This window comes from Scyliorhinus canicula, chromosome 1 (genome assembly GCF_902713615.1).
Source record: "Scyliorhinus canicula chromosome 1, sScyCan1.1, whole genome shotgun sequence".
Classification (NCBI taxonomy): Eukaryota; Metazoa; Chordata; class Chondrichthyes; order Carcharhiniformes; family Scyliorhinidae; genus Scyliorhinus; species Scyliorhinus canicula.
In genome coordinates, this window is record NC_052146.1 from 267,795,936 (window position 1) to 267,940,114 (window position 144,179).

The 144,179-nt window shown below is 46.6% G+C and overlaps 2 long non-coding RNA genes across 2 annotated transcripts; one reads left to right on the top strand and one right to left on the bottom strand.

The window, feature by feature from the left end:
- Positions 1-16,793: 16,793 nt before the first annotated feature.
- On the bottom strand, positions 16,794-78,478 carry LOC119974187. The gene is made up of 4 exons (XR_005462483.1): positions 78,302-78,478; positions 43,960-44,086; positions 34,777-34,874; positions 16,794-17,148 (listed from the first exon to the last, which is right to left on the bottom strand). It is a non-coding gene; the product is annotated as an uncharacterized LOC119974187 (long non-coding RNA).
- A 24,230-nt stretch (positions 78,479-102,708) lies between these two features.
- LOC119974192 lies at positions 102,709-132,173 on the top strand. Its single transcript, XR_005462485.1, has 3 exons — positions 102,709-102,734; positions 129,218-129,283; positions 132,119-132,173. It is a non-coding gene; the product is annotated as an uncharacterized LOC119974192 (long non-coding RNA).
- Positions 132,174-144,179: the final 12,006 nt, after the last annotated feature.

Sequence of the window (144,179 nt, forward strand, 5' to 3'; positions counted from 1 at the left end):
CTCTCTCCCAGTGCCCCCACTCCCAGACTGAATTCCTTCTGGAGTGGCTTCCCTCCATCACGTATCCCCCCCCCCGCAAACCGCCTGGCCTGTCCACCCCTATCCAAACCACCAGGTCTGACCCCCTCCCCAAACCACCCGGTCTGGTGCCCCTTCTAAAAAAAATCACCGGGTCGCAACCCCTCTCCCCCAACCACTAGCTGCAACACCCCCTAGCCCAAACCACAGGGTCTGATGCCTCCCCCCCCCTCCCCACACCACCCGGTCCAACACCAACCCCCAAATTACTGGGTCCAACTCCCTTTCCACAATCCCAAACTAACGGGTCCAGTCCAACTCCCACCCCCCCATCCCAAATCACCGGGTCCGACACCCCCCTCGCATAAACCACCGTGTCCATCACCGTCCAAACCACCAGATCGAACTTCCCCCAAGCTCAAACCACCAAGTCCAAACCCCCCACCCCCAAACCACAGGGTCCAACCACCCCCCAAACCACTCCATCCAGCCCCCACCCCACCCCCAAACCACCTGGTCCAACAACACCCCCCTCCATTCCCTAAACCATTTAACTTACCTGCTCCCTGTACATTGGCCCTTTACACCTCCCATTTACGGCAGCTACTACCACTAAAATGGGGACTTACCTCTTTGCACCCAGTTACTCCACAACAATCCTGCCGAGGGGAGGGGGGGGGCGGGGGGGCGGGGAACCTCTCGGCTCCTGTCTCACTGAGCCTGACAGGTAGGTCTGGTGAGGATGACATCATTTCATCCATTTGAACAGAAGAATTCCCGAAAGGGCCAGCTCGGGAACTTAGTTGAATGTAAATTGTTTGACTGTCTGGTACACTGGTCTTTCCAGTGTGCTGGTATTTCAGAGTTTGCACCCTAATGGTCACTTCCAGTCTGGGAATATTTCTGCATTGTCCTTCTCATCTTCAGAGATCTGTGGTGCGTCAACCGGAGAGGAAAGAGTCGCATTGGACCCCTCCAAAAGGCCGTTGCCCTGGACTCGACATGTATGCTCAAGTCGTCAGGAGTCACGTCAATGCCAGATTCATCAGTCGCATTCACAGGACAGCCCCGAACGTCATCCAAGCACAACGCAACACCATCCGCGCTCTCAAGAGCAGCCGCAACATCGTCATCAAAGGCCAACACATCAGGCCGCCCTATCGTTTCAGGCAATGGGACCCTGTGTGAGAACCTCTCTTTCTACATTGAGAGCATCTTGAAACCCATCATACAAGGTACGCCCAGTTTCTGTCACGACACGGCGGACGTCGTACAGAAACTCAGCACCCATGGACCAGTTGACCCAGAAACATTTCTCGTCACAATGAACGTCTCGGCACTCTACACCAGCATCCCCCATGACAACGGCATTGCTGCAACAGCCTCAGTATTCAACACCAACAACTGCCAATCCCCAGGCGCAATTCTGCAACTCATCCGTTTCATTCTGGATCACAACGTCTTCACCTTCGACAACAAGTTCTTCACCCAGACGCACAGAACAGCCATGGGGACCAAATTCGCACCTCAATATGCCAACATCTTCATGCACAAGTTTGAACAAGACCTCCTCACCACACAGGACCTTCAACTGACGTTATACACCAGATACAACGATGACATTTTTTTCCTTTGGACCCATGGCGAAGAATCAGTGAAACGACTACACGATTACATCAATAAGTACTCACCATGGACTACTCTCCAAAATCAGTTGCATTCTTGGACACACTAGTCTCCATCAAGGACGGTCACCTCAGCACTTCGCTTTACCGCAAGCCCGCGGATAACTTCACGATGCTCCACTTCTCCAGCTTCCACCCTAAACACATTAAAGAAGCTATCCCCTATGGACAAGCCCTCCATATACACAGGATCTGCTCAGACGAGGAGGAGCGTAACAGACATCTACAGACGCTGAAAGATGCCCTCGTACGAACGGGATATGGCGCTCGACTCATCGCACCGCACCGACCTGCTAGAAGACAAACACAGGACACAACCGACAGAGTACCCATCGTCATCCAGTACCTTCCCGGAGCGGAGAAACTACGACATCTTCTTCACAGCCTTCACACGTCATCGATGAAGATGAACATCTTGCCAAGGTCACCCCACACCTCCACTATTTGCCTTGAAACAACTGCGCAACCTCAAACATTTCTCTTCAGCTTTTTAAAAAAAACCTCAGACAGATAATTGAAATGAAACAAAAGCTTTGAGGAAACTACCATGAGCAGGCCTTCATTCTTATGAAGGGGCCCTGATTTAACACATAAGCCCTTCATTGATGGAGCAGAATCCTTTTTGCTCATGTAGACCGAATGGTCACATGGCGGGTATTCCAACTCTCTCTGCTGGGGTGGGAGGGGAGTGGGTTAGCTGTTAAAAGGGAGTGGCTAGGGTGGCACAGTGGTTAGCACTGCTACCTCATGGCACCAAGGATCTGGGTTCGATCCCCGCCCTGGGTCACTGCCCAAATGGAGTTTGCACATTCTCCCGTGTCTGCGTGGGTCTCACCCCCACAACACAAAAATGTGCAGGCTAGGTGGATTGACCACGCTAAATTGCCCGTTAACAGGAAAAAAAATGAATTGGGCAATTTGAAACTTTATTTTAAAAAAGGGGAGTGACTGCGTTTCACATTCCTTCTCCATTGTTCTCTGATTTCAATACCATTTGTTTTGGGAGAAGGGTTAGTGACTAGGGTGGCAGCCAAATTCATTCATGCTGATGGCTGGATGGGGGGGGGGGGGTTATGATATCAATTGACTTCCCCAAGAACATTTTAACATGGAAATGTGTACAGAAGCTACTGAAACCACAGCAATATGGTTGATACTTAACTGTCCTCAATAATGGGCTGCACAGTAGCACAGTGGTTAGTACTGTTGCTTTACAGCTCCGGGGTCCCAGGTTCGAGCCCCGGCTCCCCGTGTCTGCGTGGGCTTTCTCTGGGTGCTCTGGGCTTCGTCCCCACAGTCCCAAAGATGTGCAGGTTAGGTGGGTTGGCCATGCTAAAATTGCCCTTAGTGTCCAAAAAGGTTAGGTGGGATAATGGGGATACGGTGGAGGTGTGGGTTTAAGTGGGATGCTCTTTCCAAGGGCTGGTGCAGACTCATTAGGCCGAATGGCCTCCTTCTATACTGTAAATTCTATGATTCTATGAAACACAAGCATACTGGAAAAAGGTGCAGGAGTACGGCCTGTCGAGCCTGCTCTGACATTTAATACAATCATGGGCTTCAATTCCACATTCCTGCCCGCTCCATATATCCCATGATTCCCCGAGAGACCAAAAAGCTGTCTACCCCAGCCTGAAATATATTCAGTGATGGAGCATCCACAATCCTCTGGATTTATGTCGCATTCCTGCCAATTTGAAGCAGGTGGGAATGTCGAAGAGACCCTCCAGGTAGCTGAGAATTTTTCTCTCTGGGGCATGGAGGAGTGGGAATGATACTTCCCTGGAAGACTGCATGTGACCCTTGTCCGCCCCACTCTGTGGTCTCTTCCTACTCATTCCAGGCAGGAGGTAAATTGAAGATCAGGCTTGGGAGATAAAATAACCTGGGCCTGAAACCTCCCTGCTTCCTCCAACCACAGTAACAACAATCCTGGATCAAAAGGAAAGCTGCAAATAAAGAAGGTGCGGAATGAAATTTGAGCAGTCAATTTTCAAATCTAAAACGTAGATTTGCATTTACAATTTTTACTAGCCTCTGTTTTTTGCACTTTTATTCAGAGGAAGGTGATGTCACCAGAGTTCACTCACCATTACAGCTTGGAGTTCTTCCTCCTTTATCTGTGAAATTGCAAGATTTGGGCTGATTGACGTCACAGTGGTAGATAGCACAAACCAAAAGTGAACCTGTGGTTATTGGTGCCTGTATATATTGCTCTCTGCCCCAGCAAGGACAAAATAAACCTTCCTGCTCTGTTTGTCATGTTTCGTTCTGCTGCCACTAAATGCATGTCAGGTTCCTGCACAGCAGTTGCTGTCTATCGTTGATTGAAGCCAGATTATGGTGTGACCAAGCTAGCCTTGGGATATTTGATTTAAGTATGGAGGCTCCACATGGTACTGTAAGCCAGTGCTTTTTAATCGCTGGAGGTCTGAGTTCACATCTAGTTCAAGAGTATAGGGTAGAGACTGTCAATCGCTTCACAATTAACTGTAAGTAATGATAGAAGGGATGGGCTGCGACCACAGCATGGAACTGGTGCTTTTCAACTTGAGATGAGAACATTTGATAGCATCAAAATGAAATGCACCGAGTATTTTAGTGCAACCTTTAACATTTCAATTCATAAATCATTTTATTGGGCAGCACGGTGGCGCAGTGGGTTAGCCCTGCTGCCTCACGGGGCCAAGGTCCCAGGTTCGATCCCGGCTCTGGGTCACTGTCTGTGTGGAGTTTGCACATTCTCCCCGTGTCTGCGTGGGTTTTACTCCCACAACCCAAAGATGTGCAGGGTAGGCGGATTGGCCACGCTAAATTGAACCTTAATTGAAAAATAAATGAATTGGGTACTCTAAATTTAAAAAAAAAATCATTTTATTTTCGGATCTATTATACTGCAAAATACATGTTGCAGGTTCTGATGCAAGATCAGTGGTATGCTTCCATATGAGTGATAAGATCAGTAGTGTGTAAGGTAAGACAGTCTGAAGGAGTATCCTTCCTGTCTGCTCAAAGGTCTGCATTGCATATGAGCCCTTTGGCATTCAGCATGTTGCAGAGAGATGTTAGGCCCGATTAGACGCCTGATATTTGCCAGCAAGATATCTGCTCTTCCTGCGATTAGAAAAGAACACTTGGCAGGAGCTGCCAAGGAGCTGAGGAAGTGTGGAAAGAATTGACCCTTTTATAAAGAACAAAGATCAAAGAAAAGTACAGCATAGGAACAGGCCCTTCAGCCCTCCACGCCTGCACCGCCATGCTGCCTTTCTAAACTAAAATCTTCTACACTTCCAGGTTCCGTATCCCTCTATTGCCGTCCTATTCATGTATTTGTCAAGATGCCCCTTAAATGTCACTAATGTCCCTGCTTCCACCACCTCCTCCAGGCACCCACTGCCCTTTGTGTATAAAACTTGCCTCGCACATCTCCTCTAAATTGTCCCTTAGGGTTGGGTTACAGGAATAGGGTGGGGGATGGGACCTGGGTAGGGTGGTCTTTCGAAGGATCAGTGCAGGCTCGATGGGCTGAATGGCCTCTAGGGTGGGGGATGGGACCTGGGTAGGGTGGTCTTTCGAAGGGTCGGTGCAGGCTCGATGGGCTGAATGGCCTCTAAGCGTAGCTTTCTGAAATAAAAGTCGTTCCGTGCTCCTGAATCGGACACATCATTTGGGACCTTTTTTTTCCTTCCTGGATCTTCATGCTCGAGTCACTTTTTTTTAGGAATGTTTAAATGAGTTAGATCTTGCACCGTAGGAATTCTATGATTATGGGAGACAGGCAGAAAACTGGAGTTGAGGCCATGATTAGATCAGACATGATTGTATTGAATGACCGAGCAGGCTCGAGGGGCCGACTCCCACTCCTATTTGTTATGTTCTTACGCCTTATCTTAAAGAGAAGCCATGGAGCGTGTTGATGCAGCAAAGAAGAAAAGAAAGACCATCGTCCACTAAAAGTGAATTGCAAGTTGCATGGGTCACATGATCCAGCTGATAATACAAATGTCAATTCATCTCCAAAATATAGAAATCTATTGTTTGCCTATTGGAAAGAAAGAAAAACACTTGTATTCAGGGCAGCACGGTGGCACAGTGGTTAGCATTGCTGCCTACGGCGCTGAGGACCGGGGTTCGAATCCCGGCCCTGGGTCACTGTCTGTGAGGAGTTTGCACATTCTCCCCGTGTCTGCGTGGGTTTCGCCCCCACAACCCAAAAAGATGTGCAGGTTAGGTGGATTGGCCACGTTCAATTGCCCCTTAATTGGAAAAAAATAATTGGGTACACTAAATTTATATTTATTTAAAAACTTGTATTCATATACATGGCCTTTAAGATGTCTCAGCACTGACTCAGCATTGATTGGTGGTGCCTCAGAGGAATGTGGAAACACTTTAGAACAGGTCGGTAGTACGAGGGAGGAAGTGTTAGGACTGTTAAAAAGCATTACGGTAGATAAACTCCCAGGGCCAGATGGCATCTATCCCAGATTCCTGAGGGAGACAAGAGATGAAATCGTTGGGGCTCTGACAGAAATCTTTGTGTCCTCATTGGCCACAGGTGAGATCCCAGCGGATTGGAGGATAGCCAATGTTGCACCGTTATTTAAGAAGGATTGCAAGGATAATCTGGGTAATTATAGGCCAGTGAGCTTGACGTCAGTGATAGTGGAATTGTTGGAAAAGATTCTCAGAGATAGGGGGCTGGATTCTCCAGTAATGGGGCTATGTCCCCGTGTCAATGTAAAAACACTGGCGTTTCACTCTGGACTTTCCTTAAGACAGTCCTGAGTGATTCTCACATCTGCAGGGGGGCAGCAGGGTCCTGGAGTGGTTCTTGCAGCTCTGGCTGTGGATACGGGGCCCCACACTTCCGGTCGGGAGTCTGCACATGCGTACGGCGGCGGCCTGCAATGGCCACCCCATGGGACATGGCGGACCTGGACCGCGGAGCGGCACCAAAAATGTAGGCCCACCTAGGATCACGCACACCCGTGGGCCAGTGATGCCCGATCGTTCCCCTGGTCATCCATGGGGGACACCCACCCGGTGAACAATCCCCCCGCCCCTCCATCAGGGTGGCCACAGACTGAGTCCGCAGCCACCACCCGACGTTCCCGATGGCCAATAGGTGGTTAGAACCACGCTGTCGGGAACTCAGCCAGTTTCGCGCAGAGAATCGCGTGGGGGGGGGGGGGGTCTGTTAATGGCCCCCTACCTGCGTGCGTTGACTGGAGACTTACTTGGTTGGTGCAGCTGCTAGGCAGGTCTCTCCTTGCTGAGAGTCACGGTCAAGAGTTCTTTGAGAGCTGCCAAGAGAGCGAACTGAACTTGGGGACTCTACTTTATAGTCCCCAGGGGTTTCGCGCCCTTTTGGGCGGACCCCGGACTTGGTCCCAATTAATTGGACCATGTCCCAATCGTTTCTATCGATTTCTCCAATACTGGAGCTCTTCCCTGATCGTTGGGCTGCCCTATGTGTCCGTTGGCCTGCCTTTGTCCTGGCTCCCTCTGGCGCCGGGGAGTCTGTCTTGGTCCCGATTGCTTCAATGTTTCTAATTGTTCCTGCGGATTGCTCATTAGTATGTAGATGGCTATTGGTTTCGGTTCTGTCTGGGTTCTGCAAGTCTTAATACACAGGAAACCTTGCACCTGCTTGTTTTCCTGTACCTGGCCAATTTTCCCTGCATTCTTTGCGGGCCTCCATTTTGGAATTGGGAAGTGGCCACCCCAGGTGGCTACAGGGCGCAAGTTCAAGGTGAGGGGGGAAAGATTCAGTGGGGATGTGCGGGGGAAGTTTTTTTACACAGAGTGTGGTGGTGGTCTGGAATGCACTGTCAAGTGAGGTGGGTGAGGCATATACGTTAGCGACTTCTAAGACTTATCTGGATAGGCCCATGAATAGGCGGGGTATAGCAGGATACAGGCGGTTGGTCCAGATAGGACACATGATTGGCGCAGGCTTGGAGGGCCAAAGGGCCTGTTCCTGTGCTGTGTTGTTCTTTATTCTTTGTTCTTTATTCATTGCTGCATTGTCTGCAGAACGTAAATCTAGAAATGAATGCAGTGCTTAACACCAAACGTCTTTGCTGCAATCCTGCTTCCTCCATTTCCCCCTCCTCTGCCTTTTCCTGTAGCTATGCTTGTTACATCGAGCTTTCTCCCCTTCATCCTGCTGCATCATGACTTCTTCAGAGCTTATAATGTGGTGCAATCTGCAACTCCCATTAATTACTAACTCAGTGATGACATCAACCAAGGGCTACTAAAGATAAACCTGGTCTCCCAGCAACCTAATCTATGTGAACTATGTGAGTGTAAGCCCCACACACTCTATAACACAGGCATCATGGTTGCTTCTTAGTTAATGGACAAGTGAGTCATCCTAGCTATCTATTGACATTACCCGAATATTAATAAAACTAAAGTCTCCTTGCTTGAGTTGGCAATGGGGTTGACATGAAGTTCTGTTGCCCACATGCGTGTTTCTATTTTGAATCATGTTACTCAGTGAAGATGCATCCCAATCCAGCTTTGTGTTGACGTGTTGACCCTAATAAAAGAGACATTTGCCATTTGCACGAATGGCCTGCATACTGACTGATTCAGTAGAGAAGGCCTGTTGTACCCTTCACAGCTTTATGAAGTGCATCCCTGCTCAAGGTGTTACCTGTAGGTTAGCTTGAGGTAGTCGGCGTGGCTCAACGACAACCTCTCTCGTGAGGCAGGGACAAGAGAATCAGACCGCCTCAGCAACACCGAGGTGAGGAGTCGGTCAGGGGCCTTTAGAAGAGGATGCTGATGCAGTGACAATGGCAGGCATTAACATCCGAGGGGTTACTGCATCTGAACTTGCCACCTTCGCCGAACTCATGGAGCACAACAGGAAAGGCCAAAGAGTATAGATTTTAAATTTCGGGTGATCAACCAGTGGAAATCTGGCTATGAGCAAAGAGACTGTGTTCACTTTGAAACATCAGCCTCAATTTAAATAGGGCCCATGCCAAATGCATATCCTGCTGAAGCTTGACAGATAAGAAGGTAAGTATATAACAAATAGGAGTGGGAGTAGGCCATTTGGCCCTTCCAGCCTGCTCGGTTATTTCATAAAATCATGGCTGATCTAATCCTGCCAGTTTCAGAGCAGTACAACATGGACCAAATATTTCAAGCGTAAACTTATCTATGCTCAAAATCCCAATTTACCCAAGGAAACTGCACATCAGGTTTATCCAGATTATAATGTATAATAGGTTATATATAACTCTGAATAACATGTAATGTACAATGGAACAAGTAAGTGCTCTCACTTGAGCTCACCTGCACCTCACTGAGCTGACCTTGCACAATAATACAAATTCCCCCCCCATATAAATGTGATATCCCACTCAGCAGATGTTTGGGCCGGGATTCTCCATTGGTTGACGCCAAAATCGTGAAACGCAATTGGGTGGAGAAAAGATTCCGACGTAAAATCGCGGCGGGTGCTGATTTGACACCAAATCACAATTCTCCGTCACCTCGACAGCGGCGTCAATGCATTCCAGAACGCACGTGCAGTGAACATTGTTTGCGTGTCATTAGCGGACCCAACCCGGTATTCGCCAGGGCCTCCGCGATGCTCCACCTCCAACGGGCTGAGTTCATGATGGCGCGGTTCACTTGTGCTTTTAAAAATCATGAAACCAGCATCATGGCTGCTGAGGGAGAGAAAAGGGGTACGGAAAGTGTCCAGTATCGCCATAGCTTGCCGGGGGGTTTCTGCCAGGGCCGGAGGGAGTAGGAAGGGGCTGGCCAAGTGGTGGGTTGTGGGGTCGGGGTGTACGGGCACGGAACACCATTGCCACAGCCGGCAAGGCGGCCATGCAGCTGCACATGCTGCTAACAGCCCACTGTGAACTTAGGGCCATGGGTCGTATAGGTGTCCCCCCAGGCCACCCCCCTAGGTGCCCTCTGGCCCCAGCCGACCCGTCAGCTATATGGGCCCGCTCCAGCTCAATCAGTGCAATCTTGTTGGCTGGGATGAATGTGTGTGGGGAGTGAAGAGAAGCCAATTTTTTTTTATTTAAAGGGCTATGTTTTATTACGGAGGAGAGGCATCATACTGCGCACATCCCGCCATGAGAAAAGTCGGTACATTAAAGAAAAGGCTGTTCCACAGCGATAGAACGCTGCTGGTAGCTGTAACAAGCTGAGAGAGGGGCTTCTGCCCCTTAGTGGAAGGAAGTCCCATTGCCATTTATGACATCTTATGACAGTCGATGCAGATTGAAGTCCTTAAATGGTCATTAATTGGCCATATAAGGGCTCAATGGGTCTAAGCGTGGGTGGACAAGACTTATGCACTCCCTGTATTTTGGGTACTGGGTCAGGATTGGCGGGAAGGCAATGGGTTATCATGTTTTAACTCCCCCCCCCCCCCCCCCCCCCCCCCCGCCCCCACCCCACCAACTGCAAAAATTCCTTCGGAAGAATGAACAATTGGGGAGAGAAATGAAGAGCCGCCCCATTAAAGAAGAAACCAGTTAGGCTTAAAGTTCAGCATTTTTAAAGTGGGGAACCCCTGAAACAATCACTGGGAATGACTAATCAACATCTAGAATACTGCTGAGGCTCCCCAGTGCAGTTATAGGGATGGCACTACTTTCCTTGGTACATGAACCTCAATGAGACTTGGATGGACTCAAAAAGATTCAAGGAGCTTCATGCTTTCATTTTCTTTTTTTTTCTTCTTTTTTTAAATTTAGATTACCCAATTATTTTTTCCAATTAAGGGGCAATTTAGCGTGGCCAATCCACCTACTCTGCACATTTTTGGGTTGTGGGGGCGAAACCCACGCAGACACGGGGAGAATGTGCAAACTCCACACGGACAGTGACCCAGAGCCGGGATCGAACCTGGGACCTCAGCGCCGTGAGGCGGTTGTGCTAACCACTAGGCCACCGTGCTGCCCTTATGCTTTCATTTTCAAGCACTTATCGCTAAGGAGGTACAACTGATCAATGCCAGTAATGCAAGATGTACCAATACCCAATCAGGGGCCCATTTGACACATCCTGCTTTACGCCATGTCAAAGGAAGCAAAAGGCTGATGTGTGTAAAAAAAAAGCTGTCAAATCACACTTTTCTGGGGCAGCACGGTGGCACAGTGGTTAGCATTGCTGCCTACGGCGCTGAGGACCCGGGTTCGAATCCCGGCCCTGGGTCACTGTCCATGTGGAGTTTGCACATTCTCCCCGTGTCTGCGTGGGTTTCGCCCCCACAACCCAAAGATGTGCAGGATAGGTGGATTGGCCACGCTAAATTGCCCCTTAATTGGAAAAAATAATTGGGCACTCTAAATTTTAAAAATTGTTTTTAAAAATCACACTTTTCTCCCCTTGACCATTTTCACTTCCGGTAGGCTTTTGGCTTCCGAGAGCAAAGAGCTCCCCTGCGAAATGGATATTATTGGCTCTCATGCACAATCTGCAACGCGATAGGCCTGATATTTGCAGGGAGGGTGGTAATTGGGAAGGAGGGGTTTCAGTCGTTGAGAAGGGGCCTGTAATTGAGAGGAGTGTGGGTGAGTCTGGTAATCAGGGCTTGGGGGAGAGAGGCTGGCAGTTGAGATTGTGGCAAGGTGCCATGTCAGCAGCTGGTGACTGGGGGTATGGGAGGCCAGACGTTTTCCTTGCAGGGCCTGCAGATTTAGAGTGGATAGTAATCTAAAATATATGGACCTAGAAATTCCAGCAGATCTTTCTTCTCATTATTTCATGGCATGTGACTGGCAGGTCTAGATTTTGTTGCTCATCTATAATTGCCCTTGTGAAAAGGTGGGGAGCCACCTTCTTGAACCACTGCAATCTGTGTAGTGTAGGCACTGTACCTCTGTTCCTACTGGCTGACAAGGAAACAGACATATTGGGGAGGCAGGCAGCTCCCACTTCTGTTTCATTGTTCCCCGACCTCTGGAAAACACACGCAGCCCATTTTAATTTCAACCTGGCCTCCCAATTGCTTTCTCAGAGCCCAATTTAAACATGTTAATAAGCATCCCAATGTTTGCTGCCTCAAATAGATCTTCCATGGTCAGTTGGGGTCAGGCCCCCATATTTCACTTTTAACCACACACCCCTCCCTGCTCCATTCCCGATCTTCCTACTCCATTCCTGATCTTCTTCCAATCACTGTGGGCAGCATTAATATACAAGCCTAAGAGTTCACTTGTCTCTTACCATAACTATGTAACAGAGGCATCGAATTGGAAATAGGACTAGAGCAGCAGATGCATTGGAACGCCACCTGCAAGTTTCCCTCCAAACGCCCACATTCCTGACTTTTTAAAAATTCATTCATGGGATGTGGGCATTGCTGGCTAGGCCAGCATTTATTGCCCATCCCTAATTTCCCTTGAGAAAGTTGTGGTGAGTTACCTTCTTAGATTCACCGATCTCTGGGTTATGGGCCCAGCACGCTTCCGCTGCACCCCTCTGTTCACGTGTGAGTTACCTTCTTGATCTGCTACAGTCCCTGTGGTGTGGGTACACCCACAGTGCTGTTATGGAGAGAGTTCCAGAATTTTGACCCAGCAACAGTGAAGGAACAGCGGTCCATTTCCAAGTCAGCATAATGAGTAATTTGGAGAGGAAACCCAGGTGGTGGTGTTCCCATGTGTCTGTTGCCCTTGTCCTTCTAGATGGCTCCCCACCATCTTCTCAGGGGCCATAATGGATAAGCAACAAATGCTAGTCCTGCCAGTGGTGCTCACATCCCATGGAAGCAGGATAAAAAAGACCTCCTGGGATGCTTGGTCCATACATTTTAAATTGCTCTCCAAAATAATTGCTACTATGCACTACTGTGAGATAAGAGGGAGATATGAAGACATTTGGGTCCAGAAATGAGACCCCCAATGTAGCAGGAAATGTAAGAGTTAAACAGACTGAGAACAAAAGATCCTGCTAGCACAGAGTCCAAGGGATACGCCCACACCTGGCCAAGTTGCATTGTCCCATTGAGACGTAACACACATGGGAACACACAGGATGGCCCGGTTCAGCAAGGGTGATTCATTAAAGATCCACATTTATTCAGGACACTCCTGTCTGACCAGCTATTAGCCCATTACAGAGTCTGATGGCTTCTTTGTCCATCAGTGGTAGGTTAGTTGCATATCAATGGCATGGCTCTCTTTTGTATGAACAGGAGTGGGCAATCAAACAGCCAAGATAACGATGATAGGTTCAAGCCTAGAAACCCCAGAGAACCTTTGTTTGAGGAGCCACACGGTGCTCAGTGAAAGAGAGAAAAAGAATCCTGTTTTGAACTGACACGGGGAAGGCTTTGGAAATTGACTGAGAAGGTCATAAAAGTTGCCACCATGGCAGGCTTTGGAAAAAGAGTTCAAAACGAATGTCCCTACTAAAAGGAAAATTGCTTCATAAATCCAAGTATTGCCTTTGTCTACCTGTGAAAGTAGCATGAGAGCTGCATGTTCTGGTACAGTGTTGCTTAATGGAAACTAATGTATTAAGGTTTAGAAACTGCCTGTAATCTGTTATTTGGTCGGGTCGAAGTTTAAATGTTGGTTTATTTTGTTTTAATAAAGTTTGTTGATAAAGTTACCACATCCTTTGTATTTTATTATTATTCCTGGAATGAATCGATCTTTCCGTACCATCTTAAAACTAAAACGTTATGGTCTTGGTTCAGTCTCTTTGCCACTGTTGAGAGCTGACCAGGCATCCCTAACAACTATAGAGTATGAATTGCAATTCGGGTCTGATAGCCTGAGGCCTTCAATGTACATTAGGTATTGGGCTTTGAAAATATGCCGGTGGTGTGAACTCATCAGCAAACCTGCCTGAAGCCATTTTTTTCAGAATTTGCTTGCTTCCTGCCCCCACGCACACCTGCTGTCCCCCATCCACTCCCACCTCCGATACCAACTCCAAGGCTCAAGCAGGCCAAGAGCGATCACCTGTGGTTCAAATAAATTTTCCATGTGGTCTTACTTCATTTTTATCCAGAGATTAGAGCACTTGTGCAAAGGCACAACACTTTGTTTCCTTTAGGCTAATATGCAATGCACTACAACAACAAGTAGCAGGTTAGCATGGTGGTTAGCATAAATGCTTCACAGCTCCAGGGTCCCAGGTTCGATTCCCGACTGGGTCACTGTCTGTGTGGAGTCTGCACGTCCTCCCCCTGTGTGCGTGGGTTTCCTCCGGGTGCTCCGGTTTCCTCCCACAGTCCAAAGATGTGCGGGTTAGGTGGATTGGCCATGCTAAATTGCCCGTAGTGTCCTACAAAAAGTAAGGTTAAGGGGGGGTTGTTGGGTTACGGGTATAGAGTGGATACGTGGGTTTGAATAGGGTGATCATGGCTCGGCACAACATTGAGGGCCGAAGGGCCTGTTCTGTGCTGTACTGTTCTATGTTCTATGTTCTAATATGCTGTACACTCTTTGTGAGCTGTTGCTATTCATTCTAATATATATCACACCACATATCAGAACAATGTCTTACAATACGTTATGCAATATACGTTATCATATATTTGACATGTTTTTTGACGCCAGGCCAAGTTTAATATAATTCCTCCCTTTTTAGGTAGCAACCGTTTCCTTCTTGAATCTAATAACCGTTACACCTCATCCAGGAAACTGCGGTTAAGAAAGGCTGAAATATTTTATGTTTGACAAATCATCCGAGTAGGAAACCCAAATAGATCAGTCACCCTGCCGCAGCTCCATGGAGTATCCGTGTTTGGCCTGCAAAACGTGGGATTGTGAAACATATGGAAGGCAGGCTTGTGAAGTTTAGAAACCGTTATTAACTGCAGACACTTTTGAGGTTAGACTTGTGGGTATGCTGACATGCACATATGTGTAACAGTCCCTTAAGCCATCTTGTGCAGAAGCAAAAGGTTCTCATGATCATCGCAAAATAGAGAAAAAAGAAGGTTCCATTTCTCCATTGTCGCATTCTGCCTATTTGCTGCTAAGTCAAAAGACAAGAAAGGAATGGAGCTCTTCTAAGGCATGCAACTCATCAATGCTGCAACATTGTCCCATAAAGTGGCAGTTTCTGTTGTCATTTCCTTCATTGTGGAGTGCATGGTGTGCTGTTTGAGGTTGTCTATTTCAACACTTAAGACTGTGGACACAAGCACAATGTAAACTCTCCAGGGGAAATGTTGGATAAGGCCCGATAACAAGAGCAGGGATCACAACGAAGGCACAACTTACATGCACCCGTTTGTTGTGCAGCAAACTTTGTGCTGCTTGCTTATTTTATTGATAGCTATGCAGAGCTAACTGCGCTACTGAGAGGCTGCATGCCTCAGCTGGGGGCCCAGGTTCATGCGAGGAACGTTTTAAAGGAGGTGCATTCTGACTGCAACAGGTACTGGAAATGGTTCAGAAAGGGTATCTGACCTGCAAGAAGAATGAATAAGGTGCAATAGAGAAAAGTGAGTGGTCCTCGGAAGGGAGGAGGAAGGTCCTTTACCCACAATGGGATCGGAGAAGCTCCAGCCAAACACAGAGAAGGCAGTGGAAGCAGATAACCATTACTGCCAATGCCAACAGTCTGAGGACCTGGATGCAATGCAAAAAGAAGCTCAATGGCCTCAAGCGAGTGGTCAAGATCAGTAAATTCATCTTCACATTTCTATCCTTCTATATGAACCACTGGCCGCCCATTGTGCTTCACTCATCACACCAACTTCACTCAGGTACCACAATTATCTAGCATGATTCACGTTGTTATTCATAGCTTAACCTCACCCTTTCACACTTTACACTGCTGCAAACCTCACACCCATACCTTTCAGCTTTACACACTGACAGCTATTTGACTATGACAGGCACATCACCCAAATACACTCACTGATGTAATCTCCTCCCTCTTGCAGGACAAGGTGGCGGGCAGACCATGCCTGACCCCTTCCTGCTCTCACCCTCATGGAGGAGACGGTACTGACAGACTGAACCCATAGTCAGCAGTGGGACTGAAACCATAGAGGAATGCAATATACCCCTACCCATTCCACTACCTCACATTTTATTTCCTCCTCATCATATGATGCCTTCTGATTTGCGAGCTTCAGACAGTGTCAGTGTTGTGCCCCTTGCTTTCCCCTCCTTCCGTCACCGCAACCCCACCCTTGTGCCTTTCTCTTTTCAGATACCGATGAACTGCCACCTTGTCAAATACTGGTGCCGGAACGTAATGTTCGAGAGGAACAGGACACTATGATGAAGAGACACCATCACTTTTGGATTTCACACTTGCAGCCATCAGCTCAGGTATTGGCAATGCACAAAGTTTAGAGGGCTGTATGGAGGCAGGATCTCCACATGGTGAGTCACCAGGCAAGGTTAGCCTGGAGTCAAAACAGGGATAGGGCGGTACACGTGCCAGCTGGCTGGAATGTGAGCTCATACATGTGTTCTGATACAGGGGACTCAGGTGAGGAATTCACTCCAGCAGTATACAGATGGAGATATGCACAAGGAAATATTTGATGCATTAGCACAATTGGGCACAGGACATTGAACAACACTTGAAGTCCTCCTGTCTCGTGGTGACCAACTCCATAAATTGTGGAGCTGACTGTGGTGCAGAGTTTGGTTTCATTGTAGCTCAAATTGAGGCCATGAAATCTTAACTTGTTGTGATACAGGCTCAGACAGCTGCCATCATGGGATTGGCCCCTTGTGATCAAAGAGACATGCAGGCTATCACTGGACTCCAGCAATCTTTCCTCAGATTGCTATGATTGCTGAGGAATAGTCCAGGGGAACAGACATTGGCTTCAGGATGCTGGAAGTTGTGCCCCCTCTCTGTATAGCGGTATTTGTCCTCCTATGCCAACCACTCCTGCAGTGCCCCCTCCTGTCAGTCAGCTGGCCAGACCATGCCGAGCTGATGCATTCTAAAGCCAGGTCATCTTAGCCCAGAGTTACCCGAGGGCAGCGTACAATCAATCTGCAGTCTCCCCCGCTGAAAGGCAGCCTTCCACCAGCCTAGCTGTGAGCGCTGGAATAGCATGGTGTGGGAGCACAAGGACAGATAAAGGCACCCGCTAAAGAGAAACTAAAGGAACGTCCAAGAGTGATTTATTGACTTTTATGTGGAACATTGAATGGTTTGTTGGAAAAAGTTGGTTTGGAATGTTTCTTTTGTGATGGCTTTTATTTCACCAAGAGGATGCTGTGAGAATCAGTAACAGAAGGAAAGGAAGGTGTTGAAGGTTGTAGAATGGGCATTTCAGGTTGTGCTCCGTGAGACCATAGTCATGCAAGGTGACCATAGACAGTCCAGCTGCAAAGGAGATGTGTTGGTGCCTTCTCCTTCCCTCCTATTCCAACCCATCTTCTTCCTCTTGTTCCTCCTATTCCTCAGTTGCCCAGCCTCCTCCTGCTGGTAAGGGCTGTGCCCTCATGATGGTGAGGTTCTGGAAGACATAGCACAGCATGACAAATCTGGAGGCATGTGCAGACAAATACTAGAGGGCTTCTCTGGAGAGGTGAGCACCTACAGCCTGCTCGATGAATCAACTCACGCTAGCACAGTTCTTTTTTTAAAAAATATTTTTATTCAAAGCATATCCAGATTTTTTATAAAGCAGCCAGCCATTTAAACCAAAACATACAAAAAAGTACCCACAATACAGTAAAAACAACGACTCCAATGCCCCCCCCCCTCCCCCCCCCCCCCCCCCCCCCCCACCCACCCACCGCTGGCATTTCCCATTCCTTAACGAAGGCGGTGAACAGCCTCCATCTCGAAAAGGACCCTCCTCTCAACCCCGCATGTCAAATTAAATTTTCTCCAATGGAGGAATTCCGCCAAGTCACTCGCCCACCCCGCCACCTTAGATGGCTCCGGATCCCACCATTCTAACAAGATCCACCTCCAGGCTATCAGGGAGGCAAAGGCCAACACATCAGCCTCTCTTCCCACCTGCACTCCCGGATCCTCCAACACCCCGAATATCGCCACGCACTGGTTCGGAGCCACCCTCACTCCCAGAACCTCCGACATAGTCCCCGCAAACAACTGCCCCCAACTTCGGGCATGCCCAGAACATATGGGTGCGATTGGCCTGGTCCCCCAAGCATCTATCTTCTACCCCCGAAAAAAACAACTCATTCCCAGCACTGTCATATGCGCTCGTGCATCTCTTTAAACTGACTGAGGCTTAGCCTCGCACATGAGGACGTTGAATTTATCCTACGCAGGGCCTCACTCCATATCCCTGCCTCAAATACCCCCAGCTCCTCCTCCCACTTTCACTTTACATCCTCCGTCAATCCCCTCTCCCTTTACATTAGATTCCTGCATGTGCCTGAGATCATACCCTCTCCTATCTAGTCCTCGGACAGAATGTTTTCATACCACAGCAGGGGTGGCAACCTGGAAACGTGGCCATATCCTTCCTAACAAAGGCCCCAATCTGCAGATAACGGAACCCGTTACCCCTCGGCAACTGGAACTCCTCCTCCAACTCTCCCAACTCTGCAAATCTATCCCCACAAACAGGTCGCTCTGTCCCCCTCACACTCCCTAACTCTAAATGTAGAGTCCAGCCATGCCGGGACAAATCTATGATTGCCACAGATTGATGCCCACAGTGACACGCCCTCCATCTGAAAATGTTGCCTGCATTGATCCCACACTCTGAGCGATGACACCACCACCGAGGCTCGGCAGTACTTGGCCAGCGAGAATGGAAGAGGCGCCAATAACAGTTTCCTCAAACTCATCCCCCTACACGAGGCCTCCTCCATCCGCCCCAACACCGACCTGTACTCCACCACCCACCTCCTGACATTCTCAGCATTTGCGACCCAATAATAAATCAACAAGCTCAGCAGCGCCAACCCGCCTGTCCCTCTCCAACATCCTCCTCCTAACCTGGAATACATTACCACCTATATACACTCAGAAATTATCCTATTCATCCATCCAAAAGAAGACGTGGGATCAAAAGTCTGGAGATTCTGAAAAATAAACAGAAATTTAGGCAAGACCGTCATTTTCTGTCTGAACTCTCCCTGCCAGCGAAAGCAGTAGGACTTCACGGGCGCGATTCTCTGAAATGGAGACAGAGTGTTAGCGCCATCGTGAACGCCGTCGCATTTCACAATGGCGCGAAACGGGCGCGAGGACTACCGATTCGGGCCCCCCCCCCAGGGGGCCAGCGCGGCACTGGAGTGGTTCACGCCGCTCAAGCCTCCCTTCCCGGCGCCAAATGGGCGCCACGCCAACCCGCGCATGCGCGAGGGACTTCTTCCGCGCACCAGCCCCGACACAACATGACGTGGGTGTTCAGGGGCCGGCTGCGCAACAAAGTAGGCCCGGGGGGAGAGGTCGGCCCGCTGAACGGTGGGCCCCGATCACAGGCCAGACCCCATCAGAGGCCCTCTCCCCCACTCACAGCCCCCCCCCCCCCCCCCCCGACCCTTTGCGCCGAGTTCCCGCTGCCAGCGACCAGGTATGGATGGTGGGACTCTGCTTTTTCCACGCAGCCACTCGACCCATCCGGGCCGGAGAATCAGAGGCCCCGCCACCTACAGTGGCCCGAGACCGACACCGCGCCAAACGCGCCGGCGCAAATGGCGCTGATTCTCCGCAACTCGGAGAATCACGCGCCGGCACTGGGGCAGGGCTCGGAGAATCGCGCACCCCATCTCTCAAAGTCCTCCTTCATCCCTCCACCAAGTTATCCAAATTCAACTGATGCAATTGGGCCCAACTATGCACCATCCGTACACTCAAATATCGAAAACCCGACTGGACCAGCCAAAACAGCAACTTCTCAAAGCCCCTCCCTTGCATCCGAACAGTCACCAGGAACACCTCACTCTTTCCTACAGTGAGCTTATACCTGAGAAGAACCCAAACTCCGTCAAAATCCTCTCTATACTTTCCACAGCATCCGTAATGTACAACACAGATCGGCTGCGTACAGGGAAACACGATACTCCAGCACCACCCACACTATAACTGTCCACCCTCTGAAGCCCCAATGCCAAAGTCTTGATCGCCAATGCAAAAAGCAGCGGAGACAGAGGACACCCCTGCTTTGTTGCCCGACGCAGCCCAAATACCCCAAACTAACACTGTTTGTGCGAACACTTGCCGTCGGGGCCCAATTAGCAACCTGATCCATCCACAAATCCCTGCCCGAATTCAAACTGTCCCAACACTTCAAACAAATATTCCCACTCAACCCGGTCAAATGTCTTTTCCGTGTCCATCGACCGTATCACCTCCATTTCCTGACCCTCCGAGCGCATCATAATCACATTTAACAGCCTCTCAATGTTAGCCAATAACTGCCGCCCTTTCACGAACCTCATTTGGTTCTCATCTATCACTCACAGCACACAAACCTCCATGCACGTCACCAGCACCTTAGCTATTATCAAAGAAAAAGTACAGCACAGGAACAGGCCCTTCGGCCCTCCAAGCCCGTGCCGACCATGCTGCCCGATTAAAGTACAATCGCATCCATAATTAACAACGCTATTGGACAATACGAGCTGCATTCCTCTGGGTCCTTATCTTTTTTCAAAAGAAGCAAAATTGATGCCTATGTTAATGTGGGCAGGTGCTGCCCCTTTCCAGCCGACCCGTTGAACATCTCCACTAAAAGGAGCCCCAATACTGTAAAACGTTTTATAGAATTTAGCTGGGAGCCAGTCCAGACCCGGGCCTTCCCACACTGCATCAAACCCCCACAGCCTATCACTTCCCCCAGCCTAATCATGGAACCGAGGCCCTGCACCTTCCCCTTATCACCTCAGCAAAATCCAGGCCATCCAGGAACCATCTCATGTCCTCTCTCCCACGAGCTCCGACTTGTACAGCCCCAGGTAGAAGGCCTCAAATAACCCATTAACCTTCAGTGCCTCAGTGACCATCCTGCTCCCAAATCCTTAATCCGCCCAATCTCCCTTATGGCCTGCTGTTTCAACAGATGCGCAAGCATCCTGTTGGCCTTCTCCCCAAGTTCGTACCATGCCCCGCCCAGCCTGCCTCAACTGCCCCACTGCCTTTCCCATGGACATAAGCTCGAACTCCATCTGGAGCTCCTTCCTCTCCTTCAACAATCCCTTCTCAGGGGCCATCGAATACTTCCAATCCACCCCCAAAATGGCCTCCACCATTCTCTAGATAGCTGTTGGTCAGTGTTATTACTTCTACGGTGCAGCCACCTTTCCTCACAGTTTTACGAATTGGTTCCCATCCAGGATCCTGGCAGGTTGAGGTAAGAGAAATGCTCCCAGAAGACTTAGAGTGGATAAGGCCTCCTCCCCTCCCCTTCTTCTCTCTCGACAAGTGCCTTGTCCTCTGTGCTGTCTCTGTTGCATCCCCCTGCCGTACTGTAGGCCAAAGGGGGGTGGTAATTACAGTGACCATGACTGGAAGCAAGAGACCAGAAGCCCTGAAGTTAAAGCCAAGACCTTCTCCTCATGCTGCACCACTTCCTATCAACTTCATTAACTTTAATTAGCACTTCTATCAACTCAGAAAATAGCGCAATTTTAGCTCAGTTAAAAACTATTCATTTCTATGCTGTTAAAATCTGGCCATATATGTAGAATCCATCAGCAACTAAAATGGCAATATCTGCAGCTGAACCAGACTGTTTGCAACCCTTGTTTCGTAGTTGACCCCACTATGTGCCTTCAACCACCTATTTGTGTCATCACGTATCTAACGCCGTAATGTCGCTCAACCACACTCCTGTGTCAGCCCATATGCTGCTCAAACCCTCAATCAGTCCTTTTAGCCTTGACTATTCTAATGCACTCTTAGCTGATCTTTCATATTCTATCTTCAGTAAACTTGAGGTCATCGAAACACTGTTGCATGTCCTAAACCACACCAAACCTTGTTTACTGATCATTCTTGTCTTCATTGACCTATTCTGGCTCAGGTTAAACAACATCGCATTATTAAATTCACTTCCTTGTTTCCAATTGTCTACATGTCCTCACCTCTCGCCAGCTCTGTAATCTGCTGCAGCCCCACAGCCCTCTGAGATACCTGTGTGCCCCTAATTCTAGCCTGTTGAGTATCCTCGGTTTTAATCGGAGGCGGTGGTATAGTGGTATTGTCACTGAATTAATGATGCAGAGACCTAGGGGAATGCTTTCGGGACCTAGATTCGAGTCCCACCATGGCAGATGGTGAAACACAATCAATAACTGCGAGTAAGTATAAGGATGGCCGTGAAACCATTGTCGTTTGTCGCAAAGACCCATCTAGTACACTAATGCCCCATGTGACTCTAAATCCATCGTGATGTGGTTAACTCTGCAATGCCACTCCGTGAAAGGGAAATTAAGGGTGGGCAATAAATGCTGACCCAGCCAGAGACACCCACATCCCATCATGAATTATTTTTTAAATCTCCCCACTATTGATTATAATCTCCTCCCTGCACTTCTCTACCTTGCGTTCCTCCTTTAAGGCATTCCTTAAAACCTACATCTTTGACCAAGATTTTGCTCTAATACCTCCTTAAGTGGCTTTGTGACAGATTTTGTTTTATAATTGTGCCTTGGGAGGTTTTATTATATTAAAATAGCAATATAAATGTCAGTTTACAGAGGGTGAGGATGGAACAATTCCACTCTGTGACCTGAGAGTGGTCGATGATAACATTGAAGAACGATGGTAAGGGCTCCTTCCAGCTGCTGAATGGATGGCCAGCAGTACATCCTTGATGGAGGCCATTACCTGTAGTGGAGTGGTCGAAAATTGCAGAGTTGGTGTTAAGTCAGTGATGCACCCTGACTAATGTCACAGTCTATCTACTTTGCAGTGCACACTTTTCTGAAATGGTGTTAGGTGCGGGCCACGCCAAAAGTGTGAATGCGGGGTGAGGCGCCATCTTAAGAAAAAATGGCAACTTTAGTGCTGAAACTACAGATGACATGAGCTGAAATTTGTAACTATTCAATGTTCCCCTGCCTGATGTTCCATCCTCCACCCTCTGTCAACTTCAGCTCATTCAAATCGCAGCTGCCCAGTTCCAATCCCGCTCCAAGTCCTGCTTTGCCCAATTACAATGTTCTTGCTAATGTAGTGTGGCTCCCAGTCTGTACAATGGCTAAAATTTTAAATCCTCCTCTTCACGTTTAAATCCCTCCATTCCTTCACCCAGCCTGTTTAACATCCTCACAGCCCAGTAACACTAGCCTGAATTCTCTGTTCCTCGAATTCTGACCTTTATCCCACTTCCTTCAGTTGCCTCAGCTCCCTCTGGATTCTGTCCCAAACTTTTTCACCTCCTCACTTTGCCCTTCTTTAAGGCCTAAACCCATCCTCTTTCACTAAGCTTTCGGGATATTTATCACATCAAGGCAGAAGAATGCGTGCGTGCATAATCGGTAACAGATAACCCCAGAGCATGTACCACAATATAAGCTATCTGAGGAGTGCGGATTATGGCACATTCACAAGGGCAACGTTCACTGGTATATAAGTGACAACATAAAATAAGGGGTAAAATTCTTAAAGGAGTGAAGGAGCAGAGGGACCTGGGTGTATAGGTGCATGGATCATTGAAGGTGGCAGAACAGGTGGAGAGAGCAGTTAGTAAAGTAGATAGCATTCTGGCCTTTAGTTGATTTGATTTGATTGATTTGAAATACAATGAAAAGTATTTTTCTGCGGTCAAAGGAACGTACACAGTCCGTACATTGAAGACAAAAAAAAGAATAATCGTCAGAGTACATTGACAAATGGTACATCGCTAAACAGTGATTTGTTACAGTGCGGAACAGGGGCTAAACAAAGCAAATACATGAGCAAGAGCAGCATATTGCATCATGAATAGAGTTCTTCAAGGGAACAGATCAGTCCAAGGGGGAGTCGTTGAGTAGTCTTCTATGGGGAAGAAGCTGTTCCTATGTCTGGATGCGCGGGTCTTCAGACTTCTGTACCTTCTGCCTGATGGAAGGTTCTGGAAGAAGGGCAAAGCCCGGGTGGGAGGGGTCTCTGGTAATGATGTCTAGACAGAATCAACGTGATGGCAAGCTTGTGTGATGGGCAGCATGGTAGCACAAGTGGATAGCACTGTGGCTTCACAGCGCCAGGGTCCCAGGTTCGATTCCCCGCTGGGTCACTGCCTGTGCGGAGTCTGCACGTTCTCCCCGTGTCTGCGTGGGTTTACTCCGGGTCCTCCGGTTTCCTCACAGTCCAAAGATGTGCGGTTAGGTGGATTGGCCATGATATATTACAAGTCCTGTACAAGTCCCGATAAAACTCGAACAATTTATTAATCTGATCCGGAGCCACCATCAACTCTGCCCCCTTATCCCGCACCCGAACTACCTCCCTCGCCATGGCTTCCCCTCAGAATCTGACCTGCCAACATACACCCTGCCTTCTCCCCATATTCATAGACAGCTCCCCTCGCCCTTCTCAACTGATGTTCCTCCCTCTCCTCCCTATCCACCTTAGCCTTAAACGTGATCCTCTACCCCTTCAACACTGCCTTCAGAGCCTCCCAGACCACTGACTGCGAGACCTCCCCAGTGCAATAAATCCCACATACGCCTCGATCACCTTCCCTATCTTGTTACAGAAGCTCCGGTCCGCTAATAATCTCACATCCATTCTCTCTCCCCGCCTCTGGGCTTCCCCCCTTCTCCAAAACCACATCCATCCATTGTGGAACGTGATCCAAAATCACAATTGCCGAGTATTCCGACCTCCTGACACCAGCCAATTGCGCCTTTCCCACAATAAACAAGTCAATCCTCGCGTACACCTTGTGCAGAAAAACTCTTGATCCCTTGGATGTAAAAACCTTCACTGGTCCGCTCCCCCAATTTCCCTCATGAGCCCAGCCAACGTCAGTAAGCGCGGCTGGGACCTGTCCACCTTCGGTTCCAACACTCTGTTCCAGTCCCCCCCCTATTGTCAGCTCATGGGTATCCAAATCCGGGAAAGCTACCAGAGCCCTCTTCGCAAACCCTGCATCTTCTCAGTTGGGCCCATATACGCTTGCCAGAGGCAACAACCTCCCCTTTAGCACCCCTGTCACTATCACGTACCTGCCCCCCCCAGTGCCCATCCCACCCCTCCCTTCCCCCTCCTCAGTAACCCAGACCCACATACCCCAACCACCCCCCAGCTCCCTCATATTAAAGAACAATACAAAACTGTGCCCACAGATAAAAAGAATAAAACCACAACCCAAGACACATGGGTACAAATATAAACAACCCCCACCCGCCCCTCCGCCACCCCTGTTTAGGAGACAGAAAAACAAAGCCCCAATCAAATGGAAAACCCTCCATAAGGAAAAACACAATCCCTATCCCCACAAATCAACTCCAAGTCTCAACTCTCATCTCAGTCCCAGTCCTTCAACCTTCATGAATGCCTGTACCACCTCCACCATCCAGAAATAAAAACCACCTCCACCATCCAGAAATAAAAACCACCTCCACCATCCAGAAATAAAAACCACCTCCACCATCCAGAAATAAAAATCCCTTGAGATGTCCGCCACTCTCAACTTCGCAGGGTAGATCACTCCGAATCTCACTCCGCTACTAAACAATGCCGCCTTCACCCGTTCAAAGGCCGCCTGCCTTCTCGCCAGCTCCCATGTCAGATCTTGGTATATTCATATGCCAACACCTTCCCACTTCACCTCTCGTCTCTGCTCCGTGCAGTTCTAGACATTCTCCTTCACGTGGAACTTATGAAAGTTATGACCATCCTTGATGGCTCATTTGCTTTAGGCTTCTGCCTGAGCAACCGATGTGCCCTGTCCAACAGGTAGCAGGAACTTTCCTCCCCCTCCCCATCAACTCTATCAACATCTTTGCAAAGTACTCAGTCGGCCTTGGGCCCTCATCCCCGTCAGGCAGGCCCACTATTCACAGATTTTGTGTCCTTGACCTATTCTCAGGTCCATCACCTTTGCTCTGAGCCCTCTATTAGCCTCCAACACCGTCTACAGCTCCTCGCCCATCGAGGTGAACCGGTTGCTATGTTGCAACAATGCCTCCTCCACTCCCTTCAACTTCTCTCCTTGCTCCCGCATCTTGACTGACATCTTCATCACTGCTGCCTTCACTGGGGCAATCGCCTCCTCCACCCACTCTTTCATCACAGCCGTCATCTCCCTCCGCAGCACCTCCACATGCTTGCCGAACAGCTTCTCGAACTCCCCCAACATCACCTCGGTCAGAGGAGTGGCCCCACCCAATGACCCAGCCCCACCATCTTTCATCCTGCAGGACTCACAGCAGTGGACTTTCACTCACCCCCCCTTCTTTCCAGCACCCTTCTTCTGGGTCTTCGGCATTTTACACCTTCCTTATAACTTCCCCCCCACACCAACTCATTCACAAACTACCCCTGAAACCAGGCATAAAAGTCCAAAAATCAGAGACTCCGGCAGGAGCCACCTAACGTGTGACCTCCACATATTAATCGCCTCCGGAAGCCAAAACCTATGCTGCATTTCTACAAGACACTAGTGAGGTCTCAGCTGGAATATTGGGCTGGATTGTCCGTTCCCCCATCAATGTGTTTCTCGGCAGCGCGCTGTTCACTGGCAGCGGGTTCCACTGTTCCCGCAGCTTGTCAATGGAATTTTTAATTGAAGACATCCCACACCATCGGGAAATCCGCAGATGGGGTTGTGCTGCCGGAGGGAACAGAGAATCCCAAAAGCTGGAGAATTTCAGCCATTGTGTACAGTTCTGGCCGCCACACTGTCGGAAGGATGTGACTGCATTGGAGATAGTGCAGGGATGAGAAATGTCCGTTATGAGGATAGATTGGAGAGGTTGGACTGTTCTCCTTGGCGAGAAGAAGATCAAGAGGAAATTTGATAGAGAGGTTCAAAATCATGAGGAGGCTGGATAGAGGAGAGAGGGACAAACTGTTCTCACTTGTAAAAAGATCAGGAAAGAAAGGGCAGAGATTTATAATAATTTGCAGAAGAAGCAAATGTGATGTGAGAAAAACTTTCTCGCACAACAAGTGGTTTGAGACTGGAATGCACGGCCTGGAAGTGTGGTGGAGGTTCAATGAGGCATTCAAGAGGGCAATAGATGATTACTTGAATAGAAACCCTACGCAGAGGCATGGGGAAAAGACAGGGGAATGGCACTAAGCCATGATGTTCAACTTGGAGAGCCGGTGCAGAGACGATGGGCTAAATGGCCTCCTTCTGCACCTTAACAATGCTGTAATTCTGTGAATCTTGAGATTAGATTGCAGCTTTGAAATCATTCCTGGTATCAGATATTACTCATAGCAATGTTGCAACTTTATATGCTGGAGCTTTCTTTTGTTTTTCTTTGCTAGGGGCTGCCAGGGATGTCTAATGTTTCAGATCTCAGCTGCTGCCATTGCGTGGTGCTGATATACAATAGTGTTTGCAATAAACTATCAAAATGTGTTATCAGAGCCTGAGGAATAGGTAATCCACAGTCTAAACAAATGAAAAATGCAGAAATAAAAGAGAAGAACAAAGTCTAAACAAAACAGGAAAGGAAATCAAGTGGAAAGACAGGGCACACAAATCTAGATCTCCCTGGATGATAAAAGAGATAGAGATGAAGATGAATTTTAAAAAGTGTGCCTATGACCGATGTCAGGCGGCTAACACAACTGAGAACCAGGTCGAATATAAGCGGTTCAGAGGGGAATTCAAAAGTAAATTTGATTAGCAAGGTATGAGAAGATTAGCAAGGTATGAGAAGAGACTGTCAGCGAACCGAAAAGGAAATCCAGAAGTTTTCAACAGGCATATAAATAGCAAAAGTACAGTAAGGAGAGGAGTGGGGTCGATTGGGGACCAACAAGCAATTTAAACCTGTGCATGGCTGAGGTATAAACCGAACACTCAGCATTTGTCTTGACCAAGGAAGAAAATGCTGCACAGGTGATGGCGAATGAGGAAAAGTTTCAGTCATTTGATGGGTTTAAACTCGAATAAGGAGGAAGTATTGGACAGGCTGTCTGCACTTAAAGGTCGAGGAGACGCCAGGACCGGATGTGTTGCATCCAAAGACGCTAAGGGCGAGTGAAAATTGCAGAGGCACTGGACATACTTTTTAAATCTTCCTTGGACTCAGGGGTGGTGTCAGAAGACCAGAGAATTGCAAATGTTGTACCCTTGTTCAGAAAAATGGATTAAAGAAAAGCCCGGAAACTACAGACTGCTCAGTTTAATCAGAGTTGCGGGGAAGCTTTTAGAAACGATAATTCGGGACAAAATTAATATTTGTTTGGAAAAATGAGGGTGAATTAAGGAAAGCCAGCTTGGAGGTTAGTGAGAATAAAGTTGGGACTTTTTAAATATGTTTGACTCAGTTTGACATCAAATTGGGTACATATCAGCTCAGCTGGGGATGAGATTAGTACTCTCTAAGTGAGTTTGGTGGTGAATTCACACCCACACAGTGATACAATCACATGCATTCCTTTCACTGGAATTAAAGATAATGGCCCAGATTTCCCCCCCAAAACAATTCAAGGAAATCACACCCATTTACGCCTCTCTTTACCTCCTGCTTAGGAGTCTGAAGATCAATACTCATGTGAAAGGTTCCGGGCAACTCTCTTTCAACTGTCCTGATTTGCATTCAGCACTGTCGCTTTTCTTCAATGGGTAACGAGGTCCCTTTGCGAAATGAAGAAATGTGACTCATTTCTAAAGCCACCAACTCAGATGAGAAGTTTACAACAAAACAAAAGTATTCGGACCGGCACAGAGCCTCAAAGCTTGTGCAGAGAGGAGAGCGTGTGGATTGATCAACTGGCTTATCTGCAACTTGTCAATTTTTTGCAGAAAGCCTGAGTGGGCATATTTTCAACTACTGTTTATTTAAGTTTATTCATCCACGAGATGAGGACATTGCTGGCTAGGGCAGAATGTGTTGTCTATCCTTAACAGCCCTCGCCAAGATGGCGGTGAGACACTTTCTTGGACCACTGCCGTCTATCGTAGCTTTTCTCACACAATTTACTGTCTTTTTAGGCCATTCCAAAGGATATTTAAGAGTCAGTCATATTGCTCACTTGTCCCAGCGGCGTCAGTGAGAGCAGATGCTGAAGGTAAGGTGCTAATGGAGCCTGGACTTAAAGTCAAGTCCAGGGTCTTGCCAGGGTTAGACTGGCAGATCTCAGCAAGGTCAATGTGCAGAAGAGGAAACTGGGGGGAGGTCTGGGGGGAGATATAATTATCTGGAGGGAGGGGCTCCAATGGGTAGATGATGCATGAAAAGGAGGCACCCAACTCACGCCCAGCCATCTGTCTACCAGGTGCAAACATGACATTAGGCGTTGGCCTCCCCTACTACATGTAAAATTCCAGCAGTGGTGGGAGCAGGCCCTTAAGTGGCTATTAAGGACAACAGGCCCACAGATGAACAGGCCCATCTGAACCCGTTAGTAAGAAAAATATTGGACATGGTTTAAAAAGGCTGTTGCGTCCATCAGTCAGCAATTATCCAGTCTGGGAGTGACGAGTCGATTCATGTTCTGACTGGCCCAGGAGCCTGGTGCACTCCGAGAATGGACATGTCAGTCAATCGGTGGTAAAAGCGTGGGGTGGGGCAGTCGAAGGCAGAAGGCCATGTGTTGACATTTGATGGAATAGGTCCAACCAAATTGGCAACCCTAAAATGGGTGTCCTGAAGCTGGTGTTTGTGCAGGTAAAGCACCATAGAGTCATAGAATTTACAGTGCGGAAGGAGGCCATTCGGCCCATCGTGTCTGCACTGGCCCTTGGAAAGAGCACCCTACCTAAAACCACACCTCTACCCTATCCCCATAACCCAGTAACCCTCCATAACCCAACCTTTGTAGACACTAAGGGCAATTTAGCATGGCCAATCCACCTAACCTGCACATCTTTGGACTGTGGGAGGAAATTGGAGCACCCGGAGGAAACCCACGCGCACACGGGCAGAACGTGCAGACTCTGCACAGACAGTGACCCAAGCTGGGAAATCGAAGCTGGGATCCTGGAGCTGTGAATCAACTGTGCTAACCACTGTGCTACCATGCTGCCCATGCTGCTGTTGGTGGTGAGGTGGTGAAAATTGTGGATCTAGAGGTGTTGGCACTTGAGGCTCTGAAAGGGCCAGGGTGGTCATCAATGCACCAATGACACTTTCCTCAGCACCGCCCCTCGAGATGTGAAACATGGATGAGCCTGTTTGGGTGTGCATTCCTTGGCCTTGAAAAAAATGGCACGCATTCCAACACAAAAAAAGAACATAAATCTGCCATCATTTATGCTTTACGTTCTATCTGTTTCCTCCTTACTTCCAACCTCAATGTTTTCCAAAGCTTCTCCTGTCTGAACCCTTAGGGCTGGCTGTTCTTCGAGGTGGTCTGACTCCGCAGACCTGTCTCTGTGAAGATGGCCTCTGCCTGCCATATCTTTGCTCACTTGGTTGGGTTGGAGTCAGGCTCACTGCCTCAGGCCTGAAGTGGCAACAGAGGCTGGCATTTGGCAAGGTCGGGAAGCTAGATTGCCTGCCCCCAATCACTGGGACAACAGCCCAATTTTAATGATGAGTCTCAGGCCCACAAATCCTCATTCTCACCCCATTACACACCCAAGATTCCCCACGATCCCTTATACAGTATCAGCCTGCCCTCTCCATGCAACCACATACGCATCAAGTCTATTCAATGCCCCTCATATTCCCATGCCTCCCCATGAATCCTCGACAGCTATTCGAAGAGTATACACTGTGGACAGACCACCAGAGCCATCGATATTTAAAAAAAATTCAATTTCTAACAATCTAATAGTGCTGTCATTGAAACACATCTCCTTCATTAAAATGTAAATCCGTTCAAGGGGTCACTTGTTGTAAAAGCAAAAAAATATTTACTTCATTAACCACGTTAAAGACAGGTGATGCTTTAATGACCTCTTAAACCTGTCCATCAAAATTTGAACACTGACCCCTGCTGAGATAAGTGGTTCTGGAACTTTTGAAACCCAGCCAAGCATTGCAGTCAAGCTGTGCTCAGCTGTAATAACAAGAAATTGCAGCACACAAACAATGAAGTCTTTTGAAATTGCAAAAAACAGATGCCTATAGTTTTTCCGAAGCTATGCCAAATCTCCTTTTAATCAATGCACTCCAGCAGCAGATGTGTGTTTTTTTTACTCTAAGTGACAGCTGCAGACAGTTTTTTTTGTTTCAAATCTTAAAATTCAAATCACCACAGATCATGACCTTCGGGCTGGTCTTTTGCCATTGAGGCAGGAATCACAAGTTGGGAATGCTTCCAATTTGGCAGGCCCATATCCATAGAAATGACCCATGCACGCACAATTTTCACTCTTAGAGGCAGGGGTGTGAACAAGTCAGGCTCATCACTTCTGGAGACAGTGGCATCCACAGTGTATGTGGGAGCACGGATGAGCTGCTTGGAAAGCCTGTCTCCGTTCTCTGAGACTTTGGCCCAGTTCTGTAAAAGGCTGTTAGGCCCTCTAGCTTTTTTATTTTGGATCCCCACTTGGGACAGGGGTTCCGCCATTATTCTCCGCTCCTCTGAAGTGCTGTGATCCATTTCTGATTTTTCGGGACAATCTCCTGATAGATGAACCTGCAGAAGTCAGTCAGTTCAGGAGACATCGGAGGGGGCAGTGGAGAGAAGTTACACAGAAACCACACACTCTTTTTACAGCACTAGCTGCAGTATTCTGGTAAATAAAGAGTTTAAATGTCCCAAAGCCTCTTTGAAATACAGAGCAAGTGGATAAGGGTATATTCTGGATGAGGGGTTAGGGTGGGTGTGGGGACAGGATGGGTAAGGGTGGTTAGGCGGGTAACGCAGTTCGGTAATAAGGGGGTAGGGTAAGGGTGGTGAGGTCAGTTGGGTCGGGGGAGTCAGATGGTCAGGAGTGTCAGAGACTGAGGGGGGAATTGGGAACCTGGGGGATGGGGGCAGTGTGATTGTTTAGGGTGGGGGATCAGTTCTGTCAGTATCCAGGTGTTAGGCTAGGTTTTAATCTAACATTCGTAACTGTTCAAATTCTCCATCTCGAACCTAGCATCACAGGCCTTTTCAAAGGGTCCTGCAGAGCAGGGGATTCCCCATCGAAAGTTCAAACTTCCTGGGCAATTCGCACAGAGTCTGGCATTGGGACATCCAAGGGTCCCATAGCCATCTTGGGGCTTGTGTCCAGTGTTTAGCTATCTGGAGACTGGGATACCTGGGCCATTTAATACAAAAAGGTTGGCGGCATAGTGGCGCAGTAGTTAGCACTGCTGCCTCACGGTGCCAAAATCAATCCCAGCCTTGGGTCACTGTCCATATGGAGTTTGCACATTCACCCCGTCTCTGCGTGGGTCTCACTCCACATCACAAAGATATGCAGGGTAGGTTGATTGGCCACACTAAATTGCCCCTTAATTGGAAAAAGAGAATTGGGTACTTTAAATAAAAATTAAAAATAAAAATAAAAACAAACTGAAATAATGGAATACTGAAGTCTTAACATTCCCCTCCCAGCCCTGCTTCCCCATGGAACCACAAGAAAATGGAATACCAAAAGTATAAAATCACACACTGAAAAATAGTTGGTTTCAAAATGGCAGAAAGACAGTTTCTAAGAGGATATTCACGCCTTTTTTGCCACATCATCCCTTCCCCATTTTCAATAAAATAAACCATATAATCTTGTAGCAATGTATTACCTTACTTTAATAAGAGCACGGGGAGTTCACACCATGTGAAAATAAGAACAATGTTTTATTAACAAATGAGGTATATACACTTCCCTTTACGCCCCTATTGGATTCCAGTCGGTGCCTTACTGGCCGCCCTTATATACACTGGACAACTGAACTGACATGTCCCTAGCCAGGAGCTCATACTCCGCAAGGAAATGAAATGAAAATTGCTTATTGTCTCAAGTAGGCTTCAAATTAAGTTACTGTGAAAAGCCCCCAGTCGCCACATTCCGGCGCCTGTTCGGGTAGGCTGTTTGGGAATTGAACCGTGTTGCTGGCCTGCCTTGGTCTGCTTTAAAAGCCAGTGATTTAGCCCAGTGTGCTAAACCAGCCCCTGGCCCCAACCAGCTACGGGAACATGGGGTAGACAAGCATTCCCACTCGTAGGTCCCATGCGGGATATTACACCTACCTCAGCCTCTTTTATATTAGGATGTTAAGATTACACTGAGGTTATCGGTGCAGCAAACCTTGTCACATTATGAACCCAGTAAGAAGTCTTACAACACCAGGTTAAAGTCCAACAGGTTTGTTTCAAACACTAGCTTTCGGAGCACTGCTCCGAAAGCTAGTGTTTGAAACAAACCTGTTGGACTTTAACCTGGTATTGAAAGACTTCTTACTGTGCTCACCCCAGTCCAACGCCGGCATCTCCACATCATGACATTATGAGCCAACCATGTTCTAGGCTGCAGGGGAAGTTGTTGAACAAAAGAACAACCATTTATACTAAGATAGCACCTTGAACATCATAAAACATTTCAAAGTGCTTTGCAAGAGCAATTATCAAACAGCATCTGACAGGTGGAAATGATGGTCTTCCACAAACAGAGAAACAGGACCACCCCGATAGACCCACTTGTTTCAGTCTATTTTTGCCCTCACTGAGCTGATTCCTTCCCAACTTGACTTTTGTCTTTTTCTCTCCAGTCTCCTCACATATACATCCATCATACTTCAGCTGTCTGCTCCCAGCACCCACTCCACCCCCCAACCCCCCCCCAACCCCCCAATTCTCTTTAAAAGTTCCCAGTTTCCTGGACCTTACTATCTCCTTTTCTCCCATGGGTGTCCAATTCTTTTACAAGTACTCTAACTCCAGCAGGACAGTTTGAGGACTCTTCACCTCTTCCTTGAATGGAGGCTCAACAAGTGCCTTTCCCCCACCATCCTCCTCTTCTTGGTTGAACCTGTCCTCGCATTGAACACCTTCCCCTTTAAGCTATGGACGCTGCCACGGGGCAAGGAGTTTATGCAGTGCACACTCCGCTCATTGATACTTGAAAATGCATATCTCTTCTATATAAATTAGGGCTCTCCACTGTTTCAGGCAGGGTGACTAGCCATCCTTTTATAGGCTCACAGGCCTCAGATTGCTGATCATCAATGCTGCCTGGGTGCACGCCATTTTCCAACAGGAACATGGAAATCAGCAGATGAAATTCACCCCCATTGTTATGAAGGAGAATTTGGGCCATTCTGTTTACTGTAGTTTAGGAGATTAAGGGGTTAGCCGAAAGGGGTTCCAACTTTAAACTGACCAAGATTAGATTTGTCAGCTTGGATACACACGATGGGCTGGATGGTCATCCTCTGTGATGTAAATCACTCTGATGCTGAAGATTTATAATACGATAGACAATAACAGGCTGTGTCCCCTGATTGGTGAGCCAGTGACACAAATTTAAAATAGTCAGAGAAGGAATTAAAGGGAGCATGTTAAAAAGGAAATCCTTACGCCGGTTAGAACATAAAATTCTCTGCCAGAAATCAGGGAAACAGAGTCCATAAATTATTTCAAAAGGCAATTATGGAGTTTTTTGATGAGGAGAATATTAAAGTTTGTTGGCAGTGAGTGGAAGAGTGAAAATAGATTAAATGGCTAACGAGGAGTAAAGGCATTGACTTGATAGGCCAAAGTGGCTTGTTTCTCTGCTGCAATACAGTATGATAACATGGTGCGTACTTTAAGGTGTGTCAGCATTCTAGGAGAGAAACAAAATACACATTAAAGAAGGGTATTGTAGGTGACAACAATAGGTTCCTTCCAGGTACAGTTGGATGACTTGATGGGGGGACTATAATGGCTTTTTATGCGGGATTGCATGAGCTAACATAGCTTGAATGGCCTCCCACAAAACCGTGACTTTGTAACTTAACATCAAAGGCTTGGGTGACTTCAGATCTCGGGATGACTGTGTAGAGTGTTGTAGAAAGAGCTGAGGTTAGGATGGAATACATAATCAACTTCTTTCCTGGCACAAGGTTAATAGTTGGCTCAAATGAATGACATCATTGTGTCAGTAGAATCAAAACAAAATACACACATTGTTTCCACCTTGAACACGGAGTGAGCCTGACTTCAGCTCGCTAGAGTCATACGCTGCTTTCCTTCACGGACTGGAAAACACTTCCTCCTCAGCATCTTAGTCAGAAAAAGAACATCAAAAAGTTCAGCAATATTTCTGTTTCAAAGTTCAACATATATTGATATTTATTACTTCCAGTCAGCTGCAGCTTTCTTACTCAAAATGCGAGAAATGAGAGAATGAAGGCTCATACTGAGATATAAAATGTAAAGGCGAGGGGCCCTGCAGTGAACGTCACAGATCAATTAGGGTTTACAGTGTATTTTTCTCCAGCTCATTATTGCCCACTTTCTTTTCCTCCTCCTCCTCCTCGATATCATATTCCATTCACCTTGAAGGAGTTCAGTGGTTTGGTGGAGCTCCCAGCGCTGTGCAGCCTGTTTGTGCTTCTAATTGATGCTGCAATATAACCAACAACAGACACACAGCTACATGTGTGATCTCGCTTAGGTTGTTGAAAATTGCCAATTACAGCTCTCACCACTTCGCCAATAGGCAGGGTAAACAAAAAAGAAGGAAACATTTTCATTTAAATAGCACATTTCCCAGCCTCAGGTCATTCCAGAGCATTTTCCCACCTCTTCAGTACTTTTAGAAGTGTCATTACTGATGTTATGTTGGGAAATTGTCAGATATTTGACCTTAATGATGTCCACAAAACAGCAACGTGTTAATAACAAGATAATCAGTTTTAGGGATGTCGATTGAGGCATATGTATACGTGGACCAGTATACAGGAGACCTCTCTGCTCTTCTTCAAATAGTGTTGTGAGATCTTTGACATCTGCCAGAGAGGGCAGTCAAAGCTTTGGTTTAACAAAGCATCCACGATAATGAAAGTTTCAACATTGCAGCCCTTCCTCTGAGTTAGAACTAGAAGTTAGAATTGAGATGAGGAGGAGCTACTTCTCGCAGCGGGTGGTGAATTTGTGGACCTCGCTACCGCATAGTACGTGATGTGTTGGCTAGTGTAGGCTTGAGAGATGAACAGACACTTCCAACACTGATGAAGGTTCAACTCAATTTTATTAACTAACACACGAGGACTGTGGGTCTAAATAATGCTTACTTGAACTAGAGACCTAAGCCTTGTCCGAACCAGTTGATTCTCTCAGCACATGGTGTGAGTCTGTGCTGTGCTGAATGAGTTCCTGTTACACTCAGAGGCAGCACCCAGAATGAGCGGGAACCGTGGTGCCCTCTGCCTTTATAGTGTGTGTATTCTAACTGGTGATTGGCTGTGGTGTTTGTACATGTTGATTGGTCCCTGTGTGTGTCCATCAGTGTGTGTCTGCACCATAATATATGGTATATATTATGACAGTACGGTGGAACAGAAATCATTAAAATGTTTCAAGAAGGAGATAGATATATTTCTGATATAAAAACGGGCTAAAGGAATATGGGGAACAGGTGGGGAGGTGGATTTGAGACGAGGAAGAGATCAGCCATGATCTGATTGAATTTCGACCATCCGTGCAAGGGACTCCAAAGCTCCATAAGACTGACTGACTGTACTGTCTGTTGCTTTTGTGGCCATTTTTCCCCTTAGAAAATGTTTGCTGTCGCTTCCAGCTACAGTGCACATCCCTTTTAATAGTGCAGATGGTTTGTAATTGGCCTCAGCAATGCATTCGTTTCTCCATCCATTCCCACAATAGGTGTGCAGCCAATAAAGAGCATATAGAGCTGGTCGTATGTCTGCATTATGATAATGTCCTGAATGTGGGCAACCGAGGTATTATTGGTACCACTGCCCGACTTTGATTGAGTGGTCATGCCTCCGTTCCAGAGTCTTGAGCACATCCACGCATCTAACATTGCAAGACAGGGCTGAGGGAACATAGGAACATAGGAATTAGGAGCAGCAGTAGGCTTGAATGGAAGAATAGAGAGGTTAGGAATGCGTGATATTTAAGGCGGAAATTTCAGAGCCTTGGGCCTTAGCAGGTCAAAGGGGATGTCTGAGGCGATGGAGTGATTTGAAAACACAGACGGGAATTTTAAAATGAGAACTTATGGTGAGCTTGGACTTGCAAGTAAATAGGTTGGGCTAAATATTGCACAATGAGATATGTAGGGACTTGACTTTTAGCTGTTGAATTTCAAAGATAAGTTTTGAAGTGACAATGAAAGTTCACAGCTTTAAAAAGTTTCATAAGTAACCAGGGTAAGGTATATAACATTTTATCAACCTGAAAATGGGGGTAATAGAAAACATGAAACATTTTAATACTTTGGGAAAATTGAGTTCAGAGGTTTTTTGAGGACAGTGGAATCTGTGATGAAAGGGTAAAGCGATATTTACAGAAAGATGTTTTTTTTGAGTGGGGTGGCTGTGTGTTGGAAATGTTTTGAGACCAAATCTGTGCTGGACAATGTGTGAAAGTTGTCAATATCAAGCAGCTATCCAGTCAGGCACTGTTACTTTCAGAAAGCAGACTGTTCCTGAATCTTTCTTTTGGATTTCCACATCAGAGTGGAGGTGTTTGAGGATTTGTGTGGCATACCTTAATTAAAGTGACAGCAGTTCCTTGCCTCAAGTAACATCACTGGATTTTTCTAGTTCAAATCCATGAGGGAGTTGTTGCCAAGAAGGCGGATTATTTACGTGTTCTGACCAAGCGGTTGTTTGGGGATTGTTCTGTAGGACCGTTTTGACTGTTTTAACTAATCTTATTGACTTAAGTTGTTTTTTTCTAGTCAAGAAATCTTTTCATTTTTAAAATCCTGAAGGTGTTACTGGAGTTCTATGCTTCTGAGGTCAGTAGCTCTTCCTCCTCATTTTAAGAAAAGGGTTTATGATCTGTCATAATAATGAAGGAAAAAAACTGAATTATGTCTAGAAATTTTAAATAAGACCTGTGAGTTTTTTTAAAAAGTGGACATACATGTTCAAAGATGGCTGAGCATGTAAAGTCAGTCACTGGCTGAATTGAACCATAGAACCACAGAATTTACAGTGCAGAAGGAGGCCATTCGGCCCACCGAGTCTGCACTGGATCTTGTAAAGAGCACCCTACCCAAGCTCACACTTCTACCCTAGCCCCAAAACCCAGTAACTCCACCCAATCATTTTGGACACAAAGGGCAATTTAGCATGGCCAATCAATCTGACCTGCACATCTGTGGACTGTGGGAGGAAACCGGAACACCTGGAGGAAACCCACGCAGACATGAGGAGAATGTGCAGACTCCACACAGACAGTGATCCAATCCATGAATCGAACCGGTGATCCTGGAATTGTGAAGCAACTGTGCTAACCACTGTGCTACCATGCTACCTTTTCGCTGGGAAGTAATACACTAAGAGACAATGGATCCATATTGTTTCTAGTGTTTTTGTTTTTTTTTTTTTTTATAAATTTAGATTACCCAATTATTTTTTACAATTAAGGGGCAATTTAGTGTGTCCAATCCACCTACTCTGCACATTTTTGGGTTGTGGGGGCGAAACCCACGCAGACACGGGGAGAATGTGCAAACTCCACACGGACAGTGACCCAGAGCCGGGATCGAACCTGGGACCTCGGCGCCGTGAGGCGGTTGTGCTAACCACTAGGCCACCGTGCTGCCCGTTGTTTCTAGTGTCATGAGAATGTCACTTTAAGAAATGGTTAGCTGTTCATGTTACTACAGTGATATCAGAGTGTGGGTGGAGCTGAACTCTGGTTCTGCGTTTTAGTTTCATTTTGAGAAAAAGCTTGGATGTGTCTGGGTTTTCCAGTGAGCTGCAGCTGAAATTAAACAAAGAGTTGTCCTGTTGATCTCTGCCATCCAAAGACTATCTCTGGATCATTTGGTGATTTCAGAATTATAAATGTTCTCAATAGTGAATGTGAACGTAATGTGCTCCTGTTTAAAGGTTTGTTAAGTCTTTTGAATGTTAAAAGGACAGCTTAAAGGATTACTGAGGGTTGTATTCATTGGGGGTTATCTTTGAATTAATGGTTGCTAAGATAGTCACTGTTTGTTTTAAAAAGGTTAACTTGAGTTCATAGAATAAGTATTGTTTTGTTCTAAATTTACATTTCTGCTGTACCTGTAGAGTGAGCCATGTGCTCCCCATACCACAATCTATTAAAAGTTGTGGGTCAGGTGAACTCCATGATACACTTTGGGATTCTCGAAACCCTGACCCATAACACTGGGTACTTCTAAAACATCCAGAAACTAATTGCTATCTCCGGTGGAGATAATAGGACATAGAGGTAGATGAATATCATCTCATCAAGAGAAATCATGTGTGTAATGTCCTGACAAATGATTCTTGCCTCCCAGAAATATACGAAGACTGGAATAAAAGCCAACTGAAAAGCTGCCCCAAATGTGTGTGTGTGTGTGAGCCAGTGCCAGGTTGTCAAAGAGTGTGGCACCGAAGCAAAGAGCCAGCCAGCCAGCAGCAGCACCCCTTCTGCATAAACCATTTGCAGGTACATTTCTATCTCTCTCTGATTGTTGAAGTAAGCCAAGTCAGCAAAACCCACAGCTGAAACAAATACAGGGAAGCTTCTCTACCAAACTGTAGAATATCTGAATATTAAAACTGACTATTCGCCTGCAGAAGTCAGTGCTACATGAATCTTGAATTGCAATGGCCACAGCACTCAATCATCAATCTGTGTGAATGTATACGCAAGTGCTTTTATCATATGTTATGCCTTATATAGTTAATAACCTCACTCTATCTTTAAATTAAGAAAACCTGGTTGAATTGGCTCCTTTTAAAACGTGCATGTTGGGACTGGGAAAAGGTATCCGTGAAGGGAGGGATTTTCTTTTTGTATTAATCTTGTTGCGACTAGCAGAGGGGGTTGGATAAACAAAGGGAGCCAGTTTATCCTTCCTCACCTGGGGCACAACAATTTTGAGGTATGCCAGCCAGATGGTAACAAATATAGGACCTCGCCCTGGTTAACACATTTGGGAAACTTAACCTGGGGGTGGTCGGAACTATTTGGGGGCTCGTCCGGGATAACAAATTTGGGGACCCTCAGCTGGGGGTCAGTCGTAACAGATTAGTAAGACAGGTTTCCCGCCGAGATCTGGCTTGCTCGGCAAAGAACAATTGCCGTGGTTGTAACACTCGGGAAGGGAGTGTGTGGTCAGGACTGAAGATCATGGCTTTATTCTTCCCAATATTTAATTAGAGAAAACTTCAGATCATCCAGTACTGGATGTTGGACAAGCAGTGTGAAAGCCTTATCATTTGAGAGAAAAGGATGAAAAAATAATGCGAAGAGAGGCATAAATAAAAATAATCAGAATGCAGCATGGGAGATAAAATTGAGGAGAATAACGAGTCAATAGAAGTTGAAATAAATACCAGTGAAGCTGGTGTGGAGAAAAGAGATGTTTGGAGTAGAGGAAGAAGGAAAAGGTCTAAATGTCAGAAGATAAACTTTTAAATCAACAAATTTAAAGCAAGTGTGCAGATATTTAACGTTTCAATTTGTGATGAGCATATATCAAATCTGAAAGAACTTGATCAGGTTAAATGTAAATCTGTTTATGATCATTTGAGTGAGGACTACATCATGGGATATTGCATCCATATGTTCTCTGTTGGAATCGAACTTTCTCTCCACAGTGGGGCAGAGACTGGCATGCGGAAAAAGCATGAAGCTCAGCAGCTTCTTAGTAGTAGGATTACGGGTTAGGTCGGCTGGAAGATCTAGATGACTAATTACAATGCTGGAGGAGGGGAGAGCTACGTTCACATGGATTTCAATCTTGTTAAAATATGACTTTTACTACTTCACAATGTACACATGCTTCAGAAGAATTTGTTTGCATAAATTCTTAATGGGCTCTTATGCGTGACAGAACTAATAATGAAACTGCAAGATGTGACCGATAACTGTTCACACAATATTCCTATTCGTAATCACATAATCAGTTTATGTTTGCAGTTTCAGATATCAGATTATTAAGGCTGATAAATTAAATAAAACAACTTAATTTTTATTGTTACAGGCGTGTGATTGACTAGACATCGAGTCAGATACAATGATGCTATTTGAATTTTGCTTTGGACTGTCAGACAATGGTCCATCCTGATGCCAAGGTTGGGATTAATTTAATTAACACATGATTATTAATGTGTAAATCGTCCAGCAGCTCGTGGCATGGAGGATCCACCCTGTGAATTGTGAATCACCACGAGTTATTGGATGAATTGCTCTAAACGGCTGGTGGCCTTGCATTAACAGCAGCTCACACTCAATACCCCAGCAAGCTTCAAGAAATTATTGCATTTGCACATTGATTGTCAATTAAACTCACCACAGGAAGTTAGAGCTCATCCATAACAGCTTTAGCATCTTCTTAATGGTGAGATTTATGTTTCTGCACTGTTATTCAATCCCAGGAAAGGGAACAATTACAGCGCAAAAGAATTTAAGAGGCAAACGATTGAGGGAAGCCTGACTAACTAGGCCTGTCACCACACACCCTGCTCCTATAAAGTCTGGGACGATATGAAGCCAGATATAAATAAGATACAAATGAGGGTAGTGACATATTTTTCCAGCTGCGTAGCAGTCAGTGCATCTTAGAAGGCTGACTATCACATCCTCTCTTTTCCTTTTTCCAACATATCATCAGTGTTTTCTATCCTGCCACAGTGAAGGAGATGAGGAATTCAGTGGAGTGGCATTTGAATCAGCGATGCCACAGTCCAGCATTTTACACTTGTTGCACTCACTGTGGCTCTGACTCCCTCATTAAATTTAGCCCCGAATTTCCGAGGTCCCGACTCGACCACCACCAATGCGGAAAAGCACGCCGTGGAGGATATTGTGCTCCTATGAATCACCTTGGATTGATTCACCATTTTAAAAGCTGCTGTTATTGTTATTGATATTGACCCTGTCCCAAATCTCTGGGACAGAATGATTTGTGCAGGGCTAGGTGACCCACACCTGCTCTGGAGATACTGGGCTGGATTCTCCGGTCCCCCAGCCCTGCGTTTCTCAGTGGCGCTCCGTCCGCTGGCAGCGGTATACGCTACTCCTGCCGCTTGTCAATGGGATTTCCCATGGGCAAGGGTCCTCTCGGGGAGAAAATTTCCCTGAAGCCAAAACAAAACGATAGCGGGATGCCAATCTGCGCTGCAGTCCTGAGAAACACACCTTTCAATAGACTTTAACTTCCTGAATCGTGCCCAGAGTTTTCCCCCAATTTCTAGCTCCTCAAAAACCCAGCTACTTTGCAGCCACACCCACAGGAATTCCAGCGCCCTGTATTTAAAACCAACTACAGATTTCAAAACAGACTACCCAACAAGTGTGCATCAACTATATATAATGGAGGGCAGGCTTGACATTCCCAAGCCAGATTTCTCAGTTCATTCTTGCAATGATGTGCTGGGCAAGCTGCAGAGTTATTAGACCTACACGGATTATGCAGCCTTGCATATTGCAGAGAACCAGCATTACAAAGAACATCTCAGTATCATATCATTTCACGTGTGTCAGGTTCCCGAAAACCACATGACTGACAGGAGTCACACCCCACGGTATGCAAACCACAGCTCATCAGACCACATGCGTGGTAAAGCAAATATAATGATTTATCAGTTCAGTCACCATTACGTGTCAAAAAAACCTTTCTGTACATTGAAAACTTCTCAGAAGAGTTGTTAATTTTGGTAAAAACTAATGTTTCCCCGGGTAATCTTTGCATATGCATGACAGATGGTGGGATGTATAATGCATTCACAGGCCCAGTTTCCTCACGGTGGAGTTGTCTCCATTTTGTCATGAAATGTTTTGGCACCAGTTATTATTTTTCAATCTGAATCAAAAGGAAATACATTTACTGAAAAGAAACAGAAAGAAAGCAAATAAAGAAATAAATTTTAAAATACAAACTTCTACTGTTTGAATATAGTTTAAATATTTAGATGGGATGGATATAAAATTAGAAACATAAGAACATAAGAACATAAGAACTAGGAGCAGGAGTAGGCCATCTGGCCCCTCGAGCCTGCTCCGCCATTCAATTAGATCATGGCTGATCTTTTGTGGACTCAGCTCCACTTTCCGGCCCGAACACCATAACCCTTAATCCCTTTATTCTTCAAAAAACTATCTATCTTTACCTTAAAAACATGTAATGAAGGAGCCTCAACTGCTTCACTGGGCAAGGAATTCCATAGATTCACAACCCTTTGGGTGAAGAAGTTCCTCCTAAACTCAGTCCTAAATCTACTTCCCCTTATTTTGAGGCTATGCCCCCTAGTTCTGCTGTCGCCCGCCAGTGGAAACAACCTGCCCGCATCTATCCTATCTATTCCCTTCATAATTTTAAATGTTTCTATAAGATCCCCCCTCATCCTTCTAAATTCCAACAAGTACAGTCCCAGTCTACTCAACCTCTCCTCATAATCCAACCCCTTCAGCTCTGGGATTAACCTAGTGAATCTCCTCTGCACACCCTCCAGCGCCAGTACGTCCTTTCTCAAGTAAGGAGACCAAAACTGAACACAATACTCCAGGTGTGGCCGCACTAACACCTTATACAATTGCAACATAACCTCCCTAGTCTTAAACTCCATCCCTCTAGCAATGAAGGACAAAACAACTTGTTATGGGTTTACAAGACAGTTATTCCAATGGCTTGGGGCAGGACGGTGGTGCAGTGGTTAGCAATGCTGCCTCACGGCGCTGAGGACCCGGGTTCGATCCCGGCCCTGTGTCACTGTCCGTGTGGAGTTTCCACATTCTCCCCGTGTCTGTGTGGGTCTCACTCCCACAAGCCAAAGTTGTGCAGTGTAGGTAGATTGGCAATGCTAAATTGCCCCTTAATTGGAAAAAAATAGTAATTGGCTACTCTAAATTTATTTTTGAAAGATTATTCAAAAGGCTTGTTGGAAGTGCTTTCCTCATCTTTATTAACATGTATACAGTAGATGCAGGAAACGTTTGGAAAAATTAATCAAATACAATTCCCCCGTTGTTTTATTTGTGCAGGGCTGAAGCTGACAGACCAGGAAAAAGGTTCTTGATTCAATCCTCATTTTATACCAAGATGATTGACTTCAACTACTGCAGTGATTGAGATGATATGACGAGTAGCCAGGGTAGGGAAGGATTTCCTGACTGCCAACCAATAATCGTCAGTAAAAATTTCACCTACATTGGTATTGAGTGAGGACAGGATAGACTTGACTTTGATGCCCTTCAATGCCATCAGCTGTTCCACGGTCACACTAGAGAATTGTCCTTGGAGTGAGGCTCCAGAGGGTGATTTGTATCAGAGGAACCTGCAAGAGTGGAGAAAAGAAAACAAAGTGTAATGACACTTTCTGACCAAACAAAACAATCTGAGCTAAAAGTCACCAACGTTAACAATTAGGCATTGCAGAGGGGGCTAGCACATTATCCTTTCAGCTTTTTGGATCTGGTTCCTGCCCATTCTAATGAATTGAAAGTCTACTTTCTCCGCTGACTGGAAGGATTCTGATTGAAATCAATGCCGGCAGTTTCATCCAATGTATAAAATGAGGTGCCAACCTTGTGAAGCTACAATACAGGACTACAGGAAAGCTAAACAGAATATGCAACATGCCATAGACCAAGTTGAGCTGTTGCACAACCAATGAATCCAATTAACGCTTTCTACATCCAGCTGTGAATGCTGTTGGACAATGAAACAACTCGTGGGAAGGGTCTCCATGAACATCCCCATCCGAAATGATAGCAGAACCCAGCAGGGGAGTGCAAAATTAGGAAGGCTGAATCATTTCAGCCTTCTCCTCAGTTCCACAAAATCACCGCTACCAATTTTCATCCAATTTGACTTAATCCACAGGATATCAAGAAATAGCTGAGTGCGTTGAATACAATAAAGTCCATGGTTCCCGACAAGTTTCAGGCACTATTGCAGAAGGCTTGTTATCCAGAATTAGCCGTGCACCCTCAAAATGACCCATATGCATCTGTGTTGACCGGACAACTTGAGGAATATTGGATTCTAAATATCGAGCAATTTAAAGCTCAAAAGTCTGGGGTTGGAGTGTGTTTGACTGCAGTGGTCATATTTGTTTTAAAAGAATTCTGGGTGTTTTTAGCAGCCAGAATGTGAAATTGACAAAGGAATGTGTTTTTCAGCCTGTGGTTTGACTGGGAAAGTCATTGGGGAGTTGATACGAGCAGAAATATTTTGTTTTTCAGCTTAGGGAGATGGGATCATTGCTGGGTGGAACCAAGGAACACAGAGAGACAGTTTGAAAGCTTTAGAGAGGCAGTTTTTGTGGAGAAACTTTGGAGCGAGGAGTTGAATTCTGATCTGTCTGATGCTGAGTCCACAATTCTCCCACAGTAAGATAGATTGAGAGCTCTATGTTTTTTTCTTGTTGTTTTTTGGGAAATTGAGCATTAGTGTCCATGGGCTAATTATAAGCTGTTCTTTTTGGGTGTGAAGTTTGAAAAATGTATATTGTACTCATAATAAAGTTTTGATTTTAATAATACAAAAGCTGTATTTTTTCATGCAATCACTCCTGGAGCAAATCGTTCTTTCCGGACAGTTTTGCAAATAAACAAAATTTTGGGGATTTCGGTCCAGTATCCTAGCTGCTGTTGGGGTCTGGTCTGGGATCGTAATGCATCCTATTAATGGGCTGTGAACCAGATTCTCCAAGCCTGCACGATTCTCCAATCCTCTGGGTTGGGTTCATGTGGGTGAGAATTAGTGCAGGTATTTCCCAGCGTGGCCCTGGCACAGTGGGCAAAGGGGTAACTCTTTCAAGCAGATGCCCTCAAAGTCCATTGGAGGGCTACCTCCTCCCAATGAAATTCCTGCCTGCAGGACCCCCATCAGAGCCACTATCAGCCCCCTCCCACCAGAGAAACCCCCCATAAGAGACCCTCACCAAACATTCCCATAAGAGAGGCCCCTGTCTGGAAGCCCCCCCATAAAATAGATCACCAGCTAAGACCTGACATAAGAGAGACCCCCACCAGAAACCCCCCCATAACAGCCCCCCAAGAGACCCTGTCTGGAAGTCCCTCATTACAGAGATTCTTCCCTGGAAGCTAGAGAACAGTCCAGACAGAGATGGTGGAAAACAAAATCACTGCTTTAAAACTCACCTCTACAATATACTTTTGGCTCAAGCAGAGAAAGCACCACCTGAAAATTCCCGGAAAGGGAAAACCATGGGCAGGATTCTCCGACCCCCCCCCCCCCCCCCCCCCCCCCCCACTGAGTCGGAGAATCCCCGTCTCCAGTCTCCAGGGCCGTTTTTCGAGCGAGGGTGGAAATCCCGCCATGGTGGTCGGGGGCCATTGGCACCCCCCCCTCCCCCCCACCGATTCTCCGGGCTCCGATGGGCCGAGCAGCCATCCATTTTGGCCAGTCCCGCCATCGTGAATCATTCAACTCACATACTGGCGGGACCTGGCAGGTAAGTCGGCGGGGGCAGTCCTCAGGAGGGCGCGGGGGGATCCGACCCTTGGGGGGAAAACGCTATGGTTGCCAGGCCCGCGGTCGGGGCCCCACTGATCTGCGGGTGGGCTTGTTCCGTTGGGGCACTCCTTTCTTCCGCACCAGCCCCTGTAGGGCTCCGCATTGGCCAGCGCGGAGAACAAAACCCTCCGCGCATGCGCCACAATACGCCAGCCGGTCTGCACATGCGCGGAATCATGATGGTGGTTCGGCGCATGCACGAGATCACGCTGGCCCTTGGGCGCATGCGCGAACTCGCACCGTCCCTTTGGTGCCGGCTGGAGCAGTGCCAACCCCTCCAGCATCCACCTAGCCCCCAAAAGTGTAGAGGATTCCGCACTTTCGGGGGCTGTTGACGCTAGAGTGGTTGGCGCCGGTTTTCCCGCCAGCGTGGGGACTTAGGGAGAACTCCAGCCCATGCCTGCTGGGTTTCGACCCCTTCAGATCTTTGATCTGCAAGGCTTTCATTCATATCAATGTGAAATTGAATTTACTATGCTCTGTTGACAGCTTGCATACACAGCGAGCTGTCTGGATTGTATTATTTCATTTCCCTTAATGCTTGAGTGGATTTCAAGTAGCCAGTTGTGAGACTGACCACAAGGTTTATAAACAGTTAAGTGCTCTCACTTTCTCTTTTTCTCTGCAGAAAACACTTAACTGCCTTTGACGTGGTCCAAGAGCTGTCAAATATAACTAGATGTTTAGAACATTGCAGTTAATTTCATAGCTGGCTACATGCAGCCCACTCAAGCATAAAGACAAATGAAATTAAACAATCCAGACAGCTGGCTGTATATTCAATCTGTCAATCACAGGCTAGTAAAATCAATTTTACATTGATATGAATGAAAGCCTGGCAAATGAAAGGTCTGAGAGGGTTTAATCCCAGTTGATATGGTTTCCCCTTTCTAGGAATTAGCAGGTGGTGCTTCCTCTGCCTGACTACAGGTGAGTTTTAAAGCAATGATTTGTTTTTTTAACTGTCTTTTTCTGGACTACTGTCTAGCTGCCAGGCAGGGGTCTTTGTAAGGGAGGGACTTTCAGGAACGGGGTCTCTGTAAGAGGTGGCTTCCAAGCAGGGGTCTTTGAAAATGGGGAGCTTCAAAGTAGGGGTCTCTGTAATGGGCGGCTTCCAGGCATGGGTCTCTCTTATGGGGGCACTCTGGCGGGGGGTCTCTCTAATGGGGAGGTCTCTCTAATTGGGTGTCTCTGGTGAGGGACTGCCTTATGGGGGGCTTCCAGGCAGGAATCTCTCTTATGGAGGGCCCTAGTGGAGGGTCTTTCTTATGGGGAAGTCTCCGGTGGAGGTCTCTCTTATGGGGAGTTTCTTGTGTTCTTTTAAATTTATTTAGGGAATGTGGGCTTCGTTGGTTATGCCAGCATTCTTAGTTGCCTTTCAGAAGGTGGAGGTGAGTTGCCTTCTTGAACCGCTGCAGTTCCTGAGGTGTAGATACACCCAATGTGCTGTTAGGGAAGGAGTTCCAGGATTTTGCCCCATCGACCGTAAAGGAACGGTGATATCTTTCTAAGTCGGGATGGTGAGTGACTTGGAGGGAAACCTCCAGGTGATGGGATTCCCAGGTATCTGCTGCTCTTGTCCTTCTAGGTAGTGGTCATGGGTTGGAAGTCTAAGGAACCTTGGCGAGTTATTGCAGTGCATCATGTAGATGGTACACAGGGCAGCATGGTGGCACAGTGGTTAGCACCGCTGTTTCACGGCACCGAGGTCCCAGGTTCGATCCCGGCTCTGGATCACTGTCTGTGTGGAGTTTGCACATTCTCCCCGTGTCTGCATGGGTTTCGCCCCCACAACTCAAAGATGTGCCGGGTCAGTGAACTGTTCACGCTAAATTATCCCTTAATTGGGAAAAATGAATTGGGTACTCTAAATGTATTTATTTTTTAAATGTAGATGGTGCACACGGCTGCTACTGTTTGTCAGTGGTGGAGCATTTGAATATTTGTAGACGCGGTACCAATTAAGCGGGCTGCTTTGTCCTGGATGGTGTCGAGCTTCTAGAGTGTTGTTGGAGCTGCACTCATCCAGGCAAGTGGAGAGTACTCCATTACACTCCTGACATGTGCCTTGTAGATGGTGGACAGGCTTTGCGGGGTCAGGAAGTGAGTTACTCACCGTAGGATTCCTAGTCTTTGATCTGTCCTGGTAGCCACACTATATGGCTAGTCCAGTTCAGTTTCTGATCAATGGTAACCCCCAGGATGTTGATTGTGGAGGATTCAGCGATGGTAATGCCATTGAATGTCAAGGGTGATGGCTCGATCCTCTCTTGCAGGAGATGGTCATTGCCTGGCACTTGTGTGGCGGGAATGTAACTTGCCACTTGTCCTGGATATTGTCCAGGTCTTGTTGCATTTGGACATGGTCTGAGGAGTCGCGAATGGTGCTGAACATTGTGCAGTCATCCGCAAACATCCCCACTTCTGACCTTATCATGGAAGGGAGGTCATTGATGAAGCAGCTGAGATGATTGGGCCTCGGACACTACCCTGAGGAACTCCTGCAGCGATGTCCTGGAGCTGAGATGATTGATCTCCAACCACCACGACCATCTTCCTTTATGCCAGCTATGACTCCTACCAGCGGAGACTTTCCCCCTGATTCCCATTGACTCCAGTTTAGCTCGAGATCCTTGATGCCATACTTGGCAAATGCTGCCTTGATGTCAAGGGCAGTCACTCTTACCTCACCTCTGGCATTCAGCTCTTTTGTCCATGTTTGAACCAAGGCTGAAATGAGGTCAGGAGTTAGGTCACCCTGGCAGAAGCCAAACTGAGCGTCTGTGAGCAGGTTAGTGCGGACTAAGTGCCACTTGATAGCACTGTCGATGACTCTGTCCATCACTCTGCTGATGGTGTAGAGTAGACTGATAGGGTGGTAATTGGCTGAGTTGCATTTGTCCTGTTGCTTGCGTACAGGACACATCTGGGTAATTTTCCACATTGCCGTGTAGGTGCCAGTGTTGTACCTGTACTGGAGCAGCTTGGTTAGGGGTGCGGCAAGTCCTAGAGCACAAGTCTTCAGTACTATTGCCGGAATATTGTCAGGCCCCATAGTCTTTACAGTATCCAGTGGCCACAGCCATTTCCTGATATCACGTGGACTGAATCATATGGCTGAAGACTGACATCTGTGATGTTTGGGACTTCCAGAGGAGACAAAGATGGATCATCCACTCGACAATTCTGGCTTAAGATTGTTGCGAATGCCTCAGGCTTGTCTTTTGCACAAATATGCTGGGCTCCTCCATCATTGAGGATAGGGATATTTGCAGGGCCGGCTCAAGGCACCGGCAACTCGGGCAGTCGCCCGGGGCGCCATGTGCTGGGGGGCGCCAGAGACTCGGGTCCCGCGCATGCGCAGTTGGGCCGGTGCCAACCAGCGCATGCGCGGTGGCCGCCCTCCCCCAGGGCTGCCCCCCCCCCCCTCGGCCCCGCTCCCCCCCGGCCCCGCTCCCCACCCCCCCCCGGCCCCGCTCCACCCCCTTGGGCCCCCCCGGCCCCGCCCCCACGCCCCCCCCCCCCGGCCCCCCCCCCCGTCCCCGCCACCCCCCCCCCCACCCCCCCGCCCCGCCACCCCCCAAGGGAGCCGAAGTTCAGCTTGCCCGGGGCGCCAGCAACCCTAGGGCTGGCGCTGGATATTTGTGGAGCTTCCTCCTCCAGTGAGTTGGTTAATTGTCCACCACCATTCACGGCTGGATGTGCAGGACTGCAGAGCTTAGATCTGATGCGTTTGCTGTGGAATCGCTTAGCTCTGTATGTTACTGACTGCTTATGCTGCTTGGCACTCAAGTACTCCTGTGTTGTAGCTTCACCAGATTGACACCTCTCGATATGTCTAACATGCCCTCCAGCACTCTTCATTGAACCTGGGTTGAGCGCCTGGCTTGGTGATAATGGTAGAGTGGGGGATATGCCGGGCCATGAGGTCGAAGATTGTGGTTGAATACAATTCTGCTGCTGTTGATGGCTCGCAGTGCCTCATGGAAGCCCAGTCTTGAGTTGCTGAATCTGTTTGAAGTCTATCCCATTTAGCACGGTGGTAGTGCCACACAATGCAATGGAGGGTATCGTCAATGTGAAGACGTGATTTTGTTTTCACCAGGGCTGAGTGGTGGTCACTTCTACTGATACTATTATGGACAGATGCATATACCCCAGGCAGACTGGTGAGGATGAGGTTAAGTATGTTTTTCCCTCTTGGTCTTATGGCATAGTTATGTCACAATTGTTCTCAGTGTCCTGCGTTAGGCAGAAGAAGATTAGACTGAATCTCTCTGCTGACTGCTCTGCAATAATCCTACTAAGAAGTGAGGGCAGTGGATAAGGACAGGACTGGCTTCAGCTGTGATCCTGTTACGATAAAATAACTGGCCAACTTCATTATCTAGGGTCACAAGCAGCAGATATCCATTTGGGTGAGGTATCTGAGGGCATGTGTGAATATACCCAAGCAGGGGTCAATTCCTTTGGGCAATGAGTAATGTAAAACATTAACAGGCCAAATAAAAACTAAAAGAAAATACTGCTGGCTAACAATGTAAAGCCAACCAGAATTCAGCAATAACTAGCAGGGAAATTCTAAAATTATCATTGGCAATATTATCTTAACGAGTTCATTTCAAACATTTGATAAAGTTACAGGCAAGGGAAGATACTATGAACAGAATAATGATTTTTTAGGGATGAATTGCCAACTTCATCCAGTGCGCATGTCAGACAATGGTGTGAGAAAAGGGGGGAAAATGACATTTTCAAATCTAACCAGAAGGAAAGCATTTTGCATAATACCATGTACAATATTGCACTGATCTTGTTATCTTACATCAAATTCTGACTTGAAAGTGCCATTTCGTCATAGCCGGAGAGAGATACAGGTACAAAGAAACATTCCTTCCTGTGCCCTTTATTTTGCTTTTTCTTTTTTTTCAGTATGGGCTGATCGATTGCATAAGTTATATTCTGTTTTTTACATATTGCCTTGTGTAATAATTTCTCAGTCTTCTGCTTTGCATGTTATGTCAAGTCGCTTCGAGATTTTACACCTATTACGTAAACAAGCTTCTTTAGCATATTTTCGACCAAGAAAGTGCTGTTCTCCATCAGATAACATCAGCAAACGTGATACTATTCTAACATTCTACAGAATGCTGGTTAAGTAGAATTCGAAAAGGTTCCATCCCCTGTTTTTCTTCAGACTTAAATGAAACCTTGTTGATTGTTCTTTTTGTTTGTGACATAGCTTGCTACACTTTTCCAAATAACAGTGGTGTTTATGGGTGTCTTGAAGATAACTCTTAAAAACTCTCCCGTAAATACAGAATCACAGAATTGTTACAGCGCACAAGGCCATTCTGCCCATTGTGTCAGCTCCAGCTCTCCAAATGAGCATTTCATCCAATACTTTCCAATACTTTCTCCCTGGACATTTGAAAATAAACAATCACCTGGTTCTCTCTTGAATGCCTTGCTTGAACTTGCCTTCGCCACACTCTCAGGCAACGCGTTCCCAACCCTAACCACTCGTTTGCAAAGGTTTTATCTCAAATTGCTTTTTCTTCTTTACTGACCACTTTAAACCTGTGCCCTCTGGCTCTCAATCCTACCGACAACAACCAAAGAATTTCTCCTCACTTAAGAGTCTTTGGGAATTTTGTTGGAGTTGAGAGTGTTGGGGGGGGGGGGGGGGCGGGGTTGGAGGTGGGGGAGACCAGTTCAAAATCTACGAATGAATTGAAGAGAACAGGACAGCAGGAGTGTGCTTCCCGTATGAGGGAGCTAGAAATGAACTAATGTCAGTAGAGAGCCCAACATTAAGTAAAAGGACTTCATCAATCATGTGTTCTCAATTTAGGCAATGTAATTCTTACCTTCATGCTCCTGAGGTTAGTATTTCAGTCCAGAGAGCCATTGAAACTCACTGTTAATTAACAGAAGCACTGAATATAAATAGCTGCGTTGATGGTACATTCTTGGCAATATTTTGACATTGAGCAACAGAAAAGTTGGGGTCCTTCAGCCAACCCTCAATTTTTAAACCACAAACAGAGAGGCTGGAAGCCGTGAGCACAGAAACAGTTAAACATGCAATATTTTCAATATAACCTCTCTGCCAGATGAGCAGGGTTGAACATTCAAACATTTAAAAAAATATACACAATGACACAATAAGTGCCATCTGGAACAGTCTTGCATTACACCGGCCCATAAACCACACGATTCTACTGCTTGACATAAATTGATCAATTAAAGCAGGTACTCAATCGTGTAGGCAGCTTACAGTAAACCACCACTAATATTTACAGTTAGCCTCCTTTATAATGTAAAAGTGACACATGGAGAGCTGCTCGCCACTCTTTTCCCACTCCATTCTGCTTCCTTTTCCCCTCCTTTCTTTGACAGGCGACTGCTGCATATTTATAGTCACATTCCAATATAACCTGCTGATCAAGGGGAAAAATCTCCCCTGAAAGCACCAAATGAACCAGATGGATACTCCGATGGACAGGCATTTCAAGTCAAAACAAGTCACTGAGGCAAGATAATTCTGCCTGCCGAAGAATTAGTCATTATTCGCATGTAATATCCATTGCACCCTGTGCAGGCCTTTCAAACAGCTGTTGGTTCATTGATTACTTGTGTTTCACAAGACTGCACCTGGCAACTCCACTGAGTGACGGCCCAGAGTTGACTTGTACTTAAACAGTTCTACCCGAATTAATGTCCAGTCCAAGCTTAGCAGAGTGGGAAGGTTTTCTCCACATACAACTGTGTAAACTTTGTCAGAGCCCTGCACTGCCAAACAAGCTCTCACATGCAGCAGCAACAAGATAACAAGTTGTATTCATATAGCGACTTTAATGGAATAAAATGCCCCAGGGCAATTCAAAGGAGCGTTACATAACAAAATGAGACACTGAGATGCATAAAGTGATACTAGGGCAAATAGTTAGAAGCTTGATCAAAGGGTTAAGTTTTTAAAATATATATTTTTAAAATTTAAAGTACCCAATTATCTTTTTTTCCAATTAAGGGGCAATTTAGCGTGGCCAATCCACCTAACCTGCACATCTTTGGGTTGTGGGGGTGAAACCCACGCAGATACGGGGAAAATGTGCAAACTCCACACGGACAGTGACCCAGGGCCGAGATTCGAACCCGGGTCCTCAGCGCCGCAGTCCCAGTGCTAACCACTGCGCCGCCTGCCACCCCATCAAAGGGTTAAGTTTGAAGGACCATCGTAAACGAGGAAAGCAAGGTATAGAGTTGGAGAAGATTAGGGAGGGAATTGCAGAATTTAGAATATTCGGACATATTGCAATCAATTGCCAATCAAGTGAGGGACAGCTTTCCTTCCATCTTTCCTATATGCGCTGGCTTCACCCTGATGGTGATGTAGGGCCTTGTAAAATTTACTCTTGATAGATATGCAACAATTTTGAACCAGTTCTTCATAAACAGGATTACAACTTCATTACACATCGTGTTCAGAGGAGGTTTTTCCCGGCCTATGCCTGTACAAAATTCCTCCCACCTCCAATTTTCCCTACTCTCCTACCAAAAACACCAACTCATGCTGGGGTGCAATTCCATATCACTGCAGTCCACTGGTATCTCCTATGTTTCTCACAGCTATACTCAAAGCTCAGTGAGTGTTTTCAGTTTGTATCATCAGTGTTCCCCAAGGATCGAACCTCCTCCAGCGCAACAACCCTCCAACGTATCCATGTTCCTCCATTTCTGGCCTTTGGAGAATCTATGATTTTAATCGCTCTTCTATTGAAATGAAATGAAATGAAAATCTCTTATTGTCACAAGTAGGCTTCAAATGAAGTTACTGTGAAAAGCCCCTAGTCGACACATTCCGGCGCCTGTTCGTGGAGGCTGTTACGGGAATCGAACCGTGCTGCTGGCCTGTCTTGGTCTGCTTTCAAAGCCAGCGATTTAGCCCTGTGCTAAACAGCCCCTGTTGGTTGCCATTCCTTTACCTGCCTTGGCTTTATATTCTGGAATTACCCCCACCCGCCCACAAAACCCCTCTAAACTTCTCCAAGCTTTGCCTCTCTAATTGTCTTTTAAGATGTTCCTGCCTTCTTCACTAAGACTTTGATCACCTGTTCTAATACCTCCTTCCATGGCTTGACATCACATTTTGTTTTATAGTGCTCCATTGAAGCACCTTGGGATGCGTGACCACATTAATGGTGCCATATATGTTGTGCCTCAAAGGACAACTGATCTGAACTGATCCCATTTTTCCCTGACTGGCCACCACATATAAAAACCTTCCTGGATAAGCAACCAGGAATGGGAAGCCATAGCTGATGCGTCTCCTGCCTTTCCTAGCCTCGGGGCACCGAGATGGATTGGCCTCTCCTGCTCTAGTAAAGCTTAGTTAACCGTGTGAGATACCCTCAATTACGACACATGAGAGAAGATTGGTAATTCAAAGGCTTTAATCATCAGAGAACTGAACAGCTGCCGAGAAGTGTACTCACCACATGCTGCCAAGTGAGCCTCATCTTATATACCGTTTCCTGGGGGCGGAGCCAGAAGCGGAGTCCCCCAGGGTTCCAAGCCCGGTCTTAAAGGGCCAATGTATTAAAGGCAAGGTACAGTTACAGCAGCTACTGATACCATTCATCACACCGTGCACAAATTTGAAGTCAAAATTGGTGTCTCCACACAGACTGACTTAACCATTGGAAGAGCCAATGCCAAATTATATAATAATAGTGATACCATACTGACATTACAAACAACATTAATATATTACAACACCATGGCGCAAACTATAATCTATAATCCTAAAATATTTCAATTTGACTTCAATAAAAATTGATAAAGATGTGGAACAGGCTGCTGAATTGCTGCGCTGTCAGAAAGTTGAAATCCACCACTTGTGTCTCGAAAATCCTGAATAGGCAACTCAATTGGAGAGAGATTGCGGAAAGAAAACATACTGATTTGGTAAAGGATTTCATTGGAGAGTTCTCATCCTATTAAGAATTTAGCTTTTTTAAAAATCTGCGTTCAGTTTGTTTTATACAACTGTTTTTGTTTGTTTTCCAGTGGCCACAGGCTATGAGGCAGGAAACCATTGAATCGTGGGGTTGGTGGAATTGAAACAACATATAAAAGGGGGGAAGGTGGGTCACTGAATGGTATAGTTCTTAGCATTAGCAGTGTATGTTTAACCAAAGAGGAGAGTTGAATTTTACCCCTAAAGTTGGTATTTCAAGCAAAAATGAATACATTGAATGAATTAATTGAAATATAACCACACACTCTTTTCTTATGATTTATGCGTCTTCTGGTTTCCTAGATTCAGCCAGAGTCGTTACTCACATCCTTTGTTCCATTTCACACACTCTTGTGTTTTCTTTCATCTGTTTCCGTAACATTTTCTCCAGGTTTTCTAGCAGTTCTGTGCTCCAGCTTTCCCAGCTTTAATCGCTGAAATACCGTAACACATCTGACTTGCATTTCCTGCAAAATCGCAACTGTCTTGGACTTGCTTAATGAGAAAGTGTCTCATTCTGAACAGCTAAGCCTGTTTTCTGACAGAAATGACTGTATGAAGCCAATAAAACAGCTGGAACTGTGTGACCTGCCATTACAGCATACCTTCAGATTGGGTTCGAGGACAAAACTAATTGCTGTAATCCTCTGTGTTCTAATGAAACACGTCTGTATCAAATGGGCAAGCGGAGAAATGCCAGCTACTTCCATTTACTAGGAATTTAATGATGTCAAAAATATTTTAATTTTCTTCCTTGACCTTTCCCTTCTCAAATTAGTCACCCATACTGAGTTACAGATACACAGGAGGCCTCCAGCAGCTTGCCCACTGGGCCAGCCTTCAAGTCCATCAAAAGAAAAAGTATTGTCGTGCTATTTAATCACACGGAGAATCCAACCTGGCCAATGCCTGTTCCCATCATATATAAACAGCCGAGAGCAGGAGTGATTGGATTGCAATTAGGAATTTGAATCTTGTCAGTCAAACACAGGAGCATTTGGCTAGGGAACCTTCAAGGCAATTGTTGCATTCCTTCTTGGATGATTGGTTAATGCGGTTTTGCAATATTGATGGAGTGTGATGTGAAAGTGGAGCAGATCACCTCCAGAGGATGTCTGAATTTGTGAGGAACTCAAATCTGGCCCAAATGCCAGTGGCGGTGGTGACAGAGGGGGGGGGGGGGGGGGGAGCCTTCCCTCCGAAGATTGTTTTGGATATTCCTGTGGTACCTTTGGCTATGCCCATTATTCTTTCTTGATGAAATGAAATGAAAATCGCTTATTGTCACGAGTAGACTTCAATGAAGTTACTGTGAAAAGCCCCTAGTCGCCACATTCCGGCACCTGTTCGGTGAGGCTGTTACGGGAATCGAACCATGCTGCTGGCCTGTTTGGTCTGCTTTCAAAGCCAGCGATTTAGCCAAGTGTGCTAAACAGACCCTAGAGACATTAGGTCTCTAATGGAATACATAACAGTTAATTTCATTGAAAGCCGAATAAAAGTCCCAGAATTGCTGAACAGAAAGGTAACTGATAACCTCTTCACCCTGTGTCATTTTATCCGTGTGGGCATAAGATAATTTTTTTAATCTTCAACCTTTAATAGGTACCTCTTACTCCCTCCAGTTCAGTCTCTGGTCAATGGTGACCACCCCAGCATCTCAACAATGGGGTCTTCAGCTATAGTAATGCCAGGGCAGATGGCTCAATTCTCTCTTGTTGGAGATGGTCATTGCCTGGCACTTGTTGGGGGCAAATGTTACTCATTTAGTATAACTCATCTATTTATTTTGCAGCATGGTCTCTAGTTATGCTCTTTCCCACAAGAGGAAATGTCCTCTCTGTGTTCACTCTATCAAAGCGTTCATAATTTTAAAGACCCCTGTCAGGTTACCCCTTAGCCTTTTTGCAAGAGAAAATAAACTTGGGCTGCCAGTCCTTTCCTGCAATGTATGCTGACAGGTTCCTGGTATCATCCTTGTGAATCTTTTCTGCACCCTCTCCAGTGCCTCCATATACCTTTTAAAATATGGTGACTGATCTGTGTGTTGTTCTCCATGTGTGGACAAACCAATGTTCGAAACAAGTTTAACATAGGTTTCCTCCTTTACAAACCTCTCCCTCCAAAATTAAAGATGAGTGTTTGTTTTGTCTTTTGTATGGCCTTGCCAACCTGTGGAGCAACCTTTAATGATTGATGTATTTGTACATTGTGACCCCTTTGTTCCTCTAACCCACCTAGACTTGCACCGTCCAAGTAACAAGTGATGTCCCTACTCCCTACCAAAACGTACTACTTCACTCTTACCTGCACCCAACTCTTTCTCACAGTGATCTGGGCTAGGAAAGAGGGAGAAAAATAAAAATAGTTCCTGTCCTTTATTTCGACTCAGTGATACTGATGAAAAAGTGCACAAATTTGGACATTGGATAAAGACATAATCAGGTTCTCTAGTTGACTGGACTGTCACTCATTCTTGGAGAAGGTATCTTGGGTGAGATTCAACATGTTGTTACCACCCCAACATTATCGCCATCATGCATAGGCATGCAGAGAAAGAAAGATACATTGAACAAAAACAAATTCAAGCCAACAAAAGCGGGGGGGGGGGGGGAAATCAATCCTCTCCAGTGCGCGAATTGGGTTGTACTTTCTTGTTTATTCAGTTCACGCAATCTCACTATTGCTTCACATCGTGCAATGGACTCTCTACATTTATTATCTCATTGAAAGTTTGCATAAAGTGAGCTAAGCAAAGTCTTCAGCAGTTACCAGTTTTAGTTCTCACTTCTCTGAGTAGCTGAAAAAGCAAACTAAAATGGAAGTTCCATTGCTACCGTGGTTGCACTAGCAAATTAGCTGTAAAATTCAAACCATCAAATATTAGCTCAGATACTATTGCCAATATAAAACCAACAGAAGGAGCTGCAAATTAAAGGGTTCTCAAAGAACTGTTATTTCTCTCTGCTCTTTGTTTTGAGAGAGCAGATTTTACATCAAACATTTCTTGCCAAATCACTGTAATTGATATTGTGCCAATGATAGACGAGCATAATAGCTTCTGAAGGATTACAGTGTTGGCCAATAGTTTACGTTTAAAATCAGAATTCCCAATTATGTAGAAACTGGTTTCGTTCTTCATACAAATATACTATTCACAATGAAATCCCTTAGGAATTTCTTTCAAGACATTGCCAGTATTGTAAGCAGCGGGCAAATGTGATTGCAAGATACTAGTTTAGAAAATGTCCCCAAACTTCCCTGCATGGGCACAAACAATAATATGGGTAACCTGGAATACTGCCTGAATAGTTCACACAAAGATGCAAACTTACTTTCCCCCATATGAGTATGTATAAATTATATGCGCAGTGAGCTCAGAACATCAAAGTCCTTGTGAAATAGAAGCTGAATGCGATTTTAAAAAATTGCATCCACCGTGGTATTACTGAAACAGAAAAGAAATAAAAACCATCCCCTAATGGTTCAAGTGGTTAAAATGGAGTAGCTGAGTCATGCAGGCCAGGCAGATCTGCTTTATCTCAGCTGGGGAGACCATTTCACATTAATGGAATAAGCAGCTTTTCTGTTCCTTGTTATTCAGTTTATTACCAACCTGGGTGTTGTGGAACTTGGTGACACGTTTCAAGTCTTTGCAAATTTCCATCTGACAGTCATTTTTCTATTACTCCTCCCCTAGCTTCAAAAACATTCTTGAGTAGGCATATGAAAATGGAAGCTTCCATAGAGAAAAACAAAAGTCCATCTTCATTCAGATTTGAATAGAATAAAATGTAATAATAATAATCTTTATTGTCACAAGCAGGCTTACATTAGCACTGCAATGGAGTTACTGTGAAAAACGCTAGTCGCCACATTCCGGCGCCTGTTCGGGTACACACAGAGGGAGAATTCAGAATAGAAGATTAAGGGATGATTTGATCAAAGTTTTGCAAGACATTAAGGGAAACAGATAGAGTAGAATCTATTTCCAGTGGTTGGGGAGACTAGGATGAGGGGCACAGTCAAAGAACTAGAGCCAGATCTTTCTGAATTAAAGTTAAGAGATACTCGCACGCGCAAAGATGGTTTGGAGCTGTCTCCCACAAATAGAGATTGCTGCAATGCCAATTGTAAATTATAAATAGAGGTTGATGGATTTTTGTTGTCCAAAGGTTTTAAGAATTGTGGGGAGAAGGTGAGTTGATGGCATTAGTGTGGTGAATCACAGTAGCGTAATTCACACTGTTATTACATATGATGTATTATATCTGTGTAAGCTCGGCACACGAGCAGTTGCGCGGCTCTGCCCCTAGGGGGAGATGTACTGGGAGTGTACGGGAGTTTGTACTGGGCTCCACCCTTGGCTCCGCCCATGGCTCCTCCCACCAACTGGTTGTATAAAGCTTGGCAGTCTGAGCCTGCCTGCCAGTTCATCTCGTCGCAGGGAGGCTCCGTTGAAAACCACTGTTCACTTCCAACCATGTGTCTTGTGAATTGATGGTCACATCAATTAGGTCAGCCATGATCTGACTGAACGGCAGAAGAGGCTCAAAGGGCTAAATATCCTACTCCTGTTCCAATGTTCCTATGTTCGTACAATCTGAGTTCAGCCGCTACTTGCCTACAGTTTAAGTCGCAAGGATTTTGTCCTTTATTTTGGATTTCTTTACTGAACCTACAGCTGCTAACTTTTGTTATTGGCCACTTTATCACTGACACACTGAAGCATAATCAGGAGAGTCACATTTTGTTCTGATAATCTTAACATCTGCAAATTGCTGCTTTAAAATTATTGCAGTGTGTAATGCAATTTATTTTAATGATGCTCTATTAAAGTCTGGAAGAATCCCTCCCATGAGTATACTTAACAAGCAACCAAGATAAATCCTGATCCAGCAATGCCTGACATTCCAGAAATCATCGCAAAAGGATTCACTGACCTGATGGGGTTTAAATGCATGAACTTTCTCATTAAGAAGAAGTTAATAGATATCCCATGAAATCTTTTCACTGATGATATTTGTAAAAGTTTTCAATGTGGGCTTGCTGGAGTTTTACAAGCCATGACTAATATCAATTCAAGATGATGGATAGCACCATCCTGTTAGATAACTCTCAGATCAAACTTTCTCGGGGCAAAAGCTGGTTCTGAAAGTGATTCACTCATTTACCAGAAGGAAATACAGTTTTGTACTTTCAAATTTTTTTTAAAATTGTTCTCCTGGTCACTGATTTTTACTGCGGTGCCAAGCACTTGGGACGCGCCTTGGTGGCTATTTACATGGACAGGGAATGTCAGTAGGTTATTCTGCACTGGGTGGCATCACAGTAAAATCTAATCGTGTCTTCACCTTGTTTAGTTAGTTTAGTTGATCGCACTTGTGGCTCATAGAAAGGTGTCGGTTTTAATCTCTTTCCAGAACTTGAGTAGACAATTAGGGCTGATGTAAATGTTGTACTCAGATGCTTTCCTCTGGATGAGACAGAAACCTCCACCCCTCGTGCTTTAAGTGAATATTGGAGATCCCTTGGCACTCGCAGCATGTGGACCTGATCAATATTATGTCCATAACTGGCACCAGCCTGTCATTCATTTGGTTGCTCTGTTTTCTGAGACACAAGACTCTCCTATTTTACATTATACCTGTAACTGTCTTTAACTGTCTGACAGTGAGGTTGTCCAAATGTCATTTCATGTTAGTGCCCTGAAGGAAAGCAAACAGAAGTGACTTACTTCCTACTGATCTGGGATGGATTTAGACCCAGGTCTCTGCAATAAGAGGTCAGTAACCACCCTAGTCCTGACATTGTATTTTCTGAACACAGGAAACAGAACTGCCTGGTCTAGAGCAGGAACGTGAGAAAATGCAGTACAATGGATTGGTGCTGCCATGGTAGAAAATGCTTGCATCATATGGTACTGTTAAATGGTGTGAAAATCAGAGGGCACTTGCTACCTGGCATCTCACATTTTTTTTATATAAATCTTTTTATTGGTATTTTCAAGAACGATAAACAATTATGTAAATTGCTGGTCGTGTTCATTCACTGTACAATACAGAAAGGTTTGTCTTTTCCTTCCCTTGCGGTTTCCTATATCCAATCTGTCGCCATCTGGCTCGGCGAGTGGTCCCTCCCACCCCCCCCCCCCCCCACCTGCCCCTCCCTGCTCTCCTCCCACCCACCCCCCTCATGTCCCCCCGGGTTGGTCTAGGTGGGGGGGGGGGGTTTCCCGCCTTCCTCTCCCCTTCCCTCCCCCTCTGTCTTTTCTTCCCCCATTGGCTTCGGTCGTGTTTTCCGTGTGGCAGGGGGAGGGGGGGTGTTGCCCCCTCCCTCCCACGTTGTCTCTTTTATGTCTCTCCAGCCCTTTCCCCTCTTCCCCCCCACCTCCCCCCCCCCCCCCCCGGGTTGCACGTTCCTATGGTTACCCATTGTCTTTCTTTTCTTTTCCCTCTCCCTTTTCTTTCTAACTTTCCTGTTCCCTATCTATTCATTGTTGTTGGCCTCGAGCAGGTTTTGGAACAGGCCGACGAACCGCCCCCATGCCTTTAGGAAGCCTTCCTCCCCTGGCATCATCCGTAAAGGATGGACAATGTATTCAAGATTAACTCATGTCCTTCAGGAAGGATCACTGTTTTCAGAAGGGGGAAGAAGTGAATGGGAGAAGAAAATAATTAAGGGATGAAGAACTCTAGGCAGAATCTTAGGAGCGGCACAGTGCCGCAGCGGTTAGCACTGCTGTCTCATGGCGCCAAGGACCCGGGTTTGATCCGTGTGGAGTTTGCACATTCTCACCATGTCTGCGTGGGTCTCTCCCCCACAACCCAAAGGTGTGCAGGATTGGTGGATTCGCCACGATAAATTGCCCCTTAATTTGAAAAGAAAATAACTGGTGATGCGCTATCAATTGCACATAAAGACCTGAATCGGTACAAGAGAGGGGGGTCGCAGGGTAGAGGAGGACATGGGGTGGTCGGCAGCAAGGGTGGGAGTGTAGCTCCTGATTCCACATCCCTCAGTCAATTGTCTTTAAACAATGGGCCACCTGCCCCACTCCCACCACCACCCCCACCCCTCCATCACTCACACCCCCACAGGAGACCACAAACTCCCTACAAGTCAATATTCCCACCCATAGCAGAGTTAATACACATGGCATGAGGCCCGTAACTAATTGTCCACATAAAAGGGTCAATTGGCAGGAAGGCCAACTACCGGCTTTACCACCCTGGAGTTAATTGGGGTGGAGGCAGGAAGCTTGGAAGGCCCCCACCCACCAAACCCCCCCTCACCTGCCCTACCCACCTCTGAACACAGAGAGTGTGATTTTCCCTCCACCGAGCATCCGACTCCACGCCAAGCGTGACATGTGAATTGCGAGAGAGCCCCAAATCGGGCTCTGGGCTGGCAGTGAAGTCTCGCGTAAGTTATCTGACTCGCGGCGCCCAGGCGCAATCTGGATCACACCCCCACTGGGAGTGATCCAGATAATGATATTTAAATGAGGAATTAGGCTCACTTACTGGACACCATATTCATCTAGCACTGGGGAGACAACGGATGCACCTGCAAGGCCTCAACTGGACACCATTTAGCACTGGTTTCCACAAGCAGGGACCAGGTGAGATGGCATCTTGTAGGCCCTTCGGGCCTCCCAGGTAGTCGGGGACAGGGTATGGTAGTACCCTAGCACGCCCCCTGGCACCCAGGAACCTTGGCACTGCCCTCCTGACACCCTGGCAAATTATACCCCCGACACCATAGAAGTGTCAGCATGGCACTCGGCAGTGCCACATGTGCACCCTGGCAGTGCCAACTTGACAATGGCACTGTGTGCAGTTGGCACTGCCAGGCTGTCAGAGGCACATGCTGCCAGGGTGCCAAGTTGGTACTGCCAATGGTCGGGGCCATGAAAGGCAGGGTCGGGGGGGTTTGAGGGGGCCGAAGAAAGGTTGGAGGGGTGAAGAGGGGTTCCTGAGAGCGGGGTAGGGGTTCTGAACAGGGGAGGAGGTGTAGAGATCGGGACAGGCTTCCAAAATGGTGCCCCAATGTGTGAGGAGCCAGTTCTGCTGGTGATCTGAGTTCCCCAGAGCAGGAAAACCTCCTACGTTTGGCCTCAAAGGGGAGAAACTCCCCGAGGCACAAAAGAAACGGCTAAGTACCGTTGAATAACGGTGTCAATCTCGGCACTGCAGCTGCCGAGAAACACCCTGTCAAATGCACCCGAAAGTAGACTTGGAAATGTTTGGGATGAATCACGCCCAGAAGATTCCGCCCTATGTATTTCAAACTGTGGCTGAAAGAGAGAAAAGAGGATCTGAAGATTAGCCGGTTAGGTTTAATGAAAAACCTCCTCTTAAATGTGGCCATCACTATTTTGTGCAAGGATATTAAGGAAGGTCTCCAGATGCACACTGTCATAAAGACTTAAGAGTGCAGCTGCATGGAATGCTGATGTTAGCAAGGCTGTCAGTGAGTTTACTTAACACTCATTTGTCTCAGTCTGTTCTAGATCATAAATATACATCACTTAAAGCACTGGTGGTAAAGTTTTGTTTGGCGTGTTGTTCGCTATAGTTGATGACCAGTAGCCGAGCAAATTCCTTTCTTATCAAAAGGATTTGACATTAGATGAACTCTGTTTTTAAAAAAAGTTTCATACCTTTAATTTTAAAATATAATAAGAACCTCACGTTCAACTAGCAGATTTTCATATAATGCAGGCGTGTTATGCTACACATTCAGAATGATGTATGTCATGTGGATTGCGAACATATTAATCCACTGATGGCTGACAAACTATTCTGAGCTGTAATTAATCTAATTAATGTCCCTTGTCAAAGAAGGGCACCCACTGTCAACCAATCACATTGATAGCAGTGACTTCAGGTCAGATCAACCTGTGGCTAAAAATGTTGGCGTGGTGACGAGAGACATCTGATCATGGAGAAGGTGGAAAGATTTAAATGAAGCAGTTTTGGGTAAACAGTGTAAAAGGGCTTACATTCATACACAACCCCCCTTTTAGTGTATCTGACTGGAGGTTATGCATCACCACATGTGTCAGTCAGTGATCCACCTTTTCCATGTGGGTTATTTATAGCAAAACTATTGGTATGATCTGAATTGTTTATAGCTCTTTCCTAGGGTTGCCTCAGTAATTCAGCCAGTGTAGTTTAAGATATTCAGAAGTCAGTGGCCCTAAATCCAAGTAAACAAGCAATGATAGTCTTTGAGGGGGAAAATGAATCTGAAGAGCTGGAAGGCTGGGTGGGTGAATAAGGGAGTGAATTAAGTTGGGGAACATATTTGACCCTGTGCAGTATTCCTGCCAAACAACATCAGCAATGGTGATCGAGCCATCAGCAATTTCGCCTTGTTGAAGAGGGAAAGAATACAATGTTACACAGACATTGTCATAAACATATATTTTTTTAAGTGTTTCCACCATGTTAGTTTCAATGAAATCTCAAAGAGAATCTCAGAGATAGATCTAACAGAGAAAGGGTTCTGAATTTAGAATGGTCAAGCAAATTAGAAGCATTTGGGTGGATTAAAACTACCGAAGAAGCGAGCTCCACAAAACCTCTTTTGCGCTCGTCCTCTGCGTTACTCTGAAAGTTTCCCACACAAGAATAATATGGACGTCATTGCAATGAATAAGAAAACAAACATAGCTTTTACAGTGAAATAACCTATCCAGTCACATCTACTTACCCACACATTTACGGTCAACGTTTCTGAATAAAGTACATTTTCAACATTACTCATCACACCCCTCTGATAACCATTGGGTAACTACAAGGTAATCTCATGACGTGTTCAGAATTTATTCTTGAATGAAAACTGATTTTTCCACCACAGATTGGCAAGCTATCTAAAAGTCAAAATACGAATGTATTTTCAAAACACTGATAGTTGTCATGATAAGGCACACGGTGAAGTCAATTCTGGTTCCCGCAAAAGGTTTGACACACAAAAGTAGTAATGAACACCTACAAATAGTTTCTGGTATCTGGGGGATGAAGAGTTAATAAGTGTCTAATTTTAGTGGTTCAATATAAAGGGAATCAGCAAATAAACATGCTACCTACCCAGAAGAATGCAAAGGTAGAAATTAAGGAGGCCATTTTAACCTAATTCGCAGGGTGGGATTCCAATGAGATTGGATGGAAAGCACATCCCACCCAATATCATTTTCTGTTGATGTAATGAACTCCAATTGGCTTTATTGGTTGGCCAATTGGAGTATGAGCTCCCTCAATGATAGCTCATTGAGGGGCCCATATAAGCACCTGTGCAGGCTTTGTGAGCCAGTCTTAAGTTGACTGGACTGCTAGCAGCACTGTTTGGAGCTGCTCCTGTAATATTGTTATTGTAAATAAACATTGGTGTGGTGACGGAATTCCTGCCTCCCGTGGATTACTACAGTTGACTTAAAGGACAACTCATCAGTGGATTTTGAATCCCAGTGTGCCATAATAAAGATGGTAACATAGGATCCTAGATATCTGTTGCCAGCTTGTCAAGCCAATTACTCTGCTTGCAAAACAAGGCAGCACATCATACAAGGGACAAAGGTTGGGGTCATCAAGTTGAGCACTTGGGTTAAAATGGATGAGAATTCCCACCATGGGTGGCACGGTGGTTAGCACTGCTGCCTCACAGCGCCAGGGACCCGGGTTTGATTCTGACCTAAGATGACTGTGTGGAGTTTGCACATTCTCCCCGTTTCCGCATGGGTTTCCTCCGGTGCTCCGGTTTCCTCCCACAGTCCAAAGATGTGCTGGTTAGGTGGATTAGTCATGCTCAATTCCCTTAGTGTCTGAAAGGTTAGGTAGGATTACCAGGTTTGCAGGGATGAGGGAGGGGCATGGATCCCACAGTAGTGTGCTCTTTCGGAGGGTGAGTGCCGACTCAATGTGCTGAACGGCCTCCTTCTGCACAGTAGAAGTAATATGGTTCTATGAAAAATGAGAAATGTGAGGGTGGCAAGGATTTCCGTTTGAATATGCACTCTGAAAAGATATGGCAATGTTGAAAATTGCAAGGGAAGTATTGTGAAGCCATTGACGCATAAGGAAGCCTGAATAATACATTTAGAAGAGAGAAATTGTGTTTAACAAATATATGAAAGTTTTTTGAAGATGCAACTTGTAGGGCAGATAAAGGGGAGCCAGTGAATATAGTATTCTTGGATTTTAAAAAGGCATTTGATAAAGTGACCCACAAAAGGTTATTTCACAAGTTAGGACTCATGGAGTTGGGGCCAATATATGAGCATGGATGGAAAATTAATTAACCGGCTAGAAACAAAGAGTCGGGTCAAATGAGGCATTTTCAATCTGGCATGTTATATCTAGTGATGTGCTGGAAAAATTAGTGCTGAGGCCTCAGTTATTTAAGACCTATATTAATGCAGACAAAAAGACGTGTGGCTGGATTCTCCGTCCCACCGCACCAGATTTCTGGTTCAGCACACCAGCGGGATGCTCCGTTTCGCCGGCTGGTCAATGGGGTTTCCCATTGTGGGGCAAAATGGAGCATACCGCCGGCAGAGAATTCAAGGGTAAGTTTGCTGATGATATAAAATTAGGTGGGAATGTAAGTTGTGAGGAGCATTCAAGAAGCTTCAAAGAGATATAGGCAGGCTCATTGAATGGCCAACAAAGTGGAAGCTGGATATAACGTCAGAAATTATGAAGTTTTCACTTTGCTGGTCAGAATAGAACATCACAATATCTATTAAAATAAGAACATGTGGATGTTCAGAGAGACGGGGGTGTATTCACACAAGGAACAGCAAGGTTAGCATGCAGGTACAACATGCAATTAGGAAGGCAAATGGCACAGAATCATAGAATCCCTACAGTGCAGAAGGAGGTCATTCAGCCAATTGAGTCTGCACCAACCCTCTGAAAGAGCACTCTACACAGGCCCACTCCCCCACCCCATCCCCGTAACCCCACCTAACCTGCACATCTTTTTGAGACTAAGGGGCAATTTAGCATGACCAATCCACCTAACCTTGTTGGGTCAAGGTTGGCACATTGTTTGGACTGTGGGAGGCAACCACAGCACCTGGAAGAAACGCACGTACATATGGGGGAAACATACAAACTCCACGCAGATAGTCACCCAAGGCTGGAATTGAACCCAGGTCCCTGGCCCTGTGAGGCAGCAGTGCTAACCAATGTACCACCGTGCTGCCCTGTCGGCCATGAATACATGATGGCCTTTACTGCACGGGGCTTGGAGTACATGAATAAGGAATACTTGCTACAATTAGATAGAGCTTTGGTGAGACCAATCCTCGAATACTCTACACAGTTTTGATCTCCATATTTAAGGAAGGGAATGCTGACATCGAAAACAGTACAATGAAGACTCACTTCCTCATCATTTCCTGGGATGAGAAGGCTATTCTATGATGAGCGGCTGAGTAAATTTGGCAGGCAGTCTTGGAGTTTCGAAGAATGAGGGATGATCTCATTGAAACACCCAAGATTCTGAAAGGTCTTGACAGGGTAGGCACCAAGTGATTCATTTTCCTTGCTGGGGAATCGAAAACTAGGGGGCACAGTCTCGGAATAAGGAATTGATCATTGATCAGGACTGAAATGAGAGGGCAGCACGGTGGCGCAGTGGTAACACTGCAGTCTCACGGCGTCGAGGTCCCAGGTTCAATCCCGGCTCTGGGTCACTGTCCGTGTGGAGTTTACACATTCTCCCTGTGTTTGCGAGGGTTTCGCCCCCACATCCCAAAGATGTGCAGGGTAGGTGGATTGAACACGCTAAATTGCCCCTCAATTGGAAAAAATGAATTGGGTTCTCTAAATTTATAAATAAAAAAAAGGACTGAAATAAGGACAAATCTCATCACTCCGAAGGTTCTGAATTTTTCCAATTCTCTATCCCAGAGGGTTGTAGATGCTCCATCATTGAGTGTATACATGGCCAAGAGAGACAGACCTTTGATCTCTCAGTGAATCAGTAATGTGTGGAATGGTGGGAAAGTCGCATTGAGACTTGAGCCGTGATCATATTAAATGGCGACCATGTTTGACAAGGCATATGGTCTATACCTGCTCTTATTTTTTTGTTCCAATGATAAGCCGTAAATGTAGAACAGGTTGACAGCTAATATTCTGTGGCATGTAATCTTGGGTCTTCCACATCGTAAATGGCTGTGTCAGCTTATCTTGCCAAGTTCTTTTGGTGTGCCATTTTGTCCTCCGCTTGCCTCCAATCTGCAGGTGCTGTATACAGCTTTGAGCCTAGCTGCCATTGCCAGTCAGGCATGTTGTGCTGTTGCCTTATGGTGAGAGTGCTCTAGAATGCCAAAGGTAGCAAACCTCATGCAGCAGGATGCCAGGTTCATCAGCCATAAAGAAGGACTGGGCACTGGGCTCCACTTCTTTCACATGCTTGCAGAACCCATGTGATGCCTGGACCTTGGGTTTGCCTTCCCTGGTATTTTGCCACACAACTTCTTTCTTCCGTGATCAGTCTGTTTAGAAATGTAGCATTGTGCTACAAAGGTAGCACAGTGGTTAGCACTGTTGCTTCACAGCGCCAGGGTCCTAGGTTCAATTCCAGCTTGGGTCACCGTCTGTACAAAGTCTGCACGTTCTCCCTCTGTCTGTGTGGGTTTCCTTCGGGTGCTCCAGTTTCCTCCCACAGTCTAAAGATGTGCGGGTTAGGTGGATTGGCCTTGATAAAAAAATTACCTCTTCGTGACCAGGGTAGGTGGGGTTATGGGGAGAGTAGGCCAAGGTTGGGTGCTCTTTCAAAGAGTCGGTGCAGAAGAAATGGGCCAAATGGCCTCCTTCTGCACTGTACTTTAGTAGTGATAATGTAGTGGTCTTGACAGTAAGAATTCAATCTGATCATCATTTGAAGCCTAAGTTCAAACTCAATTGAAATGGAATTTCATACACGGTTTAGAGGAGATTTTTTTGCCTGCACGCCAATAATATATTCGGCTAACAGGCATGAGAAAGAGAAGAAAACAACTCATACAGTTATTGTGACCCAGCAAATTCCAAACATCTTGGAGCATACATAAGAGCCTTTATCACAGATTGGGTCAATAACAGTATGGCAACGTCAGCAGTTTAGGAAATAATAGTAACTAATTTTCCAACCTAGTTTTGCTTCCTCTCCTCTGGCATTGCAAACAACATACCAAGATGAGAAATAAGGGCATCATCTCATTATTGAAATACTGCCTTCAAAAGGAACAACAGAAAATGATCATAAGATCATAAGAAATAGGAGCAGGAGTCAGCCACCATTTGACTCATTGAGCCTGCTCCGCCATTCAATAAGATCATGAGTAATCTGATTGTGGTCTGAACTCCACCTTCCTGCCTACTTTATATAGCCCTTGATTCTCGTGTCGCTCACAAAGCTGTCTAACACAGCCTCAAATATCTCGACTGCTCTTTATGGATTAATGACCCTCTGAGAGAAGAAATTACTTGAGACGCCTTAGTCCATGATTCCTCCACGAGCGGAAGCATCTTCTCAACATTTATCCTGTCAAGCCACCTGTCATAATATATACCAATATATCATGGTGCAGACACACACTGATGGACACACGCAGGGATCAATCAACATGTACAAACACCGCAGCCAATCACCAGTTAGAATACACACACTATAAAGGCAGAGGGCACCACGGTTCCTGCTCATTCTGGGTGCTGCCTCTCAGTGTAACAGGAACTCATCCAGCCCAGCACGGGCTCACAACACGTGCTGAGAGAATCAACTGGTTTGGACAAGGCTTAGGTCTCTAGTTCAAGTTAGCATTATTTAGACCCACAGTCATCGTGTGTTCGTTAGTTAGAAATAGTTAATAAAATTGAGTTGAACCTTCATCTGTGTTGGAAGAGTCTGTTCATCTCTCAAGCCTACACAAGCCAACACAACACCACCTCAGCATTAAGAAGTCTTACAACACCAGGTTAAAGTCCAACATGTTTGTTTCAAACACTGGTGAATGAAGAGGTATGCTGTGCTCCTAGAGCTAGTGTTTGAAACAAACATGTTGGACTTTAACCTGGTGTTGTAAAGACTTCTTACTGTGCTCACCCCAGTCCAACGATGGCATCTCCACATCATGGCCTCAGCATTAAGATCACTTTCTTTTTTTTCTAAGTTCCTAGACTCTACTGTTTTTACAGGATGCATGCTTTCTCATAGGAATATATTTGCACAGGGTCAAAACTGATCAAGATCAACTCCTTAACTTTTAATTTATTTGTAAATTCAGAATTCACTCAGCGAGCAATGAAGGAGTTCTTAATTAATTATTGAATTTTAAAACTGCTTCCAGGTGGAAATTACCTTCAATGACAGACCTGAAAAATGATACCCCCGAACATTTACTTGGAAGCGCCCCTCATGGCCCAGTTGCAGCATGAAACAACAGCTAAAAGATCCATGCTCAATTCTCAGTCTGTATCGATTGATGTCAGCTGGGGCCTCCTCCCAAGACGAGGCAAAAATAAGAGTCACTCAGGATTTCTGCATTCAATCGCTATCCCTGGAGCCCCTCCTTGAATGCACATGCCTGTGAATAACGGTGGGCCATAAGATTGGGCTGGGTAAAAGGAGGCTGTGTGCTTGGCGCACAGCAATATGTGCCAATTTATACTTGGTATTTTGCACCCGGGAGCACCAACAAGTGATGCCACCCACATTGACATCTATTCATGGTTACATCTGGATTCAGTACTCACCCAGGCAGAGTGCAGAAAGTCATTGAACATTTTGACGGCTCCAGGTCATTCCACTACACTTGGCATGGGCTCTGGATGCACATGACATATTGTAGACACAATACCCACTGCCTGAAAGGGTGGTAAAGGCAGGAACCCTCACAACTTTTAAGACATATTTAGAAGAGCACCTGAAATGCCGTTACTTATAAGGCTACAGACCAAGTGTTGGAAAATGGGATTGGAATATTGGGTGCTCAATGGTCGGCGTGGATGCGATGGTCCGAAGGGCCTCTTTCCGTGCTGTAAAACTCGATGGGTGGAATGCTCCGTCAGCGGGATCCTCCGTTCCGCCGGCAGCGCTGCCACGCCCACGGCTTTCCCAATGGCGTGGGGTAGCCACAATGGGAAATCCCTTTGCCAGCTGCCAGAACAGAGGATCCCGCTGCCGGTTAGGGAGTGTGGAGCAGGAAATCGCAGCTGGAGGACCGGAGAATCCCGCCCAATGACTCTACTATGGTCAGCACAATGCTGAAAAGAATAGTTGGGCTCATGGAAATTCAAAGCAGCTCCCTGAGGCTGTTGGACAATGATTATTAGCCTTCAGGGAGCTGCTTTGAATTTCCATGAGCCCAACTATCCTTTTCAGTATTGTGCTGACCATCGTAGAGTCATTGGGCGGGATTCTCCGGAAGATTGGGCTGTGTGCTTGGAGCACAGGAGTATGTGCCAATTTATTAAACTCCCTGCCCGCACTTTAATTCATCCCGGCGCCTGCACACACTCGTCCCACCCCCACTGTCAGCACTCAGCCTGTCTCAGCACGCGGCTGGCAGTTAAATGGCGGGAGCTGATCAGGGTCAGGAGCGGATTTCACATCTGCTCCCATTCCCACCAATCGCTCGCCCCAACCAGGCCGCAGAGCCTTTGCTCCGCGTGTTATCCATTGCACCCTGCTGGAAGGTACAGCTTTGGGAAGGTTCATTTTCACCTTCAGTACCTGGATGGTAACCTAAAAACGTAGATCACCCATTTACTGAAATAAATATCGGGCAAGCTATTCCACAGAATACTGCCTTAATGAAAGTGGAAATCACCCCCACAGCAGTTTAACTTATTGCTATTACCCTCTCCACAGCTTAAAAGCTTTGATAGTAGGTGAGACCCATATGACCCAGCACAAGATATCAGACCATAACCAGTGGGACCAGTGTAATTTCACTTGATACAAAGCACTTTTATTGTTTGTTTACTTTATCCACTTTCAGTAATTAGAATGAATGCATTTGTGCTTTAAATGGATTTAGTACAACATTCAATGGGTCAATGGCATTAACTGTTATTTATTAAACCACAGACATTTTCTAAGATGTGCACTTAGTCAATCATTTGCTCAGTATTGTAGAAACATTTGTTTCAAACTTTCAAAGATTCACCCTGATGACTCACAGATAAAGTATTCATCTCAGTGCCAATAGTCATGATCCCAGGCCTAAAACCCAATCCATACTGAATCTGATGACCTCAACAACATCAATGTCAATGGCATTAAAATTGGTCACAGCTCACCAAGGCCCTGGAGAGAAAGATTTCATAAACACTATTCTGGATTCATGGACAAAGATGTACAGGTTAGGTGGATTGGTCTTTCTACATTGCCCCTAAATGCCCAAAGGTTGGGTGGTGTTACAGGGATAAGGCAGGGGAGTGGGCCTAAGTAGGGTAGTCTTTCGAAGGGTCAGCACAGACTCAATGGGTCAAATGGCCTCCTTCTGCACTGTTGGCATTTTATTGTATGGATTTTATGACAGGATTTACACAGCCTTTCACAACATCAGGGCATCCCGATGCACACGTGGCCATTGGGATTCTTTTCAAGTCCAGTAACTTGTCATTGTAGAATGAAAGGGAATCATACCCATTAAGGAAAACAGGCCTCGCCAGATGAGGAGGATGCGGGGAAGGGCCTGGACGGACAGAGCATGGGGCTCGGCAGGCCCGCACAACATGTGCGCCTGGGCCACCGAGCACGTGTTGCTCTGATCGCCAGCAGGTTCATCGATTAGGAGGCCTGGCCCCCAGCGGCTCCACCATCCCCAGATTGTGTGTATCCTTTCTGGGGGCAACCGCTGTAGCTACCTGTCTGCTCCATCGAGCACCCATAACCCACACTGACTGCAGAGGCTTCTGGCCATGCGGCTGAAGGCTACTCCTGAATTGGCAATCACGGTTACGTGAGCACTTCACACATAGCAAGTGGATTTACGTAGGTGGGCGGGCCATGTAGCACGTGGGAGTCATTGCCTAACATCCCCTGGACACTGTGCCTGAACACTGCGGGTGTTGACATTGTTATATTACATGGTCGTAATACGTCGTTACTCTTTGCTTACTCCCAGAATGGTCTGATGGTTATAGTTCAATTAAACCATCAGTCTTCAATTTAAAGCAAATAACATTTAATGAATAACGAATATAAATACTAATGGGTTCACGGCGCCGAGGTCCCAGGTTCGATCCTGGCTCTGGGTCACTGTCAGTGTGGAGTTTGTACATTCTCCCCGTGTCTGCGTGGGTTTTGCCCCCACAACCCAAAGATGTGCAGGCTAGGTGGATTGGCCACGCTAAATTGCCCTTTAATTGGAAAAAATTAATTGGGTACTCTAAATTAAAATAAATAAATAAATAAATAAATAAATACTAATGAGTTTGTTCACCCTCCACAACTATAACTGATGATCAAGTAAATCAGAAGAAGTGTTAACAATGTTTAACTACACGTACCAATTAAGCTATATCTCTCTAACACTCTGCTGCCTCGTCACTCCTGAATCAAAGAGTGGGAAGATCCTCGGAGTTCAGTTTTTATACATGAATCTAGTGCTGCCATCTAGAGGTTGTGTAACAATTTAATACGGTTGTTAACCCTTTACATACCAGCAGATGTGCAGATCACTACAGACATCACAGATGCAGCAACCAACAAGCAAATTTCCAGGGAATGGGCCCCAGTGAGGCCGAGTGTGCGCGGGCAGGGTGTGCTGGGTTTGGGGGAGGGTGGAAAGGGGGATTTGAGGGTCCCAGGGTGGGAGCCACCGTTGTTGGTCAGTCTAACCCCCTCTCCCATTTCCTTACAGATATTGAACAGTCTGGATGATATTTTGGACCCCACAGAACTAGCCGTAGCGGTGCTGCTGATAGGGCAGGCGGCCAGGAGGTGGAGGTGGCAGCAGCAGCAGCTCGAGGCTCGAGGCGGCTTCCCAGGTGCCGGACCGCGCCTCACACCACGAGGACCCGGCCGACCATCAGACCAGGGTGAGACCCAGAGGGAGAGGCCCGTGTCCGCCCAGTGAGACACCTCATGAAGGAGCTGCGCTCTGAAAGCTAGTGATTCCAAACACATCTGTTGGACTTTAACCTGGTGTTGTAAGATTTCTTACTGTGCCCAACCCAGTCCAATGCCAGCGTCTCCACATCATCAACAAGGAGAAGGAGCGGCACCTGTGCCATGTCCTCGCGAACTAGGCACCACATGGGGGAGGAGGACATCCGCTCTCCGTGGCCGTGAGGATCACCACAGCCCTGAACCTTTACGCCATGGAATCCTTCCAGGGCACAAGCCGGGACTTCCAGGGCTCGGGTGTGGCATCTCTCCGGCGACAGCCCACAGTTGCATCCGACAGGTCACGGATACCCTGTTTGTCCGGGCGGAAAACTATATAAACTTTGACATGGACCAAGCCCCACAAGATGCCCAGGCAGCAGGATTCTCCGCCATCATTGGGATGCCCCAGGTCCAGGGGCTGATAGGCTGCACACATGTCGCCTTGCACCACCAGGCCAACTGGGTGTGCCCCATGTTAACTGGAAGGGGTTCCATTCCCAGAACATCCAGCTTGTGTGCGGCATCCACATTAGGATCACGCACCTGTGTGCATGGTTCCCAGGGAGTGTGCATGACAGCTACATCCTGGGGCAGTAAGACATCCACGGCCTCTTTGAGGACCACCCCAGGATGTCCAGCTGGTCTTAGGGGATAAGTTGTACCTGCTGAGGACCTGGCTAATTATTAATTAATAATTGTTTTTGTTAGGGGCAGCACGGAGGTACAATAGTTAGCACTGGTGCCTCACGGCGCCGAGGTCCCAGGTTCGATCCCAGCTCTGGGTAACTGTCCTTGTGGAGTTTGCACATTCGCCCCGTGTTTGCGTGGGTTACACCCCCACAACCCAAACATGTGCAGCCTAGGTGGATTGGCCATGCTAAATTGCACCTTAATTGGAAAAAAAATGAATTGGGTACTCTAAAAAAAAATTTTATTTAAATAATTGTTATTGTCACAAGTAGGCTTACATTAACACAGCAATGAAGCTACTGTGAAAAGCACCTATTCACGCCAGTATGGAAGCTGGTGCCCAATGAGGAGACCCGGTACAACGAGGCCCATGTGGCCACCCGGGCTGCCATTGAGCGGTGCATCGGACTACTCAAAATGCGATTCTGTGCTTTGACCGCTCCGGTGGTGCCCTGCAGTGCACCCCCCCCCCCCCCCCCCCCCCCCCCCCCCCCCGGAGGGTCGGCCACTTTGTGGTGGTCTGCTGCGTCCTCCGCAACCTGGCACAGCAGTGGGACGACCTGCTGGAGGTGGGGAATGAGGAAGATGTGGCCACCGAGGAGGAGGAGGACGAGAAGTATGAGGACACTCCTGATGACCAGCCAGTGGGAGCAGGACAGGCGGGAGCAGCAAGGTTCTGGCAAACCCGGAGGGGTGCCAACCTGTCCAATCTGCTGACCTCGAGACACAGCCTCATCAGAGGGATGGAATTCGGGGGAGCTAGTAGCCACTGCCACCACTCCATGGGATGCATCCGGGTTGGCACTCAGTGCCCCCTCTACCCGCTCAGTGCCCATTGGGACAGAGGGGCTGCTGGTTCGAGCCCTGGCTGTCCCTGCATCATCTGGCTCTGCCAGCCCTGGCAGTTCCCCATGGTCTGTACCATCGAGTCGACACCCTCGGCGATGCTCCTCAGTGACTGGGACATGCTCCGCAGCACCTCGGCCATGCCTATCTGAGAGCGGGACATACCCCACAGAACCTCATCAAGGTCAGCCTGATACTGGGTCACATCCTCTAGCGAGTCGGACATTCTGTCGAGACCCTCAGCCATGGCCTTCACCGACTAGGCGATGCCTCGGACACCTTCGTTCATGGTGCTGACGTCGTGCACAAGGTTCTCCACTGTGGCCGTCACGCTAGCAGTGTTGGCCTCGGTGCCACTCATTGCCGGTGACATCTCCTGCGCCCGTAGCCTCTGGGACTGCTCCAATCGGCTATGGATCTGCTGGAGTGATGCTGATGCTTAGTGAGGAAGCAATAACCAGCGAGGGTGGCACCTTCAGCAAGAAGAGACATTAAAAAAATAGAATGAAAAAAATCTGGAGTGCCGAAAAGCTAGAGTTTGGGAAATGTCCTGAAACAGCCTGACTGGAAATGTTAGCTCAAAGTCCAGTATGCTGTCTACACTGGAATTCGTACTTTAGTAGATACTGAAGTGTCAACTTTGGCAATGGTTATTTTTAGGAGCAGGGCAGGGGAATGCTCATTTTTAATGTACAGAGTTGCTGAGGTATGATGACATTGCGCACACTTTTGTCTGAAAACCCAGAAGACGTTTTATTATTCAGAGAGTTAGTTTAAGAATAAACTCCAATGATTGAAACAAGCAGACATTATTGTGACTGAAGGCTGCTCGCCTCTACAGGTTTTCTTGAGAAAGAATAAAGCTGTAATATGGTTTTATTGAAAGCAAAATATATTCTTGCTGAAACTACCTGTTGAATGGAATCTGTTCCAACATGGCGTATCAGTAATTCTAACTCGTTGATGTAACACTCCCAATGTTATACTCCCAATCTGGTTCTCCAGATAACACCCATTGTTATGGATACGAAAACACGCAGGGGGCTTCAGAGCTGCAGTCTGACACGGAGAACCCATTTCAAATACATTTCAATTTGAAAAGTTTCCCTTTGGGATTTTGACCGGGTCGTCTCGATTGGCATGGAGACGGGTTCCCTGTCCAATTAAGGATGACAGGCAGGCTTTCAAAGCTGATGGGGAAATCCAGCTTGGGAGGATCAGCAGGCTGCAGTAAAGGGTCTGTAACTGAGGGGGCATTTCAACATGCAGGTGCCCCTTCTTAAAAATTCAAATAAAAGCATCAAAACAATCTGTCAGGCCACAACTGTGGCCAGGGGAAACCTTCCACACAGTGGCCTTTGGCTGTGCCCGTACCCAGGCAAGCAGGGAGGGTCTCTGGGGCTGCCCGGTCACCTGCCTGCCATTTGGTGCCAGCCCCGAGGCTGTTAAATGACACGCCTTCCCTTTCCTGTCAGGAAATTGGAGGGCCAGCTAGAAAATGCCAGTTGGCCTCCTTTAACTGTTCTCAAGGCTTTTGATGAAAATAATTGACTGCCCCAACCTGCCTCCCCTAAAATAGATGCCGTGGGAACAGGGTCGGGAAACCAGAATTCAAGCCAATGCCTACATTTCAAGACTAGATCCTCCTCAGCTGGTAATGTCAATGGGACCCGGAAATCCTGCCCCATGTCATGATATGCAATCATGCAGCCAATGAACACTCAGAATAGGACACAACCAATGGGCAGTCAGGACACTCAGAGGTGGCATCGCCACAAGGGGGCATGACATAAAGACTATAACAGGGATGAGGCACTCACACCCTGCCTCTTTCCACAAACAGACATCTAGGGAGTTAGAGAGGGTTGATCAGCAGCATTTCACCCCAGCACGTGGCTTAGAGCAAGCTGATACAGTTAGACTGAGTTACTACAGTTAGATTAGCAGAGAATTGAACTCATTTGAGAACTGTGTTAATAGTTCAATAAACACGTTGAACTCATTTCAGAGTCTGGAGCATCCTTTAGTTAAGACTGCATCAAGTAGCAGCCTGTGTTATCCGAAGCAGCATAATACACTGAAGGGCAAGGAAGCCAATGATTGGCATGGGACCTGGCATTTACCACCATTCACATCCAACCTCCCGATTGAATGAGTAATTAAAAATAATGACCTCAATTTGACTGCTTAGAATTGTGGATTCAAAGGTACAGGCCAAAGTTGCGGCAAAATATCCAAAACATGCTTCAGTCAAGAGACTGTCCACGAACAATACAATGGAAAACTCAATTGATCCACGTAAAATCAGTCGCCAATATAGTATTAGATTCTAACCTGAAGCTTCCTTGCAAACTGGTTGCACTATTTAGAAAGCTGATCCTATTTGAAGGTTCCGTTTGCAGATTAGAGATTTGAACCCACTTTCACCCAAACTGTGCTGAGTCTTAACAGTTTCTGCAGGGATCAATTTCAGTACCAGTGGTGTGGTGTGTCGTAATTCTGCACTTTGAGAGTCTGACTGGAGCAGTATGGTCACATGTGCAGGACAATGTTAGCACGGTAAACATCATATGCAACAGGTTTCTGACCTGTTTTCTGTTGATATTGAGGCTTATTGATTTTCTTCCGCAAATATTTGAACTATAATTTTAGGTCCAGGCTATGTTCGTGTTGTTGGGGTGATGTTGGACAAGAACAGAAGAATTTCTGCAATGCTTTAGTGATGTGGCTAACCATTGTTTCGAGTGTGATGAAGTATGTTGTCATGGTAGTGCAGAGAGGAAGTGCTCTATGTCGTATCATGGGCAGTAGGAGATTGTATTTGAATTCCGCAGAATATTGAACTGATAAAACATGTACCCAATTCATGTTTACTGTGCAGTCCAGAAACCCAGGTGATCGCACCACAAAAGGAACTAAAAGCATGCAATAGTGACCTTTTTCGTATTAATTTAGAATTTGTCAAAGGTAACTTCTGCTCGATAAATTTAGCAGAGGTTTTATTGAAGAGGTGACTGATTAGGAACCCTGTCCATAAAGCATATATGGGTTGTCAGAAAATACTGGATAAGGTGGTTCACAAGAGGTTTGTTAGAAAACTCAGCCATGTGTGCCCCAATATCATCCCTCTCTCCATAATAAGCAGGAGGTGGAGAGGGGAAGGGTTGAACATAAAAATTCAATAACAAATGCACATTCCGCTTACCCATTGTCATTAATATGCAGCACGCATGAAGGTGTATGAGTGTTCTATCTCGGAGAGGTGGGGCACCTGCCATTAGCATATTTAAATTAGACTCCCAGAGTGCAATTAGGGGCCTGATTTAAATTTAACGACTACCAGCTAGGCTTCTGAGGCCTTAGAGAACCTCACAGTGAAATGGAGGCAGCAGCTGCCGGTTTCGGAAGATACATGCTTTTTATGGCATTCCTTGTGGTCCAAGAAGAACAGGACGTCTTTGGCCTCTCTTTTGCTGACTGTGGCCTCTTTTTCGCTCAAATGGTTATTGTCAACAATTCCCCCCCTTCCCGAGGCCTAATCTGCAGCCACTCCTCCCCACCCCCACATCAGATTGTCAGGAAACGTCCGTAAGAATCCCCAATAACAGTCTTAGTTTTCCCAACTGGCTGGTTCATCAATTTGTGTGGCTGCCAGGAGATTGGAAATAAAAATGATCATGAGGTCCCGCCACCAAATTCAAGACGAACTTCATGCCCCTGGAGTCATTGAACTACCTTTGCCATTCCCTCAACCCCATACCAGCCCCGCCCACTTTCCCACCTCCCTGTTCAAGCAGGGCTATGTCATAAGGTCATGGGCAGGATTTTCCGTGCCTCCGCAGTGTGTTTTGCAGAGGCAGACCGCCATTGGCCAGTGGCAGGATCTTCAGGTCCCGCCACTGCCAATGGTTTTTTCCCCCATTGTTTTCACCCTCTGCTGCCAGGGAACCCGCTTCGGGCCTTAGCCGTCGGCAGGAAATTCCTGTCGGTGGGAACGGTCGGAAAATTTCAACCAAAGTGTTGCAGCGTGGCTAAAAAAATTGATCGATAGACAGGAAACAAAGGGGATGATTTTAACCCTAAGTAACCTCTGTTGGCAAGTGGGTGAATTAAACTCAATTTGGTAAATCTTCTGCCCCATTCCTGCTCTCTTCTATTTCAATCCTGTCTTCTGAGTAAGCAACAATGACAACTCACTGAAGTATAGGGGATCCATTTTAAAATTTACAGATCATTTTTTAAAGTTCCTCAGAGCCCCATCTAGACCCACCCTACACCCCATCCAGACAGGAACACAACTCTCAAACTCCTCTCTCCGGGGCCTAACTCTCAGGTCAGAGTACTAGGAGGAAAACCTCAAAATCTTTTGTTTTATAGGTGTTAGAGGTACAAGAATTAGGTGCAGCACGGTGGCACAGTGGTTAGCACTGCTGCCTCACGCCGCTGAGGTCCCAGTTCGATCCCGACTCTGGGTCACTGTCCGTGTGGCGTTTGCACATTCTCCCCGTGTTTGCGTGGGTTTCGCCCTCACAATCCAAAGATGTGCAAGGTAGGTGGATTGAACACGCCAAATTGCCCCTTAATTGGAAAAAAAATGAATTGAGTACACTAAATTTTTTAAAAAGTACAAGAATTAGAAAGTAACGATAGAGTTGTACAAATGTTAAATAGACGATGGTTTGAGGACTGAGTGCAATTCCAGGCTACCCATTATGTAAAGAGTATGAAAAGAACACAACATAAATTCACCAGACCGACGCCAGTGATCTTTTAGGAGAATTTGCTTTTTCACGAACGACAAGTAGAACGTGGAAACTTTGCCAGGAAGCCTGATTGAGACACAGAACATGGGGCGGGATTCTCCGACCCCCCCGCCGGATCGGAGAATCGCCCGTGGCCGGCGTCAATCCCGCCCCCGCCGTGTCCCGAATTCTCTGTCCCCCGAGATTCGGCGGGGGCGGGAATTGCGCCGCGCCGGTCGGCGGGCCCCCCAGGGCAATTCTCCGGCCTGCGATGGGCCAAAGTCCCGCCGCTGACAGGCCTCTTCCGCCGGCGTGGATTGGCGGCGCGGGCGGGCACCAGGGTCCTGGGGGGGCACGGGGCAATCTGACCCCGGGGGGGGGTGGCCCCACGGTGGCCTGGCCCGCGATCGGGGCCCACCGATCGGCGGGCGGGCCTGTACCGTGGGGGCACTCTTTTTCTTCCGCCTTCTCCATGGTCTTCACTGCGCATGCGCCGTTATGACGTCAGCAGCCGCTGACGCCAGCCGGCGGAGTGGAAACCACTCCAGCGCAGGCCTAGCCCCTCAAGGTGAGGGCTTGGCCCCTAAAGGTGCAGACCCCCCACCCCGCCGGGTAGGGGAGAGTCCCGGCCATGGACTTTTTTCAAGAGAAGATTGAAAGAAAGAAAGGCTTACATTTATATAGCACCGTTCACAACCATCAAGGTGCCCCAAAAGCAGTTAACAAACAATTAAGTACCTTTGAAGTGTAATCACTGAGGAGTAAACACTTGTAGCAGTTAATTTGCACAAAACAAGATAGCACAAAGGACAGCCAAATAATCTGTTTTATGTGATGGATAAATGGAACTTAATATTTGAAACACAGCAAGATGCAAAGTCAACTGGGACCAGTTAAGATTAGTTTTAAATTGCTCTAGTAAAATGTCAAAAGGCCCCCTTCTTGGATTGGATTGGATTTGTTTATTGTCACATGTACCGAGGTACAGTGAAAAGTATTTTTCTGCGAGCAACTCAACAGATCATTAAGTACATGTGAAGAAATGGGAATAAAAGAAAATACATAATAGGGCAACACAAGATATACAATGTAACTATATTAGCACTAGCATCGGATGAAGCATACAGGGTGTAGTGTTAATGAGGTCAGTCCATAAGAGGGTCATTTAGGAGTCTGGTGACAGTGGGGAAGAAGCTGTTTTTGAGTCTGTTCGTGCGTGTTCTCAGACTTATGTATCTCCTGCCCGATGGAAGAAGTTGGAAGAGTGAGTAAGCCGGGTGGGAGGGATCTTTGATTATGCTGCCCGCTTTCCCCAGGCAGCGGGAGGTGTAGATGGAGTCCATGGATGGGAGGCAGGTTCGTGTGATGGACTGGGCGGTGTTCACGACTCTCTGAAGTTTCTTGCGGTCCTGGGCCGAGCAGTTGCCATACCAGGCTGTGATGCAGCCCGATAGGATGCTTTCTATGGTGCATCTGTAAAAGTTGGTGAGGATTAACGTGGACATGAAGAATTTCCTTAGTTTCCTGAGGAAGTATAGGCGCTGTTGTTCTTTCTTGGTGGTAGCGTCGACGTGGGTGGACCAGGACAGATTTTTGGAGATGTGCACCCCTAGGAATTTGAAACTGCTAACCATCTCCACCTCGGCCCCGCTGATGCTGACAGGGGTGTGTACAGTACTTTGCTTCCTGAAATCAATGACCAGCTCTTTACTTTTGCTGGCATTGAGGGAGAGATTGTTGTCGCTACACCACTCCACGAAGTTCTCTATCTCCCTCCTGTATTCTGACTCGTCATTATTCAAGATCCGGCCCACTATGGTCGTATCATCAGCAAAGTTGTAGATGGAGTTGGGACCAAGTTTTGCCACACAGTCGTGTGTGTACAGGGAGTAGAGTAGGGGGCTAAGTATGCAGTCTTGCGGGGCCCCGGTATTGAGGACTATTGTGGAGGAGGTGTTGTTCATTCTTACTGATTGTGGTCTGTGGGTCAGAAAGTCGAGGATCCAGTTGCAGAGTGAGGAGCCAAGTCCTAGGTTTTGGAGCTTTGATATGAGCTTGGCTGGGATTATGGTGTTGAAGGCGGAGCTGTAGTCTGTGCTGAAAACTGTTGCTTTGTGGAATTAATATTCTCATATTCAACAAAATACTTGGAAAACTCAGAAATCAAATTGTTCTACCTAGTGATGACTCAGTAGTTAAGTGGATATTATGGTATGGAACTGAATCACATCCTGACCAGAAAGATAATTAATCTTTGCTGATATAACTAAATGCTTCTGGGCTGTTGGGGAAATGCTAACTTCAGCTCAATGCCTCCAGAGGGGGCAGATCATCTTACTCACTATTATGTTATCTTCCTCTGATAAATGCAGTTGAGCAGAGTTCCCACAAAGACAGTTCAGTATGAGGGGCGGCACGGTGGCGCAGTGGTTAGCACTGCTGCTTCACGACACCGAGGACCCGGGTTCGATCCCAGCCCCAGGTCACTGTCCGTGTGGAGTTTGCACATTCTCCCCTAGTTTGCGTGGGTCTCACCCCTACAACTCAAAGATGTACAGGTTAGGTGGATTGGCCACGCTAAATTGCCCCTTAATTGGAAAAAGAAAAGAATTAGATACTTTAAATTTAAAAAAAAAGACAGCTCAGTCCTGATGTCCTCCATGGTTGTATAGCCCATGTAAACTCACTTGTCAAGATACACACATGAGAAATTACCACTCGGGCAAAATAACCAGCAGGCCACCATAGCATCATGGAACAATACAGGACAATGAGTCAGCGCCTCAGCAGAGTTTAAAGTGAAAGAACTGGGAAAAACAAAGAAACACTGAACATCACTGGAACCTGGGTTCCTGAGTTGAACCATCAGATGAAAATCCTCAGAAATTCTCCTAACGTTAGGCTGGGCAGCACGGCAGCACAGTGGTCAGCACTGTTGCTTCACAGCTCCAGGATCCCTGGTTCGATTCCTGGCATGGGTCACTGTCTGTGCGGAGTCTGCATGTTCTCCCTGTGTCTGGGCAGGATTCTCTGGTTTGCCGGTGCCCGAGTGTTTCCCGATAGTGTGGGGCTGCCCCACATTGGGAAACCCCAGTGACTAGCTGGTGAAACGGAGAATCCCGCCAGGCGGGTTGGGGCAGAAATGGGGCGCGGCAGGGCGGAGAATCCAGCCGACTGTCTGGGTTTCTGCCAGGTGCTCCGGTTTCCTCCCACAAGTCCCGAAAGACATGCTGTTAGGTAATTTGGACATTCTGAATTCTCCCTCTGTGTAGCCGAACAGCCGCCGGAATGTGCCGACTAGGGGCTTTTCACAGTAACTTTATTGCAGTGTTTTTTTTTTAAAATATAATTTTTATTGGAATTTTTTACAGAAAATATAAAACATAACGACAAACAATGAAATGCAACAAAATAACCCATAATAACTGTAACACCCCCAAACCGTATCGACACATTTATCACATCCCCCCAACCCCAATGAACAACAAAAGAACTTAAAAATAAATTAAAATTAAATAAACAAACATAGTCATTGTCCGCCCCCCCCCTCTTTTCCCTCCCCCTTTCCCCCACTCCCCCCCCCCCCGGGTTGCTGCTGCTACTGTCACTTTATTGCAGTGTTAATGAAAGCCTATGAGTGGCAATAAAGATTATTATTATAGCTTCCTCTCTCCGGTATATCTAAATGAAATATGTATATTGAGGGAATTACACCGGTAGGCAGGAATCCGTGTCATAAAAATTAACTCCAGTTGGCCTAAGTTGACCTTTATTCAGGGACGGTAGGTGTACATAGAATTTAAAGACCATTCCACCAAGTGGATTTATATTTGTGTTTATGCTCCAGACAAGTCTCCTCCTGCCTGTCATAATATACATCCATGTATATAATGGAGTGCAGACAGGCAGTGATTGACACACAGGATGACCAGTGAGCACACAGATCACAGCAGCCAATCACCAGACAGGACACGATCACTATAAAGCCAGAGGGCACCAGTTTTCCCGCTCTCTCGGGATCCAGCCTCTGAGACAGTCAGAGCTCGTGAGCATTTGGGGCCTCACGGTAGCATGGTGGTTAGCATCAATGCTTCACAGCTCCAGGGTCCCAGGTTCGATTCCCGGCTGGGTCACTGTCTGTGTGGAGTCTGCATGTCCTCCCCGTGTGTGCGTGGGTTTCCTCCGGGTGCTCCGGTTTCCTCCCACAGTCCAAAGATGTGCGGGGTTAGGTGGATTGGCCATGCTAAATTGCCCGTAGTGTAAGGTTAATGGGGGGATTGTTGGGTTACGGGTATACAGGTTACGTGGGTTTAAGTAGGGTGATCATTGCTCGGCACAACATCGAGGGCCGAAGGGCCTGTTCTGTGCTGTACTGTTCTATTAGCCAGTGCAAACACCATGTGGTAGTCAGTTAGTCTGGTCAGCCTAGCCTCAGGTCTCCAGTCAAGTCAGCATAGTGTCAACCCACAGTTAAGCATGTATTATAGTTAGTTGTTCAATAAAATCGTGTTGCATCTCATCAAGTGTTGGAAGTCTGTCTCTCGCTACACTGCATCAAACGCAGTCCACATAGACCCAGCTTACCCAACACATCACCATCCATTCGTGAGGTCACTGCCATTATTGGCACTGGCATCCAGTCCTAAGAAACAAGCACTAAACGCATCCTTTCTACCTCACAACCCAAATGAAAGAAAGGAGGAAGAAGTAACAGGCAAATGCAGTAAGTGTGATACTGGCATGTGCCAGTGACAGATTGATAGAAATAAAAGGCTGCATCTATTTGATGTTACCTTTGTTGCTGATAATCCATTTTCTTTGCAACGTATCAGTGCAATGAAATAGATCTTTTGTCACTTTTTCAGGTTACCCATTCATCTCAAAGCGGGGATAGTTTGGTGAAAAAAATATCCGCCAAGGTAATTTGTGTAGTGTTACTGCAGGAAGTGCCGTTTCTGAGGCATTCAGTCACACAGCCTCAGGCTGCTATTGACAACAGCTACCCATGTGACCATGTGTCACTGGTGCTCGATAACAGTCCGACTCAAAAAGGCATGTGTCAGTGTGTGGTTTTAGTATCAGCAGTGACATGTGTGTAGAGCTATGAGACAGCAGGAATAGCACTTGGTGCTACCAAAAAACAAATCATATTAACACTTTATATGCCTGCCGGAATCCACAAAGTATCTATCAGCATAATCTTCAGTCGTCCTTGACACAATAATTTTTTTATTGAGTATTATCTGGGCTGAATCACAATATTAGATGTTCATCGAAGTGTTATATACAACAATAAAGTTCCTGACTTGATAATTCACTCTCGTAGTTCCAAATGGGTCTTTAATAGAATGGATTGTGCCTCAGCTATATTTATAACTGGCTTGGTGAGTCAAATGGCTTTTTTTGTTTCATGCTTTCTCATGCTCCAATAATGTGCCTATGGCATGTCTTTGATGATACTCAAATGCATTTCCTTGCTGGCACAAATAGTAACGCTATTAGCCATACAGATCCGAAAGCCCTATTCCCAATCTATACTGTGCCAGCATTTGAGGTGCGCTTGGGTTAGACAGCAGATACCAACCAAGGTTTCTGCTCTTGACCGTATCCAGTGATTCCCGCTGGAAAATACATTTGTGAACAGAGGGCCGAAAGGAAGACCAAGCTGAGTTGTGATGGTCCGTGAACCTTCCGACAATGTTTAAGTGTGTGAGGTGCTGCAAAGAACTCTCTTGGCACCCTGGCCATCTCTTCTCTCTGAGGCAACAGCACTATAAACAAATCAAATGGCCATTGATTTCATTGTTGTTTGTGGGATCTTGCTACCTGCAACATGGCTGCTGAGTTGGCCCAGATAATAATGATTGCACTCAAGGTACTTTGCTAAATGAAGTGTTTTGAAATGCTTTTGAAAATCTTGCTTCTGGGACAAAACTCAGGGGCTGGTTTAGCACACTGGGTTAAATCGGTGGCTTTTAAAGCAGATCAAGGCAGGTCAGCAGCACGGTTCAATTCCCGTACCAGCCTCCCCGAACTGGCGCCAGAATGTGGCGACTGGGGGCTTTTCACAGTAACTTCATTGAAGCCTACTCGTGATAATAAGCAAGTTTCAAAACATTAAAGCAAGCTTGCTCTTCTCACTCATTATGCCTTTTAAGCCAATACATGTGAACTAATTTGTGTTATTGTTTATAGTACAGCGCACAAGTGCAGTCGCTATTGATTAACATAGTATTTAGAGTAACTAATGTCATTGCTGGCACGGTAAATTAGGCCATTTCATCTCGTCTAACTTCCCCATTGCACCACAGCAGAAGTGAAGTGCACAGAGGCTTCAAACTTTCCCCTGGATTTTTCATGCTTTTTCTTATCGGACCACTTCTTTTTTCGAAGGAACGTGCCTTAAATCCCTTGATAGAACAGAGAACCGATGGATATTCTTCCAATTTGACCAGGGAAAACTGATTTGTTCCAGTTGCACTCCTAAACATCTCGTGAGGGAAGTTATTGAGGGCCCAGCAGTACACAGCCAGGACTTGGGCCTCATGCCTTTGAGATTTTGTTCAGCAAGATCATTTTTTATCCATTTCGTTTTCTTGATTTGAATCATTAGGTTTTATAGAGGTAAAAGTATTTGTACCTTATTGTGGTATTCTTATTTGAAAACAGAGACCTTTCGACATGGTTTGATTTGGGCTGACTAGACCATATCCAAACACCTTTCAAAATACAAAATTTTCCTTTAGCACTGTCTCAGTTACATTCCTACCTTCAAACTTAAATACCAGATTATTTGAATTTTGTGTATTAAGAACGGCATATGTAACATATAGAACTTTCCCTAATGATACAGAGAATGTGGATCAATAAAATTAGCAACAGTATAACTACATTTATAGAGGGTGATGATTTATTTAATAAAAGATGAGTCAATTTATTACTGACTGTTGCGAAGCTAAGTGATTTCTGAGGACTTGAATGATTCACTGCAGACCAAGAGCATGGCTGAGGCAAAGCTAGTGGTAGATTTTTGCAACTTAAAACGCGCATCAAAATATTTAAGTTACAAAATAATTCAAAAACCATTGAATAATAGTTTTTAAAAATCATAATTTCTTGCATTTGCCAGAATCTGTTTATCATTATCCTTTTCCATGGAGGCAGCTAACATGCATATTTTGGATGTTTGTAAAGAAAATTGCAATGACAACCCAGCATGCCCTGGGTTTGCAAGCCAATAAAGTTGTCCCCACACATTGAATAAATTGCAAGGAATTTATTGGAGGGCAGGAGCTCTTTTTGTGTGTGCAGCCTTTGCCCAGTTTATTGCTATCGAACTGCAGCTTTTTTAAATCATTGCTGTTTTTCTTTGAGGATTTACCTGCTGTTTTGGGTCAAATAGAATTTCATCTTTAAATGTGGTGCGGGTGGAAAACAGCAGCAGTCATATTGCACCATGTTGCTTGTTAAATCTTCAAAGTTACTTGTGTTACTTTGGTACATCCGCCTCATTTTATTTGCTGGCAGAGAAGAACTTTTTCCTCCCTGATTTTCACCCCGTCCTTCTCTCTTACCCTCTTGGTGGAGCTCACTCATTCTGGTTATGGTTCTATAGGCTTTAAAAGTTCTTTACTACTTTAACCAATGGACCCAATTTAAGTGTACCCTTTAGACTGTCAATGATGGTAGGCCATCCAGCTGTGGAGCCACGTCCTTAAATTAAATGCTGCATTAATCTGGCATCCATACAGTTTTTTAAAAATTTAGAGTGCCCAATTAATTTTTTCCAATTAAGGGGCAATTTAGCATGGCCAATTCACCTATCCTGTACACCTTTGTGTTGTGGGGGTGAGACCCATGCAGACACGGAGAGCATTTGCAAACTCCACACAGACAGTGGCCCAGAGCCGGGGTCAAACCTGGGACCTCGGCGCCGTGAGGCAGCAGTTCTAACTACTGTGCCCTCACACATTCATACACAAGCACTTTTTAAACAGGAGTCGTCACGACTTAACGACCGGGGTCCCGGCAGATGTTTTCCCCGACTGCTAGCTTGGTAATTCGTACAATCACGAAAATGATGAAAGCAGCCATTCAGCCCATTAAGTCCGAGCCAACCTTCTCCAAAAGAGCACTATACCTCGGCCCACACCCCCACCTTATCCCCATAACTCCTGTGCATTGATCATTGCCAACTCACTTAACCTGCACATCTTTGGACTGTGGGAGGAAACCAGGAGCACCCTGAGGAAGCACACGCAGACACGGGAGAACACGCAAACTCCAGACAGTCACCCACGGCCGGAACCGAACCCAGATCCCTGGCGCAGGGAGACAGCAGTGCTGATCACTGGTTATAACATTCGATAACCAATTGAGCCATTTCACGCCCTCGCAGAGCGCATTGGATCCTCTTACCTCACTGCCGCTAAATTCACATTATCATCCTCATGTATAAATCCCTTCATAGCCATGTCCCTTTTTTATGCCTGTAGCCGCCACCAACATTCCACCATCATCCTCCAAACACGCAGAATCCAGCCTTTAAGTTGACATACATTCAGACATCTAAGTCGCAGGCTCTGTAAGTTCTTCTAAACCTCTGCGAATCACTTACGTTAAAGGTGCAGTTTGTTGATGGTGCTGCTTTCTCCCCCTTTGCAGGTACAAAACAGAAGATCCTCCCCTTGCGTTTGACAATAGGACTATAATCAAATGCATTGTTTAAGAAAAGCTGAAATCCATTGAGTAGAAGTTCCAATTTGTCTTCTGTAGGATGACAAGAAATTTCCTTGTTCTGTTTCACCTAATTAGATGCTAAATTTTAATTGAGTGGAAATAATTAGCAGCTTGTAAGATTTGCAGGAGAATTACAGCAAAAATAAACGATGGATTGCTCCGGATTTGATAACCGAGCCAGGCTTTCACATTAACTGCTTAGGTTGACAGATGAAACTTCTGCTTATTTAATCACTTCGACTTTATTGATACATTTAGCATGGTGACGGCTGCAAGAAAACTTAAATCTACGAGAAGTCGTACTGAGAAGCTTGGGGCACAAATTGTGCACATCTATGCTGAGATTGTGGATGACAAAGTATACATAGCTGTACAAAAACCAATGGCGAGTGACACTCACAGCTTTCCTATTGGGTAGGAGAGCCCAGTTGTGAAAAACCCCTGAGTAGGTTGCTGGTATTCAGGACAATGGTGAGTTGTCTGGGGAAGAGCAACAATTGTCCAAACATCGTGCGAGGTGATTTGTTGTGTGGATGAACATGAATCATTTTTGGCAAAAAAATGTTCACAAAATGATAATGACATGGTTTCCACACAGTGAACTCCCTCATTCTGCCTTGACAAAGGGGCGTTATTTCCCCTTGAGCAGATAGGGGAACCAGAGGGAAACTTTTCTCGGAGCACACCTGGAAGTTAAACCGAGAAAAACACTGGCGGATGATTGGAGCCAGGCCACCAGTCAGAGGAATGAATGCAGGAGGCAGGATGCAGTTACTGTAATGTGGAAAGACCTGTTTGTACATAACGAGCTCTGTTCTGGACTGAAACTCAAAGGGTAAAGAATGGTGGTAAACAGAGCTACTCGTGCTCAACCTTCCAGAAAATGACCACTGCAGCAAAAATCGGAACATCTGGCATATCGTAAACTTTAAAAGCAGCAGGTTACAACCTTCAAACCACTTGCAGAAAAAGAAATCTCAGGATTTTTCACAATCATTGATTCCCCTTTAGAGGAGCCTTATAGCCATAAATGTGACTGACAAACGTTTTAACTGGACAAGTCCCTAGAATGTTTCCCTTAATGATTTTAATCAACTTTTATACTATTATCAAAGTAAACATATAAGACCTAGATTGCTGCCATAACCGAGGGCCTCTCTGGCATGTCATAACTGACAGAAGTGGTCAAAAATTGTGACCCCCAAATACAGCACTTCAGGTTTTTGTGGGGGCAGGAATGGAGACAAGGTGTGCTTCACGATGCGTGTTTTATAAATGCTGCTGCCCGTCTAAATCATCAGCTGACTCCACTCAAATTGGGTTTTGGTAGTTTAGGAGCATGAAACCCAAGTGCAGAGCAGATCTGGTCTGAGCAGATCGGAATTTGATGGACTTGTTTGGATAGCTCTTTGTCATTGTCAACTTCCATGCCTCAGCATCTTTCCAGAGTTCATGGGGCCGCTCTGGTATCTCAGTCAAAAGCACACAGCTGTCCATTCCAGCAACCGCATCCTGATAGATGGGTGGAAAGACGGCAAGTGGATGGTATAATCAGCAAGGCACTCTTCATTATTCATCCGCCAACTGGAGACTTGGCAGCTGACTGCATGATTACGTAGTATTTGTACCAGGTAATGTTGGCAACATGTTGCCAACTCCATTCCTTTGTCTTGTGAATCTACTCCAAGCTTTCAGTGGTTCAGTAGTGTCCACTTTGAATAGGCAGCACCAGTGACAATTCTGCCATAGGGAAAACCCATGATAGGCCATCTGTTCTAGGATGAGCCAGCAGTTGGACAACATTCTGGAGTGGAGTTTTCACATTCTCCTCCTGTCTACGTGGGTTTTCTCCTGGTGCTCTGGTTTCTTCCCAGAGTCCAAAGATGTGCAGGTTAGGTGGATTGGACATGCTAAATTGTTCCTTAGTGTCCAAGAGGTTAGATTGGGGTAGGGTTACAGGGATAGGGTGGGAGCATGGGCCAAGGAAGTGTGGTCTTTCTAAGGGTCAGTGCAGACTCGAAGGGCCGAATGGCCTCATTCTGCACTGCAGGGATTCTATGATTCTATGTTAATGATTTTACACCTTGAGCATTCACCTGACACTGCATTGCCGTCCCCTCCACACTCAGAAAGGTGACCAAGGGCTTTCGAAGGCCCTGCCTTTTACGCCTTGTAATAATTCCAGGTGGCACGGAGTGAAAGGCCAAATTAGTTTATTTTAAACTGAAAATAAAGCCACTACTGCGACACACAAAATAAATGTCCCAGCCCAGGACTATAGGGAATTCCCTGTGCAAGTCTGAGAGCTGGATTTAAAAGTCCCGCGAACATGCCCAGCTGGGCAGGCAACCGCCTGCTCACCACGGGAACTGGATTAATCAGAGATTCTCCCGTAGCTCTCATGAGGGTTATGAAATCCCTCTTCCTCAAGTTTGAATCATTCCCCTCATCCCTGCAAGATGAGGCCTCTTTCGTCGCTTGACACAAGGCCTTGGGTCGGTGGCAGGTGGAGCTGGAGCGGTGTTGGGGGGAGGGGGGGGGGGGGGCGGGAGCGTGAAGCAGACTGGAGACTCGCTTTCTTGTTGAGTGGCGAATGGCTGCAGACGGAGGCTCATCTCCGGTGCTGCCCTCTGGGCCAGTCTTATCCAGCACGTCTCCTGGGATCCATTGGAAGCCAGCTCCAAAGTTCCGCACCTAGACGGCATCTCCTGTTCTGAAGATCCTTTGGAGTGTTCTGGTGTTGTAGTTCCTTTTTGGGTTTCCTGCTTTGACTTCACATTCCCTCCCAAGTTAGGCTGAGACTGGTGTGCAGTCGTTGTCCCATTAACAATTCCGCTGGTGCGACTCCTGTCAGCATGTATGACGTGGTTCTATAATCAAAGTGGAAGCGGGGCCATTTCATATCCAGGGAATCAGCAGGCGGTTTCTTCATTCCTGTTTTGAATGTTTTAACTGCCTGTTTGCCAGATGATGGATGGTATGATGCCTTTCAGATGCAAGAATTTTTCTATTGTTGGACGAGAAGTCATGGAGGACATACAATGTACTTCAAAACATTTTGAGATGGTGCCAATCATACTCAGGAAGATCGTTCCCAAGAACAGGCCAGCAAAGTCCACTTGCACCTGTACCCATGGTCTTTCTGGCCATTCCCATGGGTACAAAGAGGCCATAGGTGGGAGCTTCTGGTTCTCCTGGCACAAGGAGCATTGCTTTGCCAGACTCTCCATGTCTGTATCGATCCTGGGCCACCAGACGAAGCTCCTTGCGAGCATTTTCACCTTGGATACACCGGGATGGCCACTGTTTAATTGCGTCAGAACTGGGAAGTGACCTGGGCGGGGGACAACGTCTCGGGTTTCCCACAGGATGATGCCATCCTCTCCACTCAGCTCTTGTCGTTTAGTGAGTAAGGGCCTCATTTGATCTGTGGGGTGTCGTCGGATTCCGTCACTGAGGATTAAATGGTGCAATTTTGCCTGTGTGGGGTTCTTCTGGATCCACAGTTGAATCTGCTTCGCAGATACTGGCAACGTATCCAAGAAGTTCAAGGTAATGATGACTTCTTCCAAAGACAGAGGGGACCAAGCTTGTGGGCAGACGGAGGTGATTCAGCACATCTGTATTGGCAATGTGTGTTTCTGGCCGGTGCTCGAGTGTATTCGTCGGCAGCTAACAATAATGGCCAACATTGGATTTGAGACAAGGTGATGGGGGAATCGCTTAATTCCCTTTGAAAACGCCCAGTCTGTTATGGTCTGTTATGATTGTGAAATTTCGGTCATAGGCATATGGGTGGAATAATAGCCGATCCTTTGTTTTCATTCTGAGAATAGCTTCTTTCTGTGTTTGCCAGGTTTCTGGATGCACATGCTGTAGCTCTCTCATGTGCCACCTTCCCATCGATGGGAAAGGACAGCCCCTACTCCCTATGGAGAGGCATCACATGTTAATACCAGTTCTCCCTTGGGGACATAATGAGCCAGGATGTTTGAGGATAGTAACTGCTGCTTCACCTTCGTGAAGGCTTCAACCTGTGGCGCCTGCCGCAACTATTACTGGTGTTTTTTTAACAGTGTGTGCAAGGTGACAAAAAAGTGGTCAAGTTTGGGATTATTTCCCCATAGTAGTTTACGCGTCCTGGGAAAGATTTTAATTCTGTTATATTTTGCTGTCTCTTTGATGGCCTTAACTTATCCTCCACAGGGTAAAGGCCTTTTTTATCCACTCAATACCCTCAGTAGATCACTGCGCCAGCCTGGAACACAATCTTTTTGATTGAGACAAACACCCGCATCAGAAAATTGTCCCAAAACCTCCTCCAGGTTTGCTAGGTGCTCTTTCTCCATAGCTTCTCCCGAACTGTGACCAGGGCATGTCACAGTAACTTAATTACAGTGTTTTTAAAAATAAATTTAGAGTATCCAATTAATTTTTTCCACTTAAGGGGCAACCTTGCACATCTTTGGGTTGTGGGGATGAGACCCATGGAGACAGGGGGAGAATGTGCAAACTCCACACGGACAGTGACCCGGGGCCGGGATCGAACCTGGGTCCTCGGTGCCGTGAGGCAGCAGGGCTAATCACTGCACCACCATGCCGCCCTTAACTGCAGTGTTAATGTACTACTTGTGACACTAATAAAGATTATTATTATTAGTACGTTGTCGAAGTATAAAGTTAAAGTCATCATAGCTCCAGATGACCAAAGGCTGCTTTCCCCTTTCAGGGAAAGAGCTCACTAGTGGTGATTTAACTGAGGATTCTGAGGGGGAAAGGTTGAGAAGGCAGGGACTTCATGAATAGCCTCAGCCAGAACGGGAATTGAACCTGCGCTGTTGGCCTTATTCTGCATCATGAACCAGCTGTCCAGTCAACTGAGCTAACCAGCCCCCCTATCATACTGCAGTTATGCTCCCAACAGACACACACTTCCCTGTCTCACCCCCATCTGTAGGACCTGCCCACACACAGGCCTCTAAGCATAGAGGCAATTGGTGGCACACCATGACCCTCTCCACCACACAACCAGGTGCCAACCTGCTGGAGGGAAAACACACACCCCACCTATTGAGGACACCCACAGTAGACCCCACTGAGGGGACAGGACAGCGGCCGCAGAGCCTATCGCTGACAGGGGTTGCAGCAGCCAGCTGTATCTCTGATGACAGGGGCGGGTGGTGAGGATAGAGGCTCCCTGGTGCCACTCACTGATGGGGATAAGGGTGCAGTGTGGAAGGCAACATATCGGGGGAACAGCTAAGGGGTGGGGGTGGGTTCGGGGGGGGGAGCATGTGGAGGATGGAGCTGAAGTGCACTCAGAGTCACCATGTAGTCTGTTGTATCTGGATGGGTCAGGAAATACTCGTCTTGCGGATACGTCTTCACTTTTCACTCCTTGCAGAGAATGAATTTTGGCATTCAGCCAGCAATGCTCGCTGTTTACCTGGCCGCAGCAGCCGTTGCAGACACATGGAGGCTGGAGGTGGACCTGCTCAGGGAGAATCCTGCACAACAGGAGCCTGCCCCAGAAGAGCAGGGGCTAGCCGCTGGGGATCGAATGCCGTCCGTCCAACCGGCCAGGAGGGGGTGTGAAGGAGGCGCCACATGAGCGCACGTGAGTACCTGTCCTTCTGTCAGGCCACCTGTGTCGCCAAAGACTTTGGTTAACCTGGGAGACCGTGCGCACCCGGCACCACGGCAGTTTTGAAGAAGATACCCACTCCCGGTGGTCTTAAAGGTGATTGTTGTCGTCAACTTTAATGCCTCTGGGCTTTTCCAGGGTCAGAGGGGGGACCTATCAGGTGCATGCGTGCTGTGACGGATGCCCTATGCGCCCGGGCAGCAGACCATATTTGCCACCATCGCTGGCATGCCCCACGTCCAGGGGATGATCAATGGCACACACATCCTCCCATCAACACCAGCTCATCAGAGGGTTCCCTTCATCAATCAGAAAGGGCTTCTACTCTGATGGAACCATCAATTCACCAGACACGTGTTTCCGATATGAATCTAGGCTTTAATCAACTTACTACAGAGCCAGCCTGTTACCCATTGATGAACTCTCAGTGAACTGCAGGCTGACTCTGGACAAGGGTATTTATACAGCAGCATTAGGGGGAGGAGTCGTGGGCAGAGCCAAGGGTGGAGCACTGTTTAATCTCCTGAGCATTCCCAGAGCTATTCGCCCTAGTGGTCGGATAACGCTACTGCGCTTACAAAGACATAGTGTGAATTATCATATTACATTCACCACATTCACCCCTGCAAAAAAATAAAGTCCGGCTGGGGTGGTGGTCTACAACGTCAGTCTGTCCGGTGGTCGAATTGTCCGCTGTGATCGCCGGAGCACCGGGGTTGCAGCCGCTTGCGGTGGCTGGATGGGTGTTGTGTGCTGGGGTACGATGGCGGACTCCAGGGAGGGTTGTATCCGAGCTTCATACTCTCCTGGTTCGACCGGGGACTGGGGGTGCTGGGGGCTGGCCGGCGCGGGTGCGTGGAACTGGTGGAGCGAGCTCGTGGGCTCGGGAACGCGAGGGGGTGGCAGCATGGGGTGTAGGGTGAGAGGTCCTTCTGTGGGGGTAGAGGGGGCGCTGGATCCGGCGGGTGCCAGATCCCGGAGGGATACCGTGTCCTGACGGCCGTCAGGGAACTCGACGAATGCATACTGGGGGTTGGAGTAGGGCAGGCGCACCTTTTCAACAAGGGGGTCGGTTTTGTGTGCCCTGACGTGTTTCCTCAGAAGTACGGGGCCCGGTGTCCTCAGCCATGCCGGAAGTTAGGCCCCGTGGTAGTGCCCCTGGAAAAAATGAAGAGCCTCTCGTGAGGGGTCTGATTGGTCGCTGTGCACAAAAGGGACCTAATAGCGTGGAGCGCGTCTGGGAGGACTTCCTGCCACTGGGAGACTTGGAGCTTTCTAGACCGGAGGGTCAGTAGGACGGTCTTCTGGACCGTCGCGTTCTCCCTCTCCACCTGCCCGTTCCCCCTGGGGTTGTAGCTGGTAGTCCTGCTCGAGGCAATGCCCTTGTCGAGCAGGTACTGATGCAGCTCGTCGCTCATGAAGGACGAACCCCGCTCGCTGTGTACGTAGCTGGGGAAACCAAACAGGGTGAAGATGCCATGCAGGGCCCTAATGACTGTGTGGGAGGTCATGTCGGGGCACGGGATAGCGAATGGGAAACGGGAGAACTCGTCTACGACGTTTAAAAAGTAAACGTTCTTGATAGTTGAGGGGAGTGGCCCTTTGAAATCAATCGCGAGGCGTTCAAAGGGCCTAGAAGCCTTGACCAGGTGGGCTCTGTCTGGTCTATAGAACTGCGGTTTGCACTCCGCACAGATCGGGCAGTCCCTGGTGACCGCTTTTACCTCCTCGTTGGAGAAAGGCAGGTTTCGGGCCTTGATGTAGTGGGCGAACCGGGTGAACCCCGGGTGGCAGAGGTCATTGTGGATGACTTTCAATCGGTCAATCTACGCGCTGGCGCATGTCCTGCGGGATAGGGCATCCGGAGGCTCGTTGAGCTTCCTGGGTCGATACTTAATGTCGTAATTGTAGGTAGAGAGTTCGATCCTCCACCTCAGGATTTTGTCGTTTTTAATTTTGCCCCTTTACGAGTTGTCGAACATGAAGACGACCGATCTTTGGTCGGTGATGAGGGTGAACCTCCTACCTGCGAGGTAGTGCCTCCAGTAACGGAGAGCCTCCACAATGGCTTGTGCTTCTTTCTCGACTGAGGAGTGTCGGAGTTCTGAAGCGGAGAGGGTACGGGAGAAAAATGCGACTCGTTTCCCTGCCTGATTTAAAGTGGCTGCAAGAGCTACCTCTGAGGCGTCGCTCTCTACCTGAAATGGAGTGGATTCATCCACCGCCCGCATGGCTGCTTTGGCGATGTCCTCCTTGATGCCGTCGAAGGCCTGGCGTGCCTCGGCTGACAGGGAAAATCGTGTGGTCCTAAAGAGTGGGCGGGCTTTGTCCGCATATTGTTGGACCCACTGGGCGTAGTAGGAAAAGAAACCCAAGCACCGTTTGAGGACCTTGGGGCAATGGGGGAGGGGGAGGGCCCAGGACTCCGTTTTCAACGACATAGCCGAGGATGGCTAGTCTGGTTGTGCAGAAAACGCATTTCTCCTTGTTATACGTGAGATTCAGTTTCTGTGCCGTCTGGAGAAAACGGTGGAGGTTGGCGTCGTGGTCCTGCTGGTCATAGCCGCAGATGGTGACATTGTCCAAGTACGGAAACGTGGCCCGCAGCCCGTACTGGTCCACCATTCGGTCCATTGCTCGTTGGAACACCGAGACCCCATTAGTGATGCCGAAAGGGACCCGGAGGAAATGGAAGAGGCGGCCATCGGCCTCGAATGCCGTGTAGTGGCGGTCCTCCGGGAGGATTGGGAGCTGGTGCTATGCAGACTTCAGATCCACCGTGGAAAAGAGCCGGTACTGGGCGATCTGGTTTACTATGTCTGCAATCCTGGGGAGGGGATACGCGTCGAGGAGCATAAATCTATTTATGGTCTGACTGTAGTCGACAACCATACGGAATTTTTCCCCGGTCTTAACGACAACCACCTGAGCTCTCCAGGGACTATTGCTGGCCTCTATAACCCCCTCACTGAGAAGCCTTCGGACCTCTGCTCTGATAAATACCCTGTCCTGAAGGCTATACCGCCTGCTACGAGTGGCTACGGGTTTACAGTCCTTTGTGAGATTGGTGAAGAGAGGAGGGGGGGGATTCGCAGCGTAGCGAGGATGCAGATCGTGAGTGGGGGCAGGGGCCCGCCGAAGCTGAGGGTGAGGCTCTTGAGGTTACATTGAAAGTCTAGGCCTAATAAGAGTGGCGCTCAGAGTTCGGACAAAACGTTGAGTTTGAATTTTGAGTAGCTAGCGCCTCGGATTGTGTGTCGCGGCGGTGCGCCCCTGGATCTGGACAGAATGGGAGCCTGAAGCGAGCGAGATAGTTTGCTGCATGGGGAAAACGGGGAGCAAACAGCGTCTTACCAGGTCTGGATGTATGAAGCTCTCAGTGCTCCCGGAGTCGAAGAGGCATGGCATTTTGTACCCGTTGATTTGAACCTCTGCCATCGAATTTCGCAGATGCTTTGGGTGTGATTGGTCCAGAGTGATTGGAGTGATGACTGCCCTCTGAGTTCATAAGTCGTATTCTTCTGATGAGTTGTCCGAGCAGGGGCCCTTTTAGTGAGGCACACTCTTGCGTAATGGCCTTTCCACCCGCAGCTGCTGCAGGTCGCGTTGCGGGCCGGGCAGTGCTGCCGCGGGTGCTAGTTCTGGCCACAGAAATGGCAGGTTGGAGCAGCATAGTGGCTGGGTGGAGCAGCATAGTGGCTGGCTGGGGCAGCGTGGTGGCTGGGTGGCCGCGTAGCACAGGCTTGGGGGAGCCGGTGGTCAGGGGCCCATGATTGGGTCGCGGGGTCCGCAGGGAAGGTGTTAAGGCTGCGGAAGGAGACCTCCATCGTGGTAGCAGCTGCCACAGTCGTTTCTAAGTCTTGGGCCTCCTTTTCCAGCAATCATTGGCGCACATAATTAGACCTGAGGCCCGCTACAAAAACATCGCGTACAGCAAGTTCTCTGTGTTCAGCCGCGGTAGCCGCTTGATAATTACAGTCATTGGACAGATTATTGAGTTCCCTTAGAAATTCGGCGAGTGATTCTGTAGGCCGCTGGCAGCGAGTCGTGAACACATGGCATGCGTAAACTTCGTTAACGGGACTCACATATATCTTATCGAGTACTGCTAGCGCTGCAGTATATGAACCGGCCAAGTTTAGTTGTGTAGAGATTCTGTGGCTCACCCTCGCGTGCAGTAGACTCAACTTCTGTTCCTCTGTCATTTCGGCTGTGCTCGCTTCTGCCAGGTAGGCCTTGAAGCACCGCAGCCAGTGGGAGAAGATTTCTTTAGCCTCTGCATCCTGCGGGTCGAGTTCCAGGCGTCCAGGCTTGAGGGCTGATTCCATACTCAATCTTGACTGTTCTTAAGTCGATTAAATTGATGGAACCATCAATTCACCAGACACGTGTTTCCGATATGAATCTGGGCTTCAATCGACTTACTACAGAGCCAGCCTGTTACCCGTGGATGAACTCTCAGTGAACTGTAGGCTTACTCTGGACAAGGGCATTTATACAGCAGCACTAGGGGGAGGAGTCATGGGCGGAGCCAAGGGTGGAGCCCTGTACAATCTCCTGAGCATTCCCAGAGCTACTCCCCCTAGTGGTCGGACAACGCCACTGCGCTTACAAAGACATAGTGCGAATTATCATATTACATTCACCACACACTCCCTGAACGTGCAGTTGGTGTGCGCCCACCAGTTGCACGTCATGCATGTATACGGTCGATATCGAGGCAGCGTGCACGACACACTCGTCGGTTCCCGGCACTTTATAGGTGCTCCCATGGGAGAGGGTCTCGTTATTGGGCACCTAGAGTTACCTGCAGGGGTCTTAACTAATTACGCCTGTCTGGAGGCCCCAAACCGACAAGGAGAACTGCTATAACGGTGCCCATGCAGCAACCAGGAGCATCATTGAGCGGTGCATCGGCTTCCTCAAGATTCACTTCTGATGTGTGGATCGTTCCAGTGGGGCTCTCCAATATGGCCCCAGCGTGCTGGCCTGCTGCATCCCGCACAACATCATGCAGCAAGGGGGGATATGTTGGAGGAGGAGGAGGAACGCCAAGCTTCATCTGATGAGGAAGGTGAACCGGATGGCCAGGAAGAACCGGGCATGGAGTCCGGGCTGGCACGACAGGCCGTTCCAGGACCGCCACACTCAGGACAACCTCATCATCTCCAGATTTTCCAACTAAGAGGCCTGACAACTGGCAACTCCACCACTCTGTCCCACCTCTACATACTTTCCCCACAATCCTCCTTCACCAACCCTACTCCATAGCTGCTCACATCCTCCCCGTCCCTCCTCCCTTCACTCCATTCCGCCACACCCCAGCTCCCCTCCAAGGGTCCTACCAAGATTATTAATACCACAGGAAGTAGTTGATGCTGAAACACTGAATATATTCAAGAACCCAAAAGGAAATGCTGGAAAATCTCAGCAGGTCTGGCAGCATCTATAGGGAGAGAAAAGAGCTAACGTTTCGAGTCCAGATGACTATCCTATCCAGATGCTCCTATCTTCTATGTATCTATATATGTATGTATCATTATAGGGTGTTGGCCCTGGGCAGGCAGTATCAGCAGGTCTTGCCCATGGGACGGAGGATGATGACGGCTCGCTGTGAGATGAGCTCTGATACTTCTCATCGCTTGACAAACTCTGACTCCTGCCTGCAGGATCACCTTCCACTGTCTGCCTGTGTGATCTCTACATTCCTTCTCATGGGCCATATATCCTCTGTGGGGGTGGGGCGCTGGGGATGGATATGGGAAGCTCACTGAGTCACTCATTGGGTAAGGTGTCATACAAGGTGGCCTCACACTTCCGGTCCTGTCCCTGCCACCTCAAACACCCACACCTCCCACACCCATCCAACCGCCACACCCTCTACTTCCAGCCCAACCCATCCCTCACACCCTTTAGACGGAGGAGTGAGGTAGGTCAGAATGTCAGTGAAACGGTGTTTAATAGTGACTCCTTCACTATCCTATGTGCGGCACCCGTGCCAACTTAACTGGTGTCTAACTTCATTATTTTACGTGGTCTACCGCTCCTTCTAGGTGTGACCCCAGACAGAACATCAGACATGGAGGCGGCCAGCTGTGTATCTCGTCCTCTGAACTGAGATGCCTTTGGCGGCCTCCTCTGGAGGGCCTGCGTCTGGCGGGGCCTGGCTGACTTCCATGTGTCACAGGTAATGAGGTGCTAATCTGTTCTGCCCACTGCCTATCAGATGCACCAGTGTCAGATTCGTTGGGGCCGGAAGGTGATTCTGGAGAGGGGGTAAATGATGCCAGGTCGGGGTTTCAGCATTCCCGGGAGATGAGAATTGTTGGAAGATCAACATTCCTTAGCAGGCTTTACACTTGCTGGGAAAAGCTCCAAGTAAATCTGTGTAGCGACATGGCAGCACGGAAGCGCAGTGGTTAGAACTGGTGCCTCATAGCACCGAGGTCACAGGTTCAATCCTGGTTGTGGGTCACTGTCCGTGTGGAGTTTGCACATTCTCCCCGTGTTTGCGTGGGTTTCGCCCCCACAACCCAAAGATGTGCCATGTAGGAGGATTGGCCACGCTAGATTGCCCCTTAATTGGAAAAAAATGAATTGGGTACTCTAAATTTTTTTTGTAAAATCTGTGTAAAGACCAGGGTAAATGTAGAGCAAACAACCCAGGCCTTTCTTGTTCAGGGCATTCAATCCCACCGTAAGAGAGAATCCGGGCAGGTTAAAATTGGCAGTCAGGAATTTCAACTTCCTACATAAGTGCCGCACATGTGCACTTGCCAGGACATCCTGAACACACCAGAGTCATTGGTTGCTCCCCATAAGGGAAGATTCAGGCCATTTTACTGACCCTCTGATTTAGCTCCAGGATTGCTCACAACAGAATCTTGGAGATTAGTCTTTAATCCCTGGAGATGCAACTCTAAAATCGTGAGAAAGATCACGTGGTCTTTTGCTACAATGTTCAAGCCACTGCAAATGATTCTTTTAAAAAGCAGTATCCAGGCAGGGTGCGGATCCCATCGCCGAAGCTTTAGTGATTTTAATTATAGCTCCTTGAAAAGGAAGTGAACAGTTCCATTTTTCTGTGTGCAAAGAATGAGTCTGGTTGGCCCCTTTTTCAAGATCCTCTTGTGGTCCAGGCTTCTGTGTGAAACTTTGACTCCTGTGGGTTGAAGTAATTCCCTTCACCTCCATTGCATTCTGTTAACCCACAGTGCAACAAGTGGCATGGGCAAAATTCACAGCTGCCATCCCCCACTCTGAATTCTACTAACCTGAAGAACTGGTAACCTCAAACATCTGTAAAACATTTCACCAGTAACGCCATGTCAGCATCTGCCTTAACTGCCACTGCACTCAGTCGGTGTGAAAACCTTGCGTATGTACAAACCAGATTGAATAGGAAAGAGTATTTATTCCTGACAACACCACAAGCCTAGTGCAGTGTGGTTTCTGGGTTTCCCACAGATAGAGCATCTGGGCAGCGTTAGCTGCGGCACTCCGTAAACACTGACTTGGAGATAATCCCCAGAGTACTGACCACAAAGCACATAAACGGCTGTTCCCCTGTGCCCTCAGTGTAATCACTACACCAGCTAAAGAACCAAAACAAAAGAGAAACGGAGCTGGCTTTCACGGCCTGGTGAGGACATACTTTGTATATTTCTGTTACATTTTCAAAGTCTTCATTGATACGCAGGAAAAATTACTGTTAAATGTCTATCAGAAATGGACTGAAATTGAGACATTTGTTTATACAGCTTAAGCTATGGTACTATTAACATCGTGGATAATTAATTGTACCACGGCTTAAGCTGATGATGCAATAAGACAACCTCCTGTCCAGTAATACCCTGCTGAAACAGGTCAGGAGTGGTTTATTAACCACTTCACAGCATATGGGCAGCATTGTGAAAATTTGCCAAATAGCTAATTAAACCATTTAGCCCCATGAAGGGAATAATTTTTTGTTCTGAACTCAGTAGTACAATTCCCGTGGCTCAATTAAAGGCCCTAAACTCAAATCGCAGCTTCAGCTCATGTTCAAATCTCAGATTAAAAGTGGAAAACTTTGCAAAACCAGGGAGTTGTTTTTTTCACTATTTCCAAGTTACTGTCACCCTATTGACATCAGTGGAAGTTTTACCTTTCAGCCCAAGCGTGGGAATAATGCATGTTTCAAAAATTCAAGTCTCTTGGTCAACAGAATGCTAAATTGACACACAAGATCCAAACAATCTCCTTGGATTAGTGTTGGTCTCCGCCAACATTTGTTGGTTCCTCATTTCATCAGTTTATTAATTCCTCCATGTTTGGGCAGCATGGTAGCATGGTGGTTAGCATAAATGCTTCACAGCTCCAGGGTCCCAGGTTCGATTCCCGGCTGGATCACTGTCTGTGCGGAGTCTGCACGTCCTCCCCGTGTGTGCGTGGGTTTCCTCCGGGTGCTCCGGTTTCCTCCCACAGTCCAAAGATGTGCGGGTTAGGTGGATTGGCCATGCTAAATTGCCCGTAGTGTCCTAAAAAATAAGGTTAAGGGGGGAGTTGTTGGGTTACGGGTATAGGGTGGATACGTGGGTTTGAGTAGGGTGATCATGGCTCGGCACAACATCGAGGGCCGAAGGGCCTGTTCTGTGCTGTACTGTTCTATGTTCTATGTTCTATGTCTCCTGCACTTTGTTGAAGAAGCCAACAGTAGTAACAGTCCAGCAAGAAACAACGCAACATCAGTGAGGAAAACAGAAGTATAAATGCTGCTACTTCTATTGGGTAAGGAGAGAGAGAAGAGAGGGAGGGGAAACACTCAGAGTCCTTCAACACCAAAAAGTATATCTGCTCAAAGTTTCTAGCTCCACTTAGGTCCCACACTCCTTGATCTTTGACAACCTGTTGCAAAAAAGAGGCTGGCAAGTCAACAGGCCCTTTTCAGCTCCTGAATCTCGACAAGGTAGCCATTTATAGGTCAGGTTGGACATGGCAAATTAGGTTAGAATGGATCGCTCGATCTGCCTGTCTCTCTTCCACAGTCTCTAGAATGTCCTGGGGGATGAACAAGTCATGACCATCTCGACACCGGAGGCTTTTTGTGGCTGCTGGGCAGTCCGGGCTCTTTGTCATTTAATTTAATCTGTGTCCTTTTCTCTTTTTGCTCTATTAGTAGTGCAAGTTTTAACAAGGGACAGATTTATTTATTTGCTTCCTTGTTGATGTCACTGGGTCAACGCTTTGAGATAAGTCACACGCTTGACCAGAATCTGACCATCTGCCTTGGGTTTTGGTGTAGTCCACATCTTAAATTGTCATGGATTCCAACTGCGCAAAATCTATGGGACTCGGGACATACTTATTTATTTGTTGGTTCAATTGAATTACATAATCAAGATATATATACAGATATCCCACTTAAACTTGAAAGGTGGTTTACAATGGATGCCTTCCCAGAAAGGGTTTGAATCAATCTGGGGCCGATGACACTTTCGGTGCCATAGAACTCACACGATTCAGTCCCGACACTTAGGGCAGGATTCTCCAGTCCGCCAGCCATGTTTTCCTGAGCGGCACGCTCTCGCCAGCAGTGGAATTCTCTGCCCCCACCATCTGCCAATGGGATTTTCCATTGTGGCCACCCCACGCTGCTGGGTGGGGTGCGCTGCAGACGCCACGGAGAATCCCGCCGGGGGAGAATCCAGCCCTTAGTCTCTGAAACAGAGAATCCAGCCCAGTGTATGGAAATCTATTACAGAAAGACATTTAAACACAAAATGATTACTTGTTGAACCAGGGTTATTTTAACGCACATTAGATTTGTAGTTGACCTGTTACTTCTCCATTCACACCCTAAGAAATATTGTCAAGCCTTTATATGCCCCATCAACCACCAATGTCAAATTTTAAGGGCATCTATTCTTAATTACACTTTGTTCTTCTGTGCTGCTTAAGCATAAATGTTGCCTTGCAGAGAAAACAGTGTAAGCAACATAGCCTTGACGTTATTTTGTGTAAAGAAACATTCAAATATATTTAAGTGTTCATTTATTATTATCGCCAGCTAATTTCCAGGCTATACAATACTGGGTGTAACATGAACTAACACTCCACAGACTCCTCATAATTCTCTATGGCTTCAGGCTGGTTTTGTCAGATAAGAGGTAAAGTAGACTGCTTGCTTCAAAGTTCAAAACACCCGAAAATCTGAATATGAACTCTGTCCATATTACAATCAGCAAGGCATTCTACTTGTTATTATTTTCAAATTAGTGCTTATGTTATTAAAAAAGCAAATCAACAGCTTGCATTCAACTCACCTTTAGTATGGCAAAAGATACCGAAGCATTTCACAATTGTGTTACTGGATAAAAGTTGACAGCAATCGTCTAAATCTAAGGCAGCCACATTGAAACTGGATTGTGCTTTGGTATGGCCACAACCTAAAAAACTAGCTTCATTTTAGGTCATGTGAGCACCAGAGGAACACTCAAGCTGGAGGTTGTCTGGAGAAGTGCCAAATTTGAAGTAATTAAAAAGATGCTTTGTTGCTGTGGTGGAGAATTCAGTAAGATATACTAAATGACCTCCTTCATCTCAATTTTGGGTAGGGAATGGAAACCCCTGCCTCAGACGGAGTTACTTTGTTTTAAGGATTAAGAATTAAAGTGCAAGATCCAAATGATTAGATTGCAAAACATTTTAGGTTAATGGCCGGGCCTCTGCTGATATTAATTCACTGCTCGCACATTAATAATTCGGTCAACCCTCCTCCACTCCCCTACATCAACCCACCCTGTTTAAAATGAGAAAAGATCTATCTTACGGATACAAAATGATCTTAAAAATAGTCGCAACTGAACTTGATTTGGTTTATTTAAGCAAGATTGTGCTCTTTAATAATTCTCTTTGAACTGACCTGGACTAGCTGTAAGCAGGTAAACAGTGCCCAGGGAACCACATGCAGCATGAGGCGAGGCGTTCAGGAGAGATGAGAAATAATTAGAACCAAACAATACTATACCGGGTATCTCCATTAACCCTCCAGGTCGTAGGCAGTCAGATATGATGTAATAGATTATAATATCCAATGACTTTGCATTCCGTACCAAACTGATGAAAACCAAGACTTTTGTATGTAGGGTTTACATGAATCATTTACAATGACAGCTTATTTTAAATGTTGATTACAATTTCCCACCTTGCTTTCAGTTTTTTTATGTGTAAGTTAATATGTAAATTAATAGTATAATTCATTAATACTTTGGTGTCAATTGCACGTTATCAGGTGAGGTAATGATGCCCTCAGCTAGATTGAATAGTAAGTGGCATTGTCTTTTAAACACTCTGTATTAGGTTACTTTGGCAAGGCACCTAACTCATTCAAGAGCGCATTACCCCTTTGTGCTACACTTTTTTTCGTCAAAAACCGAGCGGAAAGTGGGAGAGTATTTCTGTTTGGCAAAAATCATAATAGTTGGATCACGATGCTTATCAAAGCAACAGTTTTATTATTCCCAAGCCAACTTAATTTTTGGTGCTGCAGAGTGCATCAGAAGACAAACGGAGAATGTTACAGTGAGGGACCATTCCCTGGATTGACCCCCCCCCCCCCCTCACCGCCCGCCCCCACCCCACCTTTCTCCCCTACCTACATCGACTGCAGGTTGACAGCTAAGTGGAAACTGGCTGCTTCACTGCCAATGAAAAGGAGAGACAAAAATAAAATGCTGGGTATTCCTGAGGGAATTAGCTTTGGCGATGGCCCAGGAATAGAGGTTACCGCACGGAGGGGTAGTAAACCAAGCAGGGCCGGTGCTAGGAATTGCGGGCCCAATTAGAAAAGTGATGGCGGGGCCCCTACTCTACAAAAGTAAAAATTTATGTATGTTTATATTTCGTGTAGTATGCTCGTCTTTAACCAAAAAAAAACATTAAATGCTTGATATACTAAAATTTTGAAAGACAATATGAAAGTTTTATTTTTTAAATCAGTTTTAGTTTTGAAAAACGTCTTTCACCTGATGCGACTGTTAGAATACAGAAAAGGCTTCAAACGGTAACTCTGTTGCCGCTGGCACGGGGGCCCCTTAAGGTGCGGGGCCCAATTTGATAAAATTGGTCAAATAGGCTTAAAACCGGCCCTGAAACCAAGAGCTCAAAAAGATGGGCGAAGAAATGAAAGAGTGTTTGCTGGTGTTTTACAATTGTTTCACATTAATTATACAAGTTTTTTGGAAGAAGAATAACTGTAATGGCATGTCCCCCGCCCCTTAACACAGTCATGAGCTGATATAAATTGGTTACTCATGCAAGGCAGGGTTCAGTTTACTCGAGCATAGATGTCGATTTTTTTTAAACCAAACACTTTCCAGCACATGATGAACTTTGGCATTAAAGGGATGCTGTTCTGCACAAAGAATCATTAGGACATTGGTGAACAAGCTATTCTGAAACCACAAGCAGAAAATGGATGTTTGAATGTTCACGCTGATTTTACTGTAGTTTATTACTGTAGGATAGGTAGGACAATGAGGAAAAAAAGTGGGTGTCCTTGTCTGCTCCCCCATACAGAAGTTCTATGAAACAGAAATACAGTGTAAAATTGAGTTCCCAGTGCAAATCTCTGGTGGACATCACTGGACTAGTAATCCAGAGACCCACGGTAAGGCACTGGGGACCCTGTTTCGAATCCCATCACAACAGATGGTGAAATATGAATTCATTAACAATCTGGAATTAAAAATCTAATGATATCCATGTCATTATCGATTGTCTGTCAGATAAACCTATCTGCTTCACTAATGTCCTGTAGGGAAGGAAATCCGCCTTTCCTACCTGGTCTGACCTACATGTGACCCCAGGCGTATTGCAATGTGGTTGACTCTTAAATGCCCTTGCAAGTCATTCAGTTCAAGGGCAATTGAAGTTGGACAATAAATGCCGGGCGAGCCAGTTATACCCGCATCCCATGAATGAATATTAATAAAATAATAATGATATCCTGCCAATTGGAGGACACATGCACTACCCCGAGCCTCTGGTTCCTACCTCCGAACCAATTTCCTATTCAGTCAACAGACTGCCTCCATATGTTTTCATAGAATCGTGGCCTATTTCAGTTGTGAATAAAATTATTGTGAGTGTAGTTCCGAAATTGTTTTAAAGCAGAGTTATAATTCATGTGAAGAATGGAATCTCTCTCTTGCTAGTAGTCTCACAAATGGAAGTCATGATTTTAAATTTTGTGTACCCAATTATGTTTTTCCAATTAAGGGGCAATTTAGAATGGCCAATCCACCCATACTGCACATCTTTGGGTTGTGGGGGAGAATGTGTAAACTCCACATGGATAGTGGCCCAGGGCAGGGATCAAACCCAGGCCCTCAGTGGCATGAGGCAGCAGTGCTAACCTCTGCGGCACCATGGCACCCTAAATGGGCAGCACGGTAGCATAGTGGTTAGCACAGTTGCTTCACAACTCCAGGGTCCTAGGTTCAATTCCCGGCTTGGGTCACTGTCTGTGTGGAGTCTGCACATTCTTCCCGTGTTTGTGTGGGTTTCCTGCGGGTGCTCTGGTTTCCTCCCACAGTTCAAAGATGTGCAGGTTAGAACATAGAACATAGAACATTACAGCGCAGTGCAGGCCCTTCAGCCCTCGATGTTGCGTCGTCCTGTGAAACCCCTCTAAAGTCCCTCTACACTATTCCCTTATCGTCCATATGCCTATCCAATGACCATTTGAATGCGTTTAGTGTTGGCGAGTCCACTACTGTTGCAGGCAGGGCATTCCACGCCCTTACTACTCTCTGAGTAAAGAACCTACTTCTGACATCTGTCCTATATCTATCTCCCCTCAATTTAAATCTATGTCCCCTCGTGCTGGACATCACCATCCGAGGAAAAAGACTCTCAATGTCCACCCTATCTAATCCTCTGATCATCTTGTATGCCTCAATTAAGTCACCTCTTGACCTTCTTCTCTCTAACGAAAACAGCCTCAAGTCCTTCAGCCTTTCCTCATAAGATCTTCCCTCCATACCAGGCAACATCCTTGTAAATCTCCTCTGTACCCTTTCCAATGCTTCCACATCCTTCCTATAATGCGGCGACCAGAACTGCACGCAATACGCCAAATGCGGCCGCACCAGAGTTTTGTACAACTGCAACATGACCTCATGGCTCCGAAACTCAATTCCTCCACCAATAAAAGCTAACACACCGTACGCCTTCTTAACAACCCTCTCAATCTGGGTGGCAACTTTCAGGGATCCATGGACATGGACACCGAGATCTCTCTGCTCGTCCACACTACCAAGAATCTTACCATTAGCCTAGTACTCTGTCTTCCTGTTATTCCTTCCAAAATGAATCACCTCGCACTTTTCTGCATTAAACTCCATTTGCCACCTGTTAGCCCAGCTGTGCAGCTTATCTATGTCCCTCTGTAACTTGTAACATCCTTCTGCACTGTTCACAACTCCACCGACTTTAGTGTCATCTGCAAATTTACTCACCCATCCTTCTACGCCCTCCTCCAGGTCATTTATAAAAATGACAAAGAGCAGCGGCCCCAAAACATTTCCTTGTGGTACACCACTAGTAACTGGACACCAGTCAGAACATTTCCCATCAACCACCACCCTTTGTCTTCTATCAGCTAGCCAATTTCTGATCCAAACTGCTAAATCACCCTGAAACCCATGCCTCTGTATTTTCTGAAATAGCCTACCGTGGGGAATCTTTTCAAGCGCTTTACTGAAATCCATATACACCACATCAACTGCTTTACCCTCATCCATCTGTTTGGTCACCTTCTCGAAGAACTCAATGAGGTTTGTGAGGCACGACCTGCCCTTCACAAAACCATGTTGACTATCTCTAATCAAATTATTCCTTTCCAGATGATTATACATCCTATCTCTTCTAAACCTTTCCAAGACTTTTCCCACAGCAGAAGTAAGGCTCACTGGTTTAAAGTTACCGGGGTTATCTCTACTCCCCTTCTTGAACAAGGGGACAACATTTGCTATCCTCCAGTCTTCTGGCACTATTCCTGTAGACAAAGATGACTTAAAGATCAAAGCCAACGGCTCAGCAATCTCCTCCCTAGCTTCCTAGAGAATCCTAGGACAAATCCCATCCAGCCCAGGGGACGTATCTATTTTCACACTTTCCAGAATCGCTAACACCTCCTCCTTATGAACCTCAAGCCCTTCTAGTCTAGTAGCCTGTATCTCAGTATTCTCCTCAACAACTTTGTCTTTTTCCTGTGTGAATACAGACGAAAAATATTCATTTAGCACCTCTCCTATCTCCTCGGACTCCACGCACAACTTCCCACTACTGTCCTTGACTGGCCCTACTCTTACCTTAGTCATTCTTTTATTCCTGACATATCTATAGAAAGCTTTAGGGTTATCCTTGATCCTACCTGCCAAAGACTTCTCATGTCCTCTCCTGGCTCTTCTTAGCTCTCTCTTTAGAGCCTTCCTAGCTAACTTGTAACTCTCAAGCGCCCTAACTGAACCATCACGTCTCATCTTTACATAAGCGTCCTTCTTCCTCTTGACAAGTGATTCAATACTTTAGTAAACCATGGTTCCCTCGCTCAACCACTTCCTCCCTGTGTGACAATTACATACTTATCAAGGACACGCAGTAGCTGTTCCTGAACATGCTCCACATTTCCATTGTGCCCATCCCCTGCAGTTTTCCTCTCCAGCCGATGCATCCTAAGTCTTGCCTCATCGCATCATAATTGCCTTTCCCCCAGCTATAACTCTTGCCCTGCGGTGTATACCTATCCCTTTCCATCACTAAAGTAAATATAATCGAATTGTGGTCACTATCACCAAAGTGCTCACCTACCTCCAAATCTAACACCTGTCCTGGTTCATTACCCAGTACCAAATCCAATACGGCCTCGCCTCTCGTTGGCCTATCTACGTACTGCATCAGGAAACCATACTGCACACATTGGACAAAAACGGACCCATCTAAAGTACTCGAACTATAGTGTTTCCAGTCAATATTTGGAAAGTTAAGGTGGATTGGCTATGCTAAATTGCCCTTAGAATCCAAAAAAGGTTTGGTGTGGTTACAGGGACAGGGTGGAGGTGTAGGGAAAGGGAAAGACATCCTTCTGCACTGTAAATTCTATGATTCTATGAAATGGAGGTTATAATAATTATTGCAGTGGGCTGCCAAATGACAAGAAGAACACTGAAATATTCAAAGAGTTGAAATGAAATGAAATGAAATAAAAATCGCTTATTGTCACAAGTAGGCTTCAAATGAAGTTACAGTGAAAAGCCCCTAGTCGCCACATTCCTAGTTGACATGGCATCATCTTCACTGATGCGAACAGTAACCAATTTTAACCATGTCAACAGTATTACAAACTTTGAAAATACTAGCCTTGTGAAAATAAGTCAGTTCAATTATGGCAGAATGTTACATAACTCAAGTCAATTCTATAGTATCAGTAATGCATCTCAACTCCAAGTATGCCTGAAGCTCGAGCAACTTACCACTCTGTTAGCCAGGCACTGTAATCTTTGAAAGGGTAAATTGGATGTCAGTAATGTCAGGGTTAATATGTAACATATTTTTTCAACTCCTTCTATTTTTATTTTGCAAACTCAACTGTTTTGCTCACATTTTCATGCTTCAGCATAACTTTCACCAGCGAAACTGTTGATCTTCGTCGTTCCTGTTTTGAAAGAGATTTGCTTCACTTCCTGCTTGTGTTCCTTGAGTACAGCAGAGGAAAGGAAGCTGCAATCATTGAATGAAACGTTCCATGTGTTTGGGAACGCTTCCTAAATGTAAAGAGTTCTAAGGTACGAAGGACAAAAGAAAATCGGAAAAACAAACAAAGGCATCTTTATACATGGAATTTCAATCATGGCTTGCATTGAACACTCACAATCTTGGGTCATTACTGTGGAACAACCGATTTTCAGCCCAGAAATTTGGGAGGCATTCATTCACTTCTGGGTTGGAGGCCTGAAGGTAACTCCAGCATTCCTTGAAGCTTCAAAGAAATTTACCCACTCCTAACGTGAGAGATAATACAGACAAATAGTCAGGCTGAAAATGAAATCGAAAGAAAGACATAGCTTGCATTTTGATATCACTCTTCACATTCTCAGGACACCCAAAAGTACTTCACAACCAATGACTTTTGAAGTGTTGTCATCTACGCTGATGTAGGGAAAGAAGCCCAATAATAAATAAGTCCTTAATTTAGGAATGTGAGGGCAATTCAACCTGTCCTGAACATAAGGTGCCCCATCTTGCATAAGAAACTTCTGAGAAATTTGGTGATCCATCAACTAGAAGGTTGCGATTAATTTGGGAACTCCGATATTAGAAGTTTAAGGATAACTCACAGATCGCCCAGAAGCTCATGGCAAAGATTTTGGAGCCTTACTTCTTGAGTAATAGTTGGAAGCCAGTTAGCAACAAGAAATCGGGTACTAATGCAACAAGGACTGCATTCATATAATGTCTAAACATGTAAATGATGACCGAGTAAATCCTGCTTGATAGACTGAAGAGAATTCTTAGGAAAGATGTGCAAAACCTGGGTGAAAGAATATCGGTACAATTTTTATGTCTTCTCCTAACTCATCATGTCAGAAAATGCTGAGATACAACACAACAGTATCATTTAAAAATGAATTAATGATCGTATTAGGACAGCTGAGGGCTAATATGATCAATTATCTCATTATTATCCATCAATTTGAATTACTAAACATTTAATCACTGCTCCTGACGTTAATTTGCAGACAGATTAAGATGTTATAGAACTTTAATCTTTACAAAACTCTCCTAAAAATATACACAGATTTGAAAGATCTAGGCCGAGATATTTGATGGTGCGGCATCCATGTTTGAGTGCTAAACTGGCATCCAAGTCTCTCGCAGAACAGGCAGAAAGCAATTGTACACTTAAAGCTGAATGTGCACCGTGGAACACATTGGACATCCCTGTGGACTCCATAAGTCCACACACTAAAACTCTGGAAAGTACTGAATAAATTAGCAAATTTGATCCCAGCGCTTCTTACTGGACCATTTTCAGAGTTTGTTATGTCCCAGCGCCTGACTCGCCAGGTACTGAATTTGGCTAGCAACTCACGGGCTACTGGCAGCCAGACCCGCTCACTGGTGTCATTTAAGCGGTCAGTGAAATACCGATAATTGTGATGCTGATTTGCCACTTAATGTTGCTGGTTAACTTCTGGGTGTTTTTCGGGGCTTGTTTTGACTGCTGAGTAGAAGAGTTTCATGGCGTTGGGCAGCTGTTGGTTGCCTTAGAAATACTTTGACTGCAGTTGTGGATGATCACCTAGTGCTAGAGGTAGAGGAAGCAGCAAGGGGTACAGTAGAGAACAGGAACAGCTGCAACAAAAGTGACAGAAAGGAGGAGGAACACTGCAGAGGATGTAATGCACATAACAGATGTTCAGACAGGAGTATGACTACATCGACTTCACTGAGGAGCAATGAATGAATATCTCCACTTCATAATGGAGGCTGTCACGAAGCTCGATTTCCTGCTGTTGTCACAACTTGTGCTTCGCACCAGGGTATGAACATTGTCTACCGTAACCTTTATGACACCAGCTTCTTTTAGGCTGCAACAGATGACCAATTCTCAGTCTACCACTGTATCAGGGAGGTCACCAAGGCTCTCGATACCAGGAGGAACATGGGCATTTCCATCCCTATAGTCGGGACGAAACAAGATGAGAGACTGGTAGGTTTCCTCTGCATGTCAGTCTTCCCCAGGTTATGAGGTGCCTTAGACTGCGCTCACTTTGCCTTGCATGTTCCCCATCACCGGTCTGGCATCTCTACCAGTCAGAAGTGAACACACTCCCTCAACATGCAGTTGAGTGGCGACCACATGCAGCACATCATGGAAGTCTGCACTCTCTGTGAAACCTTGACGCAAATTGGAACTGGCACATCTATGGTTTTCAACATGGTGTGCAAGCTGACAGGTAGGCTTCCCAGTGCACCCAGCACTTCAAGTCCCTGGAATTCCTTTCCTATTGATCATAGAGTTGTTTCTGGGAGGGTTTCCCATGCCCTGAGGGGACAATAATCTCCCTCCTCCTGACCACTGCAAAGACCCTTGGTGCCAGCGGTGTTTGCTGCAGAGAGTTGTCTCCTCCTGTTTCTCCTTCGTTCTGCAGTCGGTGTACACCTTCCCTTTGAGAAGTGTCGGAGGCCTTTCAGTGGTGCCAAGAGTCCCACTATTTGACCACCTCCCCATAAACATGTGGGCAGCCAACCAATAGCATGGGTAGCATCGGTTGTAAACCTGAGTGATGAAAATCATCATTGTAAACCATTCTCTACTTCCTGACACAACTGTAGCGGGCATGTGCATGTTGCTCCCCCGCCCTTATATGTCTATTCTATTGCAATTGAATATCTAGGCCCCGCTAACTCTTCAGTTAAAATGGTGCGTACATCCCAATGGCTTCTTAGGTCTGTGCTCCTCTGGGATGGAGAAACTTCCCTGATCTAATTTCAGACAAGTTCATAAGTAAGTAAAGTCACCGTGGTCCTAGCTAACCATAGGCTGCTTTCCCCTTTGAGGGGGAGAATTGTCTGGTAATGATTTAACCTGAGAATCACCACATCGCAGGCGAGGGGCAAGGTTGAGAAGACGGGGCCTTCATGAAGAACCTCAACCGGTACAGGAATGGAACCCATGCTGCTGACCTCGCTCTGATTCACAAACCAGCTGTCCAGCCAACTGAGCTCAAGGTGGGGTGGCATGTGGAACAGTGGTTAGTACTGCTGCCTCAGAGCACCGGGGACCTGGGTTCAAATCCAGCCTTGGGTGACTATGTGTAGTTTGGACGTTGTCCCTGTGTCTGTATGGGTTTTCTCCAGGTGCTCCGGTTTCCTCCCAAAATCCCAATGTGCAGGTTAGGTGGATTGACCATGCTAAAATTGTCCCTTAGTGTTCAAAGATGTGTAGGTTTATTGGCATTACAGGGATAGGGTGGAGGAAGTGGGCCTGGTTGGGGTTCTCTTTCAGAGGGTTGGCGCAGACTCGATGGGCCGAATGGATTCCTTCTGTGCTGTAGGGACTCTATGAAACTGCCCCCCTAAATGGAGGCTGTACCAAGTGTAGTGAAAGTCGGCATAGTTCCCAATGACCATAGGCAACTGTCCCCTTTGAGGGGGAGAGCTGACTGGCAGTGATTTAACCTGAGGGTCACCATACCTCATTCAAGGGGGAAGGTTGAGAAGGCAGGGCCTTAATGAATAATCTCAATTGGTAAGGGGATTGAACCCACACTGTTTATGTTACTCCACATCACAAACTAGCTGTCAAGCCAACTGAGCTAACCAATGCCTACGGGCAAGTTAATAAGAAGGAGTGGGAACATGTCAGGAACATAGCGCAAAAAACCCTACCACCTTAACCCCGATCCCTCCATCAAATTGGCACCAAGTGCAGGGCTTAAAGCGACTCAAATATGTTCTTTCATTTAGAATCAGAAAAGATGAAGAAACAAATTCAAATATCTTAAGACATCCGCTTAAGGACACAGCTTCATAAAACAAGTATAAAAAGGAAATGTTGCTCTGTGCTTTGGAAGATTTTGAAATAAATGCATGGAACAAGAACTTGAATTTAGCCTCAAGCCTCAATCAGGAATGATGGGAGTGATTAGGAAGTTGGTCATTTGGAATTGTATGTTCAGCGAGATATGCATTTATCTTAATTTGACTAGTTTAGAAGGAGAGTAAAGTGCAGTGATATCTTTGTGACAATCAGCAATTGGCATTGTTGGGAAGAATGCTATTGCACTCTCATAGCTGTCACGGCCACATCTGACGATAAAGTGTTATCACAACCATTACCCACTTTGTAAGGCAAGGACTACCATTGTTCCAGTCCAGAATGACAGCAGAGGCCACCGCCATCTCCAGAGGAGTGACAACGGTAGGGAGTTGGAGTCAAACAAGAGGAGAGGGGCAAACACCCTTTTGGCTAAGATCATAGAATTTACAGTGCAGAAGGAGACCATTCGGCCCATCAAGTCAGCACCAGCCCTTGGAAAGAGCACACCACCCAAGCCCATGCCTCCACCCCGTCCCCGCAACCCAGTAACCCCATCCAACCTTTTTGGACACTAAGGGCAATTTAGCATGGCCAATCCTCCTAACCGGCACATCTTTGGACTGTGGGATGAAACCGGAGCACCCGGTGGAAACCCCTGCCGACACGGGGAGAATGTGCAAACTCCATACGGCCTGTGACCCAGAGCTGGGATCGAACCTGGGACCTTGGCGCGCTGAGGCAGCAGTGCTAACCACTGCGCCACCGTGCTACCCAAGTTTCAATCTCATCCAGACTGACGTATATCTGTGATCTTCTGCAGCATTCAACAACATAATAAACAAGTATTCATGAAAACCAGTCAAAATAACTTACTACTTTTAACAGCAAAGTCTTAACAGGTGGGGAGACCTGAAAGTCCAACAGGAGCTGGATTGGCTTCTTGTCTTGTAATCCAGTTGCAGTAACTACAGCCCAGCGACCAGATAGATCACGTACATGCTTTGCCAGCGGAGGTGGTAGAGGCGGGAATGATAGCATCATTTAAGATGTATCTGGACAGATATATGAACGGGTGGGGAACAGAGAGAAGTAGACCTTGGAAAATAGGCAGCAGGTTTAGATAAAGGATCTGGATCGGCGCAGGCTGGGAGGGCCGAAGGGCCTGTTCCTGTGTTGTAATTTTCTTTGTTCTTTGTTTAATAACATTTTCAGAAGCATGAGCCAATTTCATACTGTACAAATATAAATTATAATGTGTATTTTATAGTACCAGTTATGGCAAGTCATGTGCCAAAAGAATTATCAATAAATATGAGTGTCATCAAATGTTTATATGACAGAAAAACTGCAGCATCAACATCAGGGAAACCGTGGAGAGGTTTGCCATTGAAAACATTTGTTTTGTCTATTTGGACAATGAGCCCAATTAGCCGGTCAAGCACTAATACTGAACAAATATTTTCCTGCCCACCACAGTGAAGCAGTCTCATTGAATTATTCTTAACTGGCATGGGACGATGGTGTGTGAGAATCCAGGGAGATATATCTCTTTCCAAAGCTGGCCATGTGCAACCTTGCAGGAATGTTCCCCCCAGCCATCAAACAAGTGCTTATTTGAATTGTGCTCTACAAATAAGTCATTTGTAATGTTTGCACAAGATTAAGGCAGAGGTTTAAACTGGCCAAATAGCCAGCAACTGTTACATCACAGGGAAACAATGCTTCTGTGAGCAAAGGTTCATGCATTATCTCCGATCATGCTTTCATGGGAGAATGTAACTTGTGTGCTCAAGGGTTTTGTCCGAAAGCAGCAAGAAGGTTAAAGAGTAAATAAAGGAATCATTAATACTTGCACCGATAGAGCACCAGACTGTACTGAACACTCTGACCAGAATTTTATTCTCACGATGGGAGTCCTGATAGTAGGCCCAAAGGTTGAGTATGACCTCCTTTCAGCCCCACGCAGACGCAAAGCCAAATTTTACCAGTGGGTGGGGAGGGGTATCAGTCAGGCAGCTAATTTATTGTCGATGAAGCTGCCGTCTCCATCAAGGATGGCTGCCTGCCTCTCGGAGCTACCAGCCAATCAGAGGGCTAGAGACTGTGCCATTGGGAGTGGTGCCCACTGCGGGGAATTTAGCTGGACAAGCAGGACACCATGAAAAGATGCCGTCATCCCAGTCAAGTAGCAATGGGGTTGAGGGGTGTGTGGAATGAACGCAGTTGATGAGGGTGGGCAAAGTTGTTTCTTTGGGGGCAGCCTTTACAACTGGGACATTTGAGGAGATGGAGGGACAGGGGAGTGCCTGACTGGAGGATACGACTCTAGGTCCACTATAAGGTTGCCACAGTTCACATGGTGGTATCCCTACAAATTGCACAGCCCACTTGCCGCTGGTGAGATGCCAGCAATGGTGGGAAGTAGCCCTTAATTGGCCACTCAAGCAACTCAATTGGCCTCTGGATGAGAGAACTGCCCTCCACCTTCCCTTTCACTGGGAAAATGGCATAGCGATCACTACGGAGCATGCAAGGATACATGTGGCTAGCCGGAGTGAGATAGAGACCAAGTGCAGAGCAAATTAGGTTTACTTGTGAATTCGGAGCACAGTGGAAAGAGGTCTGGTATACATAGGAATTATTCTAAATTAATTGAGTGAGCATTAGAACATAGAATATAGAACATTACAGCGCAGCACAGGCCCTTCGGCCCTCGATGTTGCGCCGACCTGTGAAACCACTCTAAAGCCCATCTACACTATCCCCTTATCATCCATATGTTTATCTAATGACCATTTAAATGCCCTTAATATTGGCGAGTCCACTACTGTTGCAGGCAGGGCATTCCACGCCCTTACTACTCTTTGAGTAAAGGACCTACCTCTGACATCTGTCCTATATCTATCTCCCCTCAAATTAAAGCTATGTCCCCTCATGCTAGCCATCACCATCCGAGGAAAAAGGCTCTCACTGCCCACCCCATCTAATCCTCTGATCATTTTGTATGCCTCAATTAATTCACCTCTTAACCTTCTTCTCTCTACCGAAAACAGCCTTACGTCCCTCGGCCTTTCCTCATAAGATCCTCCCTCCATACTAGGCAACATCCTGGTAAATCTCCTCTGCACCCTTTCCAATGCTTCCACATCCTTCCTATAATGCGGCGACCAGAACTGCATGCCGCACCAGAGTTTTGTACAGCTACAACATGACCTCATGGCTCTGAAACTCAATCCCTCTACCAATAAAAGCTAACACACCGTAGCCCAGTACTCTGCCTTCCTGTTACTCCTTCCAAAATGAATCACCTCACACTTTTCTGCATTAAACTCCATTTGCCACCTGTCAGCCCAGCTCTGCAGCTTATCTATGTCCCTCTGTAACCTGCAACATCCTTCCACACTGTCCACAACTCCACCGACTTTAGTGTCATCTGCAAATTTACTCACCCATCCTTCTACGCCCTCCTCCAGGTCATTTATAAAAATGACAAACATCAGCGGCCCCAAAACATTTCCTTGTGGTACACCACTAATAACAGAACCCCAGCCTGAACATTTCCCATCAACCACCACCTTCATCTTCTTACAGCTAGCCAATTTCTGATCCAAACTGCTAAATCACCCTGAATCCCATGCCTCTGTATTTTCTGAACTAGCCTACCGTGGGCAACCTTATCAAATGCTTTACTGAAATGCATATACACCACATCAACTACTTTACCCTCGTCCACCTGTTTGGTCACCTTCACAAAGAACTCAATAAGGTTTGTGAGGCACGACCTACCCTTCACAAAACTGTTGACTATCCCTAATCAAATTATTCCTTTCCAGATGATTATACATCCCATCTCTTCTAAACCTTTCCAAGACTTTGCCCACAACAGAAGTAAGGCTCACTGGTCTATAGTTACTGGGATTGTCTCTGCTCCCCTTCTTGAACAAGGGGACAACATTTGCTATCCTCCAGTCTTCTGGTACTATTCCTGTAGACAATGATGCCATAAAGATCAAAGCCAAAGGCTCAGCAATCTCCTCCCTGGCTTCCCAGAGAATCCTATGATAAATCCCATCCGGCCCAGGGGACCTATCTATTTTCAGACTTTCCAGAATTGCTAACACATCCTCCTTATGAACCTCAAGCCCTTCTAGTCTAGTAGCCTGTATCTCAGTATTCTCCTTGACAACATTGACTTTTTCCTGCTCGAATACTGATGAAAAATATTCATTTAGCACCTCTCCTATCTCCTCGGACTCCATGCACAACTTCCCACTACTGTCCTTGATTGGCCCTACTCTTACCCTAGTCATTCTTTTATTCCTGACATACCCATAGAAAGCTTTAGGGTTATCCTTGATCCTACCTGCCAAAGACTTCTCATGTCCTCTCCTGGCAATTCTTAGCTCTCTCTTTATTTCCTTCCTAGCTAACTTGTAACTCTCGAGCGCCCCTAACTGAACCTTGACGTCTCATCTTCTCATCTTCTCCTTCTTCCCCTTGACAAGTGATTCAATACTTTAGTAAACCATGATTCCCTTGCTCAACCACTTCCTCCCTGTCTGACAATTAATTACTTATCAAGGACACGCAGTAGCTGTTCCTTGAACGAGCTCCACAGTTCAATTGTGCCCATCCCCTGCAGTTTCCTTCCCCGTCCTATGCATCCCAAGTCCTGCCTCATCGCATCATAATTGCCTTTCCCCCAGCTATAACTCTTGCCCTGCGGTATATACCTATCCCTTTCCATCGCTAAAATAAACTTAACTGGATTGTGATCACTATCATCAAAGTGCTCACCTACCTCCAAATCTAGCACCTGTCCTGGTTCATTACCCAGTACCAAATCCAATGTGGCCTCGCCTCTTGTTGACCTATCTACATACTGTGTGAGAAAACCCTCCTGCACACATTGGACAAAAACGGACCCATCTAAAGTACTTGATCTATAGCGTTTCCAGTCAATATTTGGAAAGCTAAAGTCCCCCATAACAACTACCTTGTTACTTTCGCTCCTATCCAGAATCATATTTGCAATCCATTCCGCTACATCTCTGGAACTTTTCAGAGGCCTATAGAAAACTCCCAACAGGGTGACCTCTCCTTTCCTGCTTCTAACCTCAGCCCATACTACCTCATTAGACGAGTCCTCATGAAACGTCCTTTCTGCTACCGTAATACTGTCCTTGACTAACAATGCCACCCCTCCCCCTCTTTCTCCACCTTCCCTGAGCTTACTGAAATATATAAACTTTGGAACCTGCAACAACCATTCCTGTCCCTGCTCAAGCCATGTCTCCGAAATGGCCACAACATCGAAGTCCCAGGTACCAACTTATGCTGCAATTCACCCACCTTATTTCGGATTGAAGTAAACACGCTTTAAACCACCTTCCTGCCTGTCGGTACACTCCTGCAACCTTGAAACCTTACTCATGACCTCACTACTCTCAACCTCCTGTATACTGGAGCTACAATTCAGGTTCCCAACACCCTGCTGAATTAGTTTAAACCCTCCCGAAGAGCATTAGCAAATTTTCTCCCCCAGGATATTGGTACCCCTCTGGTCCAGGTGTAGACCATCCCGTTTATAGAGGTCCCACCTACCCCAGAATGAGCCCCAATTATCCAGGTATCTGAAACCCTCCCTCCTGCACCATCCCTGTAGCCACGTGTTCAACTGCTCTCTCTCCCTTTTCCTCGTCTCGCTAGCACGTGGCACGGGTAACAACCCAGAGATAATAACTATATATGTTCTAGCTCTAGGTTTTGCACCCTAGCTCCCTGAATTCCTGCCTTACATCCCTATCCCTTTTCCAACCTATGTCATTGGTGCCTATGTGGACCACGACTTGGGGCTGCTCCCCCACCCCCTGAAGGATCCCAAAAACACGAGACATCACGGACCCTGGCACATGGGAGGCAACACACCAACCGCGAGTTTCTCTCGTTCCCACAGAATCTCCTATCTATCCCCCTAACTATGGAGTCTCCAATGACTAATGCACTACTCCTCTCCCCCCTTCCCTTCAGAGCAACAGGGACAGATTCTGTGCCAGACACCTGTACCCCATGGCTTACTCCTGGTACGTCTGTTCCCCCCCCCCCCCCCCCACCAGTATCCAAAGCTAAGGGGAACAACCACAGGGGATCCCTGTACTGACTGCTTCCTCCCAGCCCCTCTCACTGTCACCCATCTATCTTCATTCTTCGGAGTAACTACATCCCTGCAGCTTCTATCTATGACCACCTCTGCCTCCCGAATGATCCGATGTTCATCCAACTCCAGCTCCAGTTCCCTAACATGGTTTCTGAGGAGCTGGAGATGGGTGCATTTCCCACAGATGAAATCAGCAGGGACACTAACGGCATCCCTCACCTCAAACATTCTGCAGGAGGAACATTGCACTGCCTTCCCTGCCATCCCCTCTAGATAAAAGAAGAAAAAGAAAGGAAGAGCTTACCTGATATTCACTCAACCCCTTAAGTTAGAGGAGGTGGAAGGGTGGGGGAACACTACAAGTGTAGTGTCTCGGGTTAAGCAACTGCCCAACTTATATACAGGTACTACACACCTTCCCAGAAATCCCCACGGCCAACTTCCAGTTTCCTGCAGCTCTGAAACAAAAAGGCAAGTTTTTAAAGCGGGAAACTTACCTTCCCAACAGACCTCTGACCACTGCTCCCACCGAAAAACTGAAGGTCGCTTCTCCGGCAAGGCAAGTTCTTAAAGAGGGAAACTTACCTTCCCGACAGACCCCTGGCCACTGCTCCCGCCGAAAATTAAGTTAACCAAATAATGTAAGTAACAATGGATGGGCAGATGTTATGTTGCAGCAATGCAATGTGGGAGTTAGTAATCTCTGGATTATTATGTAAACCTTGTGCAAATTAGCATAGGGCGAATAAGGTTAGAGAAATTAATATGTGGCTCAGAGACCAGTGTGGAGAAGTGGGTTTAGGTTCGGGGGCACTGCCATCAGTACTGGGGAAAGTGAGGGCTGCATTGTTGGGATGGTCGACACCTGAATCATATTGGGACGAGTGTTCTTGTGAATCACATAACTAGGGGAGTAGTGAGGGGTTTAACCTAAAGAAGGGGGAGGTGAGGGATCAAGGTTGGCTAGATGTAGCAAATCAAGAGGTAGAGTCAAAGCAGGAGACCAGAATCGTAATATGGGAAATGAGGGTCATAGAATAACAGGAAGGGTCAGAGAAATAAAATCTCAAAATACACCAATAGTCAAGATTGGATATTACAAAAATAGCAAGAAGACAAAACTAAAGGCTCTGGGCGCGATTCTCCGCTCCCCAGGCTGGGTGGGAGAATCGCGGGAGGGCTGCTCTGGCACCCCCCCCCGCGATTCTCCCACCACACCCCCCCCCCCCACCACCCCCTCCCCCCCCCCCCCCCCCATCGCGAGAATCGCGGGTCGCGATTCTCCGGCCCGGATGGGCCGAGCGGCCTGCCGTTCCCGACCTGTTCACGCCGGCGGCAACCACACCTGGTCACTGCCGGCGTGAACAGCGTGCGAAAGGTGAGTTTGGGGCCTGTGGGGGGCGGAGAGGGGATTGAGCACCACGGCCGTGCTCGGGAGGGGACTAGCCCGCAATCGGTGCCCACCGATCGTCGGAGCGGCGTCCCCGAGAGACGCACTCTTTCCCCTCCGCCGCCCCGCAAGATCAAGTCGCCACATCTTGCGGGGCAGCGGAGGGGAAGACGGCAACCGCGCATGCGCGGGTTGGAGCCGGCCAACCTGCGCATGCGCGGCTGACGTCATTAGGTGCCGCCGGCCGGGTCATTCTCGGCGCACCGCCTTGACGCCAGTGTCAAGGCCCGGCGGGCGAGTTGCACGAAACGCCGCTCCTAGCCCCCGGGGGGGGGGGGGGGGATAGGGGGCGAGGAGCGGCCTCCGACGCCGTCGTGAAACACTCCGGGTTTCACGGCGCCATCGGCCGTTGCGGAGAATTCTGTCCTCTATATCTGAATATACTTAGCTTTCCTAACAAAATAAATTTATTGATCGTGCACATTGAAACTAATATGATCTAATAGACATTACAAAGATGTGGTTTCAGGCTGACAAGGATTGGATCCTGAACATTGAGGGGCATATGACATTCAAGAAGAATAGGAAGTTAGGTAAATATGGGGGGGGGGGGGGGAGTACAGTTGGTCAATGACATTGGTGCAATCGCTAGCGATGACCTTGGTCCAAAGGGCCGGACATAGAATCAGTTTGGGTGGAGATGAGGAACATTAGGGAAGGTAAATCTCTTGTGCTGGTGGTCTACAGGCCTATAAGCAGTAACCACAAGGTTGAACAAGGTATCCAAGAATAAATATGAGGTGCTTGTGATTAAGGAGTGGCATATAATTATATGAAGTGAAAAAATCAGATTGGCAGTCGTGGCCTGGATGAGGGTTCATAGAATGTTTCTGAAGCAATTTCTTGGAGCAGCACATTCTGGAACCAACCAAGGAGCAAGTTATATTAGGTTTGGCATTCTGTATTGTGATAGGATTAATTCATGACCTCAGAGTGAAGGCACCCCTAAGTAATAGCAACCACAAATTGATTGAATTTTATGTCCAGTTTGAAAAGGAAAAGAATGGGTCTAAGACTAGTTGTTTAAACTTAAATAAGGGCAACTATGTAGGCATGAAAGTTTAGTTGGCTGAAGTGAACTGGTACATCAGGCTAGGGAGTATATCAATAGAAAAGAAGTGGCAGACATTTAAGGGGATACTTCAGAATTCATTTGGAATCCAAAAACTCTGGACAAAATTTTGGGTGCATTTAGCGGGGTGTTTCTTTGTGGCCACAGCACCGAGAAATACCACGCTATTCAATGTCACTTGGCCATTTATTTTGGCCTCGGGAGTTTCTCTCTGCCAAAGCTGCACCTGGAATAATTTCCTGCTGGAGAGCCCAGCAAGAAGGACTCCTCAATGATCTGGACACCATTTTGTCTGGCTGCCTCGATCTTCAACCCCCCCCCCCCCCACCCCTTTCAGCCCTACCATGTTTCTGAGCTCCCTCCCCCCAACCTTACGTAGGCCCCCAAGAACACACCCTCACTGCCCCCTCTCCCTGCACCACTTGATGAGGTCCCCCTCCGGGCCCGATCCCTGGCATTGCCAACCTGGCACTGCCGCCATGGCACCTCAGCACTGCCTGTCAGCCTGGCAGTGCCACCTGGGCACACTGGCAATGCCAGGGTGGCACTGCTGGGGTGCCAGGTTGGCATTGCCAAGGTGCCCAGATGCCAGAGTGTGTGTCAGGGTGCCACCCTTCCCTATCCCCAACCACCCGGGGGTCTCTAATGGTTTGGAAGACCCCCCAGGTGCCATCACAACAGGTCCATGCTTGTGGAAACCAGCACTAGACAGCGTCCGGTCTAGACATTAGGGTCTCGAGCATCGGGAGAATCCCACAAACGCATATTTATAGACATGCACAGTGAAGGCAAGATCCAGATCATGACATCTCATGAGATACCGTTAAATCTCGAGAGGCCTCTGGTGAGATTCAACAACCTCCTCCCAACCCCAAGTCGAGTTCGACAGGGTTGTCAAATCACGTCCTCTATTTCTCTCTTCACATGCTACCAGACCCAATGAACGTTTCCAGCATTTTCTGCTTCATTTCAGAATTCCAGCATCCACAATATTTTGCTTTTATAAAAGTAAGTTGTTGGGAGGGATTCTCTGTCCTGCCAGCCTCGTTTTCTGGCTGGGCTCCCCCCTTCCTGCCGGCAGCGAGATCCTCCATTCCGTCAGCTGTTTCCCATTGTGGCCATCACACACCGTCGTGAAAACCGCGTGCGTGGGTGTGCTGCTGGCGAAGCGGAGGATCCTGCCAATGGAGAAGCCCACTGGTTATGCTTCAGTTATACAGACATCTTGAATATTGTGTGCAATTTTCACCTCCTTATTTAGGGAAAGATCCAAATGCATTGGAGGCAGTTCAAAGGAGATTTACTAGATTATCTCATGAGGAAAGGTTAGACAGACTGGATTTGTTTCCATTAGGATTTAGAAGGGTGACTTGATTGAAGTGTGTAAGATCCTGAAAGGCCTGAATAGGGGCTGCCCGGTGGCACAGTGGTTAGCACTGCTGCCTCACAGCACCAGGGGCCCGGGATCGATTCCGACCTTGGGTGACCAGTTGCGTGGAGTTTGCACTTTCTCCCCATGTCTGCGTGGGTTTCCTTCAGGTTCTTTAGTTTCCTCTCATAGTCCAAAGACGTGCAGGTTAGTTGGATTGGCCATGCTAAATTGCCCCTTAGTGTCAAAAGATGTGAAGGTTAGGTGCGATTATGGGGAAGTGGGCCAAGGTGGGGTGTTCTTTCCGTGAGTCTGTGCGGATTCGATGGGCTGAATGGCTTCCTTCTGCACTGCAGGAATTCTATGATTCTATGGTCTTGACAAGGTGGAAGTGGAAAGGATGTTTCCTCTTCTGGGTGAGCCCAGAATTAATGGCCTCTGTATTAAAATGATGGTCAACCTTTTAGAATGGAGATGAAGAGCAATTTATTCTCTCAGAGCATTGTGCGAATTTGGAACTCTCTCCCCCAGAAGGCGGTGGAAGTGGGGGGCACTGAATATTTTTAAGATGGAAGCAGATGGTCTTGTTAGCCAAGGGAATCAGAGGTTATAGGGAGTAGATGGGAATGTGGAATTCGAAACATAAGCAGAGGAGCCATGATCTTATCAAATGACAGAGCAGGCTCGAGGGGACACATGCCCTACATCTGCTCCTATTTCATATGTTTGTATGGCGGTGAGTAGCCACTGGATACTCCAACCCCTGCCTTCCCTTGTCCTTTTACAGACCCGTGCTTCCCAAGCAGGACATAGAGGCCTGGTAAAACCCATCCCAGTGTGTTACTTCTGAATTAAAGTGAACATTGACATGATCTTACCCATAACACCATAGGCTCTTATTTAACAGTCTCCTATACGGCACCTTGACAAAGGCCTTCTGGAAATCTAAATAAATCACGTCTACTGGTTCTCCTTTGCCTAATTTTGTTACCTCTTCAAAGAACTCTAACAGATTTATCAGACATGATCTCCCCTTGTTGATGAAGCCGTGCTGACTCAGTCCTATTTTATCATGCACTTCCAAGTACTCCGCGATCTCATCTTTAATAATGGACTCTAAAATCTTACCAATGACCAAAGTCAGGCTAATCAGCCTATAATTTCCCGTCTTCTGCCTCCCTCCCTTCTTAAACAGTGGTGTTACATTAGCCACTTTCCAGTCCTCTGGGATCCTCCCTACCTCCAGTGATTCCTGAAAGATCATCACCAATGCCTCCACAATTTCCTGAGCTATCTCTTTTAGAACCTTGGTGTGTAGTCCATCCGATCCAGGTGATTTATCCACCTTCAGACCTTTCAGTTTCCCCAGAACCTTCTCCTTAGTGATGGCCACTACACTCACCTCCGCCCCCTGATTCTCCTGGAGCTCTGGCATCCCACTGGTGTCTTCCACCGTGAAGATTGATGCAAAGTAACTATTCAGTTCCTCTGCCATTTCTTTATTTCCTATTATTACTTCTCAAGCCACATTTTCCAGTGGTTCAATGTCAATTTTTGCCTCTCTCTTACCTTTTATATATTGAAAAAATCTCTTCCTATCTTCTTTTATATTACTAACTAGCTTGCACTCATATTTCATCTTCTCCCCCCAGATTTGATCCCGGCCCCGGGTCACTGTCCATGTGGAGTTTACACATTCTCAACCATGTCTGTGTGGGCCTCACCCCCACAACCCAAAGATGTAGGTGGCATATCTGTTGCCAACTAAAGGCTTCTGCACAAACCAAATTCTCCCAAACATGCGTACACGAGTTGGCCTTCAACATCTTCCCATCAAGACCCCTACTGACAACATTAGAAAATGTTGGTGCTCTCCCATGAGCGGCCATTGTTCTCCATTGCACAGCGTGTTTCAGAATGATATCAGAAACTTCAGCAGCCAGGACGTATATTCCCTTTTAGAGATGCTGGCTAGTTCTTAGTAGCACAGGGTAGCTTTGAATAGGGCTAGCAGGTAATGCTCATTGTAATCAGTGGACAGCAGGAGTGTGACATGCAGTGTATTGGATTGACTGGCTGGGGATGGATTGTGGATTGGGGGGGGGGGGGGGGGGGGCGTTGGTGGAGGTAATCATGTATAGTGAAACCTGCACCCATTTTCAGGGCCTATCTGATTCGCCTCTCTGAAGAAACAGCTTTGTATCATCAAATAAATCACGCGCACAAAATGGACGTTTTCATGAAATAATGGGTCATTATGTATATTATTGTATCTGTAGGTGGCAAACATAATAATTGCTCTGCCAATATTTATTTATAAAGATAGTGCACTTTTGATATTACATTTCCACATAACAATCTTCAAACGCTCCTGAGATAGGATCCTGCTCTGGGCTCCACCTTTGTTTCATTCATGTTCTAGGTAATATCACACCACTAGGTATTTATTTTTTATTTTATTTTTTAATTTAGAGTGCCCAATTCATTTTTTTTCTCTAATTAAGGAGCAGTTTAGCATGGCCAATCCACCTACCTTGCACATCTTTGGGTTGTGGGGGCGAAACCCACGTAAACACGGGGAGAATGTGCAAACTCCACACGGACAGTGACCCAGAGCCGGGATCAAACCTGGCATCTCGGCGCCGTGAGACTGCAGGGCGAACCCACTGCGCCACCGTGCTGCCCTCACTATGTATTTATTGGAGAATCCAACAGCATTTATGCAGTTTTAGGATCATGTGTGTGCCTCTATCGTGATAATTATCCGATAAGTTAAAATTCAGAATGGAATATGCTCTCCTCTCACCCTATAATGGTATGTGTCAAGTCAAGTACAATAACTGTTATTTTACAGGGCAAGATAAATTCCTACCTGTGCAATTTATATTGCAATGGACATTATCCTTACCTAACATTAAAGAATTAATTAGAAAAATAAGTCAAGCAACCTTCGGCACAAGAATAAACTTTGCATGCAATTACAATTTCTGTTTGCACCTGTGGATATTATCCTGTGGTTAGGATTTACTTTGTATGATGGAATCTCAGACAGAGCCAGGAACGGCAACCAACGCTTTGAAAATTTAACAAGACTTGTGCTGGCAAATCTTAACGTCACATCACAGAATCAGGATTACTCATTTTATTTCGATAATACCCTGAGAGTAAGTTGGCTTTGAAAATACCATTGGGAAACATGGGACCCTGCCTTGCAATCCCCTCCACACTAGGTTCAGAGCTTCATGCCAAGGGCACGATGCCAAGCATAGGCAAATTATTTACACACAGGTAGAGAAAGAAACCTCGGGTCGATTCACGTGTTCTCTTCCGAGTGTTTGGTTACACAACAGGCCGTGAGCTAAATGGTCAGGTTCTGCACCAGTTGGATCAGCTTCTGAGAGGTGCACCCAGAAATTTCCAAAATGAAAACGGCACACGGAGAGCTGGACATTTATTGCCCCGTCTCTAATCTCCTTTTCCTTTCTAGTGTCCTTGAACGTGTTGCCCTCTCTCAAACCCAAGGCCCAAGATCGCCGAAGGACCCATGCCATAGGTGAGTGATGGTGGGTGGGGGATCGTCAAGTGAGGGTTGCAGAGGTGGAGGGAGGGAGGTCAGCTGCGAGGGCAGGGGTGGTTCTCAGCAGCCCCTGCCCCCCACCCCCCCACCCCTTTCCCGGGCCACCCCTCCCAAAACTGAGTCCTGCGATCAGGTACTGAGTGTCTTTCAATGAGTGACAACCCCGCCATTGTCCAACTGTGTCTGGTTTGGCTCAGTAGTAACCCTCTCACCCCTGAGTCAAAAGGCCATAGCCATGAACCTACCTTAGGAGCATCGTGTTGAATTTTAACAGCCCTCTGAGTGCCAGCTGGGAGGAGGAAGACCTCATAAAAAAACAGTGGAGGGGGCGGCATGTGGCACAGTGGTTAGCACTGCTGCCTACAGTGCTGAGGACCCGGGTTCGAATCCTGGCTCTGGGTCACTGTCCGTGTGGAGTTTGCACATTCTCCCTGTGTCTGCGTGGGTTTCACCCCACAACCCAAAGATGTGCAGGGTAGGTGGATTGGCCACGCTAAATTGCCCCTTAATTGGAAAGAGAAAAATAATTGGGTACTCTAATTTTTTTTTTTAATAAATAAATAAAAAATAACAGTGGAAGGCGTCAGGAGGAGAGTCCCGCGTCATCCGCTGCCACGGGATACTGTCAACAATAGAAAGATCAGCCACACTTCACCAAGAGTGTTCAACTAATTATTTCAATGAATTGGCCAATTAATGGCCACTTCCTGTTGTGCTAGCCTTTTACCGATGTCGAGTCACACCCCAGCCACGTGGGGAGGCTGCCAAGCTAGCGGCATCCTCTTCGTCTCTCTGCAGCCTCAGCAGTGGTTACCCCTCTCAGTGGCACTGCAAAGCATGCCAGCTCAATCAGCTCTGAGAAGCAGACCGCCATTTTTAATTGGGTAGTGGTGTCCTTGGATTGGTCACCATTGACAAGATCTCGCCAGGGGATCCATGCTGTACCAACATGGGCTCAGGACCCACTTTCACTCCTTGCCTCCCAGAACTATTCCAGCCATGATCCGGTCGGATATTTCAATAGGGCACTGAGGAAGTGCTGCATTACTGAAGATGTGGGCCTTGAATTTAATCTCTGTTGTGCCGACGCCTAGTGTCCTTATGCCGGGATGTGTTGTTTCCAGTGCTATTGTCCAGTTAGCTTTCTTCATTTGGGTGCCCACGTGGATTTTCCCAACTTCTTCCAGAAGCCTCAGGTGAAGTGCTATCCAGATGTCACACTGCCCTTCCACCTGGTGTGATTTCAGAATTTGGATGTAGATTCCTCCAATCTTCTTGATGGTGACAGGAGTCTGTCAAGCTTGCCAATATCTCCAGCATTTCAGTGTAAGCTATCTCCCATATGCTGCCCCATTGAGGTCCTCGTCTGAGTCCTTTGTGCCAGAATTTGTGGGTGACCTCATCCTCTGGTGAGCAAAAAAATTTCATTCTTTATTCCTGACCTGGCTGCAGCCCACTCATGACTTACTATGTGGTGATTCTTGCTGTATACTAACTTCCGAGGTGCATGCAGTGCCAGTATCTGAATGATGGACCCGCTTCATTAGTTCTGTGCTGTTGGTCTCTCTCTTCTTCCTTGCTGCTGTGGCTGGGCAGGTGGCAGTTCTTGGGTGCCCGAAAACAGGAAATGAAAAGGGGAATAAAAATTAAAAATGCTGATAATCCCAACTGGTTTGGCAGCATCTGTGGAGAGATCCAGAATTAACATTTCGGATCTAAATGATCCTTCCACAGAAAAATAAGAAAGGGAAGATTGGCGTGAGGGAACTGGACGGAGGGATGTGAAGCAACAGGATGATGGTCATCCCATTAGCAGGTTGTCTATCAAGCCAGAGAGCAGGATGAGAGTGAGCTAGGAGTTGAGAAGGGATGAAAGGCAGGGACATACCATCATGCACAGTATTGCTGAATAAGGAGACATGCTGCCAAAGCTTTTTGTTTTCCATTGATCAGGACAAATGTAGGATTGCCAAATTTCAGATCGCAACAATTTATTCCATAGGAGAAAAGGATGTTGATTGGTTGGCAAGCTGACTCTGCTTGGCCAAGGTATTGCATTGGAGAAAACATCAAGGGATTGTAGGCTCCCCAAGCTTCCGGGTAATTCAAAATTGAAATTGACTGCATCTCAGCCAATCAGGGTTGTCTTGCTGCAATCCGCACTCTTTCCTGGTATAGTGTAAATTGTTGTGACCATTTGAAATTTGGCATTTTTTTCCTTTGTCCTGATGAGTGACAGATGAAATGCTTCAGCAATTTGTCTCTCTTGTCAGCAATCATCTTCAATGTTCTCAGTGACGATCGATACCATGGACTCTGTTGTCGCCGGCTGCAGGATGCTGCGAGCCATCTCCTCCACAGAGGACCGGTCATGTCCTTGTCCCCTTCCTGAACTGCTTTGCTCCCTTTGATTATACACCACACTATCCTGCAAGATAGCGGGCCGAATGTCAGTAATTTTGTGATGCTGCGTTTGGGTGAAGCCAGCTATAGCTGAATAGCTGTAGCTATGTGGAGGCAGTGAAAGGTTGGTGTGAGGCTGGCAGGGTTTATAAGTGTGTGACATTGAAATGGGCTATCTGGATGTTACAAATGAGCCCTAAGCCCCAGGAAATGTGTGCCATGTATGAGCTGTCCACTGATACCCGCCATAAGCAGCCTAACAAGTGGCCCTTAAGGGCTGCTGCTGTGTCCTCAAAAAAAGCTTAACATAGAAGCCTTAAAAAGGATTTTTGTACAGCGAGAGGGGGAATACTCATGGATTAAAAATTCAAATCACTTGATGCCTTCCCCTTTGTGGCTCTCCCTTAGGATTGTCTTTCTACTCATGCCAATCTGTGGGATTTGGAGCCGTAGGAAGAGGGGTGAAAGTGGGTCGTTCTTACGAGAATAAAGAACATTTGGAAAGCAGGTTCTACTCAACAATAAAAACTTGCCTTGACAAAGCATTGTTAAGGTTGTAAAAATGCTCCCAGGCACTTCACAGTTTCAAAATCAAACAAAATCCCAACAGCAAGCCGCATAAAGGTATATTAGGATAGCGACCAAAACTCGGTCAAAGAGGGAGGTTTTAAGCAACGTCTTAAAAGAGGGCAAAGAGATCGAGAGGCAGTCAGATTTAGGGAGATGATCCTAAGGCTGAGGAAGCTGAATGCACAGCTGCCAATGATGGAGCGATGAAAATTGGAGAGGCACAAGAACTCAAATTGCTGGTTGCAACTGTTTCCCACCTCCCTTCAGCAACTGGATTTGGAGAATAGCACTGCTGGAACCCTCAAGGAGGTTGTTCCCACTATCAGTTGTGTGTGAATGTACAATGCAATGGAGCTGATGCAGACAGAACAGACAATACTTAAAAAAGCAACATTTTAAAGTAGGGAGTGAAGGATCACAGTCGAAAGAGCAGCTGGATGACTGAAGTTTGTGTGTGACAGTAGAAAACTGGTTTCTGTCAAGGCAACAGTAAGCAGTCATTTGACCTTTCATTTCAGCAGCAGTTAATTGCAAGGCCATACCGGGATAGTTGTGAGTGACCCATTCATCTGCCATTCCAAGGAAAAGAGAAAGCAGCGTGTGTTAAGAGAAAAAGGGATCAATTATTTCAGAAATATCATGAAAAACAATTTCCGAAAATTCAAAAGCTCCGTGCAGAAATCTGTTCTGTATCACCAAATCACTCAATTGTGTGAGAGATGCGACGTTTTGGTCAGTGCTGCAAGCTAGAATCCAGCATTCAAACTGCATCATCAAAAGTCACAAGGACACCATTGGATAAATGCAAGAATGAACACAAAGGCCGTAATAAAACCATCGCATTAAATTGTAAACAAGACCGTTGGCAATCAAGAAGATTTTAGAGGCGAACAAGGGAATTTCAACGTAATGTATTACTAATTCTGTAAAGGCAGCTATAGGTCATTCAATATCACTTTGATCTCATCTCATTGAAATTGCTCAATATCTGTTTGAATGTTTGAGAACAGATTTTAACAGCACTCTGTTCAAGCACAGTAAAATATGCCCGCTGCAAAATGGTCATTAAGAGAAAGAAGTTCAAAGAGTTTAATTTGCTTTTTCAAGTGATTTAAGGTTAAGCAAATAAGAGCTCATCAAGACCACAGTGATACATTATCAACAATCAAGCCAGAGTCCGATAGATATATTGTAGAATGAAAACAACCAGGCAAAGAGATGAAGGCCCTTATCAGATTCCTGAAAGAGACCCAGCAGCTGGCCAGCTTCAGCCTGGCCTCCTGGCAGTTGGCGACAGTAGTTTTATCTTTCTCTCCCTGTATCAGCAACACTAAGTGCTCACTCAAATCTTCTGATAAACCAATTAATATTCCGCTTTTAATTAAACTGTCTGCTTCACCGAAACGTCAAATTAAGTGGGCAGGAGTGGCACTTCATAAAAAGTCGGAAGCCCCAGGGGTGAAGGGTGTAAGCAGTGACAAGGGTAATCAGCTGCAACTGCACTTTCCCAACGGGGTATATTTTGCCTGAAACACTGCCACAGATATGAAAGAATAAATGAAACTTGGAGAGAGCCTGCACAGTAACTTCACTGCAGTGTTAATGTAAGCCTACTTGTGACATTAATAAAGACTATTATTATGCTGCAGCACTGCCACAGTCAAATACTTAAATGGGCGGCATGGTAGCTTAGTGGTTAGCACTATGGCTTCACAGCGCCAGGGTCCCAGGTTCGATTCCCGACTTGGGTCACTGTCTGTGCGGAGTCGGCACATTCTCCCCGTGTCTGCGTTGGTTTCCTCCGGGTGCTCCCGTTTCCTCCCACGAGTCCCGAAAGATGTGCTATTAGGTACTTTGGACATTCGGAATTCAAAGAAGAACAAAGAACAAAGAAAATTACAGCACAGGAACAGGCCCTTCGGCCCTCCCAGCCTGTGCCGATCCAGATCCTTTATCTAAACCTGTCTCCTATTTTCGAAGGTCTACTTCCCTCTGTTGCCGCCCGTTCATATACCTGTCTAGATGCCTCTTAAATGATGCTATCGTGCCCGCCTCTACCACCTCTGCTGGTAAAGCGTTCCAGGCACCCACCACCCTCTGCGTAAAAAACTTTCCACGCACATCTCCCTTAAACTTTCCCCCTCTCACCTTGAAATCGTGACCCCTTGTAACTGACACCCCCACTCTTAAAGAAGAACCTCTGTGTACCAAACAGGCGCCGGAATTTGACGACTAGGGGCTTTTCACAGTAATTTCATTGCAGTGTTAATGTAAGCCTACTTGTGACAATAAAGATTATTAAATGGGCGGGCGGGAATAGTAATTCTGATACATTAACCTTCGGTCTAATTAGCAAATCACATTTGGGGCAGCACGGTAGCATGGAGGTTAGCATAAATGCTTCACAGCTCCAGGGTCCCAGGTTCGATTCCCGGCTGGGTCACTGTCTGTGTGGAGTCTGCACGTCCTCCCCGTGTGTGCGTGGGTTTCCTCCGGGTGCTCCGGTTTCCTCCCACAGTCCAAAGATGTGCGGGTTAGGTGGATTGGCCATGCTAAATTGCCCGTAGTGTCCTAAAAGGTAAGGTTAAGGGGGGGGTTGGGTTTCGGGTATAGGGTGGATACGTGGGTTTGAGTAGGGTGATCATTGCTCGGCACAACATCGAGGGCCGAAGGGCCTGTTCTGTGTTGTACTGTTCTATGTTCTATGTTCTATATATGAACTGAGGTTCTTCAAGAGTCAAGATCCCAAAGCACTTCACAAAAACCAGCCAAATATATTCCGATCCATATTCTATTGTAAGCTGCACCTCTCTATCCATCCCCGATTCATCATACCTTCATGAATTTGATCATGTCCATCACCACCCAGCCCCCAGCATGTCTTACCGCACATGGCCACTGAGTTCCTTCGAAAGCAGGAATTTTCCGAGCACAGAACCCTTTAACCAACCAGCAGAATTGAGAGAATCCCAAACATTCTTATTATGTTGAATATTTGTTTTGTGAAATGGGTACGAAAGTGAAAAAAAATATAGGGAAAGCTTTTCTAGCTAGATGTATGCATTTATTATTGTTCAAATGTTATTTTATTCAACAAAGAACTGAGGTCTGACCCCACTCTGCCTCTCCCCCAGGCCCTATCTCCATGGCTCTCTTCCCACAGCCCTCGCCCCTTGACCTTGACTTCATGGTCCTCTCCCCATTGCCCTCTTCCCATGGTCCTCTCCAAATGGCCATGTCCCTCTCCCCATGTCCCTCTCTCCATGATCATCTCCTCATGGCTCTCTCCCCTTGACCCTCTCTCAATGACCCTCTTCCATGGCGCCTTCCCCATGGCTCTCTCCCCATGGCCCTCTCCCCATGGCCCTCTCCATTTGGTGTTCACAGAGGCTCTCCCCCATGACCCTTTCCCATGACCCTCTCTCCATGGCCCTGTGCCCATGCCCTTTCCCCATGGCACTTTCCCCTATGGCCCTCTCCAGATGGCTCTCTCCCCATGCCCTTTCCCATAATCCTATCCCCATGGTTCTATCCCCATGGCTCTCTCCCCATGGCTCCCCCACCATGGCCCCCTTCCCATGGTCCTCCTCAGGTGGCTCTCTCCCCATGACTCTTTCCCATGAACCTCTCTCCATGGCCCTCTACAATGCCCTTTCCCCATGACCCTCTCCCCATGCCCCACTCCCCGTTTCCTTCCCCCCATTATCCTCTTCTGGTGGCCCTCGCCCCATGGCCCTCCCAAATGGGCCTCTCCCAATGACCCTCTCTAAATGACCCTTTCCCCATGACTCTCTCCCCATGGCCCTCCCAAATGGGCCTCTCCCAATGACCCTCTCTAAATGACCCTTTCCCCATGACCCTCTCTCCATGGCCCTCTCCGCATGACCCTTTCCTGATGACCCTCTCCTGATGACCCTCTCCTGATGGCCCTCCCAAATGGCCCTCTCCTCATATTCTTCTCTCCATGCCCCTCTCCACATGACCCTCTCCCCATGAACCTCTCCCCATGACCCTCTTCCCATCGCCCTTTCCAAAGGCCCTCTCCCCATGACCCTCTCCACATGACCCTCTCCCCATGACCCTTTCCCCATGGCCCACCCCCATGAACCTCTCCCTATGACCCTCTCCCCATGATCCTCTCACCATGACCCTGTCCCTATGACTCTCTCCCCATGGCCCTCTCCCCTGACCCTCTCCCCATGACCCTGTCCCTATGACCCTCTCCCCATGACCCTTTTTCCATAACCCAGTTTTGCTCAGTTGGCTGGACTGCTGGTCTGTGGTGCAGAGCTGAGGCCAACAGCATGGGTTCACTCACCCCTACCAGCTGAGGTTATTCATGGGGCCTCACGGTAGCATGGTGGTTAGCATCAATGCTTCACAGCTCCAGGGTCCCAGGTTCGATTCCCGGCTGGGTCACTGTCTGTGTGGAGTCTGCACGTCCTCCCCGTGTGCGCGTGGGTTTCCTCCGGGTGCTCCGGTTTCCTCCCACAGTCCAAAGATGTGCGGGTTAGGTGGATTGGCCATGCTAAATTGCCCGTAGTGTAAGGTTAATGGGGGGATTGTTGGGTTACGGGTATACGGGTTACGTGGGTTTAAGTGGGGTGATCATTGTTCGTCACAACATCGAGGGCCGAAGGGCCTGTTCTGTGCTGTACTGTTCTATATGATGAAGACCTGCCTTCTCAGCCTTGCCCCTCACCTGAGGTGTGAAGATGCTCAGGTTAAATTGCCATCAGTCAGCTCTCCCCCTGAAAGGAGAACGTAACTTATGGTCATCTGGGACAATGAAAACTTTGCAGCTTTTACTTTACATCATCAGAATTATGAGCAAATCCTAGCCAGCTGAGCCAGCAAGTGAAATGAATATAGAAAGATTTGGGGCGGGATTTACCAACTACTCTGCCGTGTGTTTTTCCGCGGGGGAAGGCCATTGACAATACCTCTCATCAACGGGAAACCCATGCGGTGACGTGGGGCTGGAATTTCCCGCCGGAGCGAACAGCCGGTAAATCCCGCCCTTGTTTTTGTATACTGCTTTCCATCACCACAGAATTCCCCCAAACACTTTACAACCAATGAAGTAAAGTGTAGTCGTTAATACCATGAAGGAAACACAGCAAGCAATTTATGCACTGCAAACTCTCACAAACAGCAATGTGATCATCTGTTTTTGCCATGTTTATTGAGGGATAATTGTTGGCCATGGATACCATGGCCAACTCCAATGCTCTTTTTCAAAATAGTGCCATGGAATCTTTTACATTCACTTGAGAACAAAGACCTCAGTTCAACATCTCATATGAAAGAGGGGACCACTGAGAGTGCAGCACTCACTCTGTACTGCACTGGAGTCCTTGAGCTTAAGTCCTGGAGCTGGACTTGAACTCACAATCTCTGGCACCAATGTGAGAGAGCCACTAACAGAGGCACGGCTGACAGTGTGGAACCAATCCGCACTGTTCTACAAGGATCAGGTTTAATGATTGGTCTTTTCTGAGTTTGGTAATCTTAGTTAACTGATTTGAGAGCTTCTGGAGTAAATAATCAAGCCAGGTTTCTATCTGATCATAACCCAATCTCTCATTGCTGAAGAATGTGAATGCCTGGTCTGATTCCCTCTCTCCTTCTCCCCCAGTGACTGAATCACATCCAAATATGCACTGACCAAGCGCATATATGAAGACTAAGCACTAGGTATTAGAGTTGGCCATCCCCTGTGTAATTTTACTGCAAAATTCCAGCAATTCCTATGGAGCTATGACTGATATTCATCGCCAGGATAATTTATTACAGATTGCGCATGCAAATGAATATTTCCATATCAAATATAGGGTGGGCAAATATTTTTCTGTCCCTTTGAAGCTGCCTGCCTTCCTGTCCTATAAGAAAGAGGATAATAATAGGAATTACAAAGAAGTTATATTATTGTTGAATGGTCGTAGAACTCAGATATCTTCAATTACAATATTCAGAAGGTTTACATAAGAGAGCTTGAATCTGTAGATCATGTCAATCCCTCTATGGTACACAATGCACCCTTTGATAAACCACAACAGAGATGGCAATAGAGCACATCCTGTCTTCTGTAGTCAGGGATAGGGAAGTTGGTAAACAATTAATTTTGATTTTATTTCTAACCACAAAGTTGAATGAGAGAAACGCAGCTAGTACTTACAACTGTTTCCATTTTCCATGTGACTTATTATAAACAAGTGGGTCTGTCCACCAGCTTGAGAGTCAGCGGCAACCCTGCCACAACCATTTCCAAGGCCCGAGGGAGGGGGTTCGGTGTAAAATGTAGGGGCTGTCTTCCTGTAGGTCCCTTCTTTACCACCGGCAGATACCTCTGCCAGCTACAGGGTGCCTGATAAGAAGGGACCCACATCGTCCAGGCCACAGGCAGGCCCTCCTGGGTATACCTGTCAGTTTGTTCACTTGACTGTTGGTGGAATGCCAACTGTTGGTGGAATACCAGAAGTGACAGGATGAGACCTTTAATTGGCCCTTGCGGCCACTGAAAGGTTCCGCCGGGAAGGCCTTTCTTGAATCTCCCTCTCCAGGGTGTAGTTGGAGGGAGTTGGGAAGATGATAGACTCTCCACCCCAAGTTTTTGTGCCCGGTTATATGCCTCCTTCACCTCTCAGTCGGCTCCAGCAGAAACATTCAATTGTGCCCATTGTGTTTGGAGCTACCTTCAAACCTGGCGCAGTGATGTGAGAGAGTGCGTGCATAAATATTTACAATTAGGAAAATGCTGAAAATGCAGATAAAAAAGGTTCTGTTTCTTTGAAGCAGATTTGTTACTTCCCATTACACACAAGCCTGTGCCCTGCTTGTAGCACAGTCAGCCTGAATATGTTTTATGTCTCTTAACATCTGTCCCTTTGGTTAAAAAATTATCAGGAAATCCTGGAAGGACATCATCCACCCCTCAGGGTCACTGTTTGTGTCAGTGCTTTGGGATAACAATGGAAGCAATACTCACCGTGCAAAGGCCACATGAGCAATCATCATGTGGTTTCCCCACCCTGGATGCACTGTTTTTTTTTTATAGTTTGCTATGTACAACTGACTAAGAAAAAAACATATGGTTAACACATTGGTCAGTGAGCATATGGTCATATCTATAATGTGAATCAGATGCCTAGAAGCTGCCTGTTGATATTTATACCTTCAGGGTGAATGCAGGTTTAAAGTGGCCGCATTTTTGTTGAAAGATGTTTAGCACATCTTTTCCGCATTTGCCAAGCACCGTAATGATGTGACACAGTTTACAATGCAACACATCAATGCATTGCAAACAAAGCGTTGTCACTTCAGCGAGAAATGTCATGTTCTGGCTTTACTGTTTGCATAACAATCGAGCCTCCTGCCCCTTTAACAGTACTTTAGTTTGGTTGGAGTTCTTGGCTATCTGCTAAGGAAGTGAAAACTCAGTTCTGCTATCACTAAAACAAAAGGAAAGAACTACAGCTGAAAGGAGAGCACTTGTGAAAGTATGAAACATTAGTGGAAACTTTTAAATGGACAAACATGAAGAGTGTACTCAGAGTTAGATAGAGCAATCTACTTCTAACTCATTGCGACACTCTTAAATCCCAATGTAGACCATTTTGTTATTCATTTATGGGATTTGGGCGTTACCGGTTAGGTCAGCACTTATTTCCCATTCCTAGTTACCCTTCAGAAGGTGGTGGTGAGTTGCCTTCTTGAACCATTACAGTCCTTGAGGTGTAAGTACACCCACTGTGCTGTTAGGGAGGGAGTTCCAGGATTTTTACCCCACGGCAATGAAGGAACAATGATATATTTCCAAGTCAGGATGGTGAGCAACTTGGAGGGGAGCCTCCAGGTGGTGGGGTTCCCAGGTATCTGCTGCTCTTGTCCTTCCAGATGGTCGTGGTCGTGCTGTCTAAGGAACCTTGCTGACTTCCTGCAGTGCATCTTGTAGATGGTACACACAGCTGCCACTGCTCGTCGGTGGTGGAGCGTTGGAAGTTTGTGGAAGGAGGAGCAATCAAATGGGCTGCTTTGTCCTGGGCGATGCCGAGCCTCTTGAATGTTGTTGGAGCTGCACTCATCCAGGCAAGTGGAGAGTATTCCAGTACACTCCTGAATTGTGCCTTGTAGATGGTGGACAGGCTTTGGGGGGGTCAGGAGGTGAGTTACTCGCCGTAGGATTCCTACTCTTTGACCTTCCCTGGAAGCCGCAGTATTAATGTGGCTAGTCCAGTTCAGTTTCTGATCAATGGTAACCCCCAAGATGTTGATTGTGTGGAATTCAGGGATGGTAATGCTATTGAATGTCAAGGGACGGTGGTTAGATCCTCTCTTGTAGGACTTGCCGATTGCCTGGCACTTGTGTGGTGCAAATGTAACTTGTCATTTGTCAGCCCAAGCCTAGATATTGTCCAGGTCTTGCTGTATTTGGACATGGACTGCTTCATTATCTGAGGAATCGGGAATGGCACCGTACAATGTGCAGTCATCCGCAAACATCCCCACTTCTGACCTTATGGTGAAGAGGAGGTCATTGATGAAGCAGCTGAAGATAGTTGGGCCAAGGACACAACCCTGAGGAACTCCTGCAGTGATGTCCTGGAGCTGAGATGATTGGCCTCCAACCACAACAACCATCTTCCTGTGTGCCACGTATGACTCCGATCAGTGGAGAGATTTCCCCTTGATTCCTGTTTATCCTGACTGGGACATCCTGGAACAAAACTATTCTTTGAGAGTAGTTTATGTTTCTCCTAAGCAACCCAGGGAGGTCAATTAAGGAAAATTAGCCAGTTAGGAAAGCATGGGCCTGAATATTTTGGATGTTAGGTTTTCTTTTCCACTATCTGAAAATTCAGCAGGGGACACATCTCAGCCATTTTATGTTTGAATCAGCATTAATTGGGGTTGTGGACGGGACATCCGCCCCTCACTCGAAAGGCCATCCAGTTTTAAAAAATAAATTTAAAGTACCCAATACACGTTTTCCAATTAAGGGGCAATTTAGCGTGGCCAATCCACCTCCCTTGCACATCTTTGGGTTGTGGGGGTGAAACCCACGCAAACACTGGGAGAATGTGCAAACTCCACACGGACAGTGACCCAGAGCCGGGATCAAACCTGGGATCTCGGTGCCGTGAGGCCGCAGTACTAACCACTGTGCCACCGTGCTGCCCTTGTGCTGTGTGATATGCCGATTCAAGAGCGAAATGGGGATCCAAAGGATTAAAACCTGAATGGGAGAGGTGAGGAAAAGTAATCATTAAGGTAATGAAAGGAAGGTAAAGTCTTTAACATTTATGTCAGACAGATTTGATCAAAGTGTAGCTGTATGCTTTAACTGTGGTTTGACAGCACCAGAATCATAGTTAGGCTATTGCTCTGAGAATATTTCCAGATGATAGCCTCATAAACTGTTTCAGTTTCACGTTCACTGCAATATAACTGCAACTGGTTTGCAGCAACATTTAAAAAGTTGCCAAGTTTCATTTTTTACCTTTTAGTAACGGTTAACGGAACCCTGACTTGGATCAACTGTTTGGTGATATGAAAATTTAACTGGCTGCTAATTAAAAATCCATGGTGCTCGAAGCGATCCAGAGATAGCAATATACATTTTGCCAGTGCTTCATCATTCAGAGCAGTCTCAGGTCCAGCACATTTAGTTCAACTGTGTCCCAAAATCCTTCCATGCTAAAAACATATCTAGCATTATTCAACCTTTCAGGCACCTATTTTTGGTGATTCCTAATAGTCTTTAAGAATGAAATGCTGATGAAGCAACTCCTTGTTGTGGCTGTCAAGAAATCCTCGGCACAAGTCAGCTAGTTAATCCTCAGACATTCAGTCTTACTTAAGATAATAGGCAAAAGATGAGGCAAAATTGACCCAGAAGTTAAAGGTCGTGCCCCCCAGGGATTTGACCTATTCATTTGTAATCTGCAATGAGTGGCGCTGTCTAAAAGATTTCTCTCCCCAAACATCTGCCATTATCCTCCAGAAAAGGAGTTAACACAGATTGCCAACAATCATTCCAGAATCCTTCTGTTGATGGTTGATACTTGCTCCAGCTGGCAAATATTTTATTTTACTTTTAAGGAACAGAGGACCCAAAAGTAGAAAAGAGAGAACAGGATGGAGACCATCAAGGCTAAGCTTCCATATAAACAATGGCTGACTGTTTTCATCATTTCTATGGCTCATTTCCCTTCAAGACATCAAAGAAAAGAAAACAAATGCAGGATGCTTACTCCCTTCAAATAATGTTAGGACACACCATCTTTCAAGTCTTCTATTATTTCTGGGGCCTTATACCAATACAGCAATGTTTACTGTTACAGTCCTTGTCCGGCACAGCTCTTTATTTACATAAGGGGGAAGTGAACTGTAGGAGGAGGTACTTTTAATTTAAAGTCTTTATACATTTGTTTGTTTTTTTGTTGTTTTCTTATAAGCATTCTTTATTTCTGAATAGAGTGCCTTAGTTGAAATAGCTTCCCTTGAGAGATCAGAATATGGATAGTTCAATCAAAGGGACATGTTGGTGAGTGGTGGCCTTGTGCAGTGAGTCCAATAGCCAGTGGGCGGGTTTTATTATAAAAGAGTTGGGACTTGTACATTTCTTTGTAACACAGCTTTTTATAATAAACAGTTAAAATATGGTCGCGTGAGGTAGAAAGTTGTGCTGGGGAGGTGGGCGAGGGGAGGGGCCCACAGAAAGCAACTCTTCAGCCTTTTAGAAAAGGATAGGAGTTTCCACACAATGGTTCAGTTGGTCCATGTGCATCACCAGCCAAATAGACCAATTAGCTCTCCTGTTTCTTCTGAATTAGCTGAATTCAGATGGGCAACCACGGCAGTGCTCCTGTTGAACTCAAGACCCTGGAACTAGGGTAGGGAAAAGTTCCCATTTCACATGGGTGGACTCCTGCATATGCTAACATCATGAGTAGGTTTGCCCATCCCATTTCTCCATCATCAAATACACTGTTGAAGGGCCACGTTACACATGGTCCAACATACAGAGGAAGTGCATGTTAACCTCGAGGTTAATTTGCATGATGGAGGCAGGCATGAAATGTCCCTATTGGGGTCAGCCACGAGGACTTGGCGATCTCCGGCAGCTTACAGGAGCTGAGGCATCTGGGTTTTTGGAGAAAACAAGGAAGCCCACGCCTCGGTGAATGATGCAGAGGCCAATAATATTCAAATAAAAATCCTGAAATGCTCCTGAGACGTAATCTTTTACTAGAAGATCATTTTAAAATAATAGTGCAAAGCAGTAAGATTTCACAGTACCAGCAAAAAGAAATTGCCCTGAAATCCCTTAGAATGCCAGAAATGGTTGCTAAGTGCACAATGACTTTTAGCTGAGGCCATTGAACAGCATTTGCGAGAACAAAGGAATTGTTATGGATAGAGAGCTAAGATGGCTGAAGATATCTATGTTCCCAATGCACGTGCACCCCCTGATCTCCATATATTTTACTTGCAGGAATTCAGCCATAAAAAGATTGCCTTCTCGAGAGGAGAGAGGGCCGAATTTAAATGGAAGATGTCATCGAGATGCATGTGCTAATTTAATAATTTACCTAACTAAGGACCACAATGCTTCTAACAAAGTTGGCAACAGCCAGGATCCTGGAGACCAATCTCCCTTGAGAGTTAAAATTTATTCATATGTCTCCCTCACCCTTGATTTCCCTTATATCTTTCTCTATGTCTCCACACCATGGACGTTACTTAATGGAAGCGACAGAATCCTAACCTGTCGGCTGGAGAGCTGGCAAGAGCCCTGCTTCACCTCCTTCCCCGGTATAAAGAATCCGAGGAAATAGAAACCTCACCCCAATTGTCAGTCAATTAGAGTCCACCGAATCTCATTGGAGGTACACCA